This window comes from Podarcis gaigeae, assembly GCF_964106915.1.
Source record: "Podarcis gaigeae genome assembly, chromosome: 5".
In the NCBI taxonomy this organism is placed as follows: Eukaryota; Metazoa; Chordata; class Lepidosauria; order Squamata; family Lacertidae; genus Podarcis; species Podarcis gaigeae.
The window spans coordinates 98,431,123-98,564,007 of NC_139681.1; the positions used below are offsets into that span (position 1 = coordinate 98,431,123).

The following is a 132,885-nucleotide window of genomic DNA, read 5'->3' on the forward strand; positions in this document are numbered from 1 at the left end:
GCTGCAGGGTTCTGTCCTGGGCCTGCTTTTGTTCTTCAAGGTCCTTATACACAACTTGGACAAAGAAGGGGATGCTCATCAAATTTGCAGGCGAGACCAAACGGGAAGGGGTAGTTAATGCAGCAGAAGGCAGAATCAGGACATCTAAAGGCAGCCCTGTTTAGGGAAGCTTTTAATGTTTAATAGGTTATTGTATTTTAGTGTTTTGTTGGAAGCCGCCCAGAGTGGCTGGGGAAACCCAGCCAGATGGGCGGGGTATAAATAATAAATTAGTAGTAGTAGTTGTAGTAGTAGTAGTAGTAGTAGTAGACTGAACAACTGGGCACAAGCTAACACAATGAATTTCAATAGGAACAAATGGAAGGTTCTGCACTTAGGCAGGAAGAACCAGATGCACCAATGGGGGGGGGGGCGCGCACACCTGGATTGCCAGTAGCACATGTGAAAGGAATCTAGGGGTCTTCAAGCTTAACGTGAATTCACAGTGTGACACAGCAGCAAAAAAGCAAATGCTATTTGAGGCTGCATCAGCAGAATTAGAGTATTGTAAAGGTAACGGGACCCCTGACCATTAGGTCCAGTCGTGACCAACTCTGTGGTTGCGGCGCTCATCTTGCTTTACTGGCCGAGGGAGCCGGCGTACAGCTTCCGGGTCATGTGGCCAGCATGACTAAACCGCTTCTGGCGAACCGGAGCAGCGCACGGAAACGCCGTTTAACTTCCCACCGGAGTGGTACCTATTGATCTACTTGCACTTTGATGTGCTTTCGAACTGCTAGGTGAGCAGGAGCTGGGACTGAGCAACGGAAGCTCAGCCCATCGCGGGAATTCAAACCGCTGACCTTCTGATCGGCAAGTCCTAGGCTCTGTGGTTTAACCCACATCGCCACCTGCGTCCCTGTAGAGTGTTGACATCCAGGTAAATATTAGTACCACTCTATTCTGCCTTGGTCAGACCACACCTGGAGTCCTGTGTCCAGTTCTGGGCAACACATTTTAAGAAGGATATTGACAAGCTGGAAGGTGTGCACAGGAGAAGGGTGACCAAAATGATCAAGGGTCTGGAAACCAAGCCATATGAGGAACAGTTGAGGGAGTTGGGTATGTTTTTTTGTTTTTGTTTTTTAATCTAGATTTTCAAGATAGCCTACAAAAGAGAACCATAAAGCAAATATAAAACAGATCCAAAACATCAGAAACAAAAGCAATTATCTCTGGGTATCAGTTACAGATAGGTAGCCGTGTTGGTCTGCCATAGTCAAAACAAAATAAAAAAAATTCCTTCCAGTAGCACCTTAAAGACCAACTAAGTTAGTTCTTGGTATGAGCTTTCGTGTGCATGCACACTTCTTCAGATACACTGGTGACTTCTGTTTCAGTGTATCTGAAGAAGTGTGCATGCACACAAAAGCTCATACCAAGAACTAACTTAGTTGGTCTTTAAGGTGCTACTGGAAGGAATTTTTTTATTTTGTTTTATCTCTGGGTATGTTTGGCCTGGAGACTCTCTTGCAAGCTGGTGGACTTGCCTTCATTGGAAGTTTTTTTTAACAGAGATTGAATGGCCATCTGTCATGGATGCTTTAGCTCAGGCTTCCTCAAACTCGGCCCTCCAGATGTTTTGGGACTACACCTCCCATCATCCCTAGCTAACAGGACCAGTGGTCGGGGATGATGGGAACTGTAGTCTCAAAACATCTGGAGGGCCGAGTTTGCCTATGCCTGCTTTAGCTGATGCAGGGGTTTGTCTAGATGATCCTTGGGGTTCCTTTCAGCTCTACAATTCTATGATTCTATGCTTCTGTGCTTCCCTTTGGGGCATCCGCTTGGTCACCGAGAGAACAAGATGCTGGAGAAAGTGGGCCCTTGGTCTGATCCAACAAAGCTCTTATTATTTTCTCATTGAAGAAATCTGAAAGGGCGGGAGAACAGAGCTGTGAATTTTCCTAGAGGGATTCAGCATTTTCCCAGAGGGAAATTCAGAATTTTCCCAGAGGGATTCAGTCTCAGTTATGGTTGGTTGTCAAGCTGTGCTGTGGCTTTGATTGGCTTCTCACCAACTCTGGATGTCCTGTTCAGAGTCCAGGGATGGGGGGCTTGCACCTTGCAGACCTTGCCTTCCCCCAGTCCTTCCCAGTGAGCAACTGCAACTTAGCATGGCAGGGCAGGCAAAACCGATTTGACAAGAGCAACTTTTCAGTGTCAGAAATATAATCAAAACATACCTGTTCGGCAAGGATCCATTATCCCAGCTGTCTAGAAGTGGGGAGGAATCCATCCAGCCTCTCAGCAAAGGACGGAGCATTTTGTTTAACATAAAATTGATTTTCATGTGCTCCTGTTCATTAATTTTTATGGCACCAGCTGTACAGTTATTTCCCCCCCCCCCAGCAGATGGAATTATTAATATATGAAGGGACTTGGGCAACATTTGCTAAGAAGGTGCTCCTGATAAGAGTTTTAAAGAGGGGCAGGTACGTGTCACAAGCTGTCTTGTAAGCCTGTCTCAGATGTGGCTAATGTGGGGGTGGATGACAGAACTTATTCCCACAGGGGGCAGGATATATCCTCCCAAAGATGTACCCATGGCCCCGTGGAGATGACACTCTGCCGCCCCACCCCTGTCCCCAAGGCCATGTGGGAATGTGAAGGATAGTAGGAAAGGATATATTGATTAAGGATTATCCTTCCTTCACTCACACTAGTGAGTGATGTAGCAGAGCAGTTGAATCTCTTTAGTTAAGTAATCCAAGCATTTGAATCTCTTTAGTTAAGTAATCCAATCTGGTTTGCCCAGATGGATTATTCCTGGTGTACCCTTTGATCCCTTTTAAAAGAAGACAGACACAAGAGTCTTTGCTTAAAAGTAACAAGAAGTTTACTCACATTTCAGGTCACAATTTGATCCCTGAAAGGCTGGCTTTACTTAGTAGTTACATAACAATCTGTGAATTTATCTCACTTGGAGATTGAGCTCATGTGCTGCTGGCTAAGAGCCAGCAGACAGCAAAAATCACATTAAGAGAACAAAGGGGCTGTGTCACGGTCCGGTTCCTGGGCAATTGAAGTCCCGGCAGGGGACGTCAGGACCAGGGGCAAGATGGCAGGGTGGGAGCAGGAACAGGGGTCCAGAAGCCAGGAGCCAAGCGTCCAAGGGTCAGAGAGCCGGGAGTCACGAAGTCAGGGGTCCGAGGATCAAGAAGCAGGGAGTCAAGAAGCCAAGGTTCAAGGATCAGGAAGCAAGAAGTCAAACACAGGAAGCGTGTTGCTGCGGCAAAGAGCCAAAGGGAAATGCTGACCTCATATCCCTTCCCAGCTCTTGCCACCAGGTGCTGTGAGTTACCAATCGGTCTCACCTGTAAGGCCATGCCTTGCCTCTTCAGAACAAACTTAGGAAGGCCCCAGTCCTGCAAAGTCCTATTGGTCACAGGGCCTGGCTCCTGCACAGACACCTGACAGGCTGCAGGAGAGAAGCAAGCGAGAGATCAAGAGAGAGAAAATCGCTGCGTGACTCGGCCATGCCCATCTCCCAGATCACATGCAGGGGCCGAGGATGTGCCAGACCAGTGGAACAGGAAGTTGTTGTTTTTTTTAAAAAAAGATATTTATTGGAATTTTCAAAATGTTACAAAATAAAATAGAAACAAAGAAAAATTCAAAAATAAGAATAATTAACAAAAAAATAAATAAATTCAACAATACATCGCAAACAATTAAAAACATTTTAAAAAAAGGAAAAAAAAACAAATTCATTATTTCAAAATCCTCAACTGTCATCACCTTCTTTCTTAGACCTCCTCCTCCTCCCTTTCTTTGTATCCTAGTTGTTAATTATCCCAGCAAATCCTTTCCATATTCATAATATTCTGTCATTACAACCCTAAACTGTTTTAGTCTTATCTTTCTATAATAAGATAAAGCTTAAAGCTTAAAACTTAAATCTTGTCCTTACCAGCTTCTCATAACCATAACATTCTTTCATAATTCTTTAAACATTTTTACTAAAGCCAAGTAATTTCATTTCAACATTTTTCTAATGTTCATCAATTTTATAAAACAGCTCTAATGGTAGGGAAAAGAAAAACAAACAAACACTAACTGGAGTAACATCCCCCTGCCTTTGCCCACTCTAGGGAAACAAGGAATGTTGTACTTGGCTGTTCCAGTGGATTACATCCCACAGGCCAGCCACGAGGCCTCCATTGAGGCCCACCCATAGCTGTCAAGTTACAGATTTGAAAATAAGGGACCAGCAGCCAAAATAAGGGATTTTCCAAACACAGGTATGTTCAACTTCTGGGCCCCTCCAAGCCAAAGGCAGAAAGCCCAGCCAGCAGCCAAACGAAGCCTCAAGCAGTGGTTCCCACAGCGCAGCAACCCGGCAAAGGGGATGCAGCAAGGAAAACCACTGTCACCTCTCCGCTGGGAAGCGCTGAGCAAAGGCGAGTCCCCAGGCAATGCAACCGATTTGATCAGCACAAGGCATGTAAGCTTCACCCCCCAGTCGTTCTTAGACTCCTTATTGGGTGAGCAACGCAGCCAAGCAACACAGTTGGAGCCTCCCTCCTCCCTGGCCGGCAGGGAGGGAGGGAGAGGAGCTGCTTCCTTTGAAACCCGGGAAATTTAAGGGACATCATCAATAAGGGACAGCAGCGGGACACAGCACTGGGATAAGGGAGTTTCCCGCCAAATACGGGACAGTTGACAGCTATGAGCCCACTGTGGCTGCAGACACCCCAGAAGCTGGGCCACACTTCTGAAGCACGTCCATGGCCCCAACGGACCCCAACACAGGCCCTGTTGTGGAGCCCTGGCCCAGTTGCAGCGGCGGCACCGGAGAGCCAGCAGAGGCAAGGTAGCGGGCAGTGCCAGTGGGCAGAGGTTGAGTAGCATGCACCTTTGCGATGTGACAGCTGGGCACCCACAATGGAAATTTTGTGGGTGCCGTGGCACCCAGGGCACCCCAGAGATGGTGCCTGTGGCTGTTGGTAAGGCTGAACTCCCTCAAGTCTTGGGCCAAACAGTTGATGAATCTCCATGGAGATTCAATTGCTTTGTCAAGACTGCCCCATCTGCAAATTGCATCTCTCAGACTTGCCACAGCTTTGCCGTATCTTGGATACATGCTAGGTTGAACAGACCCACAAATAATAAATACAGTGGTACGTAGGTTCTCAAACTTAATCCGTTCCGGAAGTCCGTTCCAAAACCAAAGCGTTCCAAAACCAAGGTGCGCTTTCCCATAGGAAGTAATGCAAAATGGATTAATCTGTTGCAGACTTTTAAAAAAACAACCCCTAAAACAGCAATTGAACATGAATTTTACTATCTAACGAGACCACTGATCCATAAAATGAAAGCAATAAACAATGTACTGCAGTCACACAATCAATCCATCAGTAGCTGAACTGGGTTCCACACAGTCACACACAAAAAGAAAGAGCTGCCAAAATAAAAACGCAAAATAAATAGCAAAAACAGACAGACCTCAGCATAAAGTGTGGCACTCAAATTGGAAGCGTAACACTCAAAACATAGCATGTTCTACTTCCAAAAAAAGTTTGCAAACCGGAACACTTACTTCCGGGTTTGGATTCCCAGTTGTTTTAGTACCAAGGCATTTGAGAACCAAGGTACCACTGTAATGCCATTCCTAGAATAGACTTATTCTCTTCATTTGATTTGCTTTCCCTCTCAGGACCAAAGCAGATGTGACGTTTAGCATTTCAAACACGTTTTTTTTAGATTGGCGTTCTGCAATGCCAAATTTGGGGAAGTGCGAACTCGGAACGATCGCTGCGTTTTGGCCCACATACTGTTTTTGCAAAGTTCAAACTAGGCAGATTTGTGTTTAAAATGTGAACCCAATTGAAATTCTCCCCAGTTCCCAACAGAGCACACCCCTGGCAGACCCACTGCCCTAAATTAAACACTATATCCTGTGGGCAAGCCACTGGGAATTGCAACAGAGAAGTTCTCCAAGACTTTTCAGGGCTTCAGGCAAAGTTCTGAGTGCCATTAGGAGACCAGAGAGCCTGTCTTTATCTTCTAAAACCAAGGTGTCATCAGAAATGTGGAGCTGAGCAAAGAGAGGAATACTTGGCTGGATTGTCTCGGGAGATCCTGACCCATTAGTGGGCTCAAATTAAGTACCATTTGTGTTAACAGGTTAGCAGATCTTGATTAAAAAATAATTAGCTTCTGCCTTGCTGGAGCAACTTCCAAATGAGCTTTGGGCAGGAAGTGTTTGCTGTGTGCAGGTTGCAGCTCAGTTCTTCCAGTGCTCATTTAATTAAATATCTGGGTAAAAAGCCTGGGGAAATGTAAGTTTCTTTTTATAGGTGGGAGTCCCCACCGTCTGCTAATCGGGTGAAAGGAAAGCTGCTATTCCTACCCTGGTGGAGCCCAAAGCCACCCAAGGAGAGGTTTTTCCTTGAGATTTTGCGATGGGAGGGCTAACTTCGATGATGATGGCAGGCTGCTGCAGAGCGATAGGAAAAGATTTTGACCCACCCGGCCAAAGGAGAAAGGGGGAAACTGGGCATGAGTCAAAACAGTGCATGTGATTGGCTAAACTGCCTCCTACCATATCCCGCCCCCGCTATCTTCTGTTTCTTGTGGGGTGGTACTCCTGGTTAAGAACACAAGACGACCTCTGCTGAATCAGGCCAATGGCGTCCCATCTAGTCCAGCATCCTATTCGCACAGTGGCCAACCAGATTATAGCTGTCACGTGTCCCTTATTTGAAGGGACAGTCCCTTATTCCAGCGCCATGTCCCGCTGCTGTCCCTTATTGATGGATGTCCCTTAAATGTCCCTTAAATTATGTCCCTTAAATTTCAAAGGAAGCAGCTCCTCTCCCTCCCTCCCTGCCGGCCAGGGAGGAGGGAGGCTCCAACTGTGTTGCTTGGCTGTGTTGCTCACCCAATAAGAAGTCTAAGAACGACTGGGGGGTGGAGCTTGCATGCCTTGTGTGTGGCTAGTTAATGCAAGCTGAGGGGTTTTTTGAATGCTGGACGTCATTTTGTTGCACGTGCTGCTGCAAACTTTGCAGTGCAAAGCCAGGCCGGGGAGCCATCTTAAGTTGAGGCTGCATAGGCCTTGTGGTGCATGTGATTCAGATTCTATTCAGTTGAACCTCTGGTTACAAAGTTGGTTGGACAGTGTTCTCGAAGCTACCCAGCATGAGCTTGACCAGACTGCAGGAGGACAGGAAGACTGGAGTGCCTGGAACAGGTGAGGCTGCAGGTCCCTTATTTTGGCTGCAGGTCCCTTATTTTGGCTGCTGGTCCCTTATTTTCAAATCTGTAAGTTGACAGCTATGAACCAGATGCTTGTTGGTGCATGCTCTGGTTATCTCTTGCTTGGACTACTGCAATGAGCTCTACTTGGGGCTACCTTTGAAGGTGACCCAGAAACTACAACTAATCCAGAATGCGGCAGCTAGACTGGTGACTGGGAGAGGCCGCCGAGACCATATAACACCGGTCTTCAAAGACCTACACTGGCTCCCAGTACGTTTCCGAGCACAATTCAAAGTGTTGGTGCTGACCTTTAAAGCCCTAAACAGCCTCGGTACTGTATACCTGAAGGAGCATCTCCACCTCCATCGTTCTGCCCGGACACTGAGGTCCAGCTCCGAGGGCCTTCTGGCGGTTCCCTCGCTGCGAGAAGCCAAGTTACAGGGAACCAGGCATAGGGCCTTCTCAGTGGTGGCACCCACCCTGTGGAATGCCCTCCCACCAGATGTCAAAGAGAAAACTAACTACCAAACTTTTAGAAGCCCTGTTTAGGGAAGCTTTTAATGTTTAATAGGTTACTGCATTTTAGTGTTTTGTTGGAAGCCGCCCAGAGTGGCTGGGGAAACGCAGCCAGATGGGTGGGGTATAAATAATAAATTAGTAGTTGTAGTTGTAGTAGTAGTAGTAGTAGTAGACTGAACAACTGGGCACAATATTATTATTATTATTATTATTATTATTATTATTATTATTATTATCCAGACAAATCAGTTGGATTCCTATCTACTGCAGCCTTCATCCGCCTTCACAGCCATTGTAACATACACAAACACACCCATATGCACAGGTTGGGAGAATTTGGTTTGGGACTTTCTATGGGATTCGTAGGCAGGCTATCAGTCGGGTGCCATTATGTGTTATTTCCTCCTTTCAAAGACAACAGGAAGCGAAGAAGTCCATATCCTTGGAGGATGCAAGTCATGGTCATTTGGAAGCATCTAATGATTGCATTAACTTTTTTCTCATCGCCGCATGAGTGTGCCTTTACGTATCTCTTTCTAGGAATGAGAGACCCCCCATTAGGAGAAGGCACAATTGAGTACAGGTTGGTCAGAGAGGCATGGAGGCTGTAATGAAAAAGACAGAGGGAACTCTCTTTATGGGCAAACTCCCCTGCCGGCTCTCGGCCGGGAGGCAGAAGACCGTGCACACAACCTGTCCACAGTGATGATCTCGGAAATTAAAAAAGATTAACAAGCAGGCCAGATCCCTACCTGGAGAAATCCTGCGCCTTCATTTTACTCAGTGAAATTCAAACAAGCTGGACGCTACTCCTGTGCCGTCTCATACAGTTGATTCACTGGGAGCCGAGTGGAGCTGATTCTTGACACTGGGGTGTCTAGAATCCAGCGGATAAGGGGTGGAGAGCCTCAGGTGCAGGGGCTGAAGATGGCACACATCAGGCCTATATACAGTGGTACCTTGGTTCTCAAACACCTTGGTTCTCAAACGCTTTGGTTCTCAAACTCCAAAAACCTGGAAGTAAGTGTTCCGGTTATCAAACGTTTTTCGGAAGCCGAACATCCGATGTGGCTGTTGCCTATTGTTTCTGGGGCACCTGCAACAATCAGAAGCTGTGCCTTGGTTTTTGAACATTTTGGAAGTCAAATGAACTTCCAGAACTAATTAAGTTTGGCGCTTTTGTTTTTGCTATTTATTTTGTGTTTTTGTGGCTTTTTCGATTAATTGATTGTGTGACTGCGGAAATGGATAAAAGCCCCCCATCCAAACAACGACTATCATCAGTGCAGGTAAGAAAAAAAAATAATTTTCATTTTTATCATCTACATTTTTATCATCTGTCTTATTCATTTTATAGTACAGTACATTGATAATTGCTTTGATTTTATGGATCAATGGTCTTGTTAGATAGTAAAATGCATGTTCAATTGATGTTTTAGGGGTTGTTTTTAAAAGTCTGGAACAGATTAATTCATTTTGCATTACTTTCCAGGGGAAAGTGTGCCTTGGTTTTAGAACGCTTTGGTTTTGGAATGGACTTCCGGAACAGATTAAGTTTGAGAACCAAGGTACCACTGTCTTTGGCCTTAAAACTCTCCGCCCCAGCAACTTGCCCTCTTTGGCTCTGCTCTGCACTATCCTTGAAAGCCTTTTTCCTGCCTAAACAATGTCCCCGTGCTCTGACAATGCCTTTTGTTTGCTTGGATGGAGAACAGTGTGTGTAGAATATAGCCTGATGTAGAAAAGGTACATTTCTATTTGTTGTGCCACCCACTTTTGCCTCTGGAACCACCCGCCACTGACATGTGGCTGTTGGAAGATCATTCAAAAGGGAATGCAGCACTCAGGAGAGGAAATCCCCTTCCTTCCTCTGTTTCTGCCCCCCTCCCAGCACCCCCAAAGCCACCACGACTTCCCCTCCCCTTCTTAGAAGAGCAGGGGCATCAGAGTGGCAGGACCTTAAGAGGCTTAACCCATCTCTACCCACCCACAGCTACTGAAGGAATGGGTTTCCCAAACCCAAAACTGACTGTGCAGGCAGTTTGAAACTGCACCAAAATCCCTATTTTTCCTTAGCTAAAATCCATTAACTTGAGCTCTGAGTCAATGTATAAAACCCCCCCGGCTGTGCTCAAAGCTCTCTCCTTTATCAGTTTGTGGCGGCAAGTATGGCCTTCACTGTACCAGTAGAACACAGAAGACACGTCTGTGCCTTATCTTACGTCCCGACCACAAAGACCACAGACCCAGTTTGGGAACAGCTCCAGAATGTGTTCTTGGAGATGGTGACCTCTTGCTCCAAGATAAGAGTAGGAACAGGAAGATCCTTTTATGGTCAGAAGCATAGGAAGGAATACCCTTTCATGGTTAAGAGTGCCGGAGCAGGAACATCTGTGATGTCAACCTGCGTACATAGGCTGACGTGGTTGGATTCCTGGGGAAGAAGGGAGAGGGTGCCTGGAGGATATATATACTGCATGAAACTTCTCATTTCTTTGGACTTGCTGTGGACTGACCATGCAAGTGCCTTCTGCTATTCGGAGAGCAGAATAAACTCTTTCTTTGAACCAACCTTGGTGTCATTTGACTTCCTTCCTCCTGTCTGGGAGCAACGCAGACCCAATAGGTGAACTCCAATAAGGCTACACTACGTTCCCCATCATTGGGGGTAAATTGTTTGGGGGAGCTAAAATTGAAAAATGGTGGGTGAGGAAAGGGTCAAGCATTCCCTCTGCTGCTGCTTCTCTGCTTCAAAGTCACCCTTCCTAAACCAGTATTATCATAGATTCCGGCGTATTAGGCGACTGGGCGTATAAGATGACCCCCAACTTTTGCTGTTCAAGGTTAGAGTTTTAGAGTTATTGAGTTTGAGTGCCACCAGGGGCAGAGTGCACACCCCTCCACTGCCTCAGCAGCAGCAGTAGCAACAGCAGAGAGCCAGTGTGGTGTAGTGGTTAAGAGCGGTAGTCTCGTAATCTGGGGAACCGGGTTCGCGTCTCCGCTCCTCCACATGCAGCTGCTGGGTGACCTTGGGCCAGTCACACTTCCTTGAAGTCTCTCAGCCCCACTCACCTCACAGAGTGTTTGTTGTGGGGGAGGAAGGGAAAGGAGAATGTGAGCCGCTTTGAGACTCCTTAAAGGGAGTGAAAGGCGGGATATCAAATCCAAACTCTTCTTCACTCTTCTTCAACAGCCCGAGGCGAGGCATTTTGCGGGCAGGTGGGTAAACGCCACGCTCGGAAGGGCTTTCCACGTCCCCTTCTGAGGGGAGGGAGGAGGAACGACGGCAGAAGGGGTGCCTCTGCTCACCGGCTCCCGGCTCCCTCTCCTCCTTCCCAACGCATATACCCAGTGTATAAGACAACCCCCGACTTTTGGAGTGATTTTCCAGGGATAAAAAGTCATCTTGTAGGCGGGAACATACGGTACTAGCTTTTAAAAGCAACAGTTTCTTATTACATTTGCATGGAATACGTAGATAGCACCTCTGCTAAAATGCCTCATAATCTTAACCTTGTTCTGCCTCCTGAAACCCGTCTCTTCTAGAGGCCAATAATGTGTGCCTCAAATGCGCTCGATGTGGGGCTTTCTTTGTACCTGACGCAGAAGCTGCAGCTAAGTGCAGAATGCTGCAGCGAGGTTGCTGAGGCGAGTGAGGCCTTGCCAGCATACAGCACCCATGCTCAGAGACCTGCGCTGTTGCTGATTTGCTACTAAACCAAGTTCAATGTGTTACTATTAGTCTGGAAACCAAGCCTGATGGGGAATGGTTGAGGGAACCAGGTATGTTTAGCGTGGATGAGAGGAGCTGTTACATGGAAGATGGAGCCAGCTTGTTTTCTGCTGCTCCAGAGGGGAGGAACCAAACCTGTGCTTGTCCCGGGGGGGGGGGTACCGTGTGGCGTGGTCTGAGTCCGGTCCTGGGTCGAGGGTCTGGAGGCTGTCCATCAAGGGCGAAGCAGGGTCCAAGGCAAGGAGCTGGGCGTGGTCAGGAACTCCGGAAGAGCAGGTCAGGGTGCTGGCAGGAACGGGTTTCCAACGATGTTGCTCCCGCAACCTGGGACTGGGCTGACTGGCTTTTATCTGCCCCGAGGCATAGGGCGGTCCCGGCCCACAGGTGACTCGCCTCTCCTGACCTTAAGGTGAGCACTCCTCCTGAGAGAACTTAGTTCCCTCCGCCTCTCTGCCCTGAGCCTCTGCAGCTCCGGAGAGGCTGGAGCGTTACTGGATCCAGAGGCAGCCTCACCTTCCTGAAAGGCCTGGGAGAGGAGCACCTGCAGGCAATGGGTCCTCGATCACCTCCGGACCCAGAGTGGATTCATCTGGTGTCTGCTCCTGAGGATCCGGCACAGGTGAGGGCCCTTCAGGTTCAAGCCCCAGCCCCGGCTCAGCTGGCCCCGGAGGCGGGGACTCCTGTGCAGGCTGGGATTCCTCAGGTTCAGCCTCTGAATCTGATTCCCAGGCCATCACAAAACCAATGGATTCAAGTTACGGGAAAAGAGATTCCTACTGAACATCATGAAGAACTTTCTGACAGTAAGAGCCATTTGACAATGGTGTCCATCAGAAGGTGGTGGACTCTCCTTTGGAGGTTTTTTAAACAGGGTGGGTGATCATCTTTCATGGATACTTCATTTGAGATTCCTGCACTGCAGGGTTCTACAATATCTAAAGCTCATAAGAAATTGGAACCAGTTTATACCAGTCCCAAAATTTAAAGAGCAGTTTCCTCCCTTCTCAGTCTCTTGCATTCAGACCTTCTAGTTCAAATGAGGCAGGCTCTCTGATGCATGTGTGAGGTGCGTTGCCAGCATTTAAAAATATCCCTCTCCTAGGCTCGAGTGGTCCACTCTCAGCAGCTCTTCAGTGTCCAAGTATTAAGTGCTCAAAGCTGAAGGAGGACATTTGTTCTCTCCTGAAGAAGCGTTTTTCTCTTCCGGCTGCCTGCAGCACAAATACAGGATGGGAGGCCTCCTCCTTTCTGTGGAGACATCAGAGCAATCTTTGACAACCTGGTGCCCTCCAGGCGTTGATGTGACAGTCAAAATCACCAGGGTGGCTGCCAGCTGGCGAATGCTGCATCAGGGCCTCTCTGCTTCTCCCGCCTCCTTTGGCAACCGATGCAACTTTTATCTATTTATTTCTGAAAAGTCAAAGGCCACCAAGCACCCCTCCATTTTTTCAAAACAAGCCTGTGATTGGGAAAGAGAGGGTCAGTGGGTGGGTGTTGTTCCGAGTTTGGGCCAACCAGATTTGGAAAAAAATACTTTGGGGAGCAGTGAGAAAGTGATTCTATTCATCTCCTGCTTCCAGACGCATCTTGCTGTCCAGCGTTGGACACAGGAACCTCGTCTGGATGGACCTTTGGTCTGATGCACCAGATGTTCTTACCTCTGGCTAGGCTTAAGAAGGCCTAAGAAGAAGAGAAATCATCCCATGCTATTGACAGTTGCGTCTTCTGGGCAGAGAATCTAAACTGCAGACATTACTCCTCCTTCTTGAGTTCAAAATGGGTTAGATGGTCTGACATTGTAATTATTTTTCATGCTCAGGACTGTGTAGTCTGGTTCTCAATGTATGCTTGTAGAAACCTCTTAATCATAACAAAACAGAATGCAGTGCCAACATTAATTCTGTTATTCCTGCAGGGACTATTAAAACATTTTTTTAATCAGCAGAGTGAGAAATAACAGAATACAAAGGAGGCCCTGGCGATATTCTGGTCTGGAAACTTCGAGCTCTGAAATGGCAAAGCCAGACTGTAAAATCGAAAGCGTCTACTTTTCCAAACAGAAAGAAGGTGGTAGCAGAAGCATAAATAGGGAAGCAAAAGGATAGCCTTGGGTTAACACCATAGTTCACACCATGTGCTGACCCCAGGGGGATTACCGTGAGGTGTGGTCCGAGTTTTGGCTATTTGCAGTATAGTAGTGCTGCAGAGAGCTTGCTGGGGAGACAATACATAAAAAGGGACTCAAAAATAACTTAAACAAGGTTTTAATAAGAAAAACAAAAACTCCTTTTACACTAAATACATCAACAACCATGACCCACCACCAACCCAACCCCCAGGGTAATGGAAGAGCTAGGTGCTGCTCCTTATATACTACACCCAATTGCTGACACAGCTTAATCAATACAACTCAGCAGCACCTGCTATGTTTCACAGCTGTAAAGCTGGGTCTCGTTATCTTGCTCTGGCCCTTGCTCTGGCCCCTTAAAGACATACACATCGGGTGGAACAATGATGAACCTTTACATTTAAAGAAACCATTCAACACCGAGTCCAGTCCGAGGTCGAGGGTGTGGTATGGGGGCTGTCTGTCAAGGCTGAAGCGGGGTCCAAGGCAGGGAGTCGGGTGAGGTCAGGAACTCTGGCAGAAGAGCAGTACAGGGTGCAGGCAGGAACAGGCTACCAACAATGTTGCTCCCGCAACCTGGGACTGGGGCTGGCTGGCTTTTATCTGCCCCGAGGCATAGGGCGGCCCCTGTCCACAGGTGACTCGCCTCTCCTGGCCTGGAGGTGAGCACTCCTCCTGCGAAAACTTAGTTCCCTCCGCCTCTCTGCCCTGAGCCTCTGCAGCTCAGGAGAGGCTAGAGGGTTACTGGACCCAGAGGCAACCTCAGCTTCCTCTGATGGGGCTGAGAGTGGAGCACCTGCAGGCAATGGGTCCTTGATCACCTCCGGAGCCAGAGCAGAATCAGCTGGTGTCTGCTCCTGAGGATCCGGCACAGGTGAGGGCCCTTCAGGCTCAGGCCCCAGCCCCGGCTCAGCCAGTCCTGAAGGCTGGGACTCCTGTGCAGGCTGGGATTCCTCAGGTTCAGCCTCTGAATCTGATTCCCAGGCCATCACAGCCCATGCCTTGAGAAAAGAGTTTCTGAGCATATGCATCATTGTAACGTTGCTACCAAAAATGGGCTTGAATTCACGTTTTGCAAGCAAAGTTGCAATCCTGGCTGGATGGCTGCCTAAGGGAAACCAGTTTGGATCAGCTGGGATTGCGATTGGGAGCCTCTTGCCCTGTGAGCTGAGGTCTCTTCGTGGCGACTCATTTGAAGGTGCAGAATGGAGCAAGTATGGCCAGCGGTAGAGCATATGCCCACCCTGCTGAGGGCGGGCACACTCCCAATGGGGGCACGGCGCAGAGGGTGCCCTCCCAGGCACAGGATAGCCGCTCAGGTGCCCGGAGCAGTGTGCGTGCCCTGCAGCCAGGGGCGGAGCGAGCTGCCCATGGCGGACATTCAGTGCACCACCCGCCCGCGATTCCCAAGCCTCCCTCAAGCTGTCTCCCCCAGCTCTGCCCCTTCCCCCAACAGCTTGGGGTAGGCTTGGGAGTTATGGGCAGGTGGTGCGTTGAATGTCACCCCCCTAAGTGAGGGCGCCCGGGGCAGTCTGCCCCCCACTACCCCCCTTCCTACGCCCCTGAGTGTGGCAAACCTATGTCACACCTGAGACATCTTTGTCCGAACAAGCATGGCCAATTTCCTTCCAGCTCTGCAATTCAGCTATTCTATGGGAATTGTAGGGGGATGAGACCGCTCACCTGTCAATCACCCATCATCATGATGACAGCAGGCAAATGATAGCTGTCCTAGTTCAAAGGGGTTCGCTGTCACCATCAGTCAGCTATCGGCAGCTGCAGTGACCTCCTTGTGTCAGACTTAACGATGCCACAAACCCACAGCTGGATGAGCTATTGGAATCCCCAAACTGGTATAGAAGTTTCTGGAAAGCTCCCACAAATTGCTAGGCGGCTTCTTCTTCTTCTTCTTCTTCTTCTTCTTCTTCTTCTTCTTCTCCTTCCTCCTTCCTCCTTCCTCCTTCCTCCCTTCTCCATATATTAATCACCTTCAAAACCATTGACTCAAGGTAATTTACATATAACATACCCCTCAATTTGACCGGGACATCCCAGAATTACAGAATCCACCCCTGGCTTCTGACTGGGTCTGAGGATGTCCGATTTCGTGGCCCCGTGCTCTTGCACAAACCAGCTGCTTCTTGCGAGAACGTGGGGGCCAAAAGTTACATGTTTTGTGTTGGGCTGTGTGTGATCCCCACAGCACCAGAAGTGGGGATCTGAGCTGGAGGTAGCAGCAGGATGGCTCCTGGAGAACAGAGTCCGCTTGCCCTGCCGCCTCCTGGCTCCTGCTTACTATCACATTGCAGAAGCTGTGCATCCTCAAAGGTGAGTCATGGCTGGTGCTTTGGTCCAGGGGTGAGGGGAGCCTGACTCCTGACTGGTCCAGCCCCTCTGCTGCTTTTGCACCTGGCTAGTGTGTGTGTGCTTTTGAATTCTGGTGCTGGAGGAGACTCTTGAGAGTCCCATGGACTGCAAGAAGATCAAACCTTTCCATTCTGAAGGAAATCAGCCCTGAGCGCTCACTGGAAGGACAGATCCTGAAGCTGAGGCTCCAAGACTTTGGCCACCTCTGGAGAAGAGAAGACTCCCTGGAAAAGACCCTGATGTTGGGAAAGATGGAGGGCACAAGGAGAAGGGGACGATGGAGAACGAGATGGTGGGACAGTGTTCTTGAAGTGGCCAACATGAGTTTGACCAAACTGCAGGAGGCAGTGGAAGACAGGAGGGCCTGGCGTGCTCTGGTCCAGGGGGTCACGAAGAGGCGGACACAACTAAAGGACTAAGCAGCAGCAACAACAACAGTGTTTCTGTGTGTGTGTGTGTGTGTGTGAGAGAGATTGCCTTTGCAAACCGGATCTGGGGGTCTCGCATTCTGATTTTCATCAGCGGGATGTTGGAGGAAATGATACCAGATCATTTAAAATAGTCAAAACCACAAAGACACTTAAGACTAAAAGCCAAGCAAATAGCCATGATGGCTGGGCTGGGCCTCCACAGTTGGGGACAGAAGTGCTTCTGAATGCCAGTTTGTGGAACCTATGGGAAGGGAACGGACTGTTCTTCTCAAATCCTGCTTCTGTTTAGCCACTGGAAGAACAGGATGCTGGACTGAATAGACCCCGGCCTGTTCCAGTAGGCTCTTCCTATGTTCTTATTTTACTGTTTTTAAAATGGATTGATTTTAGAAAGCTGTTTTACTTTTATTGTTGTTAGCCGCTCTGAGCCTGGCTTTGGCTGGGGAGGGCGAGATATAAATAAATATTATTCTTATTCTTATTCTTATCTTCAAATCCTGAGCACACAGATGGAGCAGATTCCTGCTCACCCCCCCTGTTGTATGGAACACCCAAACCAAAGTGCTCAGGTGGCAAGAAAAACGGATTTAAGAGGGACACTTTAGGAAGAACTTCTTGATAGTACAAGCTGTTTTACAAAGAAAACGTGGCTTGGTGTTCTACATTAGATGTTTGTAAGCAGAGGTTAGACAGCCACAGATCAGGAACGTAGTTGTAATGGATTTCTTCTCTTGCCAGGGGGCTGGATTAAATTATCTCTGAAGAACCTTCCAACTCTGATTCTTCATCAGTTGATATTCGGGGGGTGGGGGGTGGGTGAGAAACCCAGAATTGACGTATTTGGGGAAGAGGAGGCGGGTGAGAAAGGGGCACACATGTCGGTTTTCAGACAGCATCTTGATGGTGAGAGCTAGTCCTGGATTGACAGCTCCTAGGAGGATGGCCGTGATTATTCACCGAGTTAAGTGCAGCGTTGGTGGCAGATCAGGGAGATCTCCCCCTCCCCAGGATGCCCGAGAGGGCTTCATCGACTGGAAAGAGTCAGCATCTGCGGCCAATTTACATCTTGCTCACCCTGCCAGGGCTGTCAGCCGGGTTGATCATGTGAGAGCAGCAAAACTGACTGCCAGGGACAAACTAATGATCCATCAAGTGCCATGCCGCTTACCCATTCCTGCTGTCAGGGGCTCAGGTGGAAAGGCTGGAAAGAAGCACCTGTGGTAGATAGGCAGACAGGTAGGTGGCAGGCTGAAGGCCGATGGCAAGCAAGACATTGGGAAGCCAGGAATAATAATAATAATAATAATAATAATAATAATAATAATAATATTGCCCTGCCCCTCTGACTGGGTTGCCCCACACAGCAAAAGAGCAAACATTAAAAACTTCCCTAAACAGGGCTGCCTTCAGATGTCATCTAAAAGTCAGGCAGTTGTTTATTTCCTTGACATCTGCTGGGATGGCGTTCCACAAGGAGGGCACCACTACTGAGAAGGCCCTCTGCCTGGTTCCCTGTAACGTTTCACAAGGAGGGAACTCCCAGAAGGTCCGCAGTGCTGGACCTCAGTGTCTGGGCTGAACGATGGGAGTGGAGATGTTCCTTCAGGTCTACTGGACCGAGGCTGTTTAGGGCTTAGGAATGTATGGATAAACCTTGTGCTGAATCAGACAGTTGGTCTGTTTAGCTCAGTACTGTCTATTTTGATTGGCAGTGGCTCTCCAGGGTTCCAGAAAGGGGACATTCTTAGCCCTAAGTGCAGGTGCTGTTAGGGACTGATTAATAGAACTGTTGGAGGAGACTCTTGAGAGTCCCATGGACTGCAAGAAGATCAAAACTCTCCATTCTGAAGGAAATCAGCCCTGAGTTCTCACTGGAAGGACGGATCCTGAAGCTGAGGCTCCAAGACTTTGGCCACCTCATGAGAAGAGAAGACTCCCTGGAAAAGACCCTGATGTTGGGAAAGATGGAGGGCACAAGGAGAAGGGGACGGCAGAGGATGAGATGGTGGGACAATGTTCTCAAAGCTACCAGCATGAGTTTGACCAAACTGCGGGAGGCAGTGGAAGACAGGAGTGCCTGGCGTGCTCTGGACCATGGGGTCACGAAGAGTCGGACATGACTAAACGACTAAACAACAACAGCAAACAGTCGGAAGGGATCACAAGGGTCATCTAGTACAACCCACTGCAATGCAGAAGTCTTTTGCCCAATGTGGGGCAACCTGGGACCTTCTGCATGCAAAGCAGATGCTGTACAGACCATAGGTTGCCTTTGTCCTTGAAGAGTTGCCCAGAATGAGATCTAGGGGCATTGTAGCAGATGGTGGCTGTCTGGCTCAGGCTGTGGGATAAACCAATTCCCAGGCCACATTCACACAACACATCTGAAGTGTTAGAACACTGCTTTAAATGGGGATTGATGTTGAAACCACTCTGGGCTTATGGTGTGAACGAGGTTGGTGTCATGTGTGGTGTGGATTTTTAAGGAGATGTCTACTCAGAACTTGTGTGAGTTCCCTAGGGGTTGGTGACTCCTGGGGATAAGGCGATCTTGTGTTGCTTTTCTCTGGTTCTTCAGCTCGAAGGAGCCTAACTGTGTTAGACATGGAGGTGGCTCCCCATTGGCTTGACACAACTTTCACTAAGCGATGAACAAGGTGTGGAAATAGGTTAGCCAGATTCAGAAAGCCATCACAGCCAATTGAACAACATAATAAACAAACAGAAGAGCCCCTAAGATTTGAGTCAGGTACTCTCAACTCCCGTCAACGCCACCAATTTCTTGCAGGCGCAGATGATTAATTCTAACGCGGCGGCAATTGTAGTTCAGTTAAATGATCCATGCAGTGTCGAAATAATGATCTGCCTCCAAATACCCTGAGATCAACAGAGCGATTCAGACGCCCGTTTGTTCAAATTAATGAGCCTCCAACTTTTGGGTGGCATAGAAACACAGGGTGGTTTGGACATGCTGTGTTTAAGAATGCACCATCACACCTGTCAACAACACTTAATGTTGACTGAGTGTGTTCACCTTACAAGACCATCCATGGTTGGTGATGGGAGACTACAGACAGGCACTAGGGACCTAGAGTCCCATGAGTCCTCCAAGGCCTGCTCCCTGATTTAATAGTAATAGTAATAGTATTTATTATTTGTACCTCGCCCATCTGGCTGGGTTTCCCCAGCCACTCTGGGCAGCTTCCAACAAAGATTAAAAATACATTAAAATGTCACACATTAAGAGCTTCCCTGAACATGGCTGCCTTCAGATGTCTTCTAAATGTCAGGTAGTTGTTTGTCTCTTTGACATCTAGTGGGAGGGCGTTCCATAGGGCAGGTGCCACTACCAAGAAGGCCCTCTGCCTGGTTCCCTGTAGCTTAGCTTCTCGCAGTGAGGGAACCACCAGAAGGCCCTCGGAGCTGGACCTCATGGTCCGGGCTGAATGATGGGGGTGGAGACGCTCCTTCAGGTATACTGGGCAGAGGCCATTTAGGGCTTTAAAGGTCAACACCAACACTTTGAATTGTGCTCGAAAATGTACTGGGAGCCAATGTAGGTCTTTCAGGACCGGTGTTATATGGTCTTGGCAGCCACCCTCAGTCACCAGTCTAGCTGCCACATTCTGGATTAGTTGTAGTTTCCGGGTCACCTGCAAAGGTAGCCCCACGTAGAGCGCATTGCAGTAGTCCAAGCGGGAGATAACTAGAGCATGCACCACTCTGGCGAGACAGTCAGCGGGCAGGGAGAGTCTCAGCCTGCGTACTAGATGGAGCTGGTAGACAGCTGCCCTGGACACAGAACTGACCTGTGCCTCCATGGACAGCTGTGAGTCCAGAATGACTCCCAGGCTGCGCACCTGGTCCTTCAGGGACACAGTTACTCCATTCAGGACCACGGAGTCCCCCACACCCGCCTGCCCCCTGCCCCCCCAAAACTGTACTTCTGTCTTGTCAGGATTAAACCTCAATCCATTAGCCACCATCCATCCTCCAACTGCCTCCAGGCACTCGCACAGGACCTTCACAGCCTTCACTGGTTCTGATTTGAAAGAGAGGCAGAGCTGGGTATCATCATTTAACATTTGTATATAGCAGTCGAGTCCAGCATCCTGTTCTCACAGTGGCCAACCAGAAGCCTGCAGGAAACCCTGCAAGCAGGATTCGAGCCCAAGAGCTCTGTCTCCTCCTGTGAAAGCTCCCTCCATCGTCTCTTGAGACAGACAGATACCAACAACACCAGCTCTGCAAGGCTCACTTGCTTAGTGCAATCCACTAAGTGGGTGATGAAAAAACCTCACTTCCCCTTTCCCATATATATAAAAAAGAAACATTCTTTTTAGTTGGATTCTTTCCAATTAATTTATTTTAATTTGTTTATCTGTGCATTTGAGCTTTCCAAAAAATAAAAAAGAAAGTATAGATCAGAGGCAGCTGCAGTAGTTGGCATTCAAATGAGATTCAAATTGTGTAGGAGGTTTCTCTCTCTCTCTCTTTCTCTTTCTAAGCCAGAATGGGTGCTTATCTGCATATCCAACATGGGGCTGCTTTTAAAGAAAGTTTGGGGAGCTTCAGCTGGTGCAGAATGAAGCTATCCAATTGCTCAGGAACCAGAACTTTTAACACCAATTCTGTACTAGAGGCACTGTGTGATTCTCCTAGTGCTTTGAGTAATTTTGGAACAGGTTATTTGAAGGACTGCTTGCAACTGGATGGACCCGCCAAGGTCCAGATCAGCCCCAGAGGCCCTGCCCAGTTGCCCACCATTAAGGTTCCCCAGGTTTGGCAAGAGCTAGGTGCCTTTTTTGTGGTGGCCCCATCCTGCGTTGCAGGGGGTTGGACTTGATGACCCTCAGGGTCCCTTCCAGCTCTGCAGTTCTATGATTCTATGAATGGCCCTCCATGGGAAGTAAGCCCAGAGGTGTTGCAAGATGGGTGTGATGCAGCCCGGGCGACACCTCTGAGGGGGGTGACAAAATGTTGCATGGCACTCAACGTCAGTGAGAGACACTGTGGCTTTGGCGCGTGCAGGCTTCCCGCTTTGGCTCTGCAAAAAGAAAAAGAAATAAAGTCAAACCCTTTTTGCAGGCTAAATAAATAAATAAAATTTCAATTGGGGGGGGGGGGATGACAAGAAAATTTCTACACCGGGTACCACCTGACCTTGCTACGCCACTGAGTAAGCCTGACTTTTAACGGATCCTGGCTTCACACTTTGCATTTTGCACTTAAAGTTTTTGTATAGACAAAACAGGACCAACCTTTGTGACCAAAGGAGCAATTTCACACCCCACCAACGCCTGCAGATAGTTTGGTGTGTTGTGGCCAGAGCATTTTGAACAGCTGCACAGCCATCGGTTTCTCCATAAGAACGTAAGAAGAGCCTGCTGCAGGATCAGGTCAATGGCCTGTCTAGTCCAGCATCCTGTTCTCACAATAGTCAACTAGATGCTTGTGGGAAACCAGCAAGCAGGATTCTGGCACCAGAGCCCTCTCCCTTCCTGTTGTTGTTGTTTAGTTGTTTAGTCGTGTCTGACTCTTTGTGACCCCCTGGACCAGAGCACGCCAGGCCCTCTTGTCTTCCACTGCCTCCAGCAGTTTGGTCAAACTCATGCTGGTAGCTTCAAGAACACTGTCCCACCATCTTGTCCTCTGGCGCCCTCTTCTCCTTGTGCCCTCCATCTTTCCCAGCATCTGGGTCTTTTCCAGGGAGTCTTCTCTTCTCATGAGGTGGCCAAAGTCTAGGAGCCTCAGCTGTCCTTCCAGTGAGCACTCAGGGCTGATTTCCTTCAGAATGGAGAGGTTTGATCTACTTGCAGTCCATGGGACTCTCAAGAGTCTCCTCCAGCACCAGAATTCAAAAGCATCCATTCTTTGGCGATCAGCCTTCTTTGTGGTCCAGCTCTCACTTCCATACATCACTACTGGGAAAACCATAGCTTTTACTATACAGACCTTTGTTGGCAAGGTGATGTCTCTACTTCACCTCTCCCTTCCTGTAGCTTCCAGCAACTGGTTTTCAGAAGCACTGCTGCCTCCAGCTGCCATTGACAGTCCTCTACTCCTCCACCAGTTTGTCTAATCCTCTTTTAAAGCCATCCAAGTTGGTGGTCACCACTATCTCCTGCAGGAGCAAGTTCCATCATTTCACCTGTGTGGGGCAGGAAGGAGGATTTTATTTTTAATCCATCTTGAATCTTCCAACCCTCAGTTTCCTACCCCTTCCAGCCCAAGAAAAGTTCTCTTAGTAACAAAATGCATGACGTTAATCTTGATCCCTGCACTGCTATCTCTGCAGGCTTGAGATGTGAGAAGGAGAATCAGCAGGATGTTCTGATCCCCTAGAGAAAGGGGAGGAGAGGTTGCTTTGGGGAAGTCATTGCTCAGTATGTCAAAGAGGGCAAAGGGGAATAAACCAGAAAACTCAAGAGGACAGTTCCTCTGCTGAGTCACTGCAGAGTGGATAGATTGGGCCTGAAAATTAATTTAGTACTGGGTGTTGGTTTCTGCTTCCTTCACTGAGCAGCGAAGTGCTTGTCACAAGACAATGTTTACATTCCACAGTCAAGTGCTGTTGGGTTTTCTCACGGGAAAGGAGACTGGATGTGACGTATACTGGTTTCCTGTTTTTCACTGTTCTTTGCAGTTCAGTGTGTTGTTCTCTCCGTGCTTTAGAGGAGAGAGGATGCTTTTCTCTGCTCCGGCAGAGGCAAGATGTTTTTCTGTAATCTACCAGCTTTGAAGTGTAAATAAAGCAATATTGAGTATGTGGCACGTACTCCTCATCCTTCCGCTGTGAACGGGACGCTGCTCATCACCAACACTGGGGACATCCTAGCACTTCCCTGACCAAAGCTCTTTAGATGGAGAAAGGAACATGGGGGGAAGAAGATTCAGTGGAGACACGATGGTGACCTTGATATGTCTAAAGAGCTGTCATGCATTTCACTCTGATGGATGCTGTGATGGCCTGGAATCGGATTCAGAGGCTGAACCTGAGGAATCCCAGCCTGCACAGGAGTCCCTGCCTCCAGGACCAGCTGAGCCGGGGCTGGGGCTTGAACCCTGAAGGGCCCTCACCTGTGCCGGATCCTCAGGAGCAGACACCAGCTGATTCTGCTCTGGCTCCGGAGGTGATCAAGGACCCATTGCCTGCAGGTGTTCCACTCTCAGCCCCATCAGAGGAAGCTGAGGTTGCCTCTGGGTCCAGTAACCCTCCAGCCTCTCCTGAGCTGCAGAGGCTCAGGGCAGAGAGGCGGAGGGAACTAAGTTTTCGCAGGAGGAGTGCTCGCCTCCAGGCCAGGAGAGGCGAGTCACCTGTGGACCGGGACCGCCCTATGCCTCGGGGCAGATAAAAGCCAGCCAGCCAGCCCCAGTCCCAGGTTGTGGGAGCAACATTGTTGGTAACCTGTTCTTGCTGGCACCCTGTCCTGCTCTTCTGCTAGAGTTCCTGACCACACCCGACTCCTTGCCTTGGACCCCGCTTCAGCCTTGACAGACAGCCCCCATACCACACCCTCAACCTTGGACTGGACTTGGATCATGCCGCACGGTAACCCCCTGGGACCAGCACAGATGCTTTTTTAGTAGACAAATTCATGGAGGAGGAGACTACTAGCCATGATGGCTATTTTGCCCTGCTTCCATGGGTAGAGGAAGCAATGCTCCTGGAAACCAGTAAGACACCTGAGTACCAGTTCCTGGAAAGAACAGGAGGAGAGAGTACGCTTGTGCTCAGGTCCTGCTTGCACGTTTTTCACAGTCATGTGGTTGGCCCCTGTGAGAAGTGGATGCTGGACTAGGTGGGCCTCCTTTTGTCTGAACCAGCAGCCAGGTTCTTCTAAAGTTCTCAAGATGGATCAGGCTTCTCCTGTTGCTCCAGAGGGTGTCTGGGGGATATTGCAAGGAAGCTGATTTTGGCTAAGCATCAAGAGCAACTTCCTACCAGTAACAGCTGTTCAATGGTTGATCAGACTGCCTCCGGAGGAGGAGGAGGAGATGGGCTCTCCATCAGTGGAGGTATTTAAGCAAAGGCTTGTCAACCAAAGATCAGGGAAGTATGTTGGACTGGTGACCTTAAGGAAGGCCATCCGGAATGCAAGCAGAGAAAGAAGTTGTAATGAATGAGCCAGCTCCCAGTGAAGGTTCGCAACCAGCTGGAGAAAGCAGCCAGGAACAGAGAGGGTCAACTGCCAGGCAGGATGAGCATCGGCTAGCGCCAACTCCCCCACCCCTTGGAATGCCAATTGATATGCGAATGGCTGAGAGCCAACGCTCTTGAGAAGTGCAAACTGGCATGAACGGAGAAGGAAGCAGTTTGTCAGAACGGGAAGAGATTGGAGCTGAGCTAATCCCTCCTAAGAGTAGGCTAAGGCAAGGGCTGTTAGACCGGAAACAAAGCAAGAGGCACAACGTGAGAAAGTTCAATATCTTCTGTAACCGGAAGGAGTCTTCAGAAGGGTCATCTTAATGGATGATGAAGGAGGCTGTGTGAGAGCCATCTGGAGCTATCTGCTTCTTTTGACAATAAAGCATCCTTTTTAATTAACTACACTCACTGTGTTTATCAAGCCGGGGACTGGACTCCTGACAGAAGTGTTGTAATAGTGAGAGACCTCATGTTGACTCAGGGATCACCCGCACTTCTGCTTGTGCCATGTTTAGAAAGCATGGGTCGGAGAGGTTCTTTGCTTGACCCCTGCTTTCTACGCACAACTCCAAGCAGCTTTCCCCTTGCTCTGCTGTGGATTGATGATATTTCTCATAGAATCATAGAATCATAGAGTTGGAAGAGACCACAAAGGCCATCGAGTCCAACCCCCTGCCAAGCAGGAAACACCATCACAGCACTCCTGACATATGGTTGTCAAGCCTCTGCTTAAAGACCTCCAAAGACCTATGCTTTTCATTCACAGGAATCACAAAGTAGGTTATAAACAATAAATTGTTGGCATCCATCTATCTCAGGAGACAATGAAGTACGTCTTCTGGCAGTTGGCGGTGGTGGCGGGGGAGTCAAACCAATTCATTAAAGGTAAAGGTAACGAGACCCCTGACCATTAGGTCCAGTCGTGGCCGACTCTGGGGTTGTGGCGCTCATCTCTCTTTATTGGCTGAGGGAGCCAGTGTACAGCTTCCGGGTCATGTGTCCAGCATGACTAAGCCACTTCTGGCAAACCAGAGCAGCACACGGAAACACTGTTTACCTTCCCGCCAGAGCGGTACCTATTTATCTACTTGCACTTTGACATCCTTTCAAACTGCTAGGTGGACAGGAGCAGGGACCGAGCAACGGGAGCTCACCCCCTCATAGGGATTCGAACCGCCGACCTTCTGATTGGCAAGCCCTAGGCTCTGTGGTTTAACCCACAGTGCCACCCGCATCCCATAACGACTTCATTAGCAGCACCAAAGTGACATTCTTGGGATACAAGCCTGGGCAGTGTGTCTGGAGGTCCTGGTCTGCCCAGACAACAAGACCTCCTTCTCAGTCTCTCTGATATGATCCAAGATGTTTGGCACCAGCTGGGCTGCAGCAGTTGCTGGAAGGAGGCGTACAAGGCACCATCCAACTGCCTTAGGGACTCCACTCCAGATTTGTGTAGGGTTTACTCCTGAGTCGTTTTCTTCTTCCAAAGATGTCCCCTAAGGCAGTGGAGGTTTTGAATCAGAGTTTTCCTTCTCCTAGATGGGCTCCCTTCCCAGGTTAGGATGAGCTCCATCTGCCCCTCACTTCTCTCTACAGCACATGCAGAAGCTACCATCTTGGCCCTTGGACCCGTAGCATTCATAACCTGTGAAAGAATATTAACAGCATTAACAAAATAACAACCCAAAAAATAAAAGAAGCCCTGTTGAATTTGTACACACACACTCTCCCTACCCCATGATTCATAATCACAAACCCTCTCTTTAGTGATAGATCAGTACTAATGGGAATTGGGGGAAACCCGAATTGCTGTTTACTCCAATTGAGCACTAAAGAGCAGTTTTTCCCGGGGGAAAGCAATGAGACAGGAGGAAGCGTGGTTGAGCCCTCAGTTGTATGCATTTTCAGATCATGACAAAGAGACAGAATGTCTTAGGTATGCATTCAGTTAGAACAGCAGGTGGCAAGAGTTCTTTAAGATGTGAAAAGTGAAATCACTGCTCTTTTGTTAAAAAAAAATATGCAGCAAAAATATTGCCATCTTTACTAGGAGATGGGAAGATTGCAAGGATGCACAACCCTATTTTTATTTTTTAAAATAGGGATTTCAAAGAGATGCAGGGACTGTGTGTGTGTGTGTGTGTGTGTGTGTGTGTGTGTTTAAATGAAATACTTTAGTCTCTGCAAAATCAGACATTCTGAACATCAAGAGCAGGGAGGCTGCAGTGTGGGGGCTGTCCATAGCACAGCTCACTCCCCCTTAGTTGTGTGATGCCATTCAGATGTCACACAAAATAGCCAACTGAGAAACCGCAATCTAGATTGTGCTCTCTGAGCTTTGCAAAGCCTTGGGGAAATCTCATGGCTCTCAAAGTAGGGATGGGAAAATCTGAAATTTTTGGGTTCCCCTAGTTTCTCATTTTTTCAATCTTAAGCCCTCCATGCTTCTGCATCAGATAGATAGATAGATAGATAGATAGATAGATAGATAGATAGATAGATAGATGATAGATAGATAGATGATCATAGCTGTCAACTTTTCCCTTTTCTTGCAAGGAATCCTATTCGGAATAAAGGAATTTCCCTTAAAAAGGGGGAAACGTTGACAGCTATGTAGATGATAGATAAATAGATGATAGATGATAAATAGAGGATAGATAGATAGATAGATATAGATAAATAATTTAAAAATCACAACAACAACAGTAATAGCACCAAGTTGCTGGTGAATTTTCACGTGGACTACAATATTATTTCCTTCCCCCAGGAGATACATTTTTGCAGACCAATTTATACTGCATTTTTATGTTGCTTTCATTAATGCATACATTCTTCTGTACATTGTCCCCAGCTGCATGCATTTTTTGTACACATGACGGCTGGAGAACCATGTTGCAAAATTCAAAGGAGTGTGGATTTCGAAGGACAGCTGTGGTTTGGTTCAAGTATTGCCTCAGAAAACTGTGAGTCAGGTAGAGTTGCCTTTAAATAATAATAATAATAATAATAATAATAATAATAATAATAATAATAATGAATTATGGTGCTGGAGGAGACTCTTGAGAGTCCCATGGACTGCAAGGAGATCAAACCTCTCCATTCTGAAGGAAATCAGTGTGGATTTCGAAGGACAGCTGTGGTTTGGTTCAAGTATTGTCTCAGAAAACTGTGAGTCAGGTAGAGTTGCCTTTAAATAATAATAATAATAATAATAATAATAATAATAATAATAATAATAATGAATTATGGTGCTGGAGGAGACTCTTGAGAGTCCCATGGACTGCAAGGAGATCAAACCTCTCCATTATTATTATTATTATGAATTATGGTGCTGGAGGAGACTCTTGAGAGTCCCATGGACTGCAAGGAGATCAAACCTCTCCATTCTGAAGGAAATCAGCCCTGAGTGCTCCCTGGAAGGACAGATCCTGAAGCTGAGACTCCAAGGCTTTGGCCACCTCCTGAGAAGAGAAGACTCCCTGGAAAAGACCCTGAGGTTGGGAAAGATGGAGGGCACAAGGAGAAGGGGACGACAGAGGATGAGATGGTGGGACAGTGTTCTCGAAGCTACCAGCATGAGTCTGACCAAACTGCGGGAGGCAGTGGAAGACAGGAGTGCCTGGAATGCTCTGGTCCAGGGGGTCACGAAGAGGCGAACACGACCAAACGACTAAACAACAACAACAAAATACCCAGAGGTCTCAGGGCGGTTCACAGATGCAAACTGAACCCTATTCCACCCCCATCACCCCCAATCCCAGTTCAGCAGTAGAGATTCTGTTGGGAAGCTGGGCACTGGTTAGCTCCCTTATCTTGGGGGGGGGGCGGTGATGGAGATTCTGTTATTTTACTCTACTGGACAGCCAGGAAAAGGAGGGTGCCCTCACCTTGTGCCACCAGTGTGGTGTAGTGGTTAAGAGCAGTGGACTCACAATCTGGGGAACTGGGTTCGCGTCTCCGCTCGTCCACATGCAGCTGCTGGGTGACCCTGGGCTAGTCAGGCTTCTCTGAAGTCTCTCAGCCCCACTCACCTCACAGAGTGTTTGTTGTGGGGAGGAAGGGAAAGGAGAATGTTAGCCGCTTTGAGACTCCTTCGGGTAGTGATAAAGCGGGATATCAAATCCAAACTCTTCTTCTTCTTCTTGGGCGCTGGCAAGGCAGACTGGAGAGGAAGAGGCTGCTTGTCTGGCTGGGTGTGAAAAGGTTAACCGCCAGATGAAGGAAGCAACATGTATTCACTTCCCAACCGAGGAGTCTTCATCCGTTATGAATGTGCCAATATCTTTTCCTGACAAGAGGGCTGTTAATTTTTCATTGAGGTCTGGGCCTCCCCTGCCCACGTCAGTTTAATCTTTTATGGCTTCCCTCACATGTGTGTGGGCATTAAGTCCAGCAGAGGGGAATAATGAATTGATGATGCAGGTCAGATAATTCGTCAAAGTTAAGAAAAGAAAGAAAAGGTGAACGGCAGGGGAGGTGGGGAGAAGGAAGAGCAGAAGCAGATTCGGAAAATCAGTTTGAGTCCCACTGATAAAGGAAACCTGACGGTGTTTATTTCATGACACGGAAACTGAATGTTTTGGAAACATCTGGACACAAAGGAGAGTCAAAACTTAGAATTGTAGAGTTGGAAGGGACCCCGAGGGTCATTTAGTCCAACCCCCTGAACTGCAGAGAACTTCGTTGAGATGCCTAGACTTAATAATAATAATAATAATAATAATAATAATAATAATAATTTATTATTTATACCCCACCCATCTGGCTGGGTTTCCCCAGCCACTCTGGGTGGCTTCCAACAAAATATTAGTCCGTCAAACATTAAAAGCTTCCCTAATGATTGGGAGGGCTCTTCATAGAATCATAGTATCATAGAGTTGGAAGAGACCACAAGGGCCATCGAGTCCAACCCCCTGCCAAGCAGGAAACACCATCTTGTGTGCCAACAAACACGGTTAACATGTCTCTATTGCAGATATTAATATTGCACAGCATGAAGCAGTTGGATGCACAAAAACTGACTGTTTTAGGAATAAAACATTGTCCAGACCCATAAGCATTATTTGGAGCTTCACTACCAGAACTTCTTCAAAATAGAAACAAAACAATCCTTAAGAAATATGCCTGACCAAGACATAGGTTCATCTTCTGAGAAATAAAATAACTTCTAATCAGAGCTGACAAACATAGCTCTCACTCACACAGGATCCATTAGCTTACATTGCAGTCCAAGGCCGTGAGCTCCTGTGAGAGATTCATGTTCGCATCCTTCTCCCACAGAGCCTGGGAACAAATAAAACAGTCACACACACCCCTCTAAGATGGTGAATTTGCAGTGGAATACATTCATCACATGATCTAAAGTTAAACACTCAGATTAAGAGCAAAGGACATCACTATCAACTAGTGGAAGCTCAGAGGGCTCTAAGTTTGCTGCCATGGAAAATCCCCAGTTTTAGCATTCTTCAGTTAAGCAATTATACTTAACAATCTCTAGGCCTCATCAATTTTGGACCAATTTGGGCCTGGGTTGTACTCGTAGGATCATAGAATTCTAGAGCTTGAAGGGACACAAAGGGTCATCTAGTCCAAGCCCCACCATGCAGGAATCACACCTAAGGAATCCCTGGCAGATGGCAACCCAACCTGTGTTGAAATAGCACCAAGGAAGGAGAGTCAGTGTGATGGCCTGGGCCTCAGGTTCGGACTCGGAACCAGAGGAGTTTCAGTCTGCACCAGATCCTTCGCTTCAGGCATCATCTGAACCAAGTCTGGGGCCTGATCCTGAAGGGTCCCAGTCTGCACAGGTTCCCCTGCAACAAGCACCAGCTGGGCCGAGTCAGGGGCCTGAGCCTGCCCTGGCTCCAGATGTGGGGATGACCTCGTTGCCTCCCGCTGGGCCATCACTTACAGCTGCTCCACTACCGGTTGGGTCAGGGGAGGCTGAGGCGGCTTCTGGGTCTAGTCACCCACCAACGTCTCCCGAGCTGCAGAGACTGAGGTCTGAGAGAAGGAGAGACCTGAGTACTCACAGGAGGAGTGCTTGCCTTCGGGTGAGACAGGGAGGTGAGTCACCAGGGGATCAGGACTGGCCGCTACCCCGACAAAGATAAAAGGCTGTCGGACCTAGCCCCAGGTTCTGGAGCAACATTGCTGTATGCCAGATCCTGCCTGATCCTGCCTGAGATCCTGCACCTGTCCTTGCCTGGTTTCCTGCCTTGTGTCTGGCCTTGGCCCTGTCGGACTGACTCCTCGTGGAACTTTCGGATTCTGGATCAGTCCTGGACCGCGTTTCACGGGTTACTCCCAGGCCCAGCACAGTCTGCTACTTTCTGAGGTGATCCATTCCACTGTCAAACAGCTCTTACTATCAGAAAGTTTTTCTTAATATTTAGTCGGAATCTCCTTTCTTGTCATTTGAATCCATTGGTTTTGGTCCTACCCTCTGGAGCAGCAGAAAACAAGCTTCCTCCATCTTCCACGTGGCAGCCCTTCAGGTATTAGAAGAGGGCCCTCACCCTCCCTGCTGTAAACATACCCAGCTCCTTCGACTGTTGCTCATCAGGCTTGGTTTCCAGACCCTTGGTCACCTTGGTCGCCCTCCTCTGCACAGTTTCCACCTCTGCGCTGGCAAAACACCAAAATGACATCCCCACCAGGGAAGAAGGGGTGAGTGAAGATCTCAATCACGAGCAAAAGGGGTGGGTTAAAGATCCTGAATGGGGTAACTGTGCCCCTGAAGGAGCAGGTGCGCAGCCTGGGAGTGCCTGGAGGCAGTTGGAGGATGGATGGTGGCTAATGGATTGAGGTTGAATCCTGACAAGACAGAAGTACAGTTTTGGGGGGCAGGGGGCAGGCTGGTGTGGGGGACTCCGTGGTCCTGAATGGAGTAACTGTGCCCATGAAGGACCAGGTGCGCAGCCTGGGAGTCATTCTGGACTCACAGCTGTCCATGGAGGCACAGGTCAGTTCTGTGTCCAGGGCAGCTGTCTACCAGCTCCATCTAGTATGCAGGCTGAGACTCTCCCTGCCCGCTGACTGTCTCGCCAGAGTGGTGCATGCTCTGGTTATCTCCCGCTTGGACTACTGCAATGCACTCTACGTGGGGCTACCTTTGAAGGTGACTCGGAAACTACAACTAATCCAGAATGCAGCAGCTAGACTGGTGACTGGGAGCGGCCGCCGAGACCATATAACACCAGTCTTGAAAGACCTACATTGGCTCCCAGTATGTTTCCGAGCACAATTCAAAGTGTTGGTGCTGACCTTTAAAGCCCTAAATGGCCTCGGTCCAGTATACCTGAAGGAGCGTCTCCACCCCCATCATTCTGCCCGGACGCTGAGGTCCAGCGCCGAGGGCCTTCTGGCGGTTCCCTCATTGCGAGAAGCAAAGCTACAGGGAACCAGGCAGAGGGCCTTCTCGGTAGTGGCGCCCACCCTGTGGAACGCCCTTCCAGCAGATGTCAAAGCAATAAACAACTACCTGACATTCAGAAGACATCTTAAGGCAGCCCTGTTCAGGGAAGTTTTTAACGTGTGATTTTACTGTATTTTTGGTTTTTATGGAAGCCGCCCAGAGTGGCTGGGGAGGCCCAGCCAGATGGGCGGGGTATAAATAATTTATTATTATTATTATTATTATTATTATTATTATTATTATTATTATTATTATTATCTACACCAGGATCTTCTGCACCCATGGATCCTGTTACCCAAGATGGTCTCCTCAACTTGCCTCGTGGGTGAGCTTGCCTTGTTGCAGCTTATCAATATCCTTCTTGAACTGTGGTGCCCAGACACAATATTCCAGGCTCAATTTCCAACCCCCGGCCGTTCCAAACTTCTGTGCTACCATTAATTTTACAATTAATCCTTGTTTCAGTAGCACAAATTTATCCTGCTTCCTTTCTTTTTTTTCCTTTTTGGCTGAGTCCTGTTTGTGGGATGTAAAATTTAGTGTCATCTTTCTTCAAGTGTGGATTGTTTGGGTGGGCTAAGAACTCTTTCTAATGGGTCTTGATTTGTTTACTGCGGAGGATGTAATTAAATGTGAATAGATGTGATTTCTTCTTCATAATGAATATTAACTAAGGATAAATGCGGCATCAATATTCATTGAGGCAAACAGAAAGCAGGGCACGATCCTGGATGTTGCGTAAATTAAATTACTGGAGACTGGGAGGAAAATGAGGAAGGAACCTATGTAGAGGTTCCCAGACACAAAAATTCACCCTGCGCTAAGAAACCTGGGAACCACTCTGTGCACTGAAGTTTTTGTTAGACGTACACATGTCTCCCATTTTAAGTGGACACCTAAGTTTTGGTGTAAATGTCCCAAATAAATTCACAATGGTAAGGAGAGGTAAAGCTCACACAAAGGGATGACTCCAGACTGCCACTATTTTGTGGGATGGAGTCAAACATGTACTGTCTATTTGGGAAAACAGGGCTCTGTCTTGAGGAAGGTTACCAGATTTTTCTCAAAGAATCCGGGGATACTTTTAAAAAAAAGAGAGAGAAAAGTTATTTTTTAAAAGGTTTTTTGTTTAAAAGAAGTAATATCTTCTCTTCTGTGGTCTCCTCTGTCGGTCAGCCTTCCTGGCCCTGCCCTGTTCTCTTGGAGAGCTAGCTGCCATGGAGTAGGCTTGGGTCAGGCCTGGGCTTGGCCACATGCCCTTGCCCTCCCAGTGCTCTCCTACCTCTTTTCCTCAGCGGTGGCAGCGGCGGCACGGCAAGGTTGGGGCTCTCCTCTTTTTTCTCCTTCCTCTTTCTCTCTCTTCCTTCTCCTTCTCCTCTCCTCCTTCTCCCTGCATCCACTCAGGGGTTTTCCTGGCCCCAGAACGCCACTGGGAAGTCAGCCGGGTGGCTGGGCGCTCTTGCTCCCAGCTCAATTTGGGTCATGGGGTGAGTGTGTCAGCGGTTCCCCCAGTTGACACGCCGGGCGTCCCCCGTTCCCCCATGGCAGTGGCAGGGGCAGTAGCAGTCTCAGCAGCCCGGAGCCAGCGCCACCCATATATGTCTATATACTAGACAAGCAAATATGGAATTTAGTTGTTTTCACACACACACACACACACACACAGATAGATAGTTAGATGATAGATAGATAGATAGATAGATAGATAGATAGATAGATGATGATAGATAGATATAAATAGATAGATGATAGATATAGATAGATAGATAGATAGATAGATAGATAGATAGATAGATAGATAGATAGATGTTGTTGTTTAGTCGTTTAGTCGTGTCCGACTCTTCGTGACCCCATGGACCAGAGAACGCCAGGCACCTCTGTCCTCCACTGCCTCCCGCAGTTTGGTCAAACTCATGCTGGTAACCTCGAAAACACTATCCAACCATCTCGTCCTCTGCCGTCCCCTTCTCCTTGTGCCCTCCATCTTTCCCAACATCAGGGTCTTCTCCAGGGAGTCTTCTCTTCTCATGAGGTGGCCAAAGTACTGGAGCCTCAGCTTCACAATCTGTCCTTCCAGTGAGCACTCAGGGTTGATTTCCTTCAGTATGGAGAGGTTTGATCTTCTTGCAGTCCATGGGACTCTCAAGAGTCTCCTCCAGCACCATAATTCAAAAGCATCAATTCTTCGGCGATCAGCCTTCTTTATGGTCCAGCTCTCACTTCCATACATCACTACTGGGAAAACCATAGCTTTAACTATACGAACCTTTGTTGGCAAGGTGATGTCTCTACTTCTCAAGATGCTGTCTAGGCCTGTCATTGCCCTTCTCCCAAGAAGCAGGCGTCTTTTAATTTCGTGGCTGCTGTCACCATCTGCAGTGATCATTGAGCCCAAGAAAGTAAAATCTCTCACTACCTCCATTTCTTCCCCTTCTATTTGCCAGGAGGTGATGGGACCAGTGGCCATGATCTTCGTTTTTTTGATGTTGAGCTTCAGACCATATTTTGCGCTCTCCTCTTTCACCCTCATTAAAAGGTTATTTAATTCCTCCTCACTTTCTGCCATCAAGGTTGTGTCATCTGCATATCTGAGGTTGTTGATATTTCTTCCGGCAATCTTAATTCCGGCTAGGGATTCATCCAGCCCAGCCTTTCGCATGATGAATTCTGCATATAAGTTAAATAAGCAGGGAGACAAAATACAGCCTTGTCGTACTCCTTTCCCAATTTTGAACCAATCAGTTGTTCCATATCCAGTTCTAACTGTAGCTTCTTGTCCCACATAGAGATTTCTCAGGAGACAGATGAGGTGGTCTGGCACTCCCATTTCTTTAAGAACTTGCCATAGTTTGCCGTGGTCGACACAGTCAAAGGCTTTTGCATAGTCAATGAAGCAGAAGTAGATGTCTTTCTGGAACTCTCTAGCTTTCTCCATAATCCAGTGCATGTTTGCAATTTGGTCTCTGGTTCCTCTGCCTCTTCTAAATCCAGCTTGCACTTCTGGGAGTTCTCGGTCCACATACTGCTTGAGCCTTCCTTGTAGAATTTTAAGCATAACCTTGCTAGCGTGTGAAATGAGTGCAATTGTGCGGTAGTTGGAGCATTCTTTGGCACTGCCCTTCTTTGGGATTGGGATGTAGACTGATCTTCTCCAATCTTCTGGCCACTGCTGAGTTTTCCAAACTTGCTGGCATATTGAGTGTAGCACCTTAACAGCATCATCTTTTAAAATTTTAAATAGTTCAGCTGGAATACCATCACTTCCACTGGCCTTGTTATTTGCAGTGCTTTCTAAGGCCCATTTGACTTCACTTTCCAGGATGTCTGGCTCAAGGTCAGCAACCACACTACCTGGGGTATACGAGACATCCATTTCTTTCTGGTATAATTCCTCTGTGTATTCTTGCCACCTCTTCTTGATGTCTTCTGCTTCTGTTAGGTCCTTTCCACTTTTGTCTTTTATTATGGAAATCTTTGTATGAAATGTTCCTTTCATATCTCCAATTTTCTTGAACAGATCTCTGGTTCTTCCCATTCTATTGCTTTCCTCTATTTCTTTGCATTGCTCGTTTAAGAAGGTCTTCTTGTCTCTCCTTGCTATTCTTTGGAAATCTGCATTCAATTTCCTGTATCTTTCACTATCTCCCTCGCATTTTGCTTGCCTTCTCTCCCCCGCTATTTGTAAGGCCTCATTGGACAGCCACTTTGCTTTCTTGCATTTCCTTTTCATTGGGATGGTTTTCGTTGCTGCCTCCTGTATAATGTTACGAGCCTCCATCCATAGTTACGAGCCTCCATCCATAGGCATTCTGTCCACCAAATCTAAATCCTTAAACCTGTTCCTCACTTCCACTGTGTATTCATAAGGGATTTGACTTAGATTGTATCTTACCGGCCCAGGGGTTTTTCCTACTTTCTTCAGTTTAAGCTTGAATTTTGCTATAAGAAGCTGATGATCTGAGCCACAGTCAGCTCCAGGTCTTGTTTTTGCTGACTGTATAGAGCTTCTCCATCTTTGGCTGCAGAGAATATAATCAATCTGATTTCGATGCTGCCCATCTGGTGATGTCCATGTGTAGAGTCGTCTCTTGTGTTGTTGGAAAAGCGTGTTTGTGATGACCAGCTTGTTCTCTTGACAGAACTCTATTAGCCTTTGCCCTGCTTCGTTTTGATCTCCAAGGCCAAACTTGCCAGTTGTTCCTTTTATCTCTTGACTCCCTACTTTAGCATTCCAATCCCCTATAATGAGAAGAACATCCTTCTTTGGTGTCACTTCTATAAGGTCTTGTAAGTCTTCATAGAATTGGTCAATTTCAGTTTCTTCAGCACAAGTAGTTGGTGCATAAACTTGGATTACTGTGATGTTAAAAGGTCTGCCTTGGATTCGTATCGAGATCATTCTATCATTTTTGAGATTGCATCCCAGTACAGCTTTCGCCACTCTTTTGTTGACTATGAGGGCCACTCCATTTCTTTTACGGGTTTCTTGCCCACAGTAGTAGATATGATGGTCATCCGAACTGAATTCACCCATTCCCGTCCATTTTAGTTCACTGATGCCCAGAATGTCAATATTTATTCTTGCCATCTCATTTTTGACCACCTCCAACTTACCCAGGTTCATGGTTCTTACATTCCAGGTTCCTATGCAATATTTTTCTTTACAGCATTGGACTTTCCTTTCGCTTCCAGGCATATCCGCAACTGAGCGTCCTTTCGGCTTTGGCCCAGCCGCTTCATCAGCTCTGGATCTACTTGTACTTGCCCTCCGCTCTTCCCCAGTAGCATGTTGGACGCCTTCTGACCTGAGGGGCTCATCTTCCAGCGTCATATCTTTTATATGCCTGTTGTCTTTGTCCATGGAGTTTTCTTGGCAGGGATACTGGAGTGGCTTGCCGGTTCCTCCTCCAGGTGGATCACATTTGGTCAAAACTCTCCACTATGACCTGTTCATCTTGGGTGCCCTGCTCAGCATAGTTCATAGCTTCTCTGAGTTCTTCAAGCCCCTTCGCCACGGCAAGGCAGTGATCCATGAAGGGGGATAGATAGCTAGATAGATAGCTAGATAGATAGCTAGATAGCTAGATAGATAGATAGAGATTGATACTTAGTCTTTCCTTTATTCTTTTATTTTTTAATTCACTTTTTATTTCCATTTTATTCTGTTCCAACACATACACACCTGGGGACAAGGGGACGCTCAGCCTCTGGCCCTCCTGGAGGAAAGTGAACAGTTGAAGTTGTGTCTGGAATCCAGACTCTGTTGGTCACAAGTTAAGGAGGAGGGTGGTCTCCTCGATATGAGATTTCAGCGTTGCGCATAATAAACACAAAGCAAGCGAGGGAGACGATAGGCGTCACTTTCTTTCTTTTAATTTAGCATTTTTAAAGGATTTTACTTCATTGTTAGGAAAATGTTACCCAGGCTCATTAGTGTTTTCAAAATGCAATGTTTTCCTCCCTGTTGACATGGATGGGGAAGCGGAGGGGATTAATGATCACCCAAAGTGGGACAACACACACGGCTCTCCCCTTTGATCTCTGGTCTGAAGCTCAAAAATTGTGCAAGGGCTGGAAATATCTAATTGCTGTTTGTCTGAAGCTGTGAAAACTCCACGACACCTCGATTTCTGTAGCAAATGCTAAATCCCCTGCCTCCCCAAAATTAAAATCACCACATGCTTTATCACATGGATTATGGCACATTTCCCCTAAATTTATGTTTTACGTTCCTGGCTGCTGTTCTGAAAATGTCTGGAAAGGACTCATCTAAGTAGTGTGTGTTCACTCTACCAGTTTATTACTGGTACCAATTGGGTATAGGGACACGGGTGGCGCTGTGGGTTAAAACACAGAGCCTAGGACTTGCCGATCGGAAGGTAGGCAGTTTGAATCCCCGTCACGGAGTGAGCTCCTGTTGCTCGGTCCCTGCTCCTGCCGACCTAGCAGTTCGAAAGCACGTCAAAGTGCAAGTAGATAAATAGGTACCGCTCCGGCGGGAAGGTAAATGGCGTTTCCGTGCGCTACTCTGGTTCGCCAGAAGCGGCTTAGTCATGCTGGCCACATGACCCGGAAGCTGTATGCCGGCTCCCTCGGCCAATAAAGCGAGATGAGCGCCGCAACCCCAGAGTCGGTCATGACTGGACCTAATGGTCAGGGGTCCCTTTACCTTTTAATTGGGCATAGGCTCTTATGGGCCCCACCAAAAATCACAGAATAGTAGAGTTTGGAGGGATCCCAAGACCCATACAGTCCAACCCCCTTGTGATGAAGGAATCTCAACCAAAGCATCCATGACAGATGGCCACCCAAACTCTGCTTTGAAATCTCCAAATCTCTTGTAACTTGAAGCCATTGGTCCAGGTCCTACCCTCTGGGGCAGAAGTAAAGAAATCTGTTCCCTCTTCCAAGTGACAACCCTTTGGATATTTGAAGATGGCTGTGATATCATCCATCTCTCTTTTCTTCTCCAGGCTGTTGTTGTTGTTTAGTCCTTCAGTCGTGTCCGACTCTTCGTGACCCCATGGACCAGAGCACGCCAGGCCCTTCAGATATGTCCTGGCTCTGTTCTCTGTCGAGGGCTATGGATTCCCAGAAATTTGCACAAATCATTTCAGCTGAGCAGTACTCCAGCAATTAGGGGACGCAGGTGGTGCTGTGGTCTAAACCACTGAGCCTCTTGGGCTTGCCTATCGGAAGGTTGGTGGTTCGAATCCTCACTATGAAGTGAGCTCCCATTGCTCTGTCCCAGCTCCTGCCAAGCTAGCAGTTCAAAAGCACACCAGTGCGAGTAGATAAATAGGTACTGCTGCGGTGGGAAGGTAAACAGTGTTTCTGTGTGCTCTGGTTTCCACCATTGTGTTCCGTTGTGCTAGAAGTGGTTTAGTCCTGCTGGCCACATGACCCAGAAAGCTGTCTGTGGACAAACGCCGGCTCCCTTGGCCTGAAAGCAAGATGAGCGCTGCAACCCCATAGTTGCCTTTGACTGGACTTAACCGTCCAGGAGTCCTTTACCTTTACCTTTTTTACTCCAGCAATTAGACTTACCAATTCTTACTTAAATTCTCAGGAGCCCCTTAATTTGTCCCCTCTCAGCAGACTTGCCGCTGTAAAGATGACAACCCTTCCTAAACTTTTGGTTTTTATTTATTTATTTCAAGTTTATGTTTCTGGGTAATCTTCCCTGCCCTTCTGTTTCATATCGCTAGATTGTTCTGCCCATCACTTGTCTGCGCTTCATATCCTGGCCAAATCACCTGGACCATCTTTGAGAGCAAAATAGGTGCCATTCCAAATCTGGGGTGCTTGGATGTCTGGTGTCCTACTGAATATTCGGTGCAGTGCAGAAATATTAAGAAGAGATGGAGATTCTTCGAGCTAAACAGCTCTTGTTTGATGTTGGAGAAATCAGGTACTCCTCTGCCCTCCACTGGGTATCAGGCTCTATAGCATTCAACCTTTTTTTATATCCTAATTTTTTTTGAGTTGAACATTAGAGTGACTTTAACAGGCTGCTTTGGCACCATAATTGTCTCCTATATGGATTTGCTGCTACTGTTGCAGAACTGGCATTGTCACGGGCGCCACATAATACTTGCTCTGCAGTTGCAAGAATTTGATCTTTGCGACCTGTTGGAATGTAATGTAAAAGCGCTGTGTAAAACGTATCTTCTTCTTTTTCTTTAGCGATCCCTTGTAGCTGAGTAAGATTGTCTTCCATAAACACGGTCTTAACAGCGAGTCCGTAAGTAAATGAGGAGGCCAATTCTGGATCCACATGTCCTTCCACAGTGGGGACATTGGTTTCCGGGTGGGAGTTGATCACGATGTGGATTTGCCAAACATGCCTTCCTCTTAGCACGTTTCTCCCTTGCGTCCTGAGTTCGAGTGTCTTCAAAGCCCATGACACCTTTGGTCAAGGCTGTTCTCCAACTGGAGCGCTCGCAGGCCAGTGTTTCCCAGTTGTCGGTGTTTATACTACATTTTAAAGATTTGCCTTGAGACAGTCTTTAAACCTCTTTTGTTGACCACCAGCATTACGCTCAAACTCAGGAGGCAAGGGAGAAACATGCTAAGAAGAAGGCACGCTTGGCAAATCCACACCGTGATCAACTCCTGCCCAGAAACCTATGTCCCCACTGTGGAAGGACGTGTGGATCCAGAATTGGCCTCCACAGTCACTTACGGACTCACTGCTAAAACTGTGTTTATGGAAGACAATCTTACTCAGCTACAAGTGACCGCCAAAGAGATATCCTACAAGGAGCTCCTGGTTCTTCCCCACCCACCTCGTCTCCATGCCATCTTCACAACAACCTGGCGAGGCAGGTTAAGCTGAAAGGCTGTGACTGGCTCAATATCACTCAGGGAGCTTCTGGTTTGAACAACTGCAAAATTATTCAAGGCAGAGCTCAAAATGCAGCCCTAGAGCTTTAAGGTGGTTCAATATTTATTCCTGGATGGAGTGTTTATGGAAGACAATCTTACTTGGCTACGAGGGATCGCCGAAGAAGAGTAGTGAAGCACCATGCAAAAGGATGTAAGTTGGGGCAAGATGAGTACCATCTTACTCAGCTACGAGAGATCACCAAAAAAGAAAGAAGACTCTGAGTAGACTCATTGAAATGCGTGGTAATGTTCATTAATTTCAGTGGGTCTAGTTAGTTGACTGCCCATGGAAGTAAAGTTACCCCCCCAAAACTTTACTTCCCCATGGAAGTAAAGTTACCCCCCCAAAACATATTTAATGTTCACATGATACTTAAATCTTGCCTCAATCTGCCACCTTGTGGTTGTAGTGGAAATTGTCATTCTTGCTGTCAGTGGTGTTTGATTAGCTCAAGGGTGCCCAAACTTTTTTCAAAGAGGGCCAGATATGATGAAGTGAACATGCGTGAGGGCTGGCTGGATTAGGCCCCTGAAACGGACTTTGGACAGTTTTATTTTGCAATACTGCTGGGGCTTGAAATATTGCCGCAAGCTGCTTTTGAGGAGAAGGGCTCCAAAAAGCACTGTGGCCATTTTACCAAAATGATTAGATACCACTCCATCCATCCTCAGAGGAGTGGTATAAAGTACATGGTTCTTTTCCACACACATGTTGTCATCACAACAACCCTGTGAGGTGGGCTGAGAGAGGGGGGCAGGGGCTAAAAGTCATCTGGCAAGCTTCCAACTCTACCAATCTAGGATTCTATGAATCTGTGAGTGGAGATTTGAACCCGGGTCTCCCTGGTCTTAGTCTGATGCTCTTCCCACTCTACCACACTGGATGTTTTTCAACGTTCCAGTATATTCACCATGGTTGCTGTGTGTGAAGGGATCTGACTGTCGACTGGAGGGTAGACAAATAACTGGGCCACTTTGCTTTGGTGGATATTGCAGCTGAAATGCCCCTTGCCTCTCAGAAAATAAATTGGGAATAATTATCGTCAAACTATAAGCTTCCCTTCGACCCAGAAAAAACTCACGTTTTGCTGCCTGGTGTAAATCTGTGTAGTTTCCAGTGTGACGTACGATTCTGAGGCTTTGGGAGCAACATAGCAGGGCTCGCCAACTTTTTTTTTTTAATGTATTTTTATTAAAGATTTTCTTAGTTTACAAAACACATGTGATTCATTAATATGGATTATTTTCAGTTGTTATCTCTGAGAAAAGTAGAAAATAAGAGGATATATCCACACAAATTCTTCAAACTTACATGACCCTTTAAAAATTAGTTAAGGAACCAAATGTTATATAATACTGCTTTATAATTTATGACTGTTTTATAATTTATGATAATTTAGAATTTAAATGTATTTTCATGTAATATTTGATAATTCCAGCTGATGAAGGTGAATAGATCGAAACAGGGCCCTATCTGGCTTGAGTTCTTGGTGTGCTTTTTTCTTGGTATATCGAAAGAGGAGTGGCAAGCAAAACTGATGGGCTATGTGGAGATGGCGAAACTGACGGGAAAGATCTGAAACCAGGAAGATCAAGCATTTGAAAAGGACCGGAACAAAAGCGTGCCTTATTTAAAAGATCACTGTAAAAATGTAAAGACACTGGCGGGAATGTGAAGGTACTTGGTAATGTGAAAGTCTACTGTATTTTACTGATGATTTATATAATGATTTGGAAAACGTAAAAGATGCAGTTAATGAGGGAATAAAGAAAGAAGCCATGGAGGGGTGGAGGGAGTTCAAAGGTTCAAAAGAACCTATTAAGTGGAGATGAAAAATGAATATTGTGAGGATGTTAAAAATGTGGAAAATTAATAAAAAATTACTATATCTATCATCCATCTATATGATTATGCTATAAGTTTTCACAGACTATAAGTTTCCACTTCATCAGCTGTGTTCATGCTGTTGTCCCCAAATCTTAAATTGGTGGTTTCCAAAGGTGACAGTGAGGGTTACCTAGGGGAGGTGCTAAGAGCCAAGCGGCCACAGCTGTTGGAAGATAAAGGTATAAATGGCTATCGGACTTTGGAAAACTGCTATCACTGGATCAAGTTCATTAATTCCGTTGAAGAAGAGTTTGGATTTGAAGAGTTTGGATTTGATATCCCGCCTTTCACTCCCCTTCAGGAGTCTCAAAGCGGCTAACGTTCTCCTTTCCCTTCCTCCCCCACAACAAACACTCTGTGGGGTGAGTGGGGCTGAGAGACTTCAGAGAAGCGTGACTAGTCCAAGGTCACCCAGCAGCTGCATGTGGAGGAGCGGAGACCCCAACCCTTTTCCCCAGATTACGAGTCTACCACTCTTAATCACTACACCACACTGGCTCTCTGAATTCATTAAACTAAATAATTTTACAGTTGTACCTCGGCTCCCAAATCCCTTGGGAGTCAAATGTTCCAGCTCCCGAACTCTTGAAAACTGGAAGTGAGTGTTCTGGTTTTCGAACTTTTTTTGGGAGCCGAACGTCCGGTGTGGCTTCTTCTATTGTTTCCGGTGCCCCTGCACATTCAGAAACCAATCGGAAGCTGTGCCTTGGTTTCTGAACATTTCGGATGTCAAACAGACTTCCGGAACGGATTCTGTTCGACTTCTGAGGTACGACTGTACTTGTTGACATCTGTCTGTCTCAGGAGACAGTGGGAAATGCGCCTTGAAGGGTGAAGTCAAACCTGTGGCTGTAGAGACCAATACAGGAGAGACATATTTTGTTGCAGTTGGGGCAGATGAAGCGACCAGTTTTCAGTGAAGTTGCAACTACTTTGAATTTTATTAAGTCATTATCTTCCTTAGTGGTTTGTGCAAACCACTATTCTGAATAATGCTTTTTACAGGGTAGGAGCCACTGGGGAGGAATATATGGAACTTGTAGGGGGGAGGGTGAAAAAGTTTAGAAACCATTGGCTTAACCTATAATAAATTTGTTAGTCTTTAGGATGCCACAAGATTCTTTGTTGTGTTTCCTGTGAGAGATGAACAGAGCTCCAGCCCCTCTGGAAGTGGTTAACCTTCTTACCAGGGGGTGAGAAGTTGCTCGTGAAGAGAGGATTTCACAAATTAATACATGTGGACTGTTTTTTATTTCTGTATGGTTCAGCTGACTATGCCTTGGTATTCAGAGGGGAAGGGAAGCAAGGTCACTCTGTCATCTTGAAGTTACAACTTTTGTCATCTGTGAGATAGCATTTGACTGATACGTGTGGATACACCAAAACCCACTCGGTCAGGTTAGGACAGGGGTCAGCAAACTTTTTCAGTAGGGGGCCGGTCCACTGTCCCTCAGACCTTGTGGGGGGCCAGACTATATTGGGGGGGGGAATGAACAAATTCCTATGCCCCACAAATAACCCAGAGGTGCATTTTAAATAAAAGGACACATTCTACTCATGTAAAAACACGCTGATTACCGGACCGTCTGCGGGCTGGATTGAGAAGGCGATTGGACCAGATCCGGCCCCCGGGCCTTAGCTTGCCTACCGATGGGTTAGGAGGAATCAGTTCCAAGACTTGTCCCTGCATCCTCCACTTCCCATCAGCCTCAGGGCAACATGAGAGGCCAAAGGAGAATGGTCTTGCTGGCTGGGAATGGGTGAGACTTTGAATTCTGGGGACCAGAAGGGTACCAGGTTGAGGAAGGCTGCATTGGACCTTGAACTGGCACAAAGGGATGCCTTCTCAAGAAACAACTGCTGGGGCAGGTAGGAAGGGAAAGAAAGACACCACACAGCCTTGCTCATGGTTGCTTTCTGCCGTTTTATTTTTGAATTTGTACAGCTATATTTTACAGAACGCATTAATGCAGTTTGACACACCCCCAAACCCTGTCACCCGAGATTGACTGATTGTAACACAAGTGTATAAAATGAGACCAAATTATTATTATCTTAAAAAAAAAAACAACACCTGACATTCTCCATCAAGAGTCTGCAACGACCCCCTTTATAGCGACACCGTACCTCAAAACTGGGCTCTAATTTAGTCGAAAAGAAAGGCACTGTGAGAAAACGCAAAAAAAAAGAGCGAAATAAAAATAAAACCCCAAACGAACATTGTACATATATACAGACTGGGGGAAAGGAAAGAAAGGAAGAAGGAGAACAGAACACAAAATTAGGTTTTTTAAATTATTTTAAATTCCTTCTGCAGCTTTGTTGGTTTAATACACACTCTTTTTTTTGTAAATTGTAAACCTTCACTTGCAAAAAATACAAATACACACTCAATGCTCTTAGACAAAATATTTTCTCACTAATACAGATGCAATACTTTTAAAATATCTTGTTAAGTGCTTTGTCACAATAAAGACTCCCGGATCAGCCATCTGCCTGCAGAGGTCTAGCAGGAGACTTTAATGCATATATATATATATATATATGTATATGTGTGTGTGTGTGTGTGTGTGTGTGTGTATGCATTTAATATCTCTTTTTTAAAGGTTTATATTTTTTATATATTTATATATATATATATTCATATATTTACAACTCTGCCATAGATTCCATCACCTTTGGTTAAAAAGTTAAAGCCCTCTCCACTCTGATAGCATATACAATCTCCCCGCCCGCCGCCCCCACTCTTTCGTTAAAAAACACACAATTTCATTTGCAAAAAAAAGAAAAAAAAAAGAAATAACAATTTGTTCCCATGAAACAATCTACATTCCTCGTCTCCCGGCTGCGAAAGGATCAGGCCTTTTGCAGCGCAGACTTTTAAAAGACAGGGGTTCTTCCCCCCCAGCTCCAAAACCCAAACTCTCTTGCACGTAAACACACACGCACACATGCACACACATACACACAAAATGTCAATCTGACTATATATATATATATAGAGAGAGAGAGAGATATATAGATATATATATATACTTTTTTGAAAATTCACATAACTGGGAAGCAGGAAAAAACAAAAAGGAAATGTAAAACCCGTGTCATTATACCATTCCGCTCTTGCTCCTTTGCAACTGCACTCCGGGCTTCGAGAGGCACTCCATTGTGTGACAATAAAGAATAATAAAGTTTTTGTCCCGTCCCCCCCTAAAGTGTTACAAGTTTCCTTTGGACATCGCCCCACTGCTCTTCCTCCTCCTCCTAAGCCAGACCCTCTTATCCCAAGAAACAGGTCATTCCTTCAGCAAGCCTTCGGGAGCTCGGCGGCGCCTTCCACTGTCGAGACGCGGTACTGCACCTTGGTGTTGGTGATGGCGCCGTGCTTCTGGCGCAAGTGCAGGCGCAGCTGGCTTTTGTGGCGGAAGTGCAGGTTGCACTTTTCACACTGGAGGGAGGGGAGTAGAAAAAGCGAAAAGGCATCAAGTCAGGGCTCTAAGAACAACAGGGATAAATTGTCTTGTCTGGTCATTCTGTATGCAACAGCAGCAGCTGTTGGTAGCCAGTCATTGGAAAGGAAATTATATCCCAACAAAAGGGGAATGGTTAAGTAAACTGTGTGAGTACCTGGAGTTAGCAAAACGGACGGATTTAATAAGGCATAAACCAAAAATTATAATTCAGTAGCAATGGGAATGCTTAAATGAATATTTATACAAGCAGGTTTCCTGAGGTTTCCGCAACCTGAAGACCGCTTCTGCGCATGCACAGAGCATTCTGATGCCCAGAACTGGACACAGTATTCCAAATGTGGTCTGGCCAAGACAGAATAGAGTGGCGCTGTGGTCTAAACCAGGCATCCCCAACCTTCGGCCCTCCAGATGTTTTGGACTACAATTCCCATCATCCCTGACCACTGGTCTTGTTAGCTAGGGATCATGGGAGTTGTAGGCCAAAGCTTCTGGAGGGATGCAGGTTGGGGATGCCTGGTCTAAAACACTGAGCCTCTTGGGCTTGCCAATCAGAAGGTCGGCGGTTCGAATCCATGCGATGGGGTGAGCTCCCATTGCTCGGTCCCTGCTCCTGCCAACCTAGCAGTTCGAAAGCACGTCAAAGTGCAAGTAGATTAATAGGTAAAGGTAAACAGCGTTTCCGTGCACTGCTCTGGTTCACCAGAAGCGGCTTAGTCATGCTGGCCACATGACCCAGAAGCTGTACGCTGACTCCCTCGACCAGTAAAGCGAAATGAGCGCCACAACCCCAGAGTCGGCCACGACTGGACCTAACGGTCAGGGGTCCCTTTTTACCTTTCAATAAGCAATGCTTTTTCTCTGTATTAAATTTAGTGCTTTCGATATGTAAGTTTTATCTACGTTACCTGTGATTTACGCAGTATTTTTAAGATGCATACTTCTAAGTAGAAATGTGATTTTATACAGTATTTTATATTGCGGGTTTCTGCGCTGTACCTATTCATCTTACACATGAATGGCCTGTGGCCTGAGAATTACTGTATTTTTTGCTCTATAAGACTCACTTTTTCCCTCCTAAAAAGTAAGGGGAAATGTGTGTACGTCTTATGGAGCGAATGCAGGCTGCGCAGCTATCCCAGAAGCCAGAACAGCAAGAGGGATTGCTGCTTTCGCTGCACAGCGATCCCTCTTGCTGTTCTGGCTTCTGAGATTCAGAATTCCCCCCCTCTTGTTTCCCTCCTCCAAAAACTAGGTGCGTCTTGTGGTCTGGTGCATCTTATAGAGCGAAAAATACGGTAATAAAACCACGACTTTTAAAGCCATCCAGGTTTTTGGCCACTGCTAGCTGCTGGGGGAGAGCACCAGCTTGGCGAAGCCTGACTTACAAGATTCTAGAATTGTAGAATTGGAAGGGACCCCGTGGGAAATCTAGTCTAACCCCCTGCAATGCAGGAATCTCCAGCCACGGGGCATTCAGACGCCGCAACGTACATGGTAGGGCTTTTCCCCAGTGTGGATTCGCAGGTGACTCTTGAGGGTCTGCAGATGCCGGAATCGGGTCCCACAGATTTCGCACGGGTAGGGCTTCTCGCCGGTGTGTATCAGCACATGAGCTCTCAGGTGTGCTACCTGGCGAAAGGAATACAGGTGTCAAGAGGGGCGGTTCCCACAAGTTCATTTGGGTCGTCAAATGAAACAGAATTAATAAGAAATCAAGGTTAAAAAAAGAATGGAATTGCTTTTTAAAATGGGAACCCTTTACAAAGAAACAACAAAAGGAACTGCACTCCTTGGCAGGCTTTGAATAAACATTCACAAACTTTTTATTGATAACATTTAGATAGATACCATATTTTTTGCTCTATAAGACTTACTTTTCCCCTCCTAAAAAGTAAGGGGAAATGTGTGTGCGTCTTATGGAGCGAATGCAGGCTGCGCAGCTATCCCAGAAGCCAGAACAACAAGAGGGATCACTCTTGCTGTTCTGGATCAATCCCTCTTGCTGTTCTGGCTTCTGGGATTCAGAATATTTTTTTCTTGTTTTCCTCCTCCAAAAACTAGGTGCGTCTTGTGGTCTGGTGCATCTTATAGAGCGAAAAATACAGTAAATTAAGTATCTGTACATTTTTGTAACATGCAGAAAATAACATTGACAAACCAGAGAGAGGAGTGGAGAGAAGTCGGGGGGGGGGGGAGTGGGTTATGTTTTTGGGGAGGTGGAGGGGACAAACAGAGGGGGAGAATTTAAGGATGATATGTTTTTTGATAAAATGTGATGTTGAAATTACTAATAAAAAAAAAGAATGGGATTGTTTTAAAAGCTACTTGACAAAATAAGATTCCAGTAATGATACTTGGTTGTGTGCCTAGATTAACTTCAGAGGAATAAGGGAATTTTCTTTTTATAACTGAATAGAGATTACTTAAATGTAAGAGAAGTGCTGAAGCCACAAAGAGATAGAGGGAAGTCAATAAACATATAAGGGGCTCAAGTCAGTTTTGGGGAACAGAAAGAATGTGACTGTAAGGGGAGGGGAGGAAAGAAGAAATATGAAGGTAACTTCTTTCTATGGATTTTGTGTATAGAATATTCAAATTATGGTTTGTACTCCTTAAAGAATTTTGTGTATTTGACAAATATCTTTTTCTTTTTATAATTTCCTTTAATGTATTTTCTTTTTTTTTTAATATACGTGGGTGTAAGGCTGAATTTTTTCTCTTTCTTTGTAAATTTTATAAATGCAATAAAGATTATATTACAAAATTTAAAACACACAAAAGAAAGATCCCCTTTGGTGCTGGCAAAGGGGTTCCAGAAGGGCCAAATTCTCTCTCTCTCGCTCTTTAAATAATCTTTATTAATTTAAATTACACACATATAGAAAGAATTTACAATCTCATACTACAAAAAGAAAATTAAAGAAAAAAGAATTAAGAAAAAAGAAAATACAGGAAAAAAGAAAGAAGAAAAAGCAGATTTGTGTGCATAAAAAAAACCCTTAATCTTCCTAATTACAGTCATGGAGCGCATTACTTCTGGGTTTCACCGCTTGCGCATGCGCAGACACTCAAAATGACATCACGCGCATGCGCAGAAGCGGCGAAAAGCGACGCGCGCTTGCGCAGACATGCCGTCGCTAGTTACGTTTGCTTCTAGATGTGAACGGGTCTCCGGAACGGATCCCGTTCGTATCTAGAGGTACCACTGTAATACTTAAATAAAAAAGACTTCTGACAAAACAAGTCTTCCAATCATTCTCATTGTACTGTTTATACTGTTGTTTTTTCTGCAAAGTTTTATATTCTTTAATATTGTTCCCGTCTACTCCACAAGCGGTATTGGTTGTGTTTACAAGTATCGCTCAAGTTCTGCTAATACGGCCAAATCCTCCGCCTACCAGCTACCCACCTGGACAAACCTCGCCCCGCAGGTCTCGCACTTGTAGGGCTTCTCTCCCGAGTGGATCCGCGTGTGGGTCTTCAGGTTGGCCGGCCGGTTGAACTGGGCCCCGCAGATGCTGCAGCGATACGGCTTCTCGCCTGTCTCGACAAACAGAACGGAGCCTGTTTAGTGTCGCGGTATGAAGCAAAAGAAAGAAAAAAAGAGAAGGTGCTTCTATGAAAGTGCGTGTGGCCCGCCTAGAAGGGAGGGCGCTCCTTTGGGTAAGGAATGGGGCCTGGGCAACTAGGGTGCCCCCTCACCTTCAAAACTCTCAGCGCCAAGGACCCACACGGATAGGAAAGCCATAGGAAGTTGCCTTATAAGGAGCCACACCATTGCCCCCTGCAGCTCAGTATTGTCTACACGGGCTGGCAGCATCTCCTAGCCCTGCCTGGAGATGCCATGGGACCTTAATAATATAATAATTTATTATTTATACCCCGCCCACCTGGCTGGGTTTCCCCAGCCACTCTGGGCAGCTCCCAACAGAATATTAAAAGCACAATAAAACATCAAACATTAAAAACTTCCCTAAACAGGGATGCCTTCAGATGTCTTCTAAAAGTCAGATAGCTGTTTATTTCCTTGACATCCTCCTGGGAGAGACGCGGTGGCTTGGGTGCACGCAGGCTCCGCGCTGCCCAAACGGTCCACCCACTCTCTCTCCCCCCCCCCAGCTGTAGGGTGGATGACTGGGAGGAGGCATGCAGACTCTGGAGGCCCCACGGTGTGCCCTGCCCCTATGGGTGGTTCGCCCTGCCTCTGGGTGCGTTGCCCCCGGCGCCTGAGTGACTTCCTCTGTCTCCACCCCCAACGTTCTGTCTGGACACTGAGGTCCAGCGCCAAGGGCCTTTTGGCAGTTCCCTCACTGCAAGAAGCCAAGTTACAGGCAGAGGGCCTTCTCGGTGGTGGCGCCCTCCCTGTGGAACGCCCTCCCACCAGATGTCAAAGAGAACAACAACTACCAGACTTTTAGAAGACATCTGAAGGCAGCCCTGTTTAGGGAAGCTTTTAATGTTTGATGGACTGTTGTATTTTAATATTTTGTTGGAAGCCGTCCAGGGTTGCCGGGGAAACCCAGCCAGATGGGTGGGGTATAAATAATAAATAATTATTATTATTATTATTATTATTATTATTATTATTATTATTATTATTATTATTATTTACCTGCATCCAGCACAACCAAACCTACAGCATACAGATACTTAGACTGCGCACACTTTTTTCCACGTTACATGTGAATAACTCTACAAGGATACAGCTCAGCTTTTTGCGTACCCAGGTTGCATACTCGTTAAAACATTACATGTGAGCACCCCTCATGATTTCCCCCAGAACCGGATAAGGGTTTGCCCCCATTTTACAGATGAGGAGCGGAGGTTGCAAAGGCCAGCCAGAGAGTCCATGACCAAGGCGAGGTCATTTGAACTGCTGACTCCCTGGCTCAAAGCTCGCTCCCTTAACTCGATGATACTGCCTGTCTCAGATCCTTCCGCTGCCACAGATCACAAAGTGCTTTACAAACAGAAACAGCTTTGTCCCTCGAAAAAGGGCACCTCAACACTGTGCAGGGACACAAATTCCCACCGTCCTCAGACACTGGTCAGGGAAGGCGGGAATTGTGGCCCCCCATTAATCTGGAGGTTCCCATTCCTGCACCGGTTCTCCCACTTTTGGTCCTCACTGAAGGTTTTGGGGGTTTAGTTTCATTTCAGCCAGACATACGGGGGGAAATGGAAGGTGGAACGGACTCCTTGAGGAGCTGGTGGACTCTTGTTTCTTGGAGGTGCTTTAGCAGAAGTTGGGCGGCCATCTGCCAGGGATACTACAGCTGAGATCCCTGCATTGCAGGGGGTTGGACCATATGTCCCTTGGGGAGCCCTTCAATGATTCATTTGAGGTTTTCAAGCAGAGCTTGGGTGGGCAACTGTCAGGGGTTCTTTAGCTGCGATTACCGTGTTGCAAGGGATCTCTTCCAGCTCTACGGTTCCGTGATCGTATGACCTCGGAGGGTGGTGGACCCTCCTTCGCCGGAAACTTTTAAACAGAGCTCAGAGGGCCGTCTGTCCGGGATCCCTGCACTGCAGGGGGTCAGACTAGATGACCGCTCGAGGCCCCTTCCAACCCGGCAATCCTGCAGTTCCACGGCCCCAGGCCGCATGGCTCCCTCAGCCTGACCGTCCACCATCCCGACAGACCTCTCCCCTGCCCCTGTGGCGGCCCGGAAGCGCCGTACCTGTGTGCACAGTTTTATGGCTGGCAAGGTTCCCTTTGTAGCGGAAGGAGGCCTGGCAACGGTCACACTTGTAGGGCTTGTCGCTGTGCATTTGGAGGGAGTGTCTCTTCAGCGACGCCTCTTCCGAAAAGCGGCAGTGGCACTCGTTGCAGAAAAAGGTTCCGTTCTCTGTCGGGGGAACCGAAGGAGGAAGAGGCGGCCGGGAGTCAGAGGAAGCTAAGCGCAACAGCTAAGCACACACAAACACACACATACGGGGGCTAGCTTGTGCCAGTATTGCTGCTTGGGGGACGGGAAGATCCAGTGGGACCCTCAATTCCTCCTTGCTGGAAATCCTCGTCCGCCAGAGCCAACGTGGCCTAGTGCTTGTGCCAGACTTGGGTTTGAATCCCCATGAACTCACTGGGTTTGACTTTTGGGGCCAGTCACTGCCTTCTCTGAGCCTAGCCTACCTCGTAGGGTTGTCGTTGTGGGGTTTAAAGGGGGGAGGCAGGAGCCACGTGCTCCACCTCGAGCTCCTCTGTAGGAATGATCGCTGGGTGCGGAGCACACTCCCCCTCACAGATAAGGCCACAGCTGTCTGAACATCTTGCCCTCTGTCTAACTTTTTGCGGTCTCAGTAGTCTGTGACCTTTGTCTCTGAGACCTTTGTCTCCTTCATCACACACTGTGCAAGGGGAAAATGACGCGGTGGAAACAGGTGCCAGAATAGCTTTGTACCACCCCACGATCTCGGGACTGGAAGATGTGCAAAGGTCGCAGCCCAAAATGTATCTGCCTGGGTTTGCATATTGTGTCAATAAAAGGAGCCTCCACAGAGCTGGCTGGCAGCTTGCTTGCAGCTCACCTGTGCGCAGCTCACCTGCATTATCAACTCCTGCCTCATGTCCTTCACTTCACTCCTTGGAGAAGGAAAAGGTGGACTACAGATGCATTGGGTAAGATAAACAGCTGCTGCATGCTCTAGGGCAGAGGCGAAATTGCATGGCAGAGTGGGGCAAATGCTAGGAGACTCTGCCATTAATATAAAGCCCCATTGGCACTGGTACCAGAGCTGATCCAGCTCAGTTTCTGGGGAGGGGGAAGGGGTGCTGTGCAAAACTCCAGGCGTGTGGGTAGAGCAGGGGACCTCAGGGCTACATGCCAGCAGGGTGGCGCACAATGTTGGATGCATGGCTTGACACTCCCCCCCCCCCCCAATCCAGGCCTTATCCTACAAAAGTCACGTCTGGCCTCCGCAAAAGAGGTTTGTACAGCACTATGTGATCCGAAAGGATGTGAAACGGCTTTGCCAACCCCACCCCCACAAATAGAGATTCTGAACCAGATGTTGCTGGAGCTAGAGAAATACATTTTGGGTGGTTGTTGTTTTTTTAAATCAAATATGAAAAATTTTCAGTCCAATTTTGGAGAATTTCAGAGCCTTGGATCGCTTTGGCTTTAGGTTTTCGGAACCTGAATTCAGGACGTTCTGAATTTCCGAATTAAGGGATGCAATATTTGGATTGTGCGGATGAGACTCTGAAAGGGATGTGTGGCACAGGAATGAGCTGGTTCCAGAAACAAACCATTTGACTCTGGTTTGTTTTTTTAAGAGAGCTTTTAAAAAAACCAACCTTTGAATTGGGAAAGCCACCCAATCATTATCTGAACAGATTTCATTGGCAGAAGAGGGATTTCCTGCTTGCTATGTGTTGCATCTTATAAGGCCAGAGATTGGCTTCTGGGTCCCTATATATTGTGTGCCCGTAGAGTGAGCAAGCAGGGGAAATGAGAGCGTGCAGGGAACATAGGGAATCTTGCTTTATGGCGAATCAGACCATTGCGCCGTCTGATCCGCTATCGCCCACAATGCTCTCCAGGGTTTCAGGCAGAGGGCAATCCCAGCCCTGCCTGGCAGCGCCAACCTGGGATTGAACCCGCCGGGGCCTTCTGCAAGCCAAGCAGGTGTCCCTGCGCCGAGCTACGGAACTCCATTGCCGAAATAACCACGAAATGGATTGGTCTGGGCTTACCACAACTGGAGTCGGAGTATTCCGATTGCGTTTCTCCCATCTCTTCTCCAAAGTGTGAGCCGGGGGTATGAAGGCACATCTCAGAATGCTGGGGGGATTGCGAACCGCAGGAGCTGCACTTGGAAGAATGCAGGTACAAAGGCGACTGGTCGTCGCTGCCGCGAGGAGACCCATCTAGTGACCTGGGCAGAGCGGGTGGGGGAAGGAGTGTAAGCAACGTAGACGGAATCACAGAACTGTAGACCTGGCGAGGGGTCCCCCGAGGGTCATCCAGTCCAACCCACGGCGGTGCAAGGAATCCTAGCTAAAGAACCCCTTTGACAGATGGGCACCCGACCCCTGTTTCATGGCAACCCCTGTTTCATCTCTCCTCCTTCTCTCATGACACAAAATGTTGGAAGATTCAGAGTAAATAAAAGAAAGTCCTTCTCCACGCGCCGTAGAGTTAAACTGTGGAACTCCCTCCCACAGGAGCCAGTGACGGCCAGACAGCTTTAAAAGAGGACTGGACAAATTCATGGAGTAGGGGGACTATCAATGGCTTCTAGCCACCATGACCATGCTATGCCTCACACAGTTGGAGGCAGCAATGTTGCTGGAAGCGTCAGGAGGGGAGAGGGCTCTCGCACTCGGATCCTGCTAGCAGGCTTCGTGAGAAGAGGATGCTGAGCAGATTGGGCCATTGGCCTTATGCAACAGGCTTTTCTGATGTTCTTATTTGGGGGAAATGGGATCCCACAGCTAATTCTCCCCTGGTCTCCTCACTGGCCCAAATAGGACTAATTTAGCCAGCTAGCCCTGGTGATCATCTAATGTTTATTGAATGGATTCTCCCCCTAAATTGATTTTTGAATTTATTGTTATTCACGTTTTATACTGTATTTTATGCTGTTTTGTTGTTGCATCAATTAAGTGTTTTAAATTTGTTGTTAGACACCCTGAGCCCGGTTTTCTGAACCGGGAAGGGCAGGGTATAAATAAAAAATTATTATTATTATTATTATTATTATTATTATTATTATTATTATTAAAGCCAGGCCTGACTCTCATCCCTCTTTGCTCTGCCCGAACCTGAGGGCTTCAGTGATGGGGAGGAGGGTGGAGAAAGAAAATGGAAGCTCTCCACCTCTTTGCCACACTCAGTGGGCCTTTGGTGAGCCTGTAAGGAGCCCCAACCAACCGGGAGCTTTTACCTGTTGACGATGTTGTTCAGCCTGCTGGCCTGAGGGATCGTCGAGTCCTCCCCGTTGATGCTCATCTTGGTGGGGGACTGAACATCCAAGCTCTCGGGCTCCATCGACTGCTGGCAGGTCAGGGAGGGGGCATAGGTGTGGGGGGAGAGGGTCCCCACCTCGCCTTGCTCCGGGCCGTCCGGCTTGGCGCTCTGGTTGAGCGAATTGAGCACGATGAACTTGTACTTCTTCCAGTTGCAAGCCTTGGGGTCGGTGGGACTTTTGGCCGAGGGTGGCCCACCGGGCCCTTGCCCGATGCAGGCGTTCTTGCTGCTGCTGGACTCGGTGGGCGAGTTGGGCTGGCAGTCCGACTTCTGCGGGCTCTGGGGGCTGACCAGGACCTTGCGGTTCATGGGGGCGTTGCTTGCCTCGAAGCGCTGGCTGATGTCATCTTCGGCAGGGGACCTTTCCTCCTCTTTCCCTGCCTTGTCGCAGGGGAAGTAGGCACTGTTCCGGGCTACCAAGGGGGCGGCAGGCTTGGGGGCAGGGGCGCCGTTGTAGTGCACATCACTTTTGACCTCTTCGGCAGCAGCTTTCTTCGGGGAGTAGATGGCAGCCTGGCACATGCCGGGAGATACCTCGGTGATGCTCCGGGCATAACCGGCAGCGCCCGTCCGGGATGCGCCACACGGCAGCGCCCGCTCCCTCGGGAAAGGGTTGGCCCTAGAAATGTCCGACAGGGGCATTCTTGCTTCCCGCAGCTCATCGTCTGAGAAGAGGTACCCGCCGACGGGCATGGGGCTGTATCCAGTGTAGGAGATGGGGGAGCCCGAAAGGCCACTGTACAAGCCGGGGACGAAGGCTCTTCCGTCGCAGATGGACCCGTTTCGGAGAGGCATCCCGCTTTCGGAGATTTCCCTGCTGCTCCTGTATGCCATCATGTCCGGGTGGCTGGCCAGGCGGCCGCCCAGAAAGTCTTCCCGCTGGGTCTTCACGGCAGACATCATCTCTGTGTCACTGGACATGGCGGGAAGGGAGAGAAAGAGAGAGGGAAATGTTGGAATAATTGATAGATCATGGTCACAACAGGCAATTCCTTCTTCCTACATAAGAACACAGATAGAAGATACTGTCCTCTGCCCCAGCTGCAACCAAGCATGTCTCTCCTGTATCTACAGCCACAGCAGGCACTGTGACTCTCCAACAGTTTCATAGAATTGTAGACTTGGAAGGGACACCGAGGATCATCTCGTCCAGCCCGCTGCAAGGCAGGAATATTCAGTTGTCCCCATATGAGGATCAAACCTGCAACCTTGGCATTAGCGCCATGCTCTAACCAACTGAGTTATCCACGCACTAGTTTGACCCCCGAAGGTGTACTCTTCTTCCATCGTCTCCTGAGATAGATGGATGCCAACCAACATAAGAGGGTAAGATGAGCCTTCTGGATCAGGCCAATCTAGTCCAGCATCCTGTTCTCATGGTGGCCAAGGAAAACCCAGAAGCAGGATCAGAGCACAACAACAGGACTCTCCACCTTCTGTGGTTTCCAGCAACAGACCTCTCTTCCTCCAGGAATTTGTCTCCTCCTCTTTTAAAGCCATCTAGATCAATGGTCACCACTGTAGGAGCAAGTTCCATAGACAGAACATTCAGCTTCCTTGGATGTCCACGATTTCTAGTGTTTCCTACTTTGGGGTGAAACCAGGGCTGATGGTGGTAGAGTTAACACAGCAGACCCCTAACAGTGAGGACTGCTGGACCCAGCGGTAGAAGGAGCTACCCTAAGAGCACACAACATTCTCAAAAAATGCATAACCATGGACTGACCTCGCTGAGGTTAGCCCAGGCCAACTCACCTGGTGTTGACCAGCCTCCGGCACGTATCTACCACGTGTTCCATCTGCAGGTAGAGAGCCGTGGTCATGACAGCCATGATGTTGCTTTCCCGCAGGTTGAGACGGGAGGTGTACATGAACTCCAGGAGGATGCCAAAGCCTTCGGGGTTGATCTCTGGGTCCAAGTTGATGACGTTCAAATTGCACTTCAGCTGATCGGTGAAAATGCTGTAGAAAAGGCCACTGGGGTGAAGAGAAGAAGAAAAAACAGAAGTGGAGGAGTGTTTATTTATTCATTTTACAGCCCACCTATTCAGAAGAATTGCAGTCTCTGAGTAATGGCCAAGAAGCCATTGATAGCCCTCTGCTCCATCAATTAGCCTCCAGCCATCCCAGTCGGTGGCCGTCCTATGGCAGTGAGTTCCACAGTTAACTACGCGCTGTGTGAAGAAGGAACTTCCTTTTATCAGCCCTGCATCTCCCAGCACTCAGCTTCGGGGGATGTTGGCGAGTCCTGGGGTCGTTCTCCTCACCTGCAGGCCATCAGGACTGTTTTGTGGGCTCGGAACTGTTCCCGGTTGACGATGATCACCACGTCCGTCAGGATATCCCTGCTCCTGAGGCGGTTGAAATTGAGGAGGACGTCGCTCGCGTGTCGGGTGAACTGGATACAACTGTCTGCCGGTGAAGCCATCTTGGGTCTGTCCTGTCGGCATGCAGAAGAAGGGAGCAAAGGCAGGAATTATTACGAGCATTGCAAAGAGGTCCTGGCTGCAGGTGGCCCTGGGCGGAGATCTATGGGGTCAGGAGGGCTCTTCATTTCGGCAGGGTGAGCTCATCTATAGAACACACACCTGAGGCTCTAGTCAAGACTTCCTCAACCTGGGGCCCTCGAGAAGTTTCGGACTACAACTCCAATCAGCCCCATACACTCCAAACGCATGGTTAGGTCTGTTTGACTCCCACCTCGAAGCTGTTGTGAAGGAGCGGCAGCCCACAGAGAAACAGGCCTGCTAGATATTACTGCATGGGACCTTAAAGAGGAGCCTCCATAGTCACAGGCAGTGTACCTCTAACATAGATGGCAAGTGAACTGGTGGAACTGCAACCCACCTCCATGCCCTGCTGGTAAGCTCCCAAAAGCAACTGGAAAGTGAAGCTTTAGCTGGTTGGGACTGGCCTGATCTAGAAAAGGCCGTCCCAAACTGGAAAGATGCCATGCCAGGCTGGCAGTGACTGGGAGCTGAACGTTTTCACTGGTGAAAATTCCTTAGAGCGGATTTTTTTCTGCCTAAGGAGAATTGTCAGCTTATTTCATCTGCCCCAGAAATTTATTCAAAGGCTTGTTTTGAATTTTAGGGCTGGATGGCTGAATGCTGGTGATTGTCAGCATTGCCTTTTAATTGCACTTTGAAACCATCTTTTAAAATTCTTTCAAAGTGTATCATGGCGGGTCTGATTTGCCGTTTCTGGTTTTGACTCTGCGAAAGCTTATCTGAGCCCCCAGGGGGGGTCACAAACATGGCCAAGAAATTTAAGGAAAACCAAAACACCAAGAAGTAGAGACCACAAAGTGCTGTATTTTTTTCTCTATAAGACTCACTTTCCCCCTCCAAAAAAGTAAGGGGAAATGTGTGTGCGTCTTATGGAGCGAATGCAGGCTGCGCAGCTATCCCAGAAGCCAGAACAGCAAGAGGGATTGCTGCTTTCGCTGCGCAGCGATCCCTCTTGTTGTTCTGGCTTCTGCAAAGTCTCAGAATATTTCTTTTCTTGTTTTCCTCCTCCAAAAACTAGGTGCATCTTATGGTATGGTGCGTCTTATAGAGCGAAAGATACACTGATTCCCTCTCGAAGAGGGGCAGGTGGAAGGAAGCCTTCGACACCCGACTACGGGAGGGCAGCCTCCCCCAAACCCACCCACACGGTTCCCATCAGCAAGGGAGGGAGGACGCCACTTGTGTTTTTATTTCCTTAAATCAAGCCAGACGCCCTCCTGAAAAACGCTTCCAGTTGAGCCGGCTGCAATATTCCATTCGACACACTTGAAGGAATGAGGCATGCAATTACGGAGCCGTACCTCCTGTTTCAATTCACAGTCGATGGGTTTCTTTCAGACCTGCACAGACAAAAGACAAAAACACAAAGAACCTCGTAAGTATATATATATAAGCACAGCCTGCATGATTGAGCCAGTGGTCCATTTAGTCTAGCATTCTGTTCTTACAGTGGCCAGCCAGAGGCCCCAACAGGAAAACCGCAAGTATTCATATAATTATCATTAATTGTGTTTATATTCCGCCTTTCTCCTAAGCTGGGATTCAAGGTGGCTCCTGACATTTAAAAACAACATTATAAAATGCAAAGTAATGAATGCAAACTGGTTGAAAACAATAATTAAAATGCACCAGGACACATTGAGAACCAGCAATTAAAAATACAGTTTGCCCCGAGAGCAGCCCAGCGGTCAGCAATGTCTGCACCTTCGTCTCCAAAGGCCTTTCTGAAACCAGGAGGATAACAAAGAGGGAGCCAGGCTGACCTCTCTTGAGAGTGAATTCGTAGGATCATAGAGTTGGAGGGACCCCAAGGAATCTCCTTCCTTGTAATCATAGAGTTGGAAGGGACCCAAAGCACAGCCAGTGCCCCAATATGGGAGCAGCCACAGAAAAGGCTCTGTCTAGGTCACCACCAGCTGTGCTTTGGATGTTGAACTCAGCGAGACCGAGAGAAGATGCTCACCCAGGGATCTCAGCATCTGGGCAGGTTCATAATGGGAGATGTGATCTTTCAGGTAGCTTGGGCACTTTGAATTGTGCCCAGAAACAGATCAATAGTGAGTGAAGTCGTTTTAACAAGGGAGTGGCATGTTCCCTTTGTCTGGCAACATTCAGCAGTCTGGAATTGCGGTCAACAACAACAACAACAACAACAACAATTATTAGCTGCCCATCTGACTGGGTTGTCCCTGGCCACTCTGGGTGGCTCTTAACAAAATATTATAAACAAAATAAAACTGCAGTGCTAGCCACGTATTAACATGATGGGGACCCAAGTGGTCAATGCTTTTTTTCTATAGTACAGTGTGAAAGTTATAACTCCATTGAAGATGCTCAGTGCATGATCAGTAGTTTTCTTTCACCTACTCTGCCCCAAAGGTCTTACAAAGGCACTTGGACCACAAAATCAGGGTGGGGTTTGTCAGAGCAGCAACAAAACCCAACACACACTTCTGCAAAACTCCCTCCCATGACCTTTTCCAAACATCACAAGTCACACAACAGATGTGTGGTTGTTGTTTTTTATTAAAAAATAATAGAGGTGTCAGGCTCTTACACAAAAAGCACAGAAGAATCTTGTGGCACCACAAATTTATCATGGCATAAAGCTCCCATGGACTCGAGCCTATGTCGTCAGATACCCGGTGCGAAATCTTAGGTGGCCGGTATCTAAAAGGAGAATATCGAAAGGTGGGAGTTGAATGGCAATGGAATGCAAAGATTACAGTTGGTGAAGATTACAGTTTAAATATAGTTTCGCTGCAACAGATGCAGTTTGCACCTCAAAAGCCTCTCCAGATTCAGATGGGACAGAGAGATGGAGCCGAGTGCGAACCATAGATTGATGACACTTCACTCCAGACCTCCTGATGACAACTCCCAGATGTCAGACAGCAAAGGGGACAAAATGTGGGACCCTGTGGGAAACCATAGGACAATTCCTGTGGTGCCAACAATAGCTTCCCATCAATAGTCATCTTCAAATATCTCAAGGCTGTCACATGGGAGATGGAGCAAGACTGTTTTCTGTGAACTAATTTGGAAGGTGGTGGACTCTCCTTCCTTAGAGACTGTTAAGCAGAGGTTGGATGTCCATCTGTCATGTAAATTGCATCCAGCTAAGATCCCTGCATTGCAGGGGGTTGGACTAGATGACCCTTGAGGCTCCCTACAATTCTCTGATCCGCAGGGATGGGAATGGAGGTGGAACCAAAAACATCCCACACATTATTATTTTTTAATGCCGCAGTTCTTTCTTTTAAATCTAGCTGGAGACAGATCCCCTGTCTTCCCAGCGTTGCATTTTGAAATCTCAATAAAAACCACACTGTAAAAAAAAAAAAAAAATCCTCTGTTATGTGGCTCTTGTGATCTGGCCCATAAAAACACTCCCACACCCACAAAGGAAAAAACAGTGTGGGACATGTGGCGCTGAATTGCAATGCAGCATCTAATTGCCAGCGTAAAAAATGTGTGCCATTACGATTCCATTTCGGAGACATGAAAGGGAGAGCAGCCCCTCCACAAAGCCGCCCGGAATCTTGCATAATTGCCGCTTCAGATTTTGAAGGCTCTGGGGATAGCCTCTCTTGACACAGCTCGTCTCAAGCCATCAAGCTTGAAGAGGGAGTGCCAGGGGCGCGTTGCGGCTGTGGCGGTTGTGATGACACAAGACGCAGGGAGCTACCGGCAGCTAGAACAGGCGTGCCAGCGCCTAACATCTGGGCTCATTAGCTACCAGACCAAATCCAAGGTGTTCCTCTTGGGAGCAGTTTACCTGTGAGATTGCTTCATCCTAGATGTGCCCACTTGATCTCTTCAATCAGTAGAACGGGCAGCCCAGGTGCCAAATCACATTTGTTCAGCGTGTGTAAGAACTCAATGTTTGAGTGTGACAGTGCCTATCCTTTGGAACTCCCTGCCTATTGATATCAGTGTATTCTTTTCAAGCCTATCCTGATGCTTAGAAACTTGATGTGAGTTTTAGTATTTTAACTTTCTGTATGTTTTCGAGGTACAGCGGTAATTCTTTCTTGATTTTCCCGTTTTATCTTTTCGTAAAGTGCTCTGAGGATTTGTGTTTTTTTTTAAAAAAAACCCATCAAACATTGTATAAATTCCATGAAATAAATAAATGGACAGCAACAAAAGCCAGAGAGCCAATTGCTCTGCCTCCAGATTCCTGCGCTCAAGTGGGAAAACTTTTGATATGTTTTAAAAATCAATGTTTTTATTAGGAATTTTTAAAACAAATAACGAGTCTAGTCTAGCGAAAACATCAATCATGTTGCAAAAAGATTTGCCACAATTGCAAAAAAATATTGCATAGGAGCTGATAAGGTATTTTGGAAACGGTTTGTGGAAGATTGAACAATAAAATCTTGCTGGGGGCCTGCAAAGTTTAGCAACTCCTGCAAAGTTGGCAGAAGTGATGTACCCCATGAACATGCAAACACCCTTTCCGAACTCCTCATTCCTCCTTCAGTTTCTAAAGGGAACCACCCCCCTTTCCTGCTCATAGCCTACTCCTGCTTTGCTAAAATGTGCACAACATTGCTCCAGTCGCCCATCCATATGCCCTCATCACCACCTGTTTGTGGACAACCCAGAGGCGTCTTGGGTTTTCTTGATCTCTCGACCAGAGTTTCCACTTTTAATAGTTGGGTTGTTTTACTGAGATTGTTTTATAGCGCGTTTTAATTACGGGTGATATAATGTTTGTGTAATTGGCGGCTTCACTGTGTAAACCACTCAGAAGCCTATTTGGGCATGAAACGATATATGAATTAAATTATCGTCATCATCTGGTTGGCAGCTGCGGGACAAAAGGCTACTGGCCTCAATAAGCCTTCTGTTCTGATTTGCAGATCTTTCGCCTTTCCCCCCTTGCTTAAATCAGCTGCACCAAAGGCTGGGGCAGGTCACAAACTCCCAATTATATACCCATTCGGATGTTTGTCAGAGCTTCTCGTTAAAAGCCATCAAGGGAAGCTGTGATTCACTAGTTAGGGATTGGAACTATATTTTGCTATTTTTGACCAACCTGTTTCCTATACCAACAGGAAGAAGAGAAAGTACGATGACCATCAACTCTCCAGACTAGATCTCACTTTCAGAGGCAGAGAGAGCCCTTTCTGTGCATCTCCAACTCAGCTGCCATGCTCCACTTTAAAACAAAAACCGCTACGCTAAAATTAATCATCATCGCGCTTGCCCTCGTCAGAAAGTTTCACACTAAAATTGTAACCACCTTTCTCTCCACAAGAGGGCAGCCTTGCATGAAAAATACACCCAAGTCCCTTCTTGCAGGTCCTTTTATTGAAGAAATTTAGATCACAAGCCAGCCTTGCAATCATTGACCAGCTACCCACCCATTCAGCTGGCACAACAGAATGGCTACACACAGAATGGAAAGCTACCGGATCCAATCATCCAATCGCCTGCCTTCCTGCTCCACACAATCTCCCGGCCTTCCCTAAGCCGCAAAGCCTTACACCAACAGAAGTTGGCCCAATAAAAGATAAGACATCAAGATCTCCCAATCCTTCGGGGAAAGAGGATAAAAAAACGCTCATGCAATTTCTCACCATGCACAAGAGAAATCCAGACTCCTATACGGAAATTGTAGGACTGTGTCCACAATTTAAGAAGGATGTTGACGAGCTGGAATGTAGGGTGACCAAGATGATCCAGGGTCTGGAAACCAAGCCTGATGAGGAACGGTTGAGGGAGTTCGGGATGAGGGAGTTGAGACCACGAGGAAAAAAGATAGCTGCCTTCAAATATCTGAAGGGCTGCCACATAATAGTAATATTTTTTTTATTTATACCCTGCCCTTCCGGGTTCAAAAACCGGGCTCAGGGCAGCTAACAACAAATTTAAAACACTTAATTATAAAAGCAGCATAAAATACAGTATAGAAACATGAATAACAATAAAATTCAAAAATCAATTAGATAATCCCAAGGGCTAGCTGGCGGAATTGGTCCTACTTGGGCCAGCAAGGAGGCCAGGGGAGAATTAGCTGTGGGATCTCAGAGCTTCATAAAAGGGGAGGGAAGGGAAGGGAAATAAAAGATGAGGCTGAATTCAAATTAAAGGCCAGGCAGAATAGCTCTTACAGGCCCGATGGAAGGAGGTTAAATCCTGCAGGGCCCTGGTCTCATGGGACAGAACATTCCACCAGGTCGGAGCCATCACTGTGAAGGCCCTGGTGGAGGATAGTCTGACTTCCTTAGGGCTGGGACCTCTAAACTATGGTTGTTCATGGACCTTAAGGTGCTCTGCGGGGCAGACCAGGAGAGGCCGTCCCGTAGATACGGTCCCATAGATATGGAAGGCAGAGCAGGAGCCAAAGCAATGCATTCAAGTTACAAGTCCGCAGATTCCAACTATACATTGGCAAGAGCTTTCTGAGACATTGGAATGGAATTCCTCCAAAGGTTGTGGACTCTCCTTCCTTGGAGGTTTTCAAGCAGAGGTTGCATGGCCATCTGTCATGGATTCTCTGGCTGTGGTTCCTGCGTTGCAGGGGGTCAGACTAGATGACGCCTGGTGTCTCTTCCAACTCTGCCTTTGGACAGTATCTGCAAAGCAATTCCATCATCCCCAAACACCCTTCATTGTCCCCCTTTCTGAAGGCAGCATCACCTCTGCTGCATTTGGGTTCTTTTTCATGGAATCATAGAATTGGAAGAGACCCAAAGGGTCACTGGGTTCAAGGCCTTGCAGGGAAGGAATTTTTAACTGCATTCCGTACTGTTTCATTTCAGTTGCAAGGCACGCCCTCGCCAAAAAAGGTGGTTTTTATTTTTAAAGTATATTTCTTATGCTTCAGCACCACCACTGCTCGGAAAAAGTTTAATACATCATTTCTGAATTGTGTTAATTGTTTTGATGGATTTGCTGTCGCCGTTTGCTTTGTCTATATGCTGTTCGGCTTGATAGTTCAGCGGCTACAATGTGTTGTTGTTCCTTAATGCTACTGCGATCCTTCTGAGCTCCCTTTTTGCCCAACATTTGTTCCTGGGAAAGCAAAATGCAAATGCCAAAGCAAATCCAAAGGGAACCAGGTATCCCTCAGAAGGAACCCAGCCACAGTTGTGAGGCTCTACCCCCCACCCCCGAAGCAGATCTGCAATGGCAAACAAGCCTCCCAGAAGGACAACTTATAGGCCCTCTGCATAACGTGACCATAGGAGTAGCAGGTGCTCTCCTGTCTCTGCTCTCGGCTCGCCCAAGGCGATGCTGAAATCCTAAAGTTCTGGCAAACGCAGGAAGATAGGAAACTGCTTTAGATAGAGCCATAGTGCTGGTCTGACTAGCTCAGCATTTCCCACACTGACTGGCAGCATCTTCTCTCCAGGGTTTCAAGGCAGATATCCCAGGGATGGAAGGAGACCTTCTTTCTGCCTGCTGCTCCGTCACTGAGCTATGGCTGTTCCAACGTTAGAAACGCAGATATATAACCTAGGAGCCAAATGGCACCTTGAATCTAGATTGCGGTTGCCAACGCAGAATGTCAGTTTGCCCAGGGGTTGGACTAAATGGCCTTTGGGATCCCCTAGACTGGTGACTGGGAGTGGCCGCCGGGACCACATAACACCGGTCCTGAGAGATCTGCATTGGCTTCCAGTACGTTTCCGAGCACAATTCAAAGTGTTGGTGCTGATCTTTAAAGCCCTAAACAGCCTCGGTCCTATATACCTGAAGGAGCGTCTCCACCCCCATCGTTCTGCCTGGACACTGAGGTCCAGCGCCAAGGGCCTTCTGGTGGTTCCCTCATTGCGAGAAGCCAAGTTACAGGGAACCAGGCAGAGGGCCTTCTCGGTAGTGGCACCCACCCTATGGAACACCCTCCCTTCAGATGTGAAGGAAATAAGCAGCTATCCTATCTTTCAAAGACATCTGAAGGCAGCCCTGTTCAGGGAAGTTTTTAACATTTAACGCTGTATTGTTTTTAATATTTGATTGGGAGCCGCCCAGAGTGGCTGGGGAAACTCAGCCAGATGGGTGGGGTATAAATAATAAATTATTATTATAATATTATTATTCCAATGCTACAATTCCACGATTCTTTGATATTGCGCTTGCTCTTACAATTTGCTTGCCCCGGTATGCAAGGAGAAGAAACACACACAGTGGAAACAGAAACGGTATTGACTACAGAGTAAGGCAGAGGTTTTTAAACCTGGTGCCCAGAAATCTCCATGTGGTTGCAAATGGGACCTGCACGGGTAGCAAAACGCGCCTGGCGCATGGCTAATTTCGAACACTGGCACTGTTCCTGGTGCTCATGCACTCGATGCAAGGCAATTGGACCCCAAACGGGAGTTCTGCAGCAAGCAGATTGATGCAGAAAGAGTTCTCGGAAGAGGGGAAATTTGGAAGTCACTGATCCTCGCCACAGCATTTCTCGCAATGAGCAAAGATCACTTGCTGGGTTTTCCCCCTCCTGGTAGAAGGACTTGAGAGGCCTTCTTTCTCTCACTTCCCAAGTTAGCCGTCCCTGTCTGCTGTCTAAGACAAGCGACCTGAGATTCGACAGCAGCAGCGAGAGGAAAATGGAGGTGGGGGCGACGAGAATGGAGGCCAACCACGGCTCTGAGCATCGAAACTCCTTAGTCAGTGCAGATCAAAGAGACTTTGATTCTGCCAGCTTCCTCCCCTCCTGTATTGTGCGCCTAAGAGGTTACCACACTGAGCATTTTGTTCCAAGCTCCTGCGCGATCCAGTTTCCTGCCAGAGCAGACACAAATGCTTCTAGGAAACACAATGGCAGGGCAGAGAAAGGGGGCAGGTTTGTTAGCCTGTAACCAGGAAAACAAAAAGCCAGACACACACACGCACGCGGTCTCCACTCAGAATTGCCGAAAGGAGAAGGCTAGGGAGGTGGGAAGCCCTTTTTTTGCGACGACTCAGGTAAGGAGGCTGCAACTTTGTACAATGTCCTCCTTCCTCCACTCTTCAAAGCATTAGGAACATGAGGAGAGGCTGCTGGATTAGGCCAGCGGCCCCATCTCATCTACCATCTTGTTCTCGCAGCAGCCAGCCAGATGCCTGAAGGAAACCCGCAAGCAGGATTCGAACACAATACCCCTCTTGTGGCTTCCAGCAGCTGGCGTTCAGAATCATTTGCTGCCTCCAGCTGTGGAGGGCAGAGCATTGCCATTGTGGCTAGTAGCCACCCTCCATGAATTTGTCTAGTCCTCTTTTAAAGCCACTCTTGTGGGAGGGAGTTCCGTAGGCTAACTAGGTGCTTCACGAATAAGTCATTTCATCCAGCCATCCAGGGTCTTCCAACGTTCAGCTTCATGAGATGTCTACAAGTTCTAGGGTTAGTGTTAAAGGGACGCCGTCTCTGGCGGCAATCACTGCCTCCTGTGGCAGTGAGTTCCACAGTTTAACTCTGCACTGGGTGAAGGAGAAGCTTCGTTCTAAAAACATCACAACCTTGCTCAGCGGTGAGGCACGTTTTACTAAATCCATGCTCTGCTTTTCAACTCAGGAGACCCACAAACCAGCTGACCATGAGCACAAACAGTAATACAGCCAGTTACAAATTCATGCTGGCCATGCAAAACCATTACGAGAAGGTTGCATGCAAGAAGATCCCAGGTTGAATTCCCAGCATTGTCAGTTAAAGCGATCTGAGCACAGGAACATAGGAAGCCACTGGCCCATTGAGCTCAGAACTGTCGGCCCTGAATTGCAGCGGCTCTCCGTGGTTTCAGGCGGATAATTTTCCCAGACCTACCCAGAGATGCTGAGGATTCGAATCTGGGACATTCTGTTTGCAAAATGCATGCTCTGCTACTGAGCTGTGGTGCTTCTTCCCTCAAAGGTGCAGGCGACGTAAGGTATACTTGAATCTAGCAGTAGATCTCCCTGCAAGGATTTCTGACTCAAGCCCATTCTTATGGGCCAAGGTGCTCACCCCTACAGAACAACAAACCCCTGTGTTGCAAACTTAACACAACAAACAACACAAGCAACACGAAGACCAGTATACGAGATAGCACTGCAATTCTTATTGCATAATATACATGATTTAGTCCAACAAAAACAAAATGTAAATTCTCTAATATATTTGTAACCAAATGAACACACGTCTGTCAATCTCTGGAAATCCATAGAAGTATAATAAGTCTATGGTTGAAACAAAGTAATAGATGCTATCCTGTGGGCTAAGCGGTAAAACTTTTTTTAGGAGTTCATGGTGCTGAAGTAGTAAGTGAAGAACAACGTAGGACAGTGATCCCGGATAATCTGACTGTTTCTCTAGAATCTTCTTCAGCACAACCCATAGATTAGAAAAATGCACAAGGAGCAGTGGGCATGAAAATATGTAACCACTGCTCACCCCGACTTGCCAACACTCCCTCCTTTCTTCCTGCTCAGGGCACCCCATGTCCGTCCGTCCCTTATCACACAGGCTGCCTGACTCATGCAGACACACTCTCATGTGCGAAATGTTTGAGTTGTTGCTGCTTTCCCAAAGGCCAATTCCCATATTCAAGAAAATTACTCTCCCCTTGTACACACACATATGAAAGATCTGATAACAGGTCTGGGAACCAAGCCTGATGAGGAACGGTTGAGGGAGTTGGGTTTGTTTATCCGAGAGAAGGAGAGGGGATATGAGAGCCATCTTATAAGCAGGACGCAAACCAATGGGTTCCAATGACAGGAAAGGAGATAACAACTAAACTTCAGAAAGAACTTTCTGGTGGTAATAACTGTTGGATTCCGTGATTTCACAAACACCCTTCCCCACCGCCAGTTCGCAGGGATCAGCAATCCTCCCAGTTGGATTTCAACCAGGGATGGAAGCTCAAACGCAAATGTTCTGACAAACAGGATCAGCTATGGATCTGGGTTCAAATCCTGGGTGCCAGCTGGTCCTGGGGAAAGTATGATCACTACATCGCAGCTGCCATCTGCGGAAGGGAAACCTCAGCAGAGATGCAGCAAAAGAGGATGAAGTAAGGGTTAGAGTCCATGGGGATTTCCTTACAGATCAGGCAGGATAGTTAGTTATAGAAGAAGAAGAAGAAGAAGAAGAAGAAGAAGAAGAAGAAGAAGAAGAAGAAGAAGAGTAGTAGTAGTAGTTTGGATTTGATATCCCACTTTATCAATATCCTAAGGAGTCTCAAAGCAGCTCACAATCTCCTTTTCTCTTCCTCCCCAGCAAAAAACACTCTGTGAGGTGAGTGAGGTTGAGAGACTTCAGAGAAGTGTGACTGGCCCAAGGTCACCCAGCAGCTGCATGTGGAGGAGCGGGGAAGCAAACCCGGTTCACCAGATTACGAGTCCACCGCTCTTAACCACTACACCACGCTGGCTCTCATTTTATTCTATAATCAATGGACACTTTGGGGCAGGGACCTGGGGGGAGGCTAAGAGGCAGGAGGGTTGCAAGGGGGCATTAGAGGTGTAAATGACTACCAGACCATCTTCAGAAGCAGCCCCAAATATAACACGCTGCCATATTCTAACCTAGAGGTTACAGGAGCGTAGACAACAGAAGTTTGGCAATCGTCGCCTAAAGGGTGCCCCATCCCCCATCCCTTGGCTCAACAAAGGGTTGGATCTAGACTTAAGTTATGCTTAAAGGAGACCCAATGAAATTGATTAGATTTCCCCTCAATTACAGTGGATCTGCTAACAAATTTACTAAGGTCTGGAAGTCAACCGCAGATGTCTTCAGAAGGGGAGAATTTCTTAACGCCTCTGCTTCATTTGGGACACTTGACTTACAGACGCATAGCAGACCCTCCTGATATTTAACCTGTCCCTCCCTCAGAAAGGGAAAACGGTAGTAGCATTGTCACCGGGAATATTTTGATGGGGTGGGGACCTTGGACCCACATTGGGGCTATCACACAAAGTTATAAAGACCCCTGAGCAAATCGGAAGTTGTCTATCTTAGAATTTTCACTGTTGTTAATTTTGCACTGCGGTCATTTTATTGCTTTGTCTTTTAACGAAAACCGCTTTGAGGTTTTCTTTGCAATCAAGCAGTATATAAATTTACTGAAATGGGTAAATAAAATCAAGCTTTGTGTTGGGTGGCTAAGTTTCGTGAGAATCGTTTGATGAATGAATCAAGAGCGCAGAAAATAAATCAGTAATCATAACATGCAAGAGGTTTTAATATCATTAATAATAATAATAATAATAATAATAATAATAATAATAATAAATGTTTTTATACCCACAATGAGTAAGAGAACAGATTAGAAGTGGTGGAGGGGGACTTGCACACAGAGAGTTTTTATATAACCTGCCACTGGGAGAGCAAGAGCGAGAGTGAAAACAGGACTCCGTGGCCGTAACCACTTCCCCAAAGCCATCTCTTTCTTCACCCCCCACCCGCTCCCTTGCCTCCCCAGTAACCACAAGTGATACTGACCCAAAAAACAAAGTGAAAGTTCGTGGGAGATGAAGGAGGAAGAGTAAACAAGCTTCTCGCACGCGGACCACCGTGCAAAAACCAGTGTTGCATTTCACTCCAACCAGCTCAGACGTTGCTAATGGGATTTCTTCCAGCGCAGAGCAAGCCTTTGCCAAGCCGGTGCCCTCCAGATGTTTCAGACAAAACACCTGGAGCGTACTGGCTTGGCCAAGGACAACGCAGAGCCAACCTTGATGGGCCCAGTTCTGAATTGGCTCAGTACTTACGAGTACATATTTGGAGGGAGGTGGAAAGCATTGTTCAATTTTCCAAGGGTTCCTCTGCACACAGAGACTTCAGTGCCAACATGAGCGACACAAAACCCATTAATCCAGCCTATCAAGCACACAGAAAGTCCATTTATTTCAATGGGAGAGCTAAGCACACGTTTCCTGAAACTGAAATGGCTGAAATCCTAGGATCAGGTTTTTTCCTGATTGACTGGTATTATGGTTTGTTTGTTTTTTAAAAAAGTCAACTCTGATGTGCCCTGCTGGCTTTCCAGTTACCAGCACCCAATCTCCAAATTCAAGTTTCAAAACTGACCCCAGACCCCCACCAATTAACGCCCCCACTCACCTCTTCACACCTCTGCAGAACTCAAAAAGTTTTCTTAAAATTAAGCTACAGCTCTTGGCATCCTTTACTTTGGGAAGCTGAAACTTGAGGCTCCATCCACTGTGTTGCGCAAACCCCATTGAAATGAGAAGTTGTGCAAGGCCAAACAGTGGGTGTTGACATATATGGGGAGACATAGTCCAACAAGTAGGTCTCTTGCTGCTGCCCACAAATCATTGGACTTCTGGTATCACAGAATTGTCAAATTGGATTACCCTCCAAGGTAATCTAGTCTACCGCCACGCGGTATCCCTGATATGTGGCCATCCAAGCTCTGCTTAAAAAACCTCCAACGACGGAGAAACCACCAGCTATCTTTCCACTCTCAAACAGCTCCTACTCTCAAAAGTTCTTCCTGATGTTTAGTTGGAATCTCACTTTCTTACAATCTGAATCCATCGGTTTGAGCCCTACCCTCGGAGCAGGAGAAGACAAGCTCGTTCCTTTGCCGACCTTGCGCCCTCCATAGATTGGACTACAACTCACATCAACCTCCCACAGGGGCTGATGGGAGTTGTTGTCCAGTACCTGGAAGGCACCAGGTGGGCTTCGACTAGGTTAAGGGGCCATGCTTTGAGCCGGGAACCCAGCGGTGCAAATAAAGCTACCGTTCTTCCAAAAACCTATCTGGAAGAGGGTACCAGGATGATGATGGCCGATTTTAACCAAACCAGGTGATCTTTGCACAGCCAAGAGTCATCAGAAGACCCAACACTCAGGCGATAAAGATGTATTTCCTTTTGCAGGTTGTCTGACAAACTTCCCTGAGATGAAACAAAATAAAAAAATCCCTTCCAGTAGCACCTTAGAGACCAACAAAGTTTGTTATTGGTATCCGATTTGGAACCAAAGGTAATCCCAAGAGTTGATGGACCCTTTCCCTGGTGAAGCTCTGCACTTTCCCCCCTACCTATATGAGAAGACCTTCTACTTGAGAGTAGTTACCCATCCATTCAGCTGGATAAATGTCAGTTATTGATGCAGTTTCTCTCTCTTTTCAAACAGATTGCCTCAATTTACTCTGAAGCAAGCTTGGACACCGCCCCCCTCTAAGGGTTGAAGGCAGACTGTACTTTGTATTCCTCCTTTAAATCTCTCCCTGCGGCATCGCAAACAATAATTAAAACAATTTTTTTAAAAAAAAACAAACAAACCTCCGATCAAGCCTCTCTTTGTATTTTGATTTGATGGAAGTGGAAAAACACAAGCCTTGTACTGGATGGTAAGGAGGTTTCTCCTACTGCCAGACTCTAGTGTGTCAAACCCTGGAGCTTCCTGGTTTGATTTTAAGACCCAGGAGTGAGGAACCCGTAGTTTTTCAGATGGTGCTGGACTCCAACACCTGCCTGTCAGTCAGCCTGAGGATGGCCAATGGGATGAGGCCAGCGACCATCTAGACAGCCACAGGCTCCCCATTCCTATTTTAAACCCTGCAAACTCCTTTCTATTGCTCATATACACAGTTTAAATGTGGGGCAGAATTACACGTAAGAACTTGGATCAGACCTACGACACATCGAATCCAGTATCCTGTTCTCACAGTGGCCGACCAGATGCATTTCTGGGGAAACCCAAAAGCAAGATCTGAGCACAAGAACAACCCTCTCCCCTTCTGTGTCTCTAGTACCTGAGATACAGACGCCCATATTCAGACTCCCTGCTCTGCCCGTGGTTTTGAAGCCTCAGTTTCCCCATCTGCAAAATGGGCATGGGGTTATTTTAAACTCATGTTTTAATTTATTAGATTTCGATACAGCCCTTCATCTGAGGGTCACAGGGCGGGTTTGCTGGTGGACAGAGACGATCCAAAGCCCAAAAGAAAACTCCGCAAACAAACCCTAGGCCTTTTGCAATGCGTTGTGAAAGTTGGGCAAATGCGGTTTTATATAAGAGGCAGCACCTCACCCACAGCACAAGGGCAAACCCCAACAGGGCTCTCTACATTTCACAGCACCCACAACTGAGGTTATTTTGCAATACAGTACGCACTCCCCACAGATTTGCCAAATAGGGGGCAGGTGGGGGGGGGGGAAGGGAGAGCGATCCTGCTCCGCTATTCCACATTTAACCACCAGGGGTCAATCTTGCCCCACACACAAACATACCGATTTAAATCAGAAGTCTCTCCCCCCCCCCACTCCAACTCACAACAAAGTTTTCCCACCCCCACCCCCACTCCGGAGGAGAAGACACACCTAAACACACTCTGTCATGCGAAGGACGGGGAAATCCTCGATTATTATTATTTTTTTAATAAAGAGGTTGGATTTCTAACAACTTTCCCTTACACCTGGATAACTTTGTCCCCAAGAGAACATGATTCCCCCGCCGTAAATATAGACCCCTTTATTCTAAGGAAGCGCTTTAAGAAATTTACAAAAAGTGCCGGAGGGGGAGAGAGCGAGGATTGAACTCTCGGAGTTGGCTGCGCTCGATCTCCTTTCGCCTTGGCCGTTCCTTAAGCAAACAAACAAGACTTCGCCGCCTTCTCCACGGCCCCGCTCTCGCCCTCCAAAGCATTTTAATTTGGGGAGGGGGGGTACCAAAACAAACAGGCACCCCTGACTCGTGGGTCTTTGGCTCAGCAGAGGGGGCAGTTAGTTGCCCTGGTCTTTAGGGCTTTGGAGAGGGCTCCCCACCCCCACCATGTCCAAACCCAGATCCTAAATTTTGCCTCTTTCTCTGCAGGGATATCAGTTTACAGACGGGTAAGTGTTAATAAATGCGTCTCCTTCCCCGCTATTAATTCCTCTGTTCCCTTCCAGGAACGCTTCTTCAAGCGTCTGGGTTTGTTTGTTTTTTTAAAGGGGCCGTCTGGGCCATTCTGGAGAGATAGGGGAAGCCTGGAGCAACCAGCGAGGCTTAACTGCGCGGTAACTGCCCCACTTCCATAGTCAAGGGGTAGAGAAAGATGGGGTCTCCCATCTCCCCACACCTATTTAAAGGCTTAACGTCTACGGGAGCGGAGTGGCAAAATTTGGCTAGCATGGAATTGGCGAAGGGGTCTGTTATTCTGGGGTAGGTGACTCCAGAATAAGAGCAAAAAGACCCTCCCCCCAAAAAAAAAAATTAAAACCGCACCCCAGGCTTGCCTGATCTCCCCATCACCAATCCTAACGTCCAGCAATAACATCTACAGATTAAATTCTAGTGTCCCCCATATCTGTTACAGTATATTACATGTATCTTTCAAATGCACTGGTTTTTTTCCTAAAAATTGGGCTCGTGTTTCGGAAACCAGACTTTGCTACATCCTTCAGAGAGTCTCGTTTTTTAATTGTTTCTTGAAAATAAAGTCGCCACATTTGTTATCAGGCGGGGGGGGGGGGAGAGAAAAAGAGAAAACAGGGATTAATATTAATCCAACAGCCACCTCCACCAGGCAGACTCTGTTTTCATGGCACAGCTCCTGTTCCCAGGCTCAGCTGGCTGCCTTTCTCTCCCCCCCGCCACCGTCCCCACGCACACACACGCCGGGGAGCCTGGAAACATTCGCGCGCCAGCAGGACCCGACGCGCGCCAGCCGATATCGAACGCAGATGGAGTCTCCTCGGGGCCGGGACCTGCCTATTTTTCGCTCAGGAGAAACACAACAACCCGGCGCCCCGCGGAGGCAGGGGCGCGGATATAAGAGGGTCTGCCCCCTAACTTTTTCTCTTCACATCGCCCTACCCAAATATAACCCACCCTGGAGAATTCTGCTGCGTGATAAAGTCCCCCGGCATCGCCAAAGTATCCAAGATGAAGGATTTCGCCTTTCCTGATATTTTTCAAAGACATGAATCCCCCATATATTCATCGCCTCCCATAAACAAAACGCATCGTGGCAAATATTTTTTTCTGCAGCTCCATTTAAATATATATATATTATTTTTATATATATATACTGTACATGCACATGTGAAATTGCGATGCGGGGGTAGAGATGTTGGGAACTGCCTGCCTCTCTGGGTTTGCGGCAGAGGCTGCCGGCGGAACCAGACAGGTTTTTTTCCTTTTCTTCTGGGGCTCTTACGGGAGGGAAGCACCGTCCTACGTTGGGCTCGTGCGCGCATCTTGCGCGCCGGGCCAGGGACCTCCGCCTCCCGCGCTCCTCCGCGCGCGCGCGCGCGCCTTTGGAAGAGCCCCGGCGCTCTCCGGCTTCGCGCGCGGCGCTCCGGCGGCGGCTACCCGGGCCGCGCCGGGTGACAGCCGGCCGAGAAGGAGGAGGAGGAGGAAGGAGAGAGGAGGAGGCCGGCCCGGCCATTGGGAGGCGAGTGGCAGGCACGCAGCCCCGGCCGCCGCGGAAATACACACACAGCGCGAGGCCAGAGAGGCGCCCCCTCCCTCTCCGGCCCCGATCCCGGGAGACGCGCCGCGGCAGGTGCCCAAAGCCTCGGGACCCGGCCGATCTCTTTTGGGGGGCGAGTTGCCCGGACATAAGTCAGTCGTAAGCTGGCTTTTTGTCTGCCCCCGAGAAAAGACAAAAAGGGAATTTTGGGGGTGCGTGTTTTCTATCCTCTGCATGTTTCCTCGGGAGTAAGCCCCGTTGAGGAAACCCCTTCACCCCGGCGCGCAATCCTATATATACACGCTTTGTGGGTTTCGGAGCGCCAGCCGGTTGCATGTTTACTTGTGCTTGTTTATTTATATTTGGGTCGCCCGGTGGAACAAACAAACAACCGTCCCCTCCTCCTCCGCTTCTTTCCCTTCCCCGGCTGCCCTTGTGCGCTTCGCCCGCGCGCACGCGAGGCCCTGGTCGGTGGAGCGGCGCCAGGCGAGCGAGGCGAGCTGGCGTTATCGAGCGCCCGAAAGGAAAGAGACTAGAGGGGGGAGAAGGAAAAAACAAAACACGTTTCGGGGGAACCCAGTTTTGCAAAGTGATTGAAAATGAAAATAAAAATAAGAGGGTGGGGAAAATTTGAAAAATGCCTCTATGGCCAAAAAATATTAAGACCCGGTCACGATGGGACAAACACGAGCAAGGGCGGCCGCCGACTCGGTGCATGGAAAGGAGTCGCGGAGAAGAGGTGCCCTGCTCGGCTCGCCGGATCAGCACCACCACCAGCTTCCCCCAGAGCTCTCTCGCGCTCTCCCTCCCTCCCTCCCTCCCCGCCAGCTTCCTTCCACGGGCAGCCCTTCCCAAAAAACAGCCCAGGAAACACGCGATCCCAACACAACAGCCACGATCCTCGGCAAAACGCCCCGCGCCTCCTCGCCTTTCCAAAATGAAACTGACAAGCGTCAAAACTGCCACCCTCTCTGCTCCCTGCAAGCAGAAATGGACCAGCTCAGGAGAGCGAGGCAGGCAGGCAAGCAAACCCCGCCGGGGAGACTGACAAGGCTTAAGAGCCAAGCATGGCTTCCCCCCCCCCCCTTCCTGGTGGCTCTGGGCTATTGGAGAGCAGGGGGAGCCCTGCGCGTCTGCCTTCCACCTGCCGCGCCAGAGAGAAGGAAAGAGAGGGGGTACACACACACACAACGCGAGAAACAGACCCCCCTTTGCAAAAGCACCGGCGCCGAACGGGACCAGAGCCTTCCCCCCCCCCCCCTCCAGCCACCTCCCCCTCCTTGCTCAAGAAAGCCCCCGATTTCCAGGCAACAAAAAAGGTGGCAATGGGATGGATGGAAATGAAAGAGGCGCAGCGCGCAACGGAGCCCTGGCACCGCCGCCGCCAGCATCTTGGCTGCGTTGCTATTGTTATTGCTCTCAATATTATTCTGGTTATTATTCTGGTTATTATTAATGATCCTCATCCAAAGAGGCACGGCGCAGGCAGCAGCAGCAGCAGCAGCAGCCCGGACAGCGGCAGCAATGCAAAGCAGCGAGCGAGAGCGAATCACCTGGTCTCCGCGCTTTCCTAGAAACTCCTTGCATCACCACTTCTAAGAACCCCAGTTCTAAGAATCAACACAGCTCAATTCTCGGAATTTGAGCGGCAGGCGCTACCATCGCGGGCAGCCCGGGGAGGATCCCGGGGAAGGGCTTTCTGCCAGGAGGGGCCAAAGGGGGCCCGGAACCCACCCGGGAACACCCCCGAGCTTGGAGAGAGAGTAATGGAAAGGGTCTCCAAGGAGACCCCCGGGAAAAAACTTGCGGGAAGGGGCCAGGAGGGAGGTGCGGGGCCCGGCCCCCCCCGTCGCCAATGGTAGGCTCCTCTCTGGCAGTCACGTGGGGACCTTGCCTACCGTGACGTCAGGGATCGGCCTCAATACAATGTTGCAGAGTTCTATTCGCTTTCCTCCCCCCTCCTCCCTCCCGCCCGCCTCCCCCCGCTGGAATTCTGAGAACTAATTTGCTTGGCGGTGACATAAGAGAAATCCGGGGATCCGGGGCGAATTCCATTTCGCAGCTTCGGTCCCCCCCCCCCCCATCCCAGCATCTCTTTAAGGGGAGAGAAAAAAAAGCTTTAACAACCCCCCCCTCCTCGTTCCAAAGGCTTTTGCATTTGCTTTTCAGGTCCTAAGCAGAGAGAGAAAGAGGGAGAGAGACCCAAAACATGGTGATAATAATATGCAGCTTTTGACGAAGGGGGGGGGGTTTGCTTTTACTTTTTGCTTTTTCTCTCTCCCCCCCCCCCCACCGCCGCCAGCAATATTCAGTAGGAAAGGGGAGAAAAAGAAACGAGAGCAGGAGGAGGGCAAAGAGAAATTCTTGTTGCGCCGCAGGCGCTGGTGAGGGTGAAGAATTGGAGTAAGGTTCGTATTTTTAAAAAAACTGAAAAAGGAAGGGGGGGGGGCAGACCTGCAGTTTTTCGGGCTGAGAGCGAGGAAGAAGGAGAAGAAGCGCGTTCAGAAATAAGACACTTTTGTTTTGTTTTTCTTCTTTGCTTTACTGGGGAATTTTGCGTGTGTTTGTGCGTGCAAATACCTTGTCTCTTTTTTTTAATTTATCGACAGTGCGTTTTTGGAACGTTCCTTTCCAGAGAGACCTGGGACTTGCCTTTTTGCTTTTTTGGAAAACATCTCCTCTGGGCTCTTGTGATTTCAGAGAAGGGGGAGGATTCGCTGCTGGAGAAACAAGGTCGTGGTTGGTTTGTGGATTCTTGTTTTTGTTTTTCCGTTCTAGATACTTTTTCTAGAAGTTTTTCAGCTTTGTGGGGTTCCCCCTCCGTTTCAACTGGCTCTTCTATAAATCGAGGACTCTTGATCAAACTCAATTTGCTGGGAGGACTCACTCGGCTTATCTTTCTGAAGGATTCTGGCGTGGTGGTTCGGTTCTGGGACGCTTCACTTTCCCCCCTTTCCCCTGTTCAGATTGTGGGCCTTCGGGGGCTCCCAAATGGACCAGCTCCTTTCAATCCTTTGCAGTGGGGAAGGCAAGAGGAAAAGTTGCAGAAGGAGCCCACTTTGCTTATGGTGGAACCGCAAGCGGGCCTTGCAGTACCCACGCCTGGGTTGCAGCTGTGGGGTGGGCAGCTGGGTGACGGGGGAGGGGAGATCCAGACCCCCCTTGTGCCCTGCAGGCTGGGTCATAGCAGATCTCTGGCTTTGAAGGGGAGTTGTGTGTGTTTGGGGGGGGGGTTCATCTGGAGCAAATGTAAAATGAAACCAGGGTTTGGGAATCCCTGGCTGTCAAAACAGTTTTCTGCCTCGAAAGCTTGTCCTTGATTAGAAATGAGAGCAGTTTAATGCGGATCGTTCTGCGTGCTCCAGAGTCTCTGCAAAGCCTTTATTTTAAAGTTGTAGATTGAAAATTATTGCTAGGAATTTTTTTTTGGGGGGGGGATTATTTGTTCGCTTTGTAGCATTTCAGAACTGCCTGTGTGTTTGTGTGAAAAGGCTTCCCTTCTTTTTAACTGTTGAAGGAGACTTTAGACCTGGAAACGTGTTTCCTGTTGGGTTTTATCAAGCTAAATAGATTGTAAATATATATGTGTGTCTCTGCATGGCCTGGGAGGGGGCATGGAGGGGGAAGACGATTTGCCAAAACTTTGAGGATCAAAGGTGTTGTTGTTCTTGTTTTGGAACTTATGATGATGCAGATGTCTTTCCGACTTTCACTGTATCAGGGCCTAACCAGCATGCCGTCCTATCAAGCGGAGTTCTCAATTATTTGTTTATTTAATGATAATAAACCTCTAATTGTTATGAGATTGTGGGAGGATCTATAAATAGCTCAGTGACTCTTTCTCTCTTAAACTCCCCCCCCCCCTTTGACAGAAGGGGGAGGGGAAGAGAATCAAGGAAGCTCGATAAACTATGAATGGAAATTTGTTTACAACAATCTCTCCAAGTTTGAATCACAGCATAGTCACACTGGCTAATCAAATTGCTTAGGGAAACTGATTAAATGACATGCAAATTGTTTGAAACACTCAGCTGTAACTTCAGTATGTGTGTTTAATTCTCAGTATAAATATTGCATAGATCCTCTCAGATCTTTGAGAAAGGAAGAAATACGTATGATTTGGGGGTTATGCACCTTCCAGCGATTAATGTCTTGCAGAGAATCCAGACTTTAAATGCAGTTTAAGAAAAACTGCAATTCAGGAACATGGATTTATCTCATTTTGTCAATTGCAGAGCAAAGGGCACAATGTTTTGGTGGATGTCTGCAAATAGAGCCATAAATCAGAGGGACGATTTGTCCTTGCATTTGTTTGCTTGTGTGCAGATAGATAACAACTATATTTACAAGTCATTATTTTCCTGAAAATAAAAATCTATATTTTCCTGAAATTTAAATCTCTCGAGTTTGAGGCAGTGAATGGGCTGTTCGAACGGTTTGACATTGACCACCTTAATGCTTTAGCACAATCTCAGTTTGAAGGGGGAGACAAAATTCCTATTGTGTTTCCTTGGAGTAAGAAAACTCGTTTCAAATTCATTATTGTGAACCATGCTCCCACCCACTAGATGACAGGATGTCAGCCAATACAGAGCCAAAAAGAATATAAATGCATATGTGTGTTGTAAATAATGGACCAAACTGGCTGAAATTATTTAATTGGATGTCTGCCTGCGGTCCCAAGTAAAATGGACCTCAAGGCTTTGAGTGCTCCTATTTGCGCTCCTCCCTGTGTGCCATCGTCTGCCCGCAGCCTAATATTTCCTCCCTATAGGCTGATTTTAAGTGGGGAAGAAATGTATTATTCTCCAGAGCCATTCCCCTTCAGAGGTCAGAGGGTAGTGTTCCTAAAGTAGCCAGAGGGGGCACTGCAGAGCAGGAGGAAGAAGCCATGAATCGCCTTTGCAAATTCCCAGCTGGGTTTCAAGCGCTGTTCTCAAGGGACCAGATTCCTCCCCCTGCCCCCCCCCAAGCCCATCAACCCTGCAAAGCGAGCGTCTTTTAGCAAGTGCACACAAACACACACATTGCACCTGCTTCCATGTTTTTAAAGCCTCGGTAGGGAGGCCCCGAGAAAAGGATCTGGGTAGGAAACAGCTGTTTGTTTATTTGCAATAGCCCCTCTGTGCAAAAGAGAAAAGAATGGGGAGGAATATCTGATTTTCCCATTTTCCCATTGCATGCTTTGAAGTCCCAGTGTTTGCAAATATCCCTGCAAGGTGTCATCTCCATAAGTATCTGTCAGGGATGCTTTAGCTGAGATTCCTGCATTGCATTGGGGCTGGACTAAATGACTCTTAGGGTCCCTCCCAACTGTACGCTTCTATGATTCTAAGTATCTGGGAGGGTCCCCATCTCTGTTACACCCCATTCCCCACTTTGAAAGTGGAACCTGCCATTTTTAATATGGGAATCGCGAGACTGAATGCCCTCACACAGTTGACTGTGAGGGGGGATTGTCTTACCGAGATGAACAACACCGAGAGCCCTGGAAAGGCACAATATAAATGCAAAGCAAAAGTGTATATGGGGTAAAAAGGTATAGACAGGAGCCTTGATCAATAGGTGGCTATGGAATCCGACCACCCACCATGCATACTGGAGATGAGGGAGAAATTGAGTTCGGTTTTGCATTTAAAGGCAAACCGACCTAATTCGCACTTTCTGTGAATAATAAGCAAACCGAAAAGTGGAAGTATCCTTCGAAATTTGCACTTTTCTGAATTCTGCAAGGCAGTTCTGCAGCCAAGTAATGTGTACAGAAATGCATATCCTGGGGCAAAGTATGCATTAAAGGCATACATTACTGGTTTTTTTCTTTCTTAAAGAAATCGTAACATTCTTTTCAATAGTAGCAAAAGAGAAAAATCATGGACAACTCTGGCACGATGCAATGCAACAGAATTACATACAATATTAAGTCTGTTATATACCTGAAAGCCCAAACTAAGTCACTAATATTTTCAAATAAAACTGCCATGAAGATGACTGAATCACTGGAGGCTCTCTAAACTCACCTCCGCCATTAATAAACTTTAAGAAGGGATATTATTCTTTATCAAACAAGCTGAGTTCAGTCTCCCCTTGAATTACTCAGCAGTGGTTAGATGTTTCAAGAGATGTTTCGATGTTTCGAGAGAGCTATACCTCATGCATTGTTATAACACATCTCTTTTACATTATATTGTAAATTACCCTGTGATCTTCAGATGAAGGGCGGTATAGAAAGTTAATTAATTAATAAATAAATGTTGGCATTTGCCCTTTAGATTTCCAATCCTTGTCTCACAGAAGCTAACAGCAGAACTGCCTGAGTCTTATGTGCTGCTGCAGAATGTATTGGAGGGAAATGTTTTTGCAAAAAATATGTTTATTAGGCAGATCCGCATGCAGAATTGTGTATATTAGGAGATATTTGCAGTAGCGATGAATATTTATGGAAACTTTGAAAAGTGGTTTTTTTAAAAATGAAAACTGATATGGAAAGGTGAACTGAATTTAACATTTGCAAAAAATGAGAAACTGAAGGAAACTGAAACTGACCATTTTGCCCACCCACCCCTCCTGAAATACAATAAATAAGGTCCCTTATATTTTAAAATCTTAGTTCTGTCTCCAGCTGGTTCATCTATATATTTTCATCCAGCTCTCACTGTGGATCCTGCCCTCTCCATCGATTTTGCTTCATGCAGCCAGGGAGGGAGTTTAGCTTTCACCCCAGGACCCTGCCGGATAAGTCACTGATTTTCCCATATAAGTGAATGGAGGGGCTTTTGTTTCATCTGAGAGCAATCAGGAGAGAATGGGGTGTCGGACATCCACTGTGGCCAGCGGGGATGGGTTGGCCCTGCGTGCAGGAAAAAACCCACAACAACAACAACAACATCAACAAGTGGGCATCTGCTTTGCATTTGGGTTGGAGCTGCTATTTCTGATCGGATGGAAATTAAAAAGGGCATATTTGAGCCTTGGCTCCCCAGCCAAGTGGCTCATTCCTGCCTGCCCACTCCCTGGCCTCGCATTCGGAGAAGTTAGTCTGCTCTTTCCCTTCCTGGAAAAGCTCTGTGCAGGGATGGCACAAAACATTTTAGCCGTTTAATTGTCGTGCTCTTAAGTGACCGTTCGATGAGCAGTCAGGTTAAAATGCACATTGCAGGACCCCAGCAAACACCCTCAAAATAACCCTCCTCCCCAAAGCTTTACTGATCCAGCAAATGACTTAAACGCAGGAGCGTTCGATGATGCCGTTGAGACGTGAGCATGTTTACTTGGAAGTAAATCCCAATGATTTCAACATGCCTTGGAGGAGCTTAGCCGGAGTGCTGCTTCTCGGAGCAGATTTACACTCAAATTCATCCCTTTAAATAAGCTGACATCCTGTCACTAAACTTGTTTTTTTCCATTGGAGGAATTAAGCCAATGAAGTGTCCTCTGAAGGATGGTGCCTAAATCACCAAAAAGGCACAGATATTTTGTAAGGAGGGCCCTGTCACGGGATCTTTTCCTAAGGGGACGGAAGCACAGATTATGAAATACACATTTTTAAGTCACAATTGATTCTTACGGAACAATTCTGTTATGCTTTTGCAACTGCAAATAATTTCTATTTTGATACAGTGGTACCTCGGGTTACAGACGCTTCAGGTTACAGACTCCGCTAACCCAGAAATAGTACCTTGGGTTAAGAACTTTGCTTCAGGTTGAGAACAGAAATCGCACAGCAGCAATGGGAGGCCCCATTAGCTAAAGTGGTACCTCAGGTTAAGAACAGTTTCAGGTTAAGAAGGGACCTCCAGAACAAATTAAGTCTTAACCTGAGGTACCACAGTACCTTCTCTTGTTTCCCCTCACCCAAATTGTATGGTACAGATGGAGCAGATCTTTAGCTTGATGATCTCTGGGTGAATAACTGATGCAGTCCATTTTGCATGCCACAGTGCCCCCCAAAACTGAGAGCCGGGACATTGGGAGGGGCAAACAAGAGAAATCATGCAACTGTCTGGAACTCAAAAGAAGTGTTTGCAAACCTCCAAACTTCAATCAAGTCCCAAATTGGAATCTCCGGCATTAGAAATCTGAATGTGAAGCTTTTCAAAATTGGAAACCCTAGCCTTGTGGGTGTCTTGCCGATTGCACTGGCAGGCATGAAATGTGAAATCCCATAAGCTGTCAGCTGTCAAGTGCTAAATGCTGGGCCATGCTCTCCTAGCAAACAGCATTGCTTGTCAGCTATCAAACAGTGTCGACTGGCAGTCATCAAAAGGTTTGGAATCAAATAATCACGAGGCTGGTTTCAATGCAAGTTAAGAAATCTTTGGTGACTATTGCTTGGCAAATATTCGAGCATTCAGGGAAGAGTTAGCAGCCGTTTTGTTTGGGCTGCACTTTTGGTTCTACGGCCGTCCCAAACCCGATGAAGGCTGTTCATTGATCTCACAGTCCAAGAGGAACTGGCCTTAGATAGGGTGATTTCCAAGACCCTGAAGGAAAGCTGCCGAATTTATTCCTCGGTTTTCTTCCTGGTTCTTCACCACATGGTTTAAGGGCAGGAGCAACAATAGAATAATGTGCAGTTCTAGGGAGCAGAACGAGTCCAGTTCCAAAAGAAAGCGAAGCCCTTCCAAACGGAGCAGGACAGCTCACGGGAAATCAAACCGGTTGCATGTTTATGCCGACTGCCGTCCTGTCCTTGGTTGTGACGGTTGTGCACCTTTCCCTCTCTGAGATGGAAGCCTCACAGCAAGGACCACGGGGTAACATGACTGCTGTCATTACATGCAATCAACCCTACCTTCCGTGGCAGGACATAATGGAACTTCTAATAAGTTTCTTCTTCTTCTTCTTCTTCTTCTTCTCCTTATTTTCAAAATTAACCTCCACCTACGTTCCTCACTCTTTCCCCCCACGAAAACGAGAGAAGAATGTGTATTTTAATAACCCAATTACATCTTCAATTGCAACAATTTTTGGGAGGGGAAGCATTAACCTATTCAGGGAACACGGCCCTGTATCACATCTCTACTGTGGTTTATAGACCCTCAAAGTGATTTATGTGATGCACAGAGGGAAAGGAGACTTTCATCTCTTTCAGACCACAAAAATTATTTATGGGAAATTATCTCTGGAATTTTAATCCATGCATTTTTTTTTTAATTTTAAAACTTTGATTTATATCCCACTTTTAGAAGCCAAGGCAATGTACAAGGGGTTCCCTGGAAGTCTCCCACCTGAATTATGACAAGAGGACATGTTTAGCATCTGCAATGAGGTAGCCTCATGAGTCTTCGGATCATATATTATTATTATTATTATTATTATTATTATTATTATTATTATTATTACTATTACTATTATTATTATTTCTGCGGATACTCAAAGGTATGCAGCACTGGCACCATTATATCTGGAAGAGAAGCACTGGTTAAAAATGTGGCACTGACTGTAACGACTTCATGGCGAGTACCATTACCATTTTTTCTAGAAGAAAAGCACTGGTGATTATTATCCAAAGATATATAATACGGAATGTGTGTGCATATGTGAAACCGATAGTCATTCCTGACTGATTAACCCAGATTAAGAACAGAGTGGGCATATTCCATGCATATTATCTGGTGGATATAAAACCCATCTGCCTTTGTCCTTGCACTGGTGAGGTGAATATTATGGGCTACATTTTAATGGTGTCGGTTTTGTTTTTTGTTTTAAAAATGAAACATGAGCCCTTCTCATGAGCCCATAAAATGCAAACAAGGGCACCCACCCTTGTTATCCCCCTTCATCCCTCGATATGTCAAAACAATGTAACTATTGCACTACCAGGTTTGTACTAGTTGCCTCTTGAGCATCCTTGCCAAAATGTGGATGGTTTGCACATTAGGGAGAGCCCTGTTGCCTGCTATTTGACCAGTTAGTGAGCACTTCAGCCTTATTTTGCAATCGATCTAGCCTTCTTCTTCTTCCTCCTCCTCCTCTTCTTCTTTTAAAAAAGTTTGGGGCTGGGTGGCGGCTTTCTGTACAGCCCCTGTGCTATTTCCAGGTCTGACATATAATTTTCTCCTGCTACTACCTTTCTTATTTGTTTGTTCCCAAGCGTCAGTATAATTCACAGCAGACTGCATGAGGTGTCCCAAGATCTTATCTCCCTGATGTTCAGTTTTTAACTGCCTGCCTGCTTGCTTGCTTAATGTACATAAACATCACATGGTCGTATGATTTTTATTTTTTTAATATTATGTGTCTTCTGGTTTTATAGCATCAGCAATGCATGTAACCAAGCTGCTAGGGTTTGCTTTTCTGCTCCTTGCCTGGACCACAGATGCACTTAAATAATTAGCCGGGAGCAAGCCTCCAATTGATCTCCAAAACAGCATTACTAGTCTATAATACCAGTGACGGCAGAATTGTTTTGCGCTGGGTGATGCACTAAAGCTGAACTTTTGCAAAAGCATCGTAATGTGTTCCTTCGTATGATGCAGCCCAAACTTTTCCAGGCCCCTTGTTCCCATAAGCTCATCTCCTCGTGCCCCTTATCCAACTCTATAAAAGGCATTATTCAGAACAGCAGTTTGCACAACTCACTAAGCAATATAATTCAAAAACAGTAACAATTAATTGCACGGTTATCCAAAATCCAATTAAAACTAATTTGTTTAATTCAACAAAATTGATGATCCAACTTTTCTGATAGTCATTTATACCTCCAGGACCGCCCCCCCTTGCCTCTTAACATCACCTAGGTTACTCCCCCCCCCCTCGAGTGGTACCACCCAATTTGGTAACCAGTGTTTTAGATCATTTAAACGAGTGGACTGGCTGATTTAGATACATCCATCATTGCTTAACCTGGTGAAGGAGAAGATCTGTACCTCTTCAGAGCTGCTTGGAGGGATTCAAATGTTCCCCATCCCAGAACCTATAGCCCTTGGGCAGGGGACAAACCTTAGGATCACTGCAGGGGACAACCTGGGTGCTGAATTTAGGACTTAATACATGTAGAATTTTGCATCTCCAAACATAACCTCCTCTCTTCCTATGAGTAGACCCAGGGCCGCATTTAGGTTTGATGACGCCCTCACCTACTGAAGGTAATTGGGGCCCTTTCTATGTCCAGCTGTCCTTTGTCAACAACAAATTGTCACTATGTTTTGTGTTGAATGTATGCTATATGGTAATTTACGGACCTCATAGGAGCCCACACAACACAAAACACTGTTGCTGTATGTAGGTTTTATTTTATTCGTCTTTTATATTTTGGAAATGTACATCCAGAGGTTTTGTTTTTTTCCTTTAAATTTTTTGGGGACCCCCAAGAGAGTGGGGCCCTAAGCTATAGCTTGTTTAGCTTATACATAAATCTGGCACTGAACAGACCCCATCGTTTCCTTCCCCTAAGAACATGCATGTGTCACAAACGCCTTTCTGCATTGAGAGGCGTGGTTTCAGCATTCCTGGAAGTTAGGCTTTTTAGACCTGAAAACCCTTTGCTACCTCAGAGTTGTGGAAGCTAATTATGGCTGCTTCGTGGCGACAATCCCTTAAAAGCTTTTGTTTATTAGGCGTGACGGCTTTTTTTTTTTAAGGACTTCCATTTGCAGAGGCTATATACCTCTGAAAGCCAAACGCTCAAGCACAAATATTGGGGAGGGGGCATTCTGAGGACCCCACACCCTGCTGGCGGAGAATCTGCTTGGGCAGAAGATGCTGGATTAGGTGGGCAAATGGCCTGATCCAGGATGACCCTTCAGTTTTTCCTACGAAGGAAAGGAACAGTCCTCTCCATCTCTCCAACTGAACTTTGGTAATGATCCATTTTGGGTGAAGTTCCACATGGAGTATTACGATCTGGGAGGATGTTGGCAGATTTATATAAATAAATTTCTGCTATTAGAGGCCAGCCATTTGTCCTGAATGCTCTGTGCTTTAAGTGCCGTATTTTCCTGTCTATAAGATGCCCCCCCATGTATAAGACACCCCCTATTTTGGGGGACTCCGGTTTAAGAAAATGGGGGGGGGGGAGATACTATCTGTGTATAAGATGAGCCCAGATTTTGAGCATTATTTCAGAGTAAAAAAAGCACATAGTCTTATACACGGAAAAGTACGGTATATCGCCAGGGTGAATATTCCATCAACGCCTCATTTCCCCCTCTTTCATTTCCCCCTCTGTTTTTTTTGCCAAATGTAGGAATACATTTAAGCTAAACCAGTTGGGCCGCTGGTATTCAAAGCTTTGGCAAATTGTCCTTCTGGAAAAGATATCTCAGAAACTGAAAGTATCTAAAGAACTTGATGGCCTGATTTTATTCCATATACAAATACTGAGGTACTACCAGCATATGCAAAGGTCTGGTTCATTTAAGACGAGATAGAACCTTTATTCTCAATAATGATGGGACTCACACCAGTGGAGAATGCTTTTATTTTATAAATCTTTATTATTTGCGAAGGGAATCTTTGCATGAGTTAATATATTATTATTTCTTCGGAGCTTCCCTGTACCTTTGTGCCCTTTCAGACTGTGACGCTTTGTGGTTTAAATGTCTGATTCTTTGTCTTTCTTCTTCTGTTTTTGTTATGTTTGCCCTTTGTTCATAAATCAATAAAAGAAAATAAATCTGGAATAATAAAGTGGAAAACGCAGCATTTAGAAATTATAACAGAAGTGTGTTGGAAATATCAAAATACCATGGCTAGTTTTCTAGAGCTCAATGAATAAACATGAGATATATTGGCAAAACTGTATCTTCTCTTGTCTTCTTTCTCTGAGTTAAATTATTTCTGCTAAGTTTTGACATTTGCGTGACGTGCCACACTTTGACAGATGGAGATGTACTGCAACACCGATTCTTTGCAACAATTATCTTGGTCGCTGCCTGAAGCTTGGGGAATCAGTAAAGGAGTTGTGCTCTGCCTAATAAATCTAAATAACCCAGCCAATAGATCTGACGAGAAAACCCACAGTCTCATTAATTTTATTTTCCTTCCAACTGCAATCCTACTCACACCGATCTGAGAGTAAGTCCTATCGAACTCAGCGGGACTTTGGAATAAACATGCTAATTTCTAAACTCAATAATATTGTGGTCCGTTTTACAGATGTGTAGGAAAAATGCAAACAAACATTTGTACCACCAGGGTTTATTAAAGCGCTCTCTGTATATTTTATCCAATTCATGCGGTGCGAAATGCAAATTTGCAAAGCATCCCACAATGGCTTTTCCCTAAGGGAAATTCCTTCGTGAAGTTCTTGCACAACTCTGATCCCATAATGTTTCTCCCCCACACAATGTCCTATTTTGCTGGACATTATTTCGAGACAGATATGATGTAAGTACCATATATTATAGTTGAATAAAACTTTGATCGTACCGCTTTGAATTCTGTGCCACAGTTAATCACTATGTATCAATTGAGCCGAGGGAGGACCAAATCCCATTTACTCTCTGATCATTAAGGGTATCTTCACATTCAAATTATTGAAGCCAGCAGGGATTTCCCCCTCCCCTTGTAAAATGCGTAATCAATTGATAACCGATTAAGCAAGTCCTCTTTTGAAATACACCCTTGACTCATCCCATCCCAAATTTTCTTATCCAGTGTGTGGTGAAATACATTTCTAATTTGATTTATTTACTTCCTTATTTTCTTTCTTTCTTTCTTTCTTTCCTGCAATAACTGGCACAGCGGCCAGTTGTTCCCAGGGAGGAATTTCCTTGCCGTTTCATGATTCTCAGAGACTTATTCATTTATTATTTCATGTATTTATTGCATTTATATCCTCTTCTCTCCCCGCCCCCCAAGGAGCTCAAGGTGGAAATTTAATCCCCATTTAATCCCCACAACAGCCTGACAAGGTAGGACAGGCTGAAAGGTGGAGACTGGCGCCCACGGTGACACCCAGCGAGCTTCATGGCCCTGGCACTGGTATCTCCCAGCCCTTAGTCCAACAAATCTAACCACTACACCACACTGCCTCTCTCAACAGAGGCAAATAATTCCTCACCTTCTAACATTGTGTATGCCATCAAATGCCAGCAGTGCCCTTCAGCTCTCTATATTGGACAAACAGGACAAACCCTACGCCAAAGGATAAGTGGACATAAATCTGACATCAGGAATCGCAAGACAGAGAAGCCAGTAGGAGAACACTTCAGTCTCCCAGGACATTCAATACAGGATCTCCAAGCAGCTGTCTTATTACAAAAGAATTTCAGAAACAGGCTTGAAAGAGAAGTTGCTGAATTACAACTTATCACTAACTATGGAAAACTATGGAGAGATCTGGTCTGAATAGAGATATGGGATTCCTGTCTCATTACATATGCTAATCATCTGCATACTATCCCTTGCTTTTTCCTGTAGGACTAATTGCAGTCGTTAACAGTCATCAACAGGTTGACCATACCCACTGAGTCAATCACCCATCTCCTAAAACCCCACCCTCCCACTATATAGAAGGATCTGGTGACTTCTGTTTCAGTGTATCTGAAGAAGTGTGCATGCACACGAAAGCTCATACCCAGAACAAACTTAGTTGGTCTATAAAGAGCTACTAGACAATTTTTTACTATTTTCATTATTATTTTTTTAAATAATATTTATTACTTTTAAACCTTACAAAAGAAGAAAAAGAAAAAGAAAGAAAAAACAATACATTACAATATACACAACGCAACATTAACACATTAAACTAAACAAAACAAAACAAAAACATACATCATACCATTTCAATGTCTTATCCTTCATTCCCTTGTTTCCTCGACCTCCTCTCAGCTCCCTTTTGGTATTCCAATTCTATTAATTGTTTCAGCAATTCCTTTCCATCTTTCTCTATTTTCTGTCTTATAATTATCTTAACATTATTATTATTATTATTATTATTATTATTATTATTCCAGAAGCAAATAGTTAACCAAAGAGAAAATGTGCTTCCTGCTTCTGTTCTGATTTTGTGGGGCGAGGGAAGTGACGCTGAGCTTAAAGAGCCTTACTCTCAAGTAAGTCCACAACTTTGGAGACCCTTTAGAAATGCAGGCTTAAAAGAAGACTATGGATGGCTGTGATATGTCTGGTTATTATTTATGGATAGCATTTATGTGTCCCAAGTCTGCAAGGTTTATAATAGCAATGCACACGTCCGCACACAGACAACAGACACATACAAACTCGGGTCACAAATTTGGGAAATCCCCACTGGAGAAACACTGTCAATCAAAGCAGACAGTTCTGGACTAAGATGGATCAATGGATTTGATTCAGGATATGACAGATTTCCATTTCCAATCATTGCATTCTTAAACTTGCCCCTTACCACTAAAACAGAATGCTTCAATTATATTTGATATTTCCCTAAGCAAACCATGGTGATATTTCAGCTCCCTTCTTCTGTTGCAGATGATGGAGGCATCTTAGCTGAATACAATTATCAATAAAAACAAGACAGCAGTGACTTTGTATTTGCTATAGGGTCCTTTCGGGTCGGGGGGAGCGCTCCACAAGGCGGTAGGGCTAAGTATATCATCGGCTGCAGAGAGTGTTTTGCCAGATGTTAACGACTGAGATTTCAAGAGCATGGACCTGAATGCAAAATCTGGGCTTTCTTAAATACAGAGCATCTCTCGAGGCACATTTATCTCAACAGTCGCCGTTCTGCCTAACCACATAAACTACAGGCAGCAATCTCCCGGGACATCTTCTTGAACCCGGTTTTTCACCTCGGCAATGAAAATCCCCTAAACCGATTGCCGGAGAGCTATCGTAAGAGTTTTGAGGGCCTAAATGCATATCAAATTCCATCGTAATTCTTTTTAACTCTTGGAGGGTTTAGAATGAATAAAATGTATGAATTGTATTAAATGAAAAGTAAAAATAAGTAATATTCCTTTTTTAAATAAATAAATAAATACCAGATTTATGTAATAGCTCTGTCCTAATCTTACTGATGCTATAAACTGGAATTTAACTTTTAATACTTGGTGGCATATTTATTCATGACTGCAGGCTGTATGCAGTGTCAGCCCTACTCGGAGTAAGCCCACTGATTGTAAGCGAGCAATCCCTGTGCACAAGAAAGGGGCATAGAGCATAGGGCATAGAGCAAAGTGTCTTAAATTAAGCCGGCATAAATTTACACCAGATCCAAACCCCAGTCACCGATGGGGCTACTAAGCCTGGCAGACAGAAAATAAAAACTTTTAAATCATGCTCTGCTCCGTGACTCCTCTGATTCGGCTTAGGATCCGACCTCTGTCGCCATCTCTAGTCCTGCCTCTTTCATGCCCCCTTTGGGGGGGGGGACTTACGCCAGCCTTGGCTCAGCACAGGAAAAGATCATTTCCGGATCAGGTCCACTGCCCATCTAAACATGCATCCTGTCCTCACAGTGGCCAAGCAGATCTTGCTCCAAATGGGCCGTGATCGTCCCCAAAATCGGTGCCACCGGCAGTGGTGCTTCTCCAACACCGGCAGAGGTGGCGATCAGGCAGGGCACTTATGGGCGTGCCACCTTAATAGCTTCTGCCGCCTGAAGTAGCACCCTCCCTTGCCTCCCGGCTGAGCCAGCTCTGATGACGGGAAACCTCAGGGCCAGATTTAGGTTTGATGAGACCCTAAGCTCCTGAAGGTAATGGGGCCCTTGATATGGATAAATGCCCCCCATCATTTTCATTTTTATCATCTACAATACTGTTTTATTTATTATTTGTTTATTAGAAGACATCTGAAGGCAGCCCTCTTAAGGGAAGCTTTTAATGTTTGATGCATTACTGTATTTTAATATTTTGTTGAAAGCTGCTCAGAGTGGCTACGGAAGCCCAACCAGATGGGCGGGGTATAAATTATTGTTATTGTTATTGTTGTTGTTATTATTTTATAGTACAGTACACTGATCATTGCTTTCATTTTATGGATCTGTGGTCCTGTTAGATAGCAAAATGCACGTTCAATTGCCGTTTTAAGGTGTGTTTTTTAAAGTCTGGAACGGATTAACCCGATTTGCATTACCTTCTATGGGAAAGCGCGTCTTGGTTTCGGAACGCTTTGGTTTTGGAATAGACTTCCGGAACGGATTAAGTTTGAGAACCAAGGTACCGCTGTATATAGAAATGAGCAAAGCAGTGATATTTTAGGGAGCAGGCTAGCAGGCGGGGCCCATGATGTACATCATAGGAGCCTACACAACACAAAACACAGTTGCTGCATGTAGATTTTATTTTATTTGTTTTTTATCTTATATTTTGGAAATGTACATCCAGGTTTTTTTCCTTTAATTTTTTTGGGGGGGCCCCAAGAGAGTGGGGCCCTAAGCTAGAGCTTGTTTAGCTTATATGTAAATCTGGCACGATCCGAGCACGCTTTTATTTCCAGCAACTGGTATTAGAAACATCGTCTGATACAGTTCAGTGTCTGGAGCAGTGATTTTTCCTTCTGCTTATTTATTTGCATTTTATGAGTTCCACGTACTCAACTAATTGCAAGAACATCGATTACATACCGCAGATGACACCATGGTAGGGAGAAAAACATGGGTTCTAGGTTCATTAGGAAAACTTGTTAAAAGGCTCAATTTCGCTCTATTTCAGGCCCTGTTTTCAGGAACCAGAATTTAATGTTCATTGTGCGACTATATTTCTGGTTTGCACAACCATTATTCTTGCTGTGGCAATTGGGGTGCCAGCCAGTCCCCTCGGTCTTGCCATTTAATAATTCCCAGAGACCTCGAGGAGGTAAACGTCCCACTTAATTGTGCTATTAAAAGCAGATTAGATCATTAGACAAATTTGTGGGTGAGAACAGCATGGGGGCTGTGTACCACCTCCACCATTTGGGATATTATGGGCTGTATTCGACTGTGTTCTCTTCTGCCTAGGAATTAATGGACCTCAGTTTGTCACCTCTGTTCATTTCAGTGGGTCTACTTTGAGTAAGACCAGTGATGCCCTGTGCCTCTGAATTCCGGTTACTGGTGATCACAAGGGAGAGAGCTGGCTGCTGGTTTTATGTATGGCTTCTGGACTTTGCAGAGACTTTGCAGAAGACAAGATACTGCATTTAATGGGCTGTTGGTCTGATCTAGCATGCTTTTTTATTATTTAATAATAATAATAATAATAATAATAATAATAATAATAATAATAAACATTAGCTAAACTTGCAAGCCTACATCAGTTTGATCAGTATCTAATCAACTAAAACTCTAGAAGATCATCAGGGGAGAGGCTCATTTTAATTGGCAGGGCTGAGAACTGAGTTATTTATGAATATTTTTACAGAATATCTCTGCAGCCTTTAAAGTTTTATACCGGCTCTTAAAGTTGCTCATAAGCTTGAAGGCAAAATAAAAAATATCGGAAGCAGTACCGGTTTTGGAGCCGACCAAAACCTTTCTCTCTTTTTTTTTTTTTTACCAAATATGTAAATCTGAACTGGAATTTTTTTATATATATATAAAATATATATATATAATCTACGAAAAAATAATATATATAATCCGTGAAAATCTACGAAAGCATATATATATATATATATATATATATATAAATTTTATTTTATAATATATATTTTAAAACTACAGATTCCCCTCCCTAAAAATTAAGCCTAACTTTTTTTTTAACATCTAGCTTTTATCAGTAAATTTAATGCAAGTTTTATATTTTTTGTAAACCACTTAGAACTTTTGATGATTCAGTGATAGAGAAACCTGGTTAAATAAATAAATAAAAGCAATATTTCTGTGATATGATCATTAGTTTTATCCAAGTAACTTTTAAAATTACATTTTATGAATATTGCGTTATCTATTTTACATTTGTAATTATGTTTCTATGTTGTAAACCAAACTGTGGCTTTCCGGTGAAGAAAAGTCAGCAAAGGAAAAACAATAATCAATTAACCCAAGTAAAATCAGCCCCAACAGTTTATTTAATTTTTTCAGTTTAGTCCATTGAGCTTCTTTCGATTCAGCTTTGTTACTTGATCAAGGACGTAAACAGAGCATGAAGCATCATTTACTGCTTCATATTGCAAGGTAATCTGCATGGAATTTGGCTAACCTGCACATTCATTTTGATTTAACAGATTAATTAATTGATCCATCACTTCACTGGCAAATGATCAGCCCGCTGACAAAACTTGTCACTGGTTGACAGCCCTAGATTTAGGGCTCTTTCTCAGACCCCCCCAAGTGCCCCTGTTTTCCAGGGACAATCCCAGATTTGCAGAAGCTGTCCTGGTTTCCAATTTGATCCTGGAATGTCCCACTTTTCCTTCGGACGTCTCTATTTTCACCGGAGAAATTTTGGAGCGTATGGAGTTAGGGGGCCCCTGAGCTAAGGAGACAAGGAACTAAGCAATCTTTAGAAGGGTGTATCTGAAGAAGTGTGCATGCACACGAAAGCTCATACCTAGAACTAACTTAGTTGGTCTTTAAGGTGCTACTGGAAGGAATTTTTTGTTTAGAAGGGGTGGTTTTTTTAAAAAAAATGTTTAATGTTTTATTATGTTTCTCTATATAAGTTGTAAGTTGCCCAGAGTGGCTGGGCAAACCAGTCAGATGGGCGGGGTATAAATAATAAAATTGTTATCATGATGGAATAGGATGCCCCTATTTTAACTGGAGAAAAGTTGGAGGGTATGCTTTCTCACAAATCCTAGAATTGTAGGGACCCCAAGAGTCATCTAGTCCAGGAATTTCAGCTAAAGCATACCCCCCCATTTTCAGCCATATGTACAGTAGACCCCTCCTCTCAATTGTATGTTCTCCGTTATCTACATCAGTGCAGATAACAACAACAACAACAACAACAACAACAATTTATTATTTATACCCCGCCCATCTGGCTGGATTTCCCCAGCCACTCTGGGCGGCTCCCAACAGAATATTAAAAACACAATAAAACATCAAGCATGAAAAACTTCCCTAAACAGGGATGCCTTCAGATGTCTTCTAAAAGTCAGATAGTTTATTTCCTTGACATCTGATGGGAGGGTGTTCCACAGGGCAGGTGCCACTACCGAGAAGGCCCTCTGCCTTGTTCCCTGTAATTTGGCTTCTTGCAGTGAGGGAACCACCAGAAGACCCTTGGAGCAGGACCTCAGTGTCCGGGCAGAACGATGGGAGTGGAGACACTCCTTCAGGTCTACTGGACCTAGGCCATTTAGGGCTTTAAAGGCCAGACCAACACTTTGAATTGCCCTCTCCTCCTCCATGAATCTGTCTAATCCTCTCATAAAGCCATCTAGGATGGCAGCCATAATTGCCTCTTGTGGGAAAGAGCTCCACAGTTTAACCATGTGCGGCATACTTTCTTTCTTTCAAAGCCAACTCTACTTCATAGCCATAATGTCTCCTTTATACTTGACATGGTTCTCATGCGCTCCATGCAAGTTGCACCCCAATCCAACCCCTTCCAGGCATTTCTGCCCTTCTGGCGACCATGAAGCATATTTGTGGTGTCTCAGTTGTGGGTACAGACCTTTCCCCATAAACGTCCAAGTGTTGTGGCCTAGATAGAGTTACTAAATGCAATAATCCCACTGAAACGTGCGAGCCAGTGACTCGAGAGAATGTGCAGCTCTCTGGGCATTTAATTTTGGTTGGGTTATGAAACGGATTCCACAGAGCGGGTGCCACCACCAAGAAGGCCCTCTTCCTGGTTCTCTGTGCCCTCACTTCTCACAGGGAGGGAACCGCCAGAAGGCCCTCGGAGCTGGGCTGAACGATGGGGGTGGATAGTAATGCTATCAGTCATAATGAGATTCCTGCATTGCACGCCTTGGCTCCCTTCCAAGTCTACAATTCTATGATTTTATGAAACCACAGGAGGGGAGAATTACTCTTGTGTTCGAATCCTGCTTGCAGGTTTCCCACAGGTATGTGGTCGGCCACTGTGAGACCAGGATGCCGGACTAGATGGGCCATGGGCCTGATCCGAGGAACAGACTCCCTTGGGAGGTGGTGAGCTCTAATTCCTTGGAAGTTTTAAAACTGAGGTTCGATGGCCATCGGCCAGAGATTCTTTGGCTGCCATTCCTGTGTTGCAGGGGGTTGGACTAGATGACCCTTGGCATCCCGACCACGCCGTTCCGTGATCTAGCAGGCTCTTCTTATTTTCTCCCTCGGATTGGGATGTTTTCGAAACCGCAAGGCTGCTGCGACCACAGAAATGGGGGCAAAGGAGGAGCTGTTCCAGATTAATTAATCCGATCCAAATGGCGTGACTTTCTGCGACACACCCTCTCCGAGGAACAAAAAAAGCAGGCCAATGAAACTGGTGCTTATAAATCTCGCAGACTGTCTCCTGGGCACATTTGGAAGCAAAGGGGGAGAGGATGTGCAGAGGGGCAAAGTTTGGAAATCTCAACAGCTGCTCCCAGAAGCATCCCCCGGAGAAGCTGGCAGCCGGTCCTCATGAATTTTATTTGACTCTTTGAAATGCCAGCGCGCGTTATTTAGTTTAATAAGTTATAGGAGGGGAGAGGAAGGGAGCTGGTGTGTGTGTGTGTAGATGTCTAACACTCTCTGCCCAGTGAGCCGCAGATGTTCTGGCTGTGCCAGGCGAAGAAGTTCTGCTTTTCCTCGCCACAAGTCAAGGTCTCGCTGCGACGCCGGGAGAACTCCTCAGAATCCAGAGGCTGCTTCTTCGGCCCGCCTGGGAGCTTTTGAGTCGCCATTGCACGGTTGCAAGAAAAGAAAGTAGCAGGAAGAATGTGCAGTATTGAGGTGGTGCAGGGAGAGAAAGAGGCAATTTCTCCTTGTCAAAACGAAAGAAAGGGTCTGGCATGACTTTTGCTCATTAGCCAGTCCTATTTGTTTGACTGTGGAGTGTTTTGGTTGCATGTCTGGATCTTTTCCTCCCAGCCCAAGGGAGGGGAGCAGTCAAACCAGACTGGCCTGCCTTGTTTTCGTGCAACACGCCCTCCGTACGCGCACACACACACACACACACACACACCTGCCTGCCTGCACAAGGCAGGCTGCTCCACACTCTGCTCTGAGCCAGGCCTGCAACGTGCTTTGGGGAGTAGAGAGACGTTGTAGTTTTCCATTCCTGCAAAGTTCCCTTGTTTATCCCAGGCAAGAACCTTTAGACAGGGTGAGCTGCTCTTTCAAGGTGCCTCTGCCCTCACTCTGGACAAAGTGTGCTCAAAGTCGAAGGGCAGATAAGAGGGTTTTTTAAAGAGGGAGCTCCAAGGATGGGTGGTGGGCGATTGCAAATGGACAGAGGTCTTTCGCAGACTCCTTCCCAGAGACAACTGCAGTTCCCACCACTACCACCCTCACATGCATGGAGCAATAAACCACAATAAAAGCCACAAGGCATCATGAAACAGCATCAATAAAAAATTCAAAAAAAAAAAAAAAATGCACGGAGCGGCAAAGGAAAACATTGCCGCTTTGAATGGCAAACAACCGAATGGCAAACTATTAAAATGAAATTTCCATTTTGGCAAGAGGCTAAAAGCAAAATCAGATGTGGAAAAAGAAAAGGAAAGGCAGAAGGCGAAGGGAACAGTCAGGCATATGATCGGGGTGTTTGGGTTTAATTTAATGTCATATTTACATAGTATCCAAAGCCTTTAAAAAAAAGAAGGCAACAACTGAAATGTGGAAAGTATTCAAAACACAAGCAGGTTCGGATCCACCCCCACCACGGTTTCTGAAGTCACGTGAAATTTGTTTTCAATGCTCACAGAAGTTATGCCGAGGGAAGTAAGTGTGATTGCTGTTGGAAATTTGGGGGCACCATTTGTTTGTTGCATTTGGATCCCACTATTTTTCTCTGAGGAGCTCACGGTGGCACGTATCTTCTTCCTCTTCCACGTATCTTCTTCCTCTTCCACGTATCTTTTTCCTCTCCTCATTTCATCCCTACAATAACACTGTGAAGTAGGTCCAGCTGAGAGTCAGTGAATGGCCAAGGTCATCGATCATCACTACTGCAATGCGCTCTACGTGGGGCTACCCTTGAAGGCGACCCGGAAACTGCAATTAATCCAGAATGCGGCAGCTAGATTGGTGACTGGGAGCAGCTGCCAAGACCACATAACACCAGTCCTGAGAGATCTGCATTGGCTCCCAGTATGTTTCCAAGCACAATTCAAAGTGTTGGTGCTGACCTTTAAAGCCCTAAACGGCCTTGGTCCAGTATATCTGAAGGAGCGTCTCCACCCCCATCATTCTAACCAGACACTGAGGTCCATCTCCGAGGGCCTTCTGGTGGTTTCCTCATTACGAGAAGTGAGGCTACAGGGAACCAGACAGAGGGCCTTCTCGGTGGTGGCGCCTTCCCTTCAGATGTGAAGAAATAAGCAGCTATCTTATCTTTAAAAGACATCTGAAGGCAGCCCTGTTTAGGGAAGTTATTAATATTTAATGCTGTATTGTTTTTAATACTTGATTGGGAGCCGCCCAGAGTGGCTGGGGAAACTCAGCCAGGGTATAAATAAATTATTATTATTATTATTGTTATTATTATTATTGGAACTTATCCAAGGGTCATCTAGTCCAACCCCCTGCAATGCAGGAATATCAGCTCAAGCATCCAAGACAGGTGGCCGTCCTTGGAAGACACAAGATTTACCCACCCGGGAAGAATGGCAGAAGAAAGTGATGGACTATAGGGAACTGGCGGAGATGACTGGCAGAATCTGAGACCAAGGTGAAGAGTTGGTGGAAGAAGATTGGAGAAAATTCAAAGTTTATCTACAGAAACATTGTAAAATTCAGGAATGTTAGAAGGATGTTGGAATGAAGTAATGTGGTATTAGCAGAAATGATATAAAAGACTAGGTAAAAATTGTTTTTTTAATTGTTGAAAGACGAGAATGTAAAATTATACTACATTAGGATAAACTATTAGGATAAAAACCAAGCTGGAAAGGATTTGCTGGAATATTTAATTGAACTAGAATACAAAAAAGGGAGGTGTGAGGAGGTCAGGGAAATAAGTAAATGAAAGATAAGACATGGAAAGAGGGAAATGTTTTTAATTGCTTTTACTTTTCTGTATTTTGTAATTTTTGTTTTTTTCCCTTCTCTTTTTTCCTCATATTTTCTTTCTCATTTTTGTAACTTTTTTGAAACTTTAATAAATATTATTATAAAAAAAGACAGGTGGCCCTCTGACCTCTGCTTAAAAACCTCCAAAAAAGGAGAGTCCACAACCTCCTGAGGAAGACCCTTCCTCTGTCAAATAGCTCTAACTGTCAGAAAGTTCTTCCTGAAGTTTAGTCAGAATCTCTTTTCCTGCAACTTGAATCCAGTGGTTTGAGTCCTACCTTCCAGACAGAGGTGAAGCAAACTGCTCCGGTACCTGGGGTGGCACTCGTCCCGGGGGTGTGTGGCGTGCCCCAGAGATGCCGCCGATTGGGGGTTGGCATTTTGTCCTCGCCCCCTTTGGAATGGCACCTGGGGCAGACTGTCCCCTGCTCCCACCTTCGAACGTCCCTGCTTCCAGGATGGGAGCTTGGCCCACTATACCTGAAGGAGCGTCTCCACCTCCATTGTTCTGCCCGGACACTGAGGTCCAGCGCCGAGGGCCTTCTGGCGGTTCCCTCCCTGCGAGAAGTCAAGTTACAGGGAACCAGGCAGAGGGCCTTCTCAGTAGTGGCCCCTGCCTGTGGAACACCCTCCTACCAGATGTCAAAGAGAAAAACAACTACCAGATTTTTAAAAGACATCTGAAGGCAGCCCTGTTTAGGGAAGCTTTTAATGTTTAATAGGTTATTGTATTTTAATATTGTGTTGGAAGCCGCCCAGAGTGGCTGGAAAAAGCCAGCCAGATGGGTGGGGTATAAATAAATTATTATTATTATTATTATTATTATTATTATTATTATTATTATTACTACTACTACTACTACTACTACTACTACTACTACTTTGCGGCCAAGCAGGGATTTGAACCTTGATCTCCCAGCTCCTAGTCTAACACTCTAACCCATAGGTAGGCAAACTTCTCAATTTGGCCCGCGGACGGTCCGGGAATCAGCGTGTTTTTACATGAGTAGAATTGTGCTTTTATTTAAAATGCATGTCTGAGGTATTTGTGGGGCATAGGAATTCGTTCATTCCCCCCCCAAAAAAATAGTCCGCCCCCCCCCCACAAGGTCTGATGGACAGCGGACCGGTCCCCTGCTGAAAAAGTTTGCTGACCCCTCTCTAAACACTATGCGACACTACCTGTGCAGATTATTTGGTCACTTCCCAGCTTCGGGAGTCGCCTGCCTCACCCATGTCAGGCTATTCTCTCTCTCTCTCTCTCTCTCTCTCTCTCTCTCTCTCTCTCTCTCTCTCACACACACACACACACACACACACACACGCACCCTGCAATGGCATTTGCAGTCTTGTGCAGTCTTTCTACAGAAAACCAATCCTTTACCCATCAAACTTTTCTGAGTGCTAAGGCCAAGGGTTGGCAACACTGTTTCCAGGGTCAGTGGAAAACGATGGATGCGGTTTCTCACAGCTCAGACTAATAAAAACTTACATGTGCACATGTTTCCAAAGAGACCAGTTTGCTTGGCCAACTATATCACTTGAAAACACCCAAGTATCGGCACTTGACCCGAAGGAACTGGTGATAAAATTTGCAAAGGAAAAGGATTTCGAATTGAAACTTTTGAGAAACTTGCATTACAAAACCGCAATCCACAAACTTATTCAAAATGGATCCCCTTCATGGATCACTGCCTTGCCGTGGCGAAGGGGCTTGAAGAACTCAGAGAAGCTATGAACTATGCCGAGCAGGGCACCCAAGATGAACAGGTCATAGTGGAGAGTTTTGACCAAACGTGATCCACCTGGAGGAGGAACCGGCAAGCCACTCCAGTATCCCTGCCAAGAAAACTCCATGGACAAAGACAACAGGCATATTCAAAATGACCTGCGTGCTAAAACATTTCCTTTTGCATTTAAGAAAAAACAATCAAATATCATTGCATCATTTGTTTTTGCAATTTAAAATAAATTTAGCGGTTTCAACTTTTGTGCTTTTCCATTTTTTTCCTGCAAGACATCTGTTTTTGAAAATGGAAATGAGCAATGGGGTGGGGGTTGCAAATAGTTAGCACTGCGTATTGGCATGATTTTGAATACTATGCTCGCAAAAAGTATCCTGCATTGTGCAATTTGTCACTTATTAAAGGTAAAGGGAGCCCTGACCGTTAGGTCCAATCGCAGATGACTCATCTCGCTTTAATGGCCGAGGGAGCTGGAGTACAGCACGACTAAGCCGCTTCTGGTGAACCAGAGTAGCGCACGAAAACGTCATTTACCTTCCCGCCGGAGCGGTACCTGTTTATCTACTTGCACTGCGTGCTTTCGAACTGCTAGGTTGGCAGGAGCAGGGACCGAGCAACAGGAGCTCACCCCGTGTTATGTACTGAGTCGAATAGGATCCAAACTGCAGCAGTCTGATTGGTCCTAGAACAATAGGATCCAAAAGGCAGCAGTCTGATTGGTCCTAGAACAATAGGATTCAGAATGCAGCAGTCGGATTGGTCCTAGAACAATGCAGCAGTATGATTGGTTGGCAGGAACCACCCAATCATGCTCCAGATTTAAGTGAATCCACAACCTGATTGGCTTACAGTAGAATTCCGGAATTAGCCAATCATGTGCAGCCCATTGTGTAAATAATGTATATAAAGCAGATACCTTGAGGGGACTTTCATTCATTCCTCCTCACCACTATGAGCTGAATAAAGAGCATGAAATCACTTTGCGACTCTGAGTATATTTCACCCCCTCACAGGGATTCAAACCGCTGACCTTCTGATCGGCAAGCCCTAGGCTCTGTGGTTTAGACCACAGCGCCACCCGCTTGTCGCTTATTAGGTGCTAGCAAAGGAAAGGGGATAATCTGGATTTGCAGGACACCCCAGCAGTAAAATCCCAGGCACTGTAGACCAGAGGTGTCCAAATTTTTTTCAAAGAGGGCCAGATTTGATGAAGTGAAGATGCGGGAGGGAGCTCAAAGTTGTTCAGCTTTTTTAGGATTTTACCCCAGGACATATACTGCCATGGGGACCGGATTAAATTGACCAGCGGGCCAGATTAGGCCCCCAAAACAGACTCTGTGAATCCATCTGTCTTTCTCTTCCTTTGCCTGCCCTTGTGTCGGCACCTCACAGCTAACAGCTCCATGCAGCTCTTTTCTCTTAAATATCTCTTAAACTCAGCAAGCACAGAAATACGGATTAGCATGCCTTATCACACCGCTAAGTAGTCATTGCTATTCTCCGCTGTGTATCCCGTGCACAATCTGACTTAATGAGGAAGCAACAGGCCTGCCAATTAGGAGGTGTTAAGCCAATCAAGGGCAATTAATCTCCCTCACTGACCCACCTTCCTCCAAATCAATTTTTAACTCCTTGCTGAGCAAAGTCTTTATTTTGCTTTTTACGCTGAGTAAGCAGGCGGCAGGACGAAAATAGGTCTCCTGTCGGCAGTGGGAGGAAAGGCGGGCAGAGCTTTGCCCAAGTGCGCCCTACTGATTTTGAAAAACAAAAAAAATTCCTTCCAGTAGCACCTTAAAGACCAACTAAGTTAGTTCTTGGTATGAGCTTTCGTGTGCATGCACACTTCTTCAGATACCTTCAGATACCTTTATTTTGACTATGGCAGACCAACACGGCTACCTATCTGTAACTGGAACTACTGATTTTGAATATATTGATATGCAGTCATATGCGCGAACCCACCCACACGCAAGGTGCGCATACAAATATGCCTTTCCAGGAACGCCTCAGCTTGTCGCTTGCAAAGGTTTGAAATGCAAAAATAAGTGTTTCTCCTGCCCTCATTGTTCTAAAAGTATTTATTTATTATTTTGCATATTTATAAAGCACAGCAAGAAACGACCGAAGAGACAGAACAGGGAAAAACAAGAAGACAGAACAGAGAAAAATGCAATAGATAACAAACTCTCAAAACAGGTAAACCATTTCTGAAAACTCTAAAGGCAAACCTAGAATTGGAAGGGACCACAAAACTCATGTAGTCCAACCTCCTATAATGCAGGAATCTCAGCTCAGGCATCCACGACAGATGGCCATGGACACCATTTCTGCAGTTCTGTGGTTAATATTCCATAAACGGCCAGGTCCGCCCTTTCTAGGGATCCCCTACTGACAGGAGAGTCTGGATGGACAAAGGAAAGTCCGTTTTCATGCAGCACAGAGTTAACCTATGGAACTCCCTGCCTCAGGAGACAGTGATGGCCACCAGAATGGGCCACGACTGGACCTAATGGTCAGGGGTCCCTTTACCTTTACCTAGACCCTCGGGTTACGTTACTCTCAAGTAATGTCAACTTTGGGCTGCGAAAGCGGCAAACCCAGAAGCACTTTTCCAGGTTTCAGTGCTCGCGCATGCACAAAATCACTCTATCGTGCCGCATGCGTGCGCAGAAGCGGCGACTCTGGATACGGATTTTGGGGAGGTGCGCACAGACCCCCGGAACGAATTTAATTCATATCCAGAGGGTCCACTGTATGCCATAGGGCTCCCCCTATCGGTGGTTGACTCTCGAGAGACTTCCTGCAGACGGACAGGAGAGTCAGGATATAGTCTGGCTTCACCCAAACGCCTAAGCCAAACCTCTCGCATCTGTAACCAATAAAGTTGTGTCCTAATTTATCCCATTAACCCAACATACTCGTATCTGTGTGTTTATTTCTTAGGGGAACTGCAGGGCTCGGGGCCCGCCAAGCAAAAGTGCTTTTAAGGTAAGGTGCAGATTGGGCCTAAAATGCCACCCACTTCTTTCTCCTGGAAGATAAGCTACCGTTGTGTCATTGCCGTAATTCAATTATTAGCACTGTTTTCTCAACGGGAGCAGCTCTGCGACTCTTATCTCAGTCAGATGGAGCAGTGGATATAGACATGGGCCCCGATCCAAAGGGCTGTGGGGCTCTGAGGCACAAACAGGTTTGTTAAATCACCACATGCGCTTGGGGTATCAAGTCGTGTTCTGTGCATGTGTGCCACATTGCTCCCAGATGGGTTTCCTGGCACTGAAGAGAGTGGGAAAAGAGAGAATTAGATCTGCTTTGAAGATTATAGCTCACCGAGGGCATATCTCATGGTACAGGCCTAAACCGGTTCAACAGACATTTCCTCTCTTCAAGGCACCTACGGGAACTTGAAAGTGGCTATGGCAGCCTTTGCCAACTGGGTGCCTTCAAGGTCTTCTGCGCTACAACTCCCATCAGCCAAGGCCAGCACTTAGGACAGATGAAAAGAAAGAAAGAAAGAAATTCAGGACAGATCAAAGAAAGCACTTCTTCACACGGCACAGAGTTAAACTGTGGAACTCCCTGACACAGGAAGCAATGATGGCCACCAAGCTAGACTGATTTAAAAGATTGGACAAATTCAGCTGAAGGCAGCCCTGTTTAGGGAGGCTTTTAATGTTTAATAGGTTATTGTATTTTAATATTCCTTTGGAAGCCACCCAGAGTGGCTGGAGAAACCCAATAATAATAATAATAATAATAATAATAATAATAATAATAGTTATTATTCATGGAGAAGGAGAGGGCTACTGATGGCTCCTAGCCATAAGGGCTCTGTTCCACCTCCACAGTTGGAGGCAGAAATGCTTCTGAATAGCAGTTGCTGAAGGGACGTGGGTGGCGCTGTGGTCTAAACCACAGAGCCGAGGGCTTGCCGATTGGAAGGTCGGTGGTTCGAATCCCCGTGACGGAGTGAGCTCCCACTGCTCGGTCCCTGCTCCTGCCAACCTAGCAGTTCGAAAGCACATCAAAATGCAAGTACAGTGGTACCTCGGGTTAAGTACTTAATTCGTTCTGGAGGTCTGTTCTTAACCTGAAACTGTTCTTAACCCGAAGCATCACTTTAGCTAATGGGGCCTCCCGCTGCCGCCATGCCGCCAGAGCACGATTTCTGTTCTCATCCTGAAGCAAAGTTCTTAACCCGAGGTACTATTTCTGGGTTAGCGGAGTCTGTAACCTGAAGCGCCCGTAACCTGAAGCGTATGTAACCTGAGGTACCACTGTAGATACATAGGTACTGCTGTGGCGGGAAGGTAAACGGCGTTTCCGTGTGCTGCTCTGGTTCGCCAGAAGCAGCTTAGTCCTGCTGGCCACATGACACGGAAGCTGTACGCCGGCTCCCTCGGCCAGTAAAGCGAGATGAGCACCGCAATCCCAGAGTCGGTCACGACTGGACCTAATGGTCAGGGGTCCCTTTACCTTTTTACCAGTTGTTGGAAACCACAGAAGGGGAGAGCCGCTCTTGTGTTCGAATCCTGCTTTCTGGTTTCCTTATCTGGTTGGCCACTGTGAGGCCAGGATTCTGGGCTTTATAAAACCTGATCACCTGGTCCAGCACACGCTTCTTATGATCTTGTGGGGGTTGGGGGTGGGACCTTGTAGCGATGCAGCTCTGCCATTCATTTCAGCTGCACTCACTCAGCACTCAAACCCCAAGAGCAACGAAAGGCTATAGAGACTGTCTGGATTGGACCGACACACTTCACCCTTGGAAGAGATAAAGGCGACAGTTTGCTTTCTAGGATCAAAACAGATAGCTCATCAGCCAGCTCTCACAGAGGCGACAGATAAGCCTTTTATTGCGCTGCTATTAATTGTTTGCACCACAGTTTGGTGCCAGAAGGGAAACAGGTTGCTGTTGCAGAAGGCAGTGACATTATTAATGCATCTGTTTTTAATGCATTTGCTTGCAAATATTTGATTTAGAATATGGTGGATCAGCTGTGGACAAGGTACTGGCAGAGAGAGAGGGAGAGATGTTTCTTTACAGCCATTGGATCCTTACTGCTACTATGCAAAATCTTGGAATCAACAACAGTGATGCATTTGGCAACTTGCTAACACTCAAGGAATTGTCTCCATGTCTGTTGCAATCTATGTTGATGCACTTATTAATAGGAGCACTTACAGTTTCCCTGGAGCTTAGACAGACTCAGGAACTTCCAGCCGTTTAGATAAAGGTAGGAATCGCTTTGACATGTGAAGAGGCTCTATGGGTCTCACATGAGTCCACCGTGTGATGCAGCTGCAGAAAAGGCTAATGCGATTCCAGGCTGATGCAACAGAAGTCTAGTGTCCAGATCAAGGGAAGTTATGTTGTTGTTGTTTAGTCGTTTAGTCGTGTCTGACTCTTCGTGACCCCCTGGACCAGAGCACACCAGGCACTCCTGTCTTCCACTGCCTCCCGCAGTTTGGTCAAACTCATGCTGGTAGCTTCGAGAACACTGTCCCACCATCTCATCCTCTGTCATCCCCTTCTCCTTGTGCCCTCCATCTTTCCCAACATCAGGGTCTTTTCCAGGGAGTCTTCTCTTCTCATGAGGTGGCCAAAGTCTTGGAGCCTCAGCTTCAGGATCTGTCCTTCCAGTGAGCACTCAGGGCTGATTTCCTTCCGAATGGAGAGGTTGGATCTTCTTGCAGTCCATGGGACTCTCAAGAGTCTCCTCCAGCACCACAATTCAAAAGCATCCATTCTTCAGCGATCAGCCTTCTTTATGGTCCAGCTCTCACTTCCATACATCACTAATGGGAAAACCATAGCTTTAACTATACGATAGGGTTGGTGATATGGTTGGTGCAGTGCAAACGCACCAGCGGGCACACCGAACCAGCTCTGCCAGTGGAGTCTGTAACCTGAAGCATATGTATCCTGAAGTGTATGTAACCCGAGGTACCACTGTAACCGAAAAAGCCTAAAAAAAACCAAACTCCAAATAAATAGCAAAAACAAAAGCACCAAACTTAATCCGTTCCGGCAGTCTGTTTTACTTCCAAAATTTTCTAAAACCAAGGCGCAACTTCTGATTGGTGCAGACGCCCCAGAAACAATAGCCGACAGCCGCATCAGACATTCAGCTTCTGAAAAACGTTAGAAAACTGGAACACTTACTTCCGAGTTTTCGGCGTTTGGGAACCAAGGCGTTTGAATACCAAGGCACCACTGTAGTTTCGGTACCCTGTGGCATCCCCTTGGCTTGGCAACCAGTGCAGCGGAACCGATTGTGCTGCCCTAAATCTGCCTTTGCATTAGGAGAATGCACAAAATCATTGCACTGGGAGTGAGGGCAAAAGCATCGTCCAATACACCTCTATCATGCTCCCCTAATGCCTCAAAAGTTGTGTTTGGCTTGGAGCAGCAAGAGGGAATATCTGTGCTGCATCTAACCACTCCGAAGTAGGGGGTGCAAGAACCTGCCAATTTCAGTTTCCCTCCGTTCCTCATTTCTGCCGTCTTAAGTTTGGTCCTCCACATTTGCCGTTTGCAAATACTTTATCTAAGTTCATCGTGAAAATTCACCAGCACTCAAGCGTGAATGTCTCCAAATCTATCAGAATCAAGGAGCTGGAATTAATCCAATCTATATCTATCTATCCAATTTTGCCTAACATGCATATTTTTGCAAAGCAATATCCCTCAATACAAGGCATTTTTCGCTTGCACGTTCACTAATAACTGCATTTTTATGCACACGTTCACCTTATGCACACATCTGCATTATTAAGATTTTTTTTGCATATTTCTCGATCGGAGAACTGCATTGCAAAATTTGGAGAAATGCTAATTTCGAAGGATGGATGCGTTTCGTTCCACGTATTGCTTTTGGAAACTGCCAGTTAGGTGGTGCGGTCATGGCCCTGCCTTGAAATATGAACTGAACTCAATTTCTCCCCCAACCCTAAACTGATCTTAATTCCCACCCCCACCCTGTTTTAAGTCTGTGTTGCTAAAAATGCACCTTTTCCTGGGTGCTCCCCACACGAATGCAGTGAGGTGATTAAGAAGTCAGAACTAAAATTTCAGCTTGAGCTTGCACTCCCTGGGTGGCCCCTGCCAAATCGCCGTCTCCCAGGTCTCCATCTCCCACGAAGAGGAAAACAGCAATAATGCTGGGCCCCTAATAGGTTGATTAATCTACTGATTGGACAGATTAAATCTTGCCGCCTAATTATTTCTCATATGAAAAACCGAAGACTGAGGTTCAGATTGTACGGTTTCTCTAGACCTCACAGGGAGTTCAGGGCTGAAGAAAGGACATAGCTTTCTGGAGGAAATGCAGAAGATGTGTTTTGCCTACAGATGCGGATGGACAGGTAGTTGTTTTGGGGTTCGTGAAAGTTTTGCATGAGCCATAAGTCATGAGGACATAAGAAATGCCCTGTAGCTGGATCAAGTTACAAGCTCATCTAAACCTCTTCTCATTAGTAAAGGTAAAGGGACCCCTGACCATTAGGTCCAGTCATGACCAACTCTGGGGTTGCGGTGCTCATCTCGCTTTATTGGCCGAGGGAGCCGGCGTACAGCTTCCGGGTCATGTGGCCAGCATGACTAAGCCACTTCTGGAGAACAAGAGCAGTGCACAGAAACACTGTTTACCTTCCTGCCAGAGCGGTACCTATTTATCTACTTGCACTTTGACGTGTTTTCGAACCGCTAGGTTGGCAGGAGCAGGGACTGAGCAATGGGAGCTCACCCCGTCCTGGGGATTCAAACTGCTAACCTTCTGATTGGCAAGCCCTAGGCTCTGTGGTTTAACTCGCAGTGCCACCCGCCTCCCCTCTTCTCATTACTGCCCCCTAAATCTGTTCTGGGGGAGGGGGTTCTCCAACCCTCCAGAGCAGATTTGGGGGCATTGTGGGGTGTGAGCGGGGAGGGAGGAGGGAATCCTCTTGCACAAGTGCTAATCCTTGCACTTTTACATAAAGTTAGTTGAAGATTCATCGTCTGAGTCAGCACAACACATATGAAATAGAACCAAAACCCACAGTTCCATTTGGATCGAAGTGCAGAGTGTTTGAGGACCGGGACATTCGCAGGGAAACCAAAATGCTTGTTTACAGAGCTATTGTACTACCAGCCTTACTGTATGCTTGTGAAAAATGGCCCACTTATAAACACCATCTCCAACTCCTCAAAAGATTCCATCAAGGTGTCTCCAAAAAATTTTACACATCACTTTGGAAGACAGGCGAACTAATGCCAGTGTACTGGAAGAAGCAAAGATCACCAGTGTTGAAGCAATGATTTTTCAACATCAACTTCGTTGGACTGGTCATGTTGTGCGGATACCGGATGATTGTCCTCCAAAGCAACTACTCTATTCCCAACTTAAAAATGGAAAGCGTAATGCTGGTGGTCAACAAAAGAGGTTTAAAGAATCTTTTAAAATGTAGTATAAACACCAACAACTGGGAAACACTGGCCAGCAAGCGCTCCAGTTGGAGAACAGCCTTTACCAAAGGTGTCATGGGCTTTGAAGACACTCAAACTCAGGACGCAAGGAAGAAATGTGCTAAGAGGAAGGCACGCTTGGGAAATCCACACCGTGATCAACTCCTGCCTGGAAACCAATGTCCCCGCTGTGGAAGGATGTGTGGATCCAGAATCGGCCTCCACAGTCACTTACAGACTCATTGTTAAAACATGTTTATGGAAGTCAATCTTACTCGGCTATAAGGGATCGCAGAAGGAGGAGTAGGAAGAGGCACATTTTACATGGCTCCCTAGTGAGTTAGCTTTTCTCCCAAGCCTGAAACTGAGGGCTGGGGGTTGTCAGAAGGGAGACTGGGGTTCATTTTACTTCCCAGATGCTCCAAATTCAGTAACACAACATGATCACAGAATCATAGAACTGGAAGCGAGCCCAAGGGTTATTTAGTTCAGCTCCCTGAATTCAGCACTGCAGAGTTGGCACTGAGGAGGGGGGATGGGATAGATGACCTCTGGGAACATTTCCAATTCTTTGGTTCTGGAGCCATCAAAGACTTGTAGGGAGGGGTGTTGGCAAAATAATGGTCCTCCTGCAACATTAACAAGCTGTGCTATCATAATGATTAAGGCCTTAAACGATAATTTTAGGTTATATGTTAGTGACTAAGTTTGAATTTATATATTTTTAAACTGTTGCTATATCTGTAGTGTCCCTGTTATACCTAATTGCAAATACAAATGTATCCCTATTGTATTTTATGACTTCCTTGATATTGTATGTGGGCTGGAACTGGTCTGTGACCGAAATAATAAAATTCAATTCAATATTACTGTTATATCTGTTTTGCAAGGAATACAAGAGCAAACAGCGATAAACGCTGAATTAGGGCACAGCTCCTTCTGCACTCCTGTGCAGCTGTACTGAGTAGGCAGGTTGAAAAGAAAGCAGACAGATGGCCTTGACAGTGGCCCTCAATATTTACTTAGTCATTTACAGTTATAGACCGCTCTCCGCTGCGTATTTTCAATCCCAGAGCAACGAAGAAAGTGAGGAAAAAGCAACAAGAAGACAATGACCAGCAAAAGTAATTCAAACAAGAAAAAGAATAGAATTGAAAAGAAAAGAAAAGAGCAATATGCAGTAATCACAAAAATGCATGAACATGTCCAATAAACAACAAATTAACTCTTCTGCCCTAAGGTTGACAAGCAAAACTACGAGAAAAATTAAGATTCCCAGTTTTGCCAACTTCCTAGGATAAAAAACCAAGCCCAGGACAATCCAATTGGATTAAACGGCCAATCGTTTTCTTAGCAACGGTTACCACCCTGACAACAACAGGATAAAACTTCCTTCCTCTTCCCACCCATCCACCTCTTACATAACCTGCCATGAATGCCTTGAAACCGCCTCTTCAAGGAAATCTCTTTCTAGTAAAATACTGGTCCTCTCAACCCACCTAGCTGCAACCAAGAGCAGCAGACAGTGTCTTATTTTCCTTCTACAGGGGATCAACACACCAAGACACAGCTAATAGAAGTGGGGAGAGAATCCAAAGGGCATCTCGCAATTGAATATGGCGGCTAATTTGGTGCTTGCTTCTGTGCCAAAGGCAATTTTTTACTTCTGTAGTGCAGCGGAGGGACCCGGGAGCAAATAATTCACTTTCTGCTTGGCACAGAGGCTCAAGCCTTGACTTCTAAAATCCGAGCTCATATCTAGTACACTGCGCCATGCCGGTCTGCCAAGCGCCATCCCTAGCTGCCTAAATTGGGCCAGGATCATCATCATCATCAACCCTTTTATTGGCATCACATACATACATCCAAAACAAATCAAAACAGAATTCCCACTTCCCCAGCGGCACAAAACATTTGCTAAAAGAAAGGAGGCAGAGCAGTCTATCGTCACATCTCTTGGTCTCCAGGGAGGATCAGACGTCTGCAGTGTGTTTTGACAACAAAAAAAACCAAACAGAGATATTTAGCCACTAACTTGATGAGCTCCTGATCATTCCCCAGTAATAGAAAATGTATGACCTCCAAATTTGGTTTCCATTTGGGGATACAGAGTTGATCTAGAAATTGCTGGCGGAGATCAGCATAGAGTTTTCAGTTGAGAACCATATGTGTAAGGGTTTCCACCAGGTGGTCTTCACATGGGCAAGTTGTTTCTCCTTCCACCCTGCCTGAGAACCTTCCCCAAAGGAGGTCTGATGGATTTGAATTAAACCGGGCCAGGATCAATGCGATGCATCCTTCGTGATGCAAAGGGCTAAGGAGGCGAGACATATTCCCAGCTGGCTTTCATCCCTGCCAGTTCCGCCCATCCCACCCATTATTTAGTGATTCCTCCATTTCAGGGGGTGCCTTCCGACTCTACAATTTTATGATAATAATAATAATAATAATTTTATTATTTATACCCCACCCATCTGGCTGGGCCTCCCCAGCCACTCTGGGCGGCTTCCATAAAAACCAAAAATACAGTAAAATATCACACGTTAAAAACTTCCCTGAACAGGGCTGCCTTAAGATGTCTTCTGAATGTCAGGTAGTTGTTTATTGCTTTGACATCTGCTGGAAGGGCGTTCCACAGGGTGGGCGCCACTACCGAGAAGGCCCTCTGCCTGGTTCCCTGTAGCTTTGCTTCTCGCAATGAGGGAACCTCCAGAAGGCCCTCGGCGCTGGATCTCAGCGTCCGGGCAGAATGATGGGGGAGGAGACGCTCCTTCAGGTATACTGGACCGAGGCCGTTTAGGGCTTTAAAGGTCAGCACCAACACTTTGAATTGTGCTCCGAAACATACTAGGAGCCAATGTAGGTCTTTCAAGACCCGTGTTATATGGTCTCGGCGGCCGCTCCCAGTCACCAGTCTAGCTGCCGCATTCTGGATTAGTTGTAGTTTCCGAGTCACCTTCAAAGGTAGCCCCACGTAGAGTGCATTGCAGTAGTCCAAGCGGGAGATAACCAGAGCACGCACCACTCTGGCGAGACAGTCCGCAGGCAGATAGGGTCTCAGCCTACGTACCAGATGGAGCTGGTAAACAGCTGCCCTGGACACAGATTTGACCTGTGCCTCCATGGACAGCTGTGAGTCCAAAATGATTCCCAGGCTGCGCACCTGGTCCTTCAGGGGCACAGTTACCCAATTCAGGACCAGGGAATCCTCCACACCTGCCCGCCTCCTGTCCCCCAGAAACAGTACTTCTGTCTTGTCAGGATTCAACCTCAATCTGTTAGCCGCCATCCATCCTCCAACCGCCTCCAGACACTCACATAGGACCTTCACTGCCCTCACTGGTTCTGATTTAAAAGAGAGGTGGAGCTGGGTATCATCCGCATACAGATGAACACCCAGCCCAAACCTCCTGATGATCTCTCCCAGCGGCTGCATGTAAACGTTGAAAAGCATGGGGGAGAGGACAGAACCCTGAGGCACCCCACAAGTGAGAGCCCAGGGGTCTGAACACTCATCCCCCACCACCACTTTCTGAACACGGCCCAGGAGGAAGGAGCGGAACCACTGTAGGACAGTGCCCCCAGCTCCCAGCCCCTCAAGACGGTCCAGAAAGCCGCTGAGAGATCCAGCAGAACTAGGAAACAGCTCTCACCTTTGTCCGCCGGAGATCATCAACCAGTGCGACCAAGGCAGTTTCAGTCCCATGATGAGGCCTGAATCCCGACTGGAAGGGATCCAAATGGTCCGCTTCTTCCAGGCGTGCCTGGAGTTGTTCGGCAACCGCTCGCTCAATCACCTTGCCCAAGAATGGAAGATTTGAGACTGGGCGATAGTTGGCCATTGTGGCCGCATCTAAATGATTCTATGATCAAGCATAAATCTTCCTCCCAGTGCGGACGTCCTTGTTCTAGAGCAGGTGTTTCATAACTTCCTTGAGTGTTTTGGCCTTGCCGGGACATATCATCAAACTCCAATAATTCCTCCAATAAATCCTGGGATCCTGAGGTCAGTATATGGTTACCAGACCTTTTTCAATGAATCTGGGGAAACTGGGCAACGGCCGTCAGCCCCAAACTCCCAAGCCTCCCCTGATCTGTCCAAACAAAGGGGGAAAGGGGGCAGGAGATCGGGGGAGGCTCGGGAGACATGGGCGTGTGGCGTGCCGTAGCCTAGTTTTTTTTTAAAAAAAAAACCTGCGCATTTATGTTTCACAGGGTGTGAAAGAACTGCTTTGCACCTTGCCCGAACCGCACACAAGACACATTATGGGGACTTCCGAAGTGGAAAAAAGGCAGGCGCCATGGCAGCGAGCAGCTCCTGAAGCCGGCCAGAGCCAACTGCGCTTCCAGGCTGGCTCTGGGCTGCTGAGGCTGGCGCTGCCACATTTTCTAGGGACAGATTTGCAAATCTGGGGGCATTCCAGGGACAGAATTTGTCTGGGGACAGATATGCAAATATGGGGACTGTCCCCGGGAACCGGGGACGTCTGGTAACCCTAGGTCAGTACCCACCCAGACAGTGGAACTCTGCAGGTTCCTTAACTGGACCTTTGTCCAAATTTGCATCTTTTGCCAGGAATCGAAAACCATTTCTTGACAATCGCCTTTTAACATGCAGTGCCAGCTTTCATTGCCTCAAGTTTTAAGACGTAATATCTTTAATCCGTGCTGCTCTCGGGATGTTGTTTTGCCCTTAAGTGTTAATTGCATTATTGTTCACGGGAGGTTTTAAAACGGAAGTTTGCATGGCCATCTGCAAGGGATTATTTAGTACAGTGGTACCTTGGTTCTCAAACTTAATCCGTTCCGGAATTCCGTTCCAAAACCAAAGCGTTCCAAAACCAAGGCGTGCTTTCCCATAGAAAGTAATGCAAAATGGATTAATCCGTTCCAGACTTTTAAAAACAACCCCTAAAACAGCAATTTAACATGAATTTTGCTATCTAACGAGACCATTGATTCATAAAACGCAAGCAACAAACAATGTACTGCAGTCACACAATCAATCAATCAATCAATCAATCAATCCATCAGTAGCTGAACTGGGTTCCACACAGTCACAAAAACAAAAAAAGAGCCACAAAAACACAAAATAAATAGCAAAAACAGACAGACCTCAGCGTAACACTCAAATGAGAGCACATTCGGCTTCTGAAAAATGTTCGCAAACCGGAAAACTTACTTCTTGGTTTGCAGTGTTTGGGTTCCAAGTTGTTTGAGTACCAAGGCGTTTGAGAATCAAGGTACCACTGTAGTTTGCTTTGGACTGGCCCAGATGACACTTTGGGTCCCTCCCGACTCTACAGTTATTTACCGTATGTTCTGGCGTAGAAGACAACTTTTTATCCCTGGAAAATCACCACAAAAGTCGGGGGTCGTCTTATATGCCGGGTATACGCGTTGGGAAGGAGGAATGGGAGCCGGTGAGCAGAGGCACCCCTTCTGCCCTCGCTCCTCCTCCTGCTCCCAGCAGGGGACGTGGAAAGTCCTTCCGAGTGCGGCGCTTACCCGCCCGCCAAACCCCTCGCCTTGGGCTGCTGCTACTGCTGCTGCGACGGCAGAGGCAGTGGAGGGGTGCATGCTCTGCACCTGGTGTTGCTCAAACTCTATAACTCTAAAACTCTAAAATTGAACATCAAAAGTTGGGGGTCATCTTATACGCCCAGTCGCCTAATATGCCAGAATGTACGGTATGTTTCTTTGATGCTACTTCCAGAAATTCTTTGCTGGACATCAGTGGGGCAGTGGTCTGGGGTTGCAGACCTGAACCTATTTCTGCACCATGGTCCCAGTCTCCAGGGTCCAAGGGCCACCCAATCGTCATGTGTGTTTGAGTCACTGAGAATAAGTCCTATTCCCCTTTGTGCTGGCTGCAGCTAATTAGAGTAAAAGGAAGTGAGGAAAGCCATTTCTTGACAATCGCCTAGGATTGTCAAGGGCTCCTAGGATCCATGTGGGAGAAAGCACCCAGGAAGAATACCAAACAGTTCTTATTCTTTGTGCTCCAAAGCTAAGCATTTCTGGACACCAGAAGCACCAGGTGCTTCAGTTTTCAGAGAAGGGTGGGCAACTCCTGCTAAGTATTAAGGTTGCTACACTGGAAGAAGCTGCTGGAGCATGCCAAAATGATTTGCCTGAGTATGTTGCACAGAAAACAGGTCTTGCTGAAGGGCAACGCAGGGAGAGCTGTGCTAATTGTCGGCGATGCATTCCTCGTTGTTAACGTTGTATAATTACAGAATTCCTGCATAAACCCAAAAGGATATGTAACCTTAGCAGAGGCGTGGCCGTCAGAGGGCGTGGCTGAGCCTCTCGCGAAGGAATCACTTCTATTGATTACCGTATTTGCCTGAATATAAGCCGCACCCGAACATAAGCCACACCTTTAAAATTCAAGGAGGGGAGGGCAAGGGGAAAAAAAGACAATACCTGAATATAAGCTAGTCCTTTAAAATCCCACAGGCGCTCACACCCGTTCTGTTTTACCGTATGTGTACTTCAGCAGCGATATCGTAACAGCCGATTTTTGCAAGGTCGCGAATTTAAGCCACACTTTAACTCACTTTTCACGTTCAGAATTTGGAAAAAACATGAGGCTTATACTCAGGCCAATACGGTATGTGTCATGGTTTAGGAAAACAGTTCCCAAAGTGGTCAGTACCATCCACTAAGCAGAGGGATATCCTAGGGGTGTGCTAAGACAAGGAGGCAGCCGTGGAGGGGAGGGTGATGGAGGTGTAAATAAAAAACATTATTCTTCCTAATTTATTAGTAGCGCTATCAGTAGTGTTCTGACCTTAATACCTGGCAAGTTCATACAGGTGAAGTGGAAACCAGAGTTTGAAAAATGGGGAGCAGCTCATGGAATAGAAAGTGGAAGGTTTTCGAACTGGCTCTCTCAGACAATGTGAACTTATAGGCATCTGTTTTTTTAAAAAATAATTAGAAAATGTTTTTAAATATATATATGTTTAAATACACCCCCCAATTATATATTTTTAGTTTTTATCCATTCCTCTCCTTTACTAAATTTGCAAATAATTCATGAAAAATAAGAATACTCAGAGCAGACCATTATTATACTCAGTGCCGGATTTACGTATAAGCTAAACAAGTTATAGCTTAGGGCCCCACTCTCATAGGGCCCCCCCCCCAAAAAAAAACAAAGAAAAAAACTGGATGTACATTTCCAAAATATAAGATAAAAATAAATAAATAAAAACCCTACATACCTATGAGGTCCATAAATTGCCATATAGCATATATTCAACACTAAAAATTGTGAATTTGTTGTTGACAAAGGACAGCTGGGCATATAAAGAGCCCCATGACCTTCAGGAGCTTTGGGCCTCATCAAACCTAAATCCGGCCCTGAATATACGATGCTTCAAACGGGTGCATCTAAGTGGCTGACCGCAAGATCCATATGTAAAATACAAAGTAGGTTCAGCTCATGTTATAAATCTCGATAGCAAGAAGAATCTAAACACCGCTCTGTTCCATTAAGAACAATGTGTGAATATAGTTAAGCCTTCATTGACAAAGGTTTGGGAAGAAAATAAAAAGGTTTGCAGAAGGCAACCAAATGTATAGAGTTATGGAGCCTGCCTTCTCTACACAAGGATGTGAGTAAGTGGTTGGTCTCACAGCTTCTAAGAACTCGTTCCTAGAGATCGCCTGCCATTAGACCATCTGTTGATCCTCCTGGGCAATGTTGACTGAGATCCTTTCCATACTTGCGTCAAATAAAAAATGTCGTGTGTTTCTCATTCTGCATCAAGGCACAGGGTTTCAGGTTAGCAGAAACTGTTGACCACAGGCTTACCTTGCTTTGCTGCTGGTGCTACAGTCCCATCTTCGAAGATGCCTCCTTGCCACTGTTGACTCCGGTTCAACCACTTTCTACTCCGAAGTCGCCACTCTGGTTTCCGCACATTTGCCAGCTTTTACAACGCCTGCCGGCTCTTTTCCTGTCTCTGAACTTGGGCAAGTTCCCAGTACCATATTGAATCTAGTCAAGTAGGGGAGTGTCCCCGGGACATCTCAAGCTTGCCTAAACAGCCAAGGTTGTGTCCTGGTGGAGCACACCTCCTTATGCAAGCTGCCAAGTCTCCCCGGTTGAAAGCGCGAAAGCTTTTGGGACGCCTGATTTCAGTCAACAGCGAAAAGGTGCCGTTCCAGTTCACCAAAGGCAGGTTTGGAGAGACACACCCCAAGATGTGAGCCAGTGATTGAAAGGCAAGCAGCTCACTCTAGGAACCAGCCTCTTGGAAGGATGAAACCAAATGAGGTAGGAGTCTGAATGCTTGGCCAATGGAATCTGGAAAGGTTCAGGACTTTGAGGCCCTTCTCATTTGAGAGGAACAGTGCATGCCTTGTGGTTTAATCTCAGGAATAAGGACAGAGCCATGGGATGATGGATAATTAAAATGAGCAATTTGCATTTTGTTTAAGGTGAGAAAGAGATGCTTCTCTTATGTGGAGCCAACTAGGAGTGCAGATGATCAAAGGCGGTACCCATGATACGATAAAATTAAAAAATAATCTTACAAGCCACCCCATTCTCTGAGTGGTGGGAGATTCCAGAATTTCCCCAGGGTTCTGTTTCCAGAGAATGGAGGACAGTGGAGATGGTGGAATTTTTAGGACAAGGTGGGGGAGCTCAGGGCATCGACACCCCAACAGATCTTGCAAATCCATTAGTCGCATCTTTGGATCCAGCACAGAGCAAGCAGCTCTCTGTGGATCCAGCTTCCAGCCTGTTTCAGCTCAGCTCAAACACCTTCTCTGTCTACGGTTCTCCTACTTCAGAGGCACCCAAACTTTTTCCAAAGAGGGCCAAATTTGATGAAGTGAACGTGCATGAGGGCCGACCGAAATTATTCAGCTTTTTTAGGATTGAGGGTGTTGAGCTTTTTTTTGGATTTTACCCCAAAGTTGTTGAGCTCTTTTTTTTAGGATTGAAGTTGTTGGGCTTTTTTTTTTTTTTTTTTTTAAAAAAATAACTTTTTATTAGTTTTTCAACATATCATTTTCAACAATAATTAAACATACTTTCATACCATTTTTGACTTCCATCAATCACATCTGAAAATTTTCCAATCTATTCACTTAATATACATTTCTTACTTTGACTATTACATTTAAATCTCATAACTAATATCTCTATTCTTTCTCTCCTTGCAATATTTCATATATTTCTCCTTACAAAACTAGCGTAATTTGTTGATTACAGTTGCCCTTCAAATAGTTCGTATATTTCTTCCAGTCTTCTGTGAATCTCTGGTCCCACAGGTTTCAAATCCTTCCTGTCATATCTTCACCTATAATACCAAGTAAAAATGCTTCTGGTTTTTTAAAAAAAATGTATATTTCAACATCTTTTTCATCTCATTATATATCATTTCCCAGAAGTTTTTTACTTTCTTACATTCCCACCAGAAGTTGTTGGGCTTTTGGGGGGATTTTACCTCAGGAGATAAACTGCCCCAGGATTGAACTGACCGGACTTGCCTGTCCTACCTAGTATCTAGGTTAGAAGGGAAGCCCCTCAGCCATTTGCCCTATGGCACAGAGCACCTTTGTTGGTTACGCCAATTGTGGTACTTAACCAATCAGTCAAACCATCACCTAGACAAAGTGACTGGTTTGGCAAGCTTGCTCCCATACATTCTACCACCCCTCCAGATACAGACCCCCAGGAACTGGGAGGGATGCAGGCAGGGCCGGATTTAGGTCTGATGAGGCCGTCAGCTACTGAAGGTAATGGGGCCCTTTATATGTCCAGCTGTCCTTTGTCAACAACCAACTGTCACTGTTCTTTTGTGTTGAAAATATGCTGCATGGTAATTTATGGACGTAATTACATCATAGGAGCCCACACAACACAAAACACTGCTGCTGCGTGCGGGTTTTGTTTTATTTGTTTTTTATCTTATATTTTGGAAATGTACATCCAGGTGTGTTTTTTCCTTTAAATTTTTTTGGGGCCCCCAAGAGAGTGGGACCCTAAACTACAATATAGATTGTTTATTTTATATGTAAATCTGGCACTGGATTCGGGGCATCATCCAGACTGATACTTGTCCAAACTCATAACAATAAATTGAAAACACTACCATGACAAAAACCCTATACAGTGGTACCTCAAGTTAAGTACTTAATTCGTTCCGGAGGTCCGTTCTTAACCTGAAACTGTTCTTAACCTGAAGCACCATTTTAGCTAATGGGGCCTCCCGCTGCCGCCACGCCGCCAGAACACGATTTCTGTTCTCATCCTGAAGCAAAGTTCTTAACCTGAAGCAATATTTCTGGGTTAGCGGAGTCTGTAACCTGAAGTGTATGTAAGCTGAAGTGTCTGTAACCTGAGGTACCACTGTAGTTTTTGTAAAATGTGAAGTTCCCCCCCCCCCCATTACCTAGGATACGACATTGATATTCGGCTATTTCCTTCATGCAATGTGCTCAGATCCAAGGCATCACCACCCATCCTCACATAAGAACATAAGAAGAGCTTGCTGGATTAGACCATCTAGTCCAGCATCTTATTCCCACAGTAGCCAATGAGATGCTCGTGGGAACCACGCAAGCAGTATTTTAGTACAAGAGTCGACTCTCCACTCCTATGGTTTCCAGCAACTAGCGCTCTCCTCTTCCATGAATTTGTCCAATTTTATTTTAATGCCATCCCAGTTGGTGACCCTCACTCACTGCCTCCTGTGGGAGGGAGTTCCATGGTTTAATTACGGTACGTGATGCGTGGAGAAGGGCTTTATTTTATCTGTCCTGAATCTTCCAATGTAACACTCCTCGCACAACTTGCGTCAACTGAAACCATCCCATTTGCCACTCCCCCCAAAGACACAACCATCTCTTTGGAGAATACCGTATTTTTTGCTCTATAAGACTCACTTTTCCCCTCCTAAAAAGTAAGGGGAAATGTGTGCGCATCTTATGGAGCGAATGCAGGCTGCGCAGCTATCCCAGAAGCCAGAACAGCAAGAGGGATTGCTGCTTTCACTGCGCAGCGATCCCTCTTGCTGTTCTGGATTCTGAGATTCAGAATATTTTTTTTCTTGTTTTCCTCCTCCCAAAACTAGGTGCGTCTTGTGGTCTGGTGCATCTTATAGAGCGAAAAATACGGTATATGGCATGGTACCTTCCCTGGGTCACGTTGGCTTGCTGATTCCAAATCTTCAAAGAAATGAGATCAAGGCACGCTGGCAGACAGAGTGTTGTGGGTGGAGGCCAGGCCTGCTGCCTGTGGTGTATTTATTTCGAGAAGGTCCAGGGTTGCCAGCTCTCTGTTGCTAAATCTGTTTCTCAACCCCACCAAAATTAAATGCCCAGAGAGCTGCACGTTCTCTCGAGTCACTGGCTCGCTCGTTCCAGTGGGATTATTGCATTTAATAACTCTATCTAGGCCACAACACCTGGGCGTTGATGGGGAAAGGTCTGTGCCACAACTAAGACACCACAAATATGCTTCATGGTCGCCAGAAGGGCAGAAATGCCTGGAACGGGTTGGATTGGGATGCAACTTGCATGGAGCGCATGAGAACCATGTCAAGTATAAAGGAGACATTATGGCTATGAAGTAGAGTTGGCTTTGAAAGAAAGAAACTATGCCGCACATGGTTAAACTGTGGAGCTCTTTCCCACAAGAGGCAATTATGGCTGCCATCCTAGATGGCTTTATGAGAGGATTAGACAGATTCACGGAGGAGGAGAGGGCAATTCAAAGTGTTGGTGCTGACCTTGAAAGCCCTAAACAGCCTCGGTCCAGTAGACCTGAAGGAATGTCTCCATTCCCATCATTCAGCCCGGACACTGAGGTCCAACTCCAAGGGCGTTCTGGCGGTTCCCTCATTGCGAGAAGCCAAATTACAGGGAACCAGGCAGAGGGCCTTCTTGGTGGTGGCACCCGCCCTGTGGAACGCCCTCCCATCAGATGTCAAAGAGATAAACAACTACCTGACATTTGGAAGACATCTGAAGGCAACCCTGTTCAGGGAAGTTTTTAATGTCTGACATTTTATTATTTTTTATATTTTGCTGGAAGCCGCCAGAACATTTCAGAACTCGAACTCCGTAAACCTGGAAGTAAATGCTTCCATTTTTGAACACACCTCGGAAGTCAAACGGAATCCGTTCCAGAAGTCTGATTGATTTCCAAAATGTTTGATAACCAAGGCGAGGCTTCTGATTGGTTTCTGATTGCACAGGCGCGCCGGAAACAATAGCGGAAGCCACACCGGACGTTCAGCTTCCAAAAAAATGTTCAAAAACCAGAACAAAGAGATAAAGAGATAAACAACTACCTGACAACTACCTGTCAAAGAGATAAACAACTACCTGACATTTAGAAGACATCTGAAGGCATCCCTGTTTAGGGAAGTTTTTAACGTTTGATGTTTTACCTGTTTTTAATGTTCTGTTGAAAGCCGCTCAGAGTGGCTGGGGAAATAAAAAATTATTATTATTATTACTTCTAACCATTATGTAGTCTGTGCTCTGTCTCCACAGCTGGAGGAAATAAATGCTTCTGGAACCCAGTTGCCATTCTTGTGCTGAGATCCTGCTTGTGGCGCTCCCATAGTGGGCATCTGGTTGGCCACTGTGAGAAGTGGACGAGTTGGGCCATTGGCCTGATCCAACAGCCTCTCCTCATGTTCTTAATCCTAAATCAAAGTCGGTTGCTTTTGACAGGTGTGGGTCTGGTCTGGGTTGAAGCCCAATGTCTCCAAAGTGCTCCAAACTGGGATGGAGGATCTCTAAAGTCTTGTTGGGCAATTCAGAGGTTTCAGAAATCATGCAGGGTGCCTGCCCAAAATCGAAGCATTTGTTCTAGCTATAAAAGGGAAACAACATGGCGGGGAGAGCCGGGGGCACAGTTCCCTTGTGAGTGACAGGTTGTTAGCATAAAGTATTTATTTTTGTTGTTGTTGTTTAGTCGTTTAGTCGTGTCCGCCTCTTTGTGACCCCATGGACCAGAGCACACCAGGCACTCCTGTCTTCCACTGCCTCCCGCAGTTTGGTCAAACTCATGCTGGTAGCTTTGAGAACACTGTCCCACCATCTCGTCCTCTGTCGTCCCCTTCTCCCTGTGCCCTCCATCTTCCCCAACATCAGGGTCTTTTCCAGGGAGTCTTCTCTTCTCATGAGGTTTATACGCGGCGGTAAAAGTTGACTTCAGCTAAACGAATCCATGCTTGGAACACACCTTCGGTTGAAACGTACAGTCATAGGTAAAGGTAAAGGGACCCCTGACCATTACATCCAGTCGTGACCGACTCAGGGGTTGCGGCGCTCATCTCGCTTTATTGGCCGAGGGAGCTGGCGTACAGCTTCCAGGTCATGTGGCCAGCATGACTAAGCCGCTTCTGGCGAACTAGAGCAGCGCACGGAAACCCACCAGAGCGGTACCTATTTCTCTACTTGCACTTTGACGTGCTTTCGAACTGCTAGGTTGGCAGGAGCCGGGACTGAGCAACGGGAGCTCACCCCATCGTGGGGATTCGAACCTCCAACCTTCTGATTGGCAAGCCCTAGGCTCTGTGGTTTAACCCACAGCGCCACCTCGGGATAAATATGCTTCAGGATAAGTATTTTCGGGTTGCGCTTCACGGTGACCCAGAAGTAACGGAGCGCGTTACTTCCGGGTTTCGCTGCTCGCACATGTGCAGATGGTCAAAATGATGTCACACGCATGCGCAGAAGCGGCGAAATGCGACCCAGGCACGCACAGACGCACTATCGCATCTTGTGTTCTATTCAGGATGCGAATGGGGCTCCAGAACAGATCCCATTTGCATCCCGAGGTACCAATGTATTGGACATGTCTAGTAAACTGGATCGGTAGTTGGGTTCCTGTTGTCGAGCCAACATGACAGCGGGGAGGGATTGAGGATTGGAGTGATTGTTCTGTGATATTATGGCAGTGGACAATGCTATATTGTAACTTTTGAATAAATGTGTTTAATAATAATAAAAAGAAAGGTACTCAGAGTGAGACTTGGTATAAAGTAAGTTCTTAATTTAAACCAAGTTTCCATCTAAATACCTTAAAATATGCAGGGATTTATGTTATGCAAATTGAACCATGGAAAGAGAAGAAATTAATAATAATAATAATAATAATGGTGATGATGATAATAATAATAATAATAATAATAATAATAATAATTTTTTATTTATTTATACCCTGCCCTCCTCAGCCAAGACCAGGCTCAGGGCGGCTAACACCAGGTATAAAAACAATTGTTTAAAATACATCTTAAAAACAAGATTAAAATACAACATTAAAATGCAGCTTCATTTCAGTAGAAACTCAAATTAAAAACTTTTGTGGATGAAAACGTCAAGTCTTCACCAGGAAAGAGAAGTCACTGATATTTTAAGGTTGTTTAAATTTATATTCTAAAATGTAAAACAGAAAATTTAATAAAAATTATGAAGGGGAAAAAAGTGTTACGCAACCATTGGATCAGGGGAGTCTTTGCACCTGAGAGACTGGGGCAGTTCAGCAATTCCTAGAAAGTGTAGCTGTTCTGGTGAGGTCACGATGAACGGAGTTTCTTCACAGGCAATGGAAGGTGGCAACTTTGGGGGAAGTCATGGCCTTTTGGGGTGGTTTTGCAGTGTTTTAAATCTAGGGTGTGAATGCGGCCAGACTATTGGTCCACCTGGTTCAGTATGGTCCACATTGATTGACAGCCGCTCTCCAGGATTACAAAGCGGGAGTCTACCTGGAGATGCCATGAGGGATCAAAACTGGAACCTTCCAGGCAGATGTTCTGCCACTGAGCTATGGCCCTCCCCAAATCTCGGGCTTTTGAGATGCACAGCACAGGGTTGGTGTGTGGTGGCTGAAGCACTTGAGAATCTCTCTGAGCAAAAAGAAAATGAATTGTGCAAGAGAACACTCAACCTCTCCATTGATGGGATATCCCACATATTTATCTCAGCGTTGACCTTGGTGCTTGGGTGGAAGCTGAAGGAGGACAGCCATGTTGCTGTCTGGAGAGATGAGGGCAACAAACACCACATGACAGGTCTCCCCTGTTGTTGTTGTTTAGTCGTTTAGTCGTGTCCGACTCTTCATGACCCCCTGGACCAGAGCAGGCCAGGCACTCCTGTCTTCCACTGCCTCCCGCAGTTTGGTCAAACTCATGCTGGTAGCTTCGAGAACACTGTCCCACCATCTCATCCTCTGTCGTCCCCTTCTCCTTGTGCCCTCCATCTTTCCCAACATCAGGGTCTTTTCCAGGGAGTCTTCTCTTCTCATGAGGTGGCCAAAGTCTTGGAGCCTCAGCTTCAGGATCTGTCCTTCCAGTGAGCACTCAGGGCTGATTTCCTTAAGAATGGTTTGATCTTCTTGCAGTCCATGGGACTCTCAAGAGTCTCCCCAAGCAATCCTTGTTTAACCTCCCAATGGGAAGCCACGCCTTTCAAACACAGCCAAGTACCTTGGGTGCTCCAAGGCCAGCTCCAGGAGGTCAACTCAGATCCTCTCTTCAGATGAAGTCTTGGTCGGTTCTCATTTCTTCCGGGAGATGGACCAGTTCATTCTGCTCCTGTTTTCACTTCCAGCCTTGATGGGGTTCTGGCATCGCTCCCTTGGCTTTTGGACAAGTTGAGGTGCTTCAGAAAAGGGAAAATGAAGGAGAGGAGAAGCAAGGCTGGAAGCAATGGGGAGACAAAAGGTTGGGAGTCCTTCATGGAGCAGCAGTAAAGCTGGGAAGCTCCTGAGATGTGGGCAACACCAGGCTGTGCCTTGATCTCTTCTGGATTCCCAGGTTGTTATAGATAGCTCTGGAGGAAATCTGGAGACATGAAGGTGCCTTGAGGGGAGGCAATGTCCGTCTTTACACTACTGCCACTATTATTATCTGTCACATTTTCTCTCTGCTCATTTATCAATTTATTTAAAAAATAGGGTGTATTTATTTTTAAAATATGTGTACAGTGGTACCTCGGGTTACAGACGCTTCAGGTTACAGACACCGCTAACCCAGAAATAGTACCTCAGGTTAAGAACTTTGCTTCAGGATGAGAACAGAAATCGTGCTCCAGCGGCACGGCAGCAGCAGGAGGCCCCATTAGCTAAAGTGGTGCTTCAGGTTAAGAACATGTCAGGGAACTGCCATCAGGGCCAGAGGGAGAGAGCGGGCTCCAGAGGGATTCCAGAGAGCGTCCCAGGATGGGGAGAGGCAGCCCATCTTCTGGGGGAAGGGAATCAGCGTAGCACCAGTGGAGAAGGGGGGCAGATGGGGGAATCGGCGAGGTGGTCCCACGACTCCTCACCGGGGACCAGCAGGGAGAGTAAGGGTCCTCCACTGCCCACACCCTCCTTGCACAGAAGGCTTGCGCACAGGTAGAGTAGGAGGAGACTAGGCATCAAAGAGCTTCTTTGCTGGAAGAAGTTCAAGAAACGCCCACTGACGGATGCTGCCAGAGATTGAGACAGCCACGGGTGAGTGTCTGTCCGGACAGAAAAGGTTCACTCAGGTAACCCAGCCAGGTGTGGCGCCGGTTTACGCACGAGCAACCCCTAGAACCATTACAGAACAGTTTCAGGTTAAGAACGGACCTCTGGAATGAATTAAGTTCTTAACCTGAGGTACCACTGTATACTGCTGTGTCATATATGGTTTAATAAAAACATAACACCATGCAACAAAAACAAAAAAAGTTAAAAATAGCCATCATTTAGCCACTGTGTTAGGCTGTTCCTCCTTCTTTGCAACCATAAGTTTAGTTCTCCACATTAATTTGTGATTCGCCCACAAAAATCTCTCACAAAACTCACCGGTATTTTAGTGCAGATTCCTCCCCTTATATACATTTTTTGTATGCGACTTTCCCTAATATGCACAGTTTTTAAAACCAATTTCCACTACTGCGATGCAATTTTGTGTGTTATTTTCACAAATGTCCGCATCTTTACGTACATTTTCCCCTGATGTACATACTGAATTCCACCAAGAAACAGTGGTCTCATAGTAATACAAGAAACAGTGGATATAGTAATTAAATAAATAAATAGCACTTCATTAATGGTGGACCACTCGCTATTTAGAGGTGAAGGCTGCCATTCTGGTTCCACCATATGCAAGATTAAGAGAATTGGGGTGGGTGTGAGGAGCATGTATAAAAATAGGGAGAGATTTCATGAGAAACTCTTTTGAAAGTGCTCCTCCACACACGCTCCCCATGCCTTTTCCAAAGATGATCCATTTGCATGTATAAATTTCACCTAGAAAAGGGTAATCTGGGAAATGCAAGCAGGAGATTGCATTTGAAAGAAAGGCTTTATTAATTCTCAGAGATGAGCTAGCAATTGAGCAAATCTTCCCTGAGTGGTTGTCATGGGATCAGAATCCATTTGGTGTTTCATACAGAAGGAGCAGCTGGGGGTAACCCACATTGTTTGGACAATTATAGCACTTCACTGCCATAATGTGATATCTGTGGTCCTTATAAAGCAAATTAGACTTGCATTGTCTAGTTCAATTTCCAATCTTATTGTATTACTGCAATTTGTTTTATCTAACATTGTGGCTGTCTCTGCTATGCTGCGGTAGGAGATTTAGTGGTGCAAGACGACATTGGATAGAAACACCATCTCCAGATCCTTGAAAGATTCCATCAACGGTGTCTCCGAAAATTTTTACACATCGCTTGGGAAGACAGGCAAACTAATGCCAGCATCCTGGAAGAAGCAAAGATCACCAGTGTCAAAGTGATGATTCTTCAACACCAACTTCATTGGACTGGTCATGTTGTGCGGATGCCTGATGATCGCCCTCCAAAGCAACAACTCTATTCCCAACTTAAAAATGGAAAGCGTAATGCTGGTGGTCAACAAAAGAGGTTTAAAGACTGTCTCAAGGCAAATCTAAAAAAAAAGTAGTATAAACACTGACAACTGGGAAACATTTGCCTGCGAGCCCCCCAGTTGGAGAACAGCCTTTCCCAAAGGTGTCATGGACTTTGAAAACGCTTGAACTCAGGATGAAAGGGAGAAACGTGCTAAGAGGAAGGCACGCTTGGCAAACCCTCACCGCGATCAACTCATGCCCGGAAACCAATGTCCCCACTGTGGAAAGACGTGTGGATCCAGAATTGGCCTCCACAGTCACTTACAAACCCATTGTTAAAACTGTGTTCATGGAAGACAATCTTACTTGGCTACGAGTGATCGTCAAAGAGGAAGAAGAGGATAGAAATCTTGCACAGTTTTGCTCAGCCAAGTGCTTGGACTTTACTCCAACGTTCCTTCTATCCATTGAATTGTACCTGGCTGAGTCTTTACTTAGAGCAGACTTATTGGAATCAATGGACTTCAGTTAGTAATGCCAGAGACATCACCTTGCCAACAAAGGTCCGTATAGTTAAAGCCATGGTTTTCCCAGTAGTGATGTATGGAAGTGAGAGCTGGACCATAAAGAAGGCTGATTGCCGAAGAATTGATGCTTTTGAATTCTGGTGCTGGAGGAGACTCTTGAGAGTCCCATGGACTGCAAGAAGATCCAACCTATCCATTCTTAAGGAAATCAGCCCGGAGTGCTCACTGGAAGGACAGATCCTGAAGCTGAGGCTCAAATACTTTGGCTACCTCATGAGAAGAGAAGACTCCCTGGAAAAGACCCTGATGTTGGGAAAGATGGAGGGCACAAGACGAAGGGGACGAGATGGTTGGATAGTGTTCTCGAAGCTACCAACATGAGTTTGACCAAACTGCTGGAGGCAGTGGAAGACAGGAGTGCCTGGCGTGCTCTGGTCCAGGGGGTCACGAAGAGTCGGACATGACTAAATGACTAAACAACAACGACAAACCTAGGGAGCAATCCTCAGGATGGGAAGCCAGCCAAAGCTCCCTTGGCTTGAGTTAAGCTGGTGTAAAGCAGACCTTCATGGATCATTGCCTTGTCATGGCGGAGGGGCTTGAATAACTCCAAGAAGCTGTGAGCTATGCTGTGCAGGGCCACCCAAGACGAACAGGTCATAGCCGAGAGTTTAGACTAAATGTGACCCACCACTCCAGAGTTTTGCCAAGAAAACTTCATGGACATAAAAAAGGAGAAGCTTTGAGAAGAAAGTGAGTTTCCAAGGCATGCTGTGGTTCATGGGGTCATGAAGAGTCGAACACGACTAAGACGACTAAACAACAACTAAACGAAACAGACCAGACAGGTGCTGAAGCCACAGGAGGAGAGAGGGCTGAATCCTGCTTGCGGGTTTGCCATTGGGGCATCTGTGAGAACAGTGAGAACAGTGTGCCGGGCCCAGGGGTAACCCATGAAACATGGTCCAGGACCTGTCCAGAATCTGAAGGTTCTGCTAGGAGTCAGTCCGACAGGGCCAAGGCAGGAAACCAGGCAAGGACAGGTGCAGGATCTAGCATACAGCAATGTTGCTCCCGCAACCTGGAACAAGGTCCAACAGCCTTTTCTCTTTGTCAGGGTAATGGCCGGTCCTGATCCCCCGGCGACTCACCTCCCTGTTTCGCCTGAAGGCTGAAGGCAAGCACCCCTCCTGCGAGTACTCAGGTCTCTCCTTCTCTCGGACCTCAGTCTCTGCAGCTCGGGAGACGTCGGTGGGTTACTAGACCCAGGGGCCGCCTCAGCCTCCCCTGACCCAACCGGTAGTGGAGCAGCTGTAAGTGATGGCCCAGCTGAAGGCAACGAGGTCATCCCCGCATCTGGAGCCAGGGCAGGCTCAGGCCCATGACTCAGCCCAGCTAGGTTTGTTGCAGGGGAACCTGTGCAGACTGGGACTCTTCAGGATCAGGCCCCAGACATGGTTCAGATGATGCCTGAGGCAAAGGATCCGGTGTGGACTGAGACTCCTCTGGTTCCGAGTCTGAGCCCGAGTCCCAGGCCATCACAAACAGGATGCTAGACTAGATGGGTCACTAGCCTGATCCAGAGTCTCTTATTACGTTATTGCGTTCCTACCTGCAGTCACCACTGTCTGTGGTCATTGTTGGCAGGAGCACCTGGTGCAATGATGGTCTCCAGGGAACAGACAGGTCTACGTGGGGGCAAGTGGCGTTTCAGCTGGCCAGGTCCCCAGCCCATCCTTCTGCTTTCTTTCTTTTCTGAATAAATTGTTATTGAGTTTTACAAATTTTATTATCATCACAATCAACATTATCTCAAAAACAATATAGAATATAAATCCCCAACCCCCCTACCCGCCTCACAACTTCCCTTGACTTCCTTTTCTGATTCTTTGAATGTTTACTTCCCCCTCTTGTTTTATTTTACCTTAATATGCAGTCTTTAACTTGAATGTTATTCTGTTCTTCACATTTTTATACCCTACTTATTTTTACATTTCCCCTGGCACTTTATTATTTTCCAATTTTTACATCTTAATTTCTGTGTTGTTCATTGTAAATGTTTACTCAAACCCTGCTAGTGAGTCTACATCGTTACAGTTTTTCTGTAGGTACAACATAAATGGTTCCCAGTCTTTTAAAAAATCTCTATTGTCTCTAAGTTTTGCGGTTAATTTCACCACTTCAGCATATTCCATCAGTTTTTCTTGCCCATCCTTCCATCAGCTCCCCGATAAACATTTCTCCCTCTTTCGATCCATGCTGAACAGGGTCACTATACTTTGGCACACCTAATCCAAGCTAATTTAGCTCTGTTTGCTTAAGAAAGGTATATCCTCTCCAATTATCAAGATATAGGCTGATAATAGACGTCAGAAGCAGATAACAAACACCAACATAAAACCTACAATAAAACAATCTACCTAAAATCAGTACAATCAAAATAGCACCATGTTAAACGATACGATACGATCATCTTTATTGTCCTTGTCCATACAGAACAATGAAATTGAAAAAATCTACAACAGACATTCAAAAACCAACAAGCCTGCTATCCCAGCTATCCCAGCTATCCCAGCCTGGTTAGCCCCCTAAAAACTCTGATACCCCATAATTAAATACAATATACTCCCACAGAGACTACCTTACACTGCGTTTAAAACCAAAATCGCATTTGAATAGAAACTGTTTCTACAGTCCTAGTCTTTATAACCCTGTACCTTCTTCCAGAAGGCACACCATCTATCTATCTATCATCTATCTATCTATCTATCTATCTATCTATCTATCTATCTATCATCTATCTATCTATCTATCTATCTATCTATCTATCTATCTATCATCTATCTATCTATCTATCATCTATCTATCTATCATCTATCTATCTATCTATCTATCTATCTATCTATCTATCTATCTATCTATCTATCATCTATCTATCATCTATCTATATCTATCTGCAAACTTTGTTGGAAATCCATGCTGTTAAGCTGTGCTAGAGCAACCACGTTTTTGCAGGATTTGGGGCAACCACAGAGAAAGATAAGCCACAAATCTCACCAACTTTGTTGCAGGGAGTTGGACTAGAAATAGCTCTGGGTCTCTTCCAACTCCACAGCTCACTATAATAATAATAATAATAATAATAATAATAATAATAATAATAATTTATTATTTGTACCCCGCCCATCTGGTTGGGTTTCCTCAGCCACTCTGGGCGGCTTCCACAAAAACAAAAAATACACTAATATGTCATACATTAAAAACTTCCCTGAACAGGGCTGCCTCAAGATGTCTTCTGAATGTCAGGTAGTTGTTTATCTCTTTGACATCTGATGGGAGGGCGTTCCACAGGGCAGGTGCCACCACCGAGAAGGCTCTCTGCCTGGTTCCCTGTAGCTTTGCTTCTCGCAATGAGGGAACTGCCAGAAGGCCCTCGGAGCTGGACCTCAGCGTCCAGGCAGAACGAGTGGAGTGGGACTCCACTCCTGATCTTAAGGGACAGGTAGTGGCATTCCCTGACACAGGGGTGAAGAGAAAGTAGACTCAGCTGAGGGCCAGATCTACTATGAAACTTGTGAAGCTTGAGCTTAATAATTCTGGAGAGGCCCAGAAGCAATTTTATATATGCATGTATATAGCATTTCCCCAATTTTCACCCCCCATAACCCCCCCCAAAAAAATGGGGCATAGGACTTTTTTTATTCACACCAATGACTTTGACATGTGAGATAATCCAGTACAGCAATTCTAATCAAAATCTGACGTGTAGTAGTTAATTTCTTCAAGAGAATTTGTGGTGATCTTTCATGGAAGAACTCCATTGAAGGCGATAGCAGGGGTTACCCAGGCCTTGTTGATGATTGCAAAGGTGACCCCATAGTGGTTCAGGCTTCAGGCCCCCCCCCCCCAGATGTAGGTCTGGCACTAGTTCTGCCGGTGGAATTCTGGGTGCGTAGAAGGAGCTCAGCATAGGGACGGAAATCAAGATGTCGTCTCGCACTGTTCGTCTTTGGCAAATTGCTGAGCCCACGCCACTTTGCGGTGCTTTCTCTTTTGCGGTAAGACTCGCAGGCTGCGTACAAAGCGGAAGAAGTACCTTGACAATCTTCCTTTTGTATCGGCCTCCAGAATGGAAATTCCCACAAATTCTGCCGGAGTACGGCTTGCCTGCTCCCTGGCTGCACTGCAACTTTGCGGATGAATTATAGGAACAGCTTGCCAGCTGGCACCCAAAAGTGCTGTGCAAATATTCTCTCACCAGGCTGGAGCTCTAACATCCCTCAAAGGTGTTTGCACCTGTTTCCTTGTGCATGGCGAAGCTGTCCTTTTACGCACCCAGGAATGATTCACTCATTGTAGTATATCAGTAGTATTCGTGAGAGCATTAGCTAAGGGCTTTTTAAGAGCTAGTGAATTGTCCAGGTAGGAGTAACAGATACTGTGTGGAACATTCAAACTGAAAGGGTGGGTGGGAAGCAGTTTGCGTTGGTTTCCAAATGAATTATGAGCTGTCAAATCCTATTTTATGTCATCTTCTGTTTGGAAACATGGCGAAACTAAGGTAAGTTAAAGAGCTTATTTTTGAATGACACACACACACACACACACACACACACTCTGATGGTACAAGCTGTTTATTTTTTATTTTTAAATATATTTAATTTTACAAAAAAAAGAAGGAATTTCAAAACCACAAAGCCAATCACAAATATACATCGGAATACAAAAAACAAATTAAAAATAAAAACTCCAATTTTAAAATTCATGTACAACCTGTTTAACAGTGGAACAGACTGCCTCAGGAGGTGGTGAATTGTCTTCTTCATTAGAGGTTTTTAAGCAGACTCCGGGTGAACAGGAGGGATGGGGGAGAAGCTACCTTCGGTTTGCATTTAAAGCCAAATTGAAAAACCGAAACAGACATCCTTTGAGATTTGCACAAATCTGAATTTTGCAATGCAGTTCTCCAACCGAGGTTTACAAAAACATAAAGTTGGAGGGAAAGGGCACCAAAAGGACCACATTTAGTGAAAATACCACACAGAAATGTGTTATATTCCTCGTGAAGATGTGTATCTTAACCAAAACTGCATACAAAAATGTGTTTATTGGGAGAGATTTACCTTAATATGCTTCTTGTGCCCCCTCCAGGAGAGGTTTGGAGGATGGCGACATGGGAATGGGCCTTTACTGTGGTGGCACCGGAAGTCAGGTTTCTGAGACCCCGCAAGGCCTCATACAGCATCTCTGAGAGCTCGTGAGGCCTGGGATGTGACTTCCGGTGCTTCACGAGGCACCGGAAGTTGTGTTGGGGGCCCTGAAGTGTGGGGGCTACAACAATTTTTTTGCTGGGTGCTCAGGCCCCCAGGGCCCCCTATAGTTGGTGCCCCTGCAGCATTAAAACACAACATAAAAGCAATTTAAAACTACTTCCAACCATAAAAATAAGGTGGGTCATTTATGGCACATCATAGCTCTAATACCACCTATAGGGTGTTCATATAACGAACAATCAAGCATGCAATTGCCATCACGCCCAGAGAGCTGTCTGTTGGATTTTGGGAAACATGACAGTCTCAATTTATCGGTTACAGCAAGGTTGACTTCAATCAAGAGACTCAATCTATACTGGTAAAGTTGAAATGGTTGCAAAATGTGTAGGACTCAAATTTAATGCACCTTGTTCAATTAGAATCATAGAATCATAGAATTGGAAGAGACCACAAGGGCCATCGAGTCCAACCCCCTGCCAAGCAGGAAACACCATCAGAGCACTCCTGACATA

General features: G+C 46.4%; 1 protein-coding gene and 2 long non-coding RNA genes across 8 annotated transcripts; 2 read left to right on the top strand and 1 right to left on the bottom strand.

Annotated features, from left to right (window-relative positions):
• Positions 1-44,169: 44,169 nt before the first annotated feature.
• On the bottom strand, positions 44,170-116,921 carry BCL6 (BCL6 transcription repressor). Of its 6 annotated transcripts, XM_083739466.1 has the most exons (11): positions 60,993-61,190; positions 59,772-59,884; positions 58,516-58,554; positions 56,972-57,144; positions 56,460-56,681; positions 54,622-55,617; positions 53,429-53,610; positions 51,414-51,581; positions 49,142-49,296; positions 47,224-47,361; positions 44,170-45,707 (listed from the first exon to the last, which is right to left on the bottom strand). In XM_083739466.1, the coding sequence occupies exons 4-11, from the start codon at positions 57,130-57,132 to the stop codon at positions 45,564-45,566; spliced, it is 2,166 nt and encodes a 721-aa protein (XP_083595592.1). In that variant the 5' UTR covers positions 57,133-57,144; positions 58,516-58,554; positions 59,772-59,884; positions 60,993-61,190; the 3' UTR covers positions 44,170-45,563. The 6 variants fall into 6 exon arrangements, with proteins under 6 accessions (XP_083595592.1, XP_083595594.1, XP_083595591.1 ...); XM_083739468.1 differs by lacking the exons at positions 59,772-59,884; positions 60,993-61,190 and adding an exon at positions 116,577-116,921; XM_083739465.1 differs by lacking the exons at positions 59,772-59,884; positions 60,993-61,190 and adding an exon at positions 76,113-76,201.
• LOC310845135 lies at positions 63,239-70,131 on the top strand. Its single transcript, XR_014564500.1, has 2 exons — positions 63,239-64,122; positions 64,216-70,131. It is a non-coding gene; the product is annotated as an uncharacterized lncRNA (long non-coding RNA).
• On the top strand, positions 76,633-87,298 carry LOC310845102. The gene is made up of 3 exons (XR_014564457.1): positions 76,633-77,292; positions 83,745-83,827; positions 86,142-87,298. It is a non-coding gene; the product is annotated as an uncharacterized lncRNA (long non-coding RNA).
• Positions 116,922-132,885: the final 15,964 nt, after the last annotated feature.

Coding starts and splice junctions, on each gene's coding strand:
- BCL6 (XM_083739468.1), bottom strand. CDS start 57,132: ATGGCTTCACCGGCAGACAGTTGTATCCAGTTCACCCGACACGCGAGC. Junction 56,682..56,971: donor ACAGTCCTGATGGCCTGCAG/GTGAGGAGAACG, acceptor TCTTCACCCCAG/TGGCCTTTTCTACAGCATTT. Junction 49,297..51,413: donor CCATAAAACTGTGCACACAG/GTACGGCGCTTC, acceptor GACACTAAACAG/GCTCCGTTCTGTTTGTCGAG.